We start from the raw sequence: 144179 nt of genomic DNA, 5'->3' as shown, positions 1-144179 counted from the left end.
ATTTGTTCACACCAAGTCTCTCAGTGGAACTCAGGAGAACCCCCGATCAGGTGAAAATATGGAGGAACTTTCTGTGAAAGAGATAGTTGACCTGTTAGGCCACAGAGGAGGGCTTTGCAGCCAGTCCTGAAGATACCTGATAAAACAGGATAGATGAATGGGGAGGAGGTCCCCCCTATCAGTGGACTTGGAAAGGGGCACGGTGGAGATGAGGGAGGGAGGGAAGGACTGGGAGGGAATGAGGGATCGGGACACGGCTGAGATACAGAGTTAATAAAATGTAACTGATAAAAAAAATAATTAAAATAAAAAAGAAGAAATTAGAAAAAAAAAAAAAGAAAGATAGTTGAGTCCTGAGCAGTTCTGCTGTATCTGGCACAAAAGCATTTCAGCTAGACAAGGCAATAGCAGAAGACATGGGGGGGGAAAAGGCAGCCAGCATGGCAAAGATTGTGAAGACAAAAGACTTTATATCCATCAGGTAACAGGAGAAGTAGAAGAGCTGGCAAAACTTTACCAGAGTTTTGTGTTTCACTCTGAATGAGAAAGGGAGCCACTGTTTTAAGAAGGAGATGAGAAGATACAATTGTGTTTTTAAATCCTTTGGTTGCATGCTGAGGAGTGAGTGGCTGGCATGGGAAGAAGCTAGGTGGGTATTCACTGGGTATTACAGTGACCCAGATGAAAAGTAACACTTGGCTGGAACAAAGCACCAGCCAGAGCCAAGGTAGCAGAGCTGGTAGCTAAAGCAAACTCCTGGGAGGCTTTTCACTGATAACCTTTGGGTGTGATTCAGGGAATGCATTGTCTGCACAACAAAACTAAACTTATGTAAACTCCAAATGTCTTAACAGTACACTGGGTTGCCATTTCTTCAGGTTCAGATCTTCAAAAGAACAATAGAGTGCTTAAAGCATACATTTTCATAGATTTTTTTTTCTCAATGCAGTTTATTCAGGAACCTTGAACAATCTTCTGACCCTGTGGAAAGCCAGCCCACAGCTTAAATAGCCTCTGGGTAGCCAACCCCAGCGTGCCACGTGGGCAATGCAGATAGGTCCACATACATGGAAGCAAGCCAGATCCTCAGCCTTAGCCCAATATGGAGTTGTTTGTGACAGAGAGCACTCACCATCAGGAAGGTGGAAGGCGGAAACCAGCTCCATCTTTAAGGCGCGGCATTACACAGCTCTCTACAGTTCCCCCTTTTTGTTTTAGACGCATCAGGCAAGAGTAGAGGTCTGATCTCTGATATTAGAAATAAATTGGGACTTTGTACAGATGTTCATTTAGGTGTCATCCACCCAAAGAGCATCAGACCCGTCAGATACCTTTTTCTCAGAGGTGGGACCTGGGGCATCAACCCACATGCAATCTGACTTGTTCTTCTCTGGGTCCAAAGTGGCTGACTCTGAATGCAGTGCTTAGCATCCTGAGCGTAACATTTTAGCTGTTTATGGTAGCCAACCATGCTTGGGGAAAGCAAATTTTTTAAGAAACTGCAATAGAAAATTGCAATGAGAGGTTGCAACACAAACATGAACTCAGTTCCAAATATATATCATTCAGGAGTTGGAGGGTTGTAAATAAAAGTTACTGAGAGAAAGCATGGAAAGAAATAATCTTTGTAAAAACAACTTGACAGGATTCTTGTAGAAAGCAGATAAAGGTAGAAAAATATCTCCTGGGAAGAGTGACAAACAAAGAGTTTGACCAGATGTAGAGAGTGATCAGAGATTAAGGACAAGAGAATCTTATAAAATTAAGTGTAAAAGATTTTTGCACAGGGTAATAAGTATGGATCTATGTGCATTTTTCTACATGTAGACATCCAGTTAGGCCAGCATCATTTGTCAAAGATACAGTCTTTTTTCCATTGAACAGTTTTGGCTTTTTTGACAAAAATCAAGTATCCGTAGGTGTGTGGGTCTATTTCTGGAGCTTCTATTTGATTCCACTGATCCACTATTCTGTTTCTATGCCAGTACCATGCATTTTTTATTACTATTGTTCTGTAGTACAGCTTGAGATTGGGGATAGAGATACCTCCAGATGATCTGTTGCTGTACAGGACTATTTTAGCAATTCTGGGTTTTTTGTTTTTTCCCTATGAAGTTGAGAATTTTTCTTTCTAGGTCTGTAAGGAACTGTGTTGGTATTTTGATGGGAATTGCATTGATTCTGTAGATTACTTTTGGCAGGATAGCCATTTTCACTATGTTAATCCTACCAATCCATGAACACGGGAGATCATTCCATCTTCTGACATCTTCTTCAATTTCTTTCTTCAGAGACTTGAAGCTTTTCTCAAACAGCTCTTTCACTTGTTTGGTTAGAGTCACTCCAAGGTACTTTATGTTATTAGTGGCTATTGTGAAGGGTGTTGTTTCCCTAATTTCTTTCTCAGCCCTTTTGTCTTTGGTATACAGGAGAGCTACTAATTTTTTTTTTTAGTTAATTTTGTATTCAGCCACTTTGCTGAAGGTGTTTATCAGCTGAAGGAGTTCTCTGGTTGAATTTTTGGGGCCATTCATGTATACTATCATATCATCTGCAAATAGTGATACTTTGACTCCTTCCATTCTGATGTGTATCTTCTTGATCTCCTTTAGTTGTCTTATTGCTCTAACTAGGACTTCAAGTACTATGTTGAAGAGATATGGAGAGAGTGAGTAGCCTTGCCTTGTTCCTGATTTCAGTGAAATTAATTTAAGTTTCTCTCCATTTAGTTTGATGTTGGCTAACTTTTAAAGTTCAAGTAAATCAAAGACCTTAACATAAAACCAGACACACTAAACCTATTAGAAGAAAAAGTGGGGAAGAACCTTGAACTCATTGGCACAGGAGACAACTTCCTGAACAGAACACCAACAGCACATACTCTAAGAGCAACAGTCAATAAATAGGACCTCATGAAACTGAAAAGCATCTGTAAAGCAAAGCACACCGTCGTCAGAACAAAACGACAGTCTACAGACTAGGAAAGGATCTTCACCAACTCTATATCTGACATAGGGCTAATATCAAGTATATATAAAGAACTAAAGGACTTAAACAGCAACAAAGCAAGTAATCCAATTAAAAAATGGGTACAGAGCTAAACAAAGAATTCTCAATAGAGGAATACCAAATGGCAGAGAAACACTTAAAGAAATGCTCAACATCCTTAGCCATCAGGGAAATGCAAATCAAAACAAGCCTGAGATTTCACCTTACAACCATCAAAACAGATAAGATCAAACACTCAAGTGACAACACATGCTAGAAAGGATGTGGAGAAAGGGGAACCCTCCTCCACTGCTGGTGGGAATACAAACTTGTACAACCACTTTGGAAATCAATTTGGCGCTTTCTCAGACAATTAGTAATAGTGCTACCTAAAGATCCAGCTACACCACTCCTAGAGTTATATCCAAAATATGTTCAAGTATACAACAAGGACATTTGCTCAACCATGTATGTAGCAGCTTTATTAATAATAGCCAGAACCTGGAAACAATCCAGATGTCCTTCATTTGAGGAATGGATACAGAAAGTGTGGTACATTTATACAATGGAATACTGCTCAGCAATTTAAAACAAGGAAATCATGAAATTTGCAGGTAAATGGTGGGAACTAGAAAAAATCATCCTGAGTGAGGTATCCCAGGAGCAGAAAGACATATATGGTATATACTCATTTATAAGTGGATATTAGACATATAATATAGGGTAATCATATTAAAATCTTTACACCTAAAGAAGCTTAGCAAGAAGGAGGACCCTGGGTAAGTTGATCAATCCTGACTCAGAAACGCAAATGGGACAGACATCGGAAGAGGGATAAAACAGGGAATAGGACAGGAGCCTACCACAGAGGGCCTTTGAAGGACCCTACCCAGCAAAGTATAAAAGCAGATGCTGAGACTCATATCCAAACTTTGGGCAGAGTGCAGGGAATTTTATGAAAGAAGGGGCAGATAGATAGAAAGACCTGGAGGGGACAGGAGCTCCACAAAGAGAGTAACAGAACCAAAAAATCTGGACCCAGGGATCTTTTCTGAGACTGATACTCCAACCAAGGACCATGCATGGAAATAACATAGAACCCTTGCACAGATGTAGCCCAAGGCAGCTCAGTCTCCAAGTGAATTTCCTAATAGTGGGAACAGGGACTATCTCTGCCATGAACTCAGTGGCTGGCTCTTTGATCATCTTTCCCTGATGGGGGAGCCGCCTTACCTGGCCACAGAGGAAGACAATGCAGCCAGTCCTGATGAGATCTGATAGGCTAGGGTCAGATGGAAAGGGAAGAGGACCTCCCTTACCAGTGGACTTGGGGAGGGGCATGGGAGGAGAAGAGAAATGTAGGGTAGGATTGGGAGGGGATGAGGGAGGGGGCTACAGCTGGGATACAAAGTGAATAAACTGTAATTAATTAAAAAAAAGAAATAAATTTTAAAGTTAAAAAAATATTTTTGCTGAAATTTTGATGTACAAAGACAAACACAGAACCCAAAAGATCAAGATTTATTTAAGAAAAGGGCTTGGATATGGTAGCACACAACTATAATGCCAGCACTTCATAGGCAGAGGTAGAGGATTGCCACAAGTTGAAGCCCATCCTGGGCTATATAGTGAATTCTAGACATCATATAGAGTGAGCCCCTATCTTAGAGAAGAGGGTAGGAAATAAGGAAAGACGGGAGGAAGAAAGGAAGGAAGGAAGGGAGGGAGCTGGGTGGACATCCTGTTTAGGGCTGAGTGTCCCAAGGTCTATAAGTCTCTGCATAATGTCTACCTGTGGGTCTCTATTTCTTTCCATCTGTTGCAGAAGAAAGCATCTTTGATGATAACTGAGCAAGACAATGATCTGTGAACATAGCAGAATGTCATTAGAGGTCATTTTATTGCTATGTTGTTGTCTTCATAACAGTAGTGTTTGGTTTCACCTAGGTCCCTGAGCTATCTAGTCTCAGGTTCTTGGTCACCCAAGCAGTGTCAGGTATAAGTTCTGTAGACCTTAAGTAAATCAGATAGTAGTTGGTTACCCCCACAAGCCTTGTGCCACTACTGCCCTAGCATATCTTGCGAACAAGACACAATTGTAGGTCAAAGGATTTGTGAATGGATTTGTGTTTACATTTCTCTTTCAGTAATATGCAGAGTACCTTCCTATACCATAGATGTTGGAATGTAGACATGAAGGCTCTATGTAGACACCAGCTCGACTTCTCTATGTTCAATGAGTTAGATAGGTGTTGCCTTCAGTAGTTTGTGAAGAGTAACCTATACTCCCAGAAACAGCCTGAGTTGTTTGGAAATTACCATGAGGCCCCTTTGGCCAACAACTCAATTAGATATAACCCATTCTCACTACTGGAAACTTCATTAGGTGAAAGAGATGCCCAGCTGGGGCTACATTCCTTGGCAATTTCATTTAGATAACTTTTTTATATGTACATATTTTGTATGTATTCGTAATAGTCAGCTTCTGCTGTATTACGTTTTATACTATGCCCTCAAATGCCCTTAATTTTAGCTGTCCCTCCCCATTTTCCCTCCTCATACCCATCTCTCCTCCACCGCCTGTCTTGATCCTCCTTTTCCAGCAAGCACCACCCTATCCACTCATTGGTACCTATTCTATTGCCCTTTCTTAAGTAGATCTGTCTGTAACCCGTAGTCCCTACTCTATTCCTAACTGTGGGTCTATCAACTGTAGTTTGGTTATCATTGACTTAAAATCTAACATCCACACATAAAAGAAAACCACACCATATTTATCTTTTGGAGTCTAAGATGTAGACCTCTCGCAAGATGATTTTATCTAGTTCCATACATTTACCTTCAAATTTCATGATTTCATTCTTTTTAAAGGCTGATCAATATTCCTTTGTGTAAATGCACCACATTTTCTTTATCCATTTTACGGTTGAGGGACATCTAGGCTGTTTCCAATTCCAGTTATAATGAATAGAGCAGCAACAGCTGAGCAAGAGTCTCTCTGGTAGGATGAAGAGTCCTTGGGGCATGGCTGGATCATGAGGTGAATTGATTCCCATCTTGAGTAACCACCACACTGATTGCACCACCAGCAATAGATGAGTGTTCCTCGTACTCCTCATCCTCACCAGCATGAGCTGTAGCTTGTTTTATTGATCTTAGACACTCTGATGGATGTCAGATAAAATGACAAAGTAGTTTTGATTTGCATTCCCCTGATGACAAAGGATGTTGAACATTTAAGCGTTTCTCAGTCATTTGAGTTTCCTCTTTTGAGAATTCTTTTAGATCTCTAACCTATTTATAATTGGGTTATTTGCTTTCTTAATATCTAGTTTTTTGAGTTCTTCATTTATTTAGGTATTAACCATCCATTGAATGTGGAGTTGGCAAAAAATCTTTTCTCATTCTGTAGGCTACTGCTTTATCCAAATCATGATGTCCTTTGTAGTACAGAAGCTTTTCAGTTTCATGAGGTCCAATTTATTAGTTATTGATCACAGTGCATATGGTAACAGTGTTCAGAAAGCCTTTTCCTGTATTGATGAGTTCAAGGGTATTCTCCAATTTCTCTTCTATCAGGTTCAGTGTATCTGGTTTTATGTTGAAGTCTTATCCACTTAAAGTTGAGTTTTGTGAGTGGTGATAAGAATGGATCTATTTGGATTCTTCTACATACAATCATCTGGTTTGACCAGAACCATTTATTGAAGGTGCCTTCTTTTGTCCAGTGTATATTTCTGACTTCTTTATCAAAAACCAGGTATTTATAAGTGTGTGGATTTAAGTCTAGGCTTGAATTAATTTCCATTAATCTACATGTCTGTTTTGCTATTTTGTTTTGTTTGTTGTTGTTCTAGTACCATGATGAATTTATTACTATAGCTCTGCAGTACAACTAGAGATCAGGGATGATAATACATTGATTATTCACAGTTGTTTCAGCTATCTCAGATTTCTTGTTTCCATATAAAGCTGAAAATTGTCTTTTCAAGATCTGTAAAGAATTGTGTTGGGATTTTGAAGGGGACTTTACTGAATCTATAGATTGCTTTTCGAAGGATGGCCATTATAACTATATTTATGCTACCAATCCAAAAGCATGGGAAATCTTACCATCTTCTTATATCTTCTTCAATGTCTTTACTCAGTGTCATGAAGATTTTTTTATTATATAAAACTTTTACTTGGTTAGAGTTACCCCCAAGATGTTTTATATTATGTTAGACAATCGTAAAACATGTTTCTTTCTTAATTTCTATCTAAATCTATTGGTCATTTTGTATATAGAAGGGCTACTGATTTTGTGAATTTATTTTATATAAATAAATATAAATTTTAGCAACTACTTTGCTAAAAGTGTTTATGGAATGCAGGAGTTTCCTGTTGGAAATTTTAGGGTCACTTATGTATACTATCATATCATCTGCAAATAATGACACTTTGACTGTTTTCCTTCTAATTTTTATCCCCTTGATCTCTTTCAGTTGTCATACTTCACTAGCTTAAAACACTGCACTAAATAGATAAGAAGAGAGTGGACAACTTTGTCTTATTCCTGATTTTAGTGGAATTGCTTTCAGTTTCTCTCCACTTAAGTTGATGTTGGCTATGGGCTTGCTGTAAGGTGCCTTCATTATGTTGAGGTATGTCCCTTGCATCTGTAATCTCTCCAGGACTTTTATCATGAAAGAGATTTAGATTTTGTCAAAGGCTTTTTCTGCATCTAATGAGATGATCATGTGGTTTTTGTCTTTCAGTTTGTTTATATGGTGAATAACATTTATCAGTTTATATATGTTGAACCATTCCTGACTCTCTGGATGAATCCTACTTGATCATGGTAGATAATCATTTTAATGTGTTAATAGATTTGGTTTGCAACTATTTTATTGAGTATTTTTGCATGTGTAAGCATAAGGGAAACTGGCCTGAACTTCTTTCTTTGTTAGGGTCCTTATGTGGCTTGGGAATCATGATAACTGTGGCCTCACAAAACTAATTGGGCAATGTTTTTTTCTGTTCCATTTGCAAAATAATTTGAGTATTGGCACTTTCTCTGAATTCTTCACTAAAACCATCTGACCTTGGACCCTAATCCTAGTTGGGAGACTCCTAATAACTGCTTTTATTTCACTAGGGGCTTTAGGTCTGTTTTAATTGCTTATCTAATCTTGATTTAATATTAGTAAACGATATCTATCAAGAAAAGTACCCATTTCATTTAGATATTTCAACTTGGTGAAGCACAGGTTTTTAAAGTGGTTCTCTGTGTTTCCTCAATGTCTATTATTATAGCTCCCTTTTCAGCTCTAATTTTGTTAATTTTGATATTTTCTCTCTAACGTTTAGTTAATTTTGATAAAAGCTTGTCAATCTTATTGATTTTCTCTAAGAACCAACTCTTTGTTTTATGATTCTTTATATTGTTTTTGTTTGTATGTATGTAATTGATTTAAGCTTTTGGTTTGACTATTTCTCATCATCTACTCCTCTTGGTTGTGATTTCTTCTTTTTGTTCTAGAGTTTACGCTGTGCTGTTAAGTTACAAGTGTGAGATCTCTCCAATTTTCTTATGGGAGCGCTTAGTGCAACTGCCTCTTGGTACAGACTTCATTGTGTTTCATAAGTTTCAGTATGTTGTGTATTTATTTTTATTCAGTTCTAGAAAGCCTTTAATATTTTTCCAAATTCCTGTTTTGACTCATTTTTCACTCAGTAGTGAGCTGTCCAGTTTCCATGAGCATCTAAGTTTTCTTTTGCTTCTGTTGCTGTTGATGCCCAGATTTAATCCATGGTGGCCTAATAAGATGCAGGGAGTTATTCCAATTTTCTTATATCTATTGAAATTTGCTTTGTGACTGAGTATGTAATCAATTTTGGAGAAAGTTCCATGAGGTGTTAAGAAGAAGATATATTCTTTTGTGTTTGGAGAAAATGGTCTGTAAATATCTATTAGGATCATTTGATTTGTAACATCAGTTAATGCCAACATTTCTCTGTTTATTTTTGTCTGAATGACCTATTGCCGAAAGTGGGGTATTGAGGTCTCACACTATCCATGTGTGAAGGTCAATATGTGATTTAAGCTGTAGTAGTGCCCTTGTGTTTGCTGTACAGATAATAAGAATTGCTATCTCCTCTTGGTGTATTTTTCCTTTAATAAGTATGTAATGTCTTTCCCCATCTCTTCTGGTTGGTTTTAGTTTAAGGTCTATTTTGATAGATATTAAAATGGCTACACCAGCTTTCTTCTTGGGTCCATTTGTTTGGAATATCTTTTCTATTCTTTTAACATGAAGTGATGTATATCTTTGACATTATATGTCTTTGCATCAGATAGATGGATCCTGTTTTCTCATGCATTCTGTTAATCTGGGTCTTTTTATTGGGGAATTGAGGCCACTGATAACTGAGAGATAGCAATGTGAAGTGTTTTGTTGATTCCTGTTATTTTGTTGATGTAGGGTGAGTGTGTGTGTGTGTGTGTTCCTTTTTTTTTTTTTTTTTTTTTTTGGCTGGTCTGAGATTATTTATTCCCTGTGTTTTCTTGAGTGTGGTTAACCTCTTTAGGTTGAAGTTTTCCTTCTAGAACCTTCTGTAGCACAGGATTTTAAGACAGATATTGCTTAAATTTCATTTTATCATGAAATATCTTGTTTTGACCAAATATGGTGGACTGAAATTTTTGTTGGACACAGTATTCTGGATTAGCACAAGTTGGTTTCACAGAGTCTTTGAACAACTTTCCAGACCTTTCTAGCTTTTATAATCTTCACTGAGAATTCATGTATAATTATTTATATGTTACTTGCCTTTATATGTTACTTTTTTCTTGCAGATTTTAATATCTTTTTTTATTCTGTATATTTAGTGTTTTGATATTTGTGTGTCAAGGGTACTTTCTTTTCTGGTGCAGTCTATTTGGTGTTCTGTATGTCTGTTGCACCTTAATAGACATCTACTTCTTTAGGTTACAGAAATTTCCTGTTACTTTGCTGAAATATTTTTGTGCTTTGTCCTGGGATTCTTCTCCTTCCTCTATCCCTCTTATTCTTGGATTTGGTTTTTTAATAATGTCCCAGATTTCCTGAATGTTTTGTACCAGAATTTTTTTAATTTAACATTTTCTTTGACTGAAATTTACATTTAACTTTTCTTCTCCTGTGTCTTCTGTGCTTGAAGTTCTCTCTTCCATGTCTTTATCTTATTCCTCTTCCATGTCTTATATCCTGTTGGTGAGTCTTGCCTCTGAGTTTCCTGTTTGACTTTCTAAATTTTCATTTTCTGATTTCTCTCAGTTTGGGTTTTCTTTCAAGTCTTGACCTGTTTTATTCATTTCCTTTCACTGTTTATGTTTTCATAGATTTCTTTAAGAGATTTATTTATTTCCTCTTTAAGGACTCTGTCATATATTCCTAAAGGCTATTTTAAGGTCTTTGCTTTGGACTACAACTATGTTGGAATACTCAGAGCCTACTGTAGTAGGGTTGCTGAGCTCTAGTGGAGACACTGTCCTAGCTATTATTGATTGTGTTTTTATTCTGATGTCTAGGCATCTAGCATTGGAAGATTATAGTTCTAGGTGCTGATATCTGGTTTTGTTTTTTTGGGGTGGGTTCTTTGGTTTCTGTTCCCTCTTGGGTTCTTAAGGAAAATGTGGTGGCTGTTGTGATACCTCGTGGGGAATATTTTAGGATCCGGATAGGTGTAGCCATAGATTCCAGATAAAATATGTTTCTCCATATTGGGAACTGACATTGGGAATGAGGATGGACTTCATAGCCTAAGGAGGTACACAGGAGGAAGGAAAACAGGCTGTTCCACTAGTATCAGATTCATTTCCTGGAAATAAAAGAAGAGAATGAGGAGAGGCCAAACAGAAGGTCTGATACAAATGTTGGAGGTGAGAATGGGGAACTGGACTTGGATGAACAGAGGAAGATGAGAAGGTCTGCAGTCAGCCTACCTGCTTCCCTGGCTGGAGTGGGATTCCCACAGAATGCTTATTAGAGTTGGGATCTAGGATAAAGCAATTAGTGCGATGAAGAAAGTTTGAAGGGAAAGATCTGTGTGATCCACTGGAGAAAGGATAGAGAGGAAGGAGAGACCTCACCAAAAGTCTACCACAGAGCCAGAGATGCAACTGGGGACTTATATTTGGAGAAAAGGAGGAATAAGTGAAAATCTGTAGTTAGCCTACCTGTTTCCCTGGTCAGAGTGCAATATCTCATACTTTCAAGCATATAATGTAGTTCAATTAATACTTTTGCATGTTACTGATGTTTTAAATATTTATTTATTCTGTGTGTGTGTGTGTGTTTATACCACACAGGTACAGGAGTCTGCAGAAATCATAAGAGGGTATTGGATCTCCTAGAACTGGAATTATTACTGTATGGAGCTGTGGTGTGCCTGAACCTAATTATTCTGCAAGAGCAGCAATTACTCTTAACTACTGAGCCACCTCTGTAGTGATATTTTATAATCAAAATAAACTTATATGTGGAGCTTCACTTTTCTGTAAATATTATAAATTGCCCCTTAAGTTAAACCATTATTAAAGGTCTTCATTTTAGCATAAATATTGGTAATAAGCAAGCTGTAAATGTGTGCAACTGCCCAGAGGAAAGAGCTAGAGAAGAAGAAGCCACATATCACACAAATCACCACATGACAGAGAAGGGGACTTTAGAGAAAGAGAAAAGTCTATACTGTTGTGGAAAGCATGCTTATAGGAAGAGAGAAGAGTTACCCTTTATGAATAGTTCAGAAGAGCAGACAGATTTCTAACCTTGCATAGTTGTAGCCCTGTAAAAGGGCCTGTGGCTGGGAACAGGGACTCTGGGAAGGAAAATTACACTATCACTTAAAGGGGTAATTATTTGTACCTCTTTAACATGGCTTAATGTGATCTTACCTTTTGAGGGAGTGATTTCTGGCCTGGGTTGCTCTCTGATGCTGTAATAAACACAAGACTAAAAGCAACCTGTGGAGGGAAGGTTTTATACAGTCTATGAAAATCTAACCTGGAACCTGGAGGCAGGAATTGAAGCAGAAACCATGGAGAAATTCTCTTTACAGGCTTTCTCAGCTTTTTCAGCTACCTTTTTTATAATTCTTTTTTATTATTATTATTTATTACAATTTATTCAACTTGTATCTGGGCTGTAGCCCTCTCCCTCATCTCCTCCCAATCTCACCCTCCCTCCCTATTCTCCCCCTATGCCCTTCCCCTAATCCACGGATAGGGAAGGTCCTCCACCCCTTCTATGTGACCCTAGCCTCTCAGGTCTCATCAGGACTGGTTGCATTGTCTTCCTCTGTGGCCTGGCCCTTCTTTCATAAGATTCCCTGCACTCTGCCCAAGGTTTGGTTATGAGTCTCAGCCTCTGCTTTGATACCTTAATCAGTAGAGTCTTTCAGACACTGTCTATGGTAAGATCTTGTCCTGTTCCCTACCTTCTCCTGCTTCCGACGTCTATCACATATGTCCTTCTGAATGAGGATTGAGCATCTTTTCTAGGGTCTTCCTTGTTCTTTATCTTCTTTTTAATTTTTATTTTTTTATATTAATTACAGTTTATTCACTTTGTATCCCAGCTCCCTCCACTTTGTAACCCCCTCCGTCCCTCCCCTCCCAATACCACCCTTCCTCCCTTCCTTTCCTCCTATGCCCCTTTCCAAGTCCACTGATAGGTGAGGTCCTCCTTCCTTTTCATCTGACCCTAGCTTATCCAATATTCTTTAGGAGTATAGATTTTAGTATGTTTATCCTATATCATGTGGCTAATATCCACTTATAAGTGAGTTTATACATGTGTCTTTCTGCTTTTGGGTTACCTCACTCAAGATGATCTTTTCTAGTTCCCTGCAAATTTCATCATTTCCTTGTTCTTAATTGCTAAGTAGTACTCCATTGTGTAAGTGTATCACAATTTCTGTACCCATTCCTCCACTTAAGGACATCTAGGTTGCTTCCACCTTCTAGCTATTACGAATAGAGTTGCTATGAACATGGTTGAGCAAATGTCCTTGTTGTGTAGTTGTGCATATTTTGGGCATATGCCTAGGAGTGGTATATCAGCTACTTTTCTTATGTAGCTTAGGACCACGGGCCCAGAGATGGCAAGGTCTTCAGAGTGCAGACCTTTACCAAGATAAATTGTCCTTTATCAATTACCAATTAAGAAGATACTCCAAAGGCAGTTGATGGAGGAAATTTCTCATTTTAAGTTCCAACTTGCCAGATGAGTCCAGCTTGTGTAAACATGACAAAACGCAGAGACCACAGTCTCTTGGTGTGCCTGTTAGTTTTTTATCAACTTAACACAAAAAAACTGGGCTATCTGGAAGGAAGTAATTCCAACTGAGAAAACGCCTACATTAAATTGTCCTGTAGGCAAGAATGTGGGGCATTTTCTTGATTAATGGTTGCTGTAAGAGAGCCTATCCCAATATGGGTGATGCCACCCCTGGGAGATAGTCCTAAAATATATTAAAAAGCAAACTGAAAAGACAATAATGAATAGTCCAAGAAGCAGCACTCCTCCATGGCTTCTGCTTCAGATCCTGCTGCCAGGTTTTTGCCATGAATTCCTGCCTTGACTTCCCTCGGTGATGGATATTTACCTGGAAGTATAAGATAAATAAACCCTTTTCTCTCTAAGTTGTTTTTTGTCACGGCCTCTATCACTGAAAAAGAAACTCTAACTAAGATGACTGGCCAGCCCAACTGAAATATTATGTCTTCACCTAAGCCAGGAACTGCATTTTCTTAACTGGAAATGTTTTTTTTTTCCTTAATGGGCATTTAATGCCTCTGTAATATTACATTTTTTACAAAGATTGTGTAAGTAAGGTAAATGCAACTATCAGCTTTTAAAAATAGCCTATGTAGAAAAATAATCAAAATATAATAATACAAACAGACCAAGATAAATGCTAAAACATCAAAAGAGATTTGTTATTATCTTAAGAATTGAAAGCCTATTCATTATCAGTTGCATAAAATGGTTCATAGCTATTCATTATAATGTATATTTCACTTTGTAATGAAGCATGCCACACTTGTTTAAAGCCTTTAATTGGCAAATAAATTAACTATAATGAATGGCAAGTGATATCAATTTTAAATGTGCATCACAAGGATAATTCACCTTTTAATAAAGATGTCGGGAAAAAAAACCTGAGCAGCACTTGTTGCTCTCCTAGCATGTTAGACGTTTGTGACAATGACAGAGGATCCAAATAATACTGTTTGAACATCATGTCAGTATATTTGGAAAGTAATTCTTCAACTGACCTGTAGGGAATGAACGTATTCTGTAGTGAGAGACCTTTGTGATCCACCCTTTGGCAATCAGACTATTGAAATGAAGGCCCTGAAGAAATTGAAATTTCCTCAGAAATGTTAGAAGGAAGAAAAGGCTGAAGCCTGGTGAAAGCCAGAAGAGGATTTGACTCCCAGTGAAAGATTTCACACAGTTGGCAACCTGTCAAATGTCATTAAATGATACTAGAGCCAAGATAACAGTGTGTCAGCTCCCACAGATACAACTAGTGCACCAATGCACACGCTGAGGCCATGGGACCTCTCTCAGCTTCTTGAAGAACTCTCCAGATGACAGAGATAGACAGTACCAGTCTGAACTGCAGAATCCAAAAACAAAAAGGGAAGGTTTCAGATAAGCCAATGGCCAGGTATAGGTGAAAGAACACATCCAACATAAATCAGGACATCATGACTTCACCAGCAACCCCCAAAATTGATGGATACTCCAATTCATCAGAAGCACAGGAAAATGAGTTTAAAGCTATGCTTACCCAATTATTTGAGGCTCATAAAGAGGAAACAAACAATTCTCTCAGAGCAATAGCCATGCAAATTCAGATAGTTAAAGAGGAAATGAACAAATCTATCAAAGACTTGGCCAGTCAATTGGAGGCAAAGAAAGAGGAAATGGACAAAATTCTTAAAGAAACACAAGCAAACATAGCCAAACAAATAGAGGCACAAGTAGAGATACAATTAGTGGTATATAGAGAGGAAATGAAAAAAAAAATTGAGACTATTTTGGAGAGACAGGAATCCACATTCAAATGGATATGGTACAAGGAAATGGTGCAAGGCATGAAAACAGAATTAGAATCAATAAAGAAAACACAAACTGAGAAAACCCTGGAGCTGGAGAACTTAGAGAAAAGATCAGGAACCACAAAAGTAAGCATCACCAACAGAATACAAGATATGAAAGAGAATCTCTGGAGCTGAAGATACACTCGCAGAAACTGATACTTCTCTCAAAGAAAAAGTAAAATCAGAAAAGTCCCAAACACAAAATATCCAAGAAATCAAGGATGCCATGAAAAGACGAAATCTAAGAATAATAGGAATTGATAAAAAAGAAGACTCCAGGCTCCAAGGTCCAGAAAATATTTTCAAGAAAATCATAGAAGGGGCAAGATGGCGGCACCAGGAGGACTCTTATTCAGAACAGCAAGATCGGCACAGTGACCAGCAAGCAGAGCTCGAGGCCATAAAGCACAAGTGATTGTGTTTCTCAGGTGAGAGGATACCCCACAGTGGGGGATTCAATCAGCTTTAACTCACCTGGCTAAACCGCAGAAGATATCCTGGTTCTGCCAGGCACTTGGTTGCCAGCCCAGAGCTACACGCCAGCGTGATCTGGTCACTGTCCCAGACTGAACTGTGGGCCCACAACATCACAGACTGGATTTTCCACTCGAGAGATAACCCCACGGAGCAGGAAACGATTGGGACTGACCTTAGGTCACCCAGACATCCCCTGGAAAAGACTCGGGTTCCTCGGGCACCCCAGGAGCCAGCCGGGAGCCAGAGTCGGAGACCCAGGCACCTGCACAGAGCCCTGCCTGCCTGCGTGCCTGATTGGCCGCCTCAGATAGAACTGTGGGCCCCAGGGCACCAGGACACCAGAGTCTGTTTCACTGTCAGGTGCAAACCCACAGGGAGGGAAACAGCTGGTCTGATCTCAGAGCACTCAGCTGATACCACCACCCCAAAAAGGTCTCGGGAAAATTACCCAGTTTAGGCAGACACCCAGGCTCCCAATGGCCAGAAAGGCAGAGCCACGGGCGGGCGTCTGTGCCTGTGGGTTCTATTCGCCATCACCCCAGACAGAATGGCGGTCCCCAAAGCAAAGACTGGGTGTCCCTGGCAGGAAGAAACCCCCAGCGGAGGGATCATCAGGTCTAACACTCAGGACACCCAGCACCTAAAGACTTTCTGGATTAACACAGACTCAAGGCTCTAGCTTTCTAATGCTGGCAAGAGCGCTGTGCTCAGCCGCCATTATTGAGTACCCCTAGGGCACTGGGGCACACAGCTGCATCCTCAGACCTACAAAAGCCAGAGAGCCATTACAGCAGCCCTCAGATACTGTGCCAAGGATCAACCAGTTATCCCTAGCTAAACTGACAAAACTGTGGGAATCCCTGGTCCTTCAAGAGGGCTGCACCCACAGCGTCCAGACCACAGCAGTGCCTGCAGCCGACATCCCAGACAGGAACACACAGCTTCCGGTCCAGACTGACGCACCCAGCCTCCAGACCAGAGCGGCGCCCCCAGGCCCCAACTCAACCTAGATGCACATTCTCCAGGCCCAGAGCAGAGCACTCAGCCTCTGGCCCAGAGACTTCCTGGGCGCTCCTCTCACTTTCCCGGACTAAACTGTGTGCCCCAGGATAACAGACTGAGTTTCCCTGTTGGAAGAAAACCCCACAGCTAGGGAATCAGCAGGTTCTTCAAGAGGACTGTGCCTGGAAAACTGTAACAACAGCAGCATCTCACTAAATTTATAACGAGAAACCCAGCAGTGGGGCAGCTGTCTTGAGAACTTCTATGGGTAAGAGGAGAGCCCCCCCATGCATAACAAAGACCACAGCTACTACTCAGGGCTAGACACCTGAGGTGTTCCTGAGAAACACTGGCCATACAGTGACCATAGCCAAAAAGCAGAGGAGGACTCCTGCAGGAAAAATCATCTTCTGGCCAAGGGGATTCGCCCTACCTCAGGACTCCAGGAAGCACAGAAACTAACAGCCAACACCAAAAACAGCCCAATGGGTAGAGGTCAGCGTAAAAGCTCAACCAACAAAAGACAGAGCAATATGGCATCTCCAGAACCCAGCCATCCAGGGGCGAACAGCCCTGGACAACATAGCATAATAGGAAATCAAGAAGATGACCTTACATCTATGCTGATGAAGAGGATAATAGAGGAAACAAATAAAATACATAAAGAATTAGAGGAAGATAAAACCAAACAGATCAGGGCTATCCGCAAAGAAATGAAGGAAGTTAAAGACAAGCAGATTATAGCCATCTGTGAAGAAATAAGGGAAGATGCAGCCAAACAGTTTTCGGCCTTCAGAGAAGAAATAATTAAATCACTGGAAGAAGTAGAAGAAAGAGGGTTGAAGGAACTAAAAGAAAAAGAAGAAAGTACAATCAGACAGGTGAAGGAAGTAAACAAAACAAATCAAGACCTGAAGATAGAACTGGAAAAATTAAAGAAAACACAAATGGAGGAAATAATACAGAGGAAGAATTTAGAGAAGAAAACAGGAACTACAGAGGTAAGCATAACCAACAGACTACAAGAGATGGAAGAAAGAATCTCAGGTGTAGAAGATACAATGGAAGAAATCAATGTATCTGTCAAAGAAAATGTTAAATCCAAAATATTCCTGATACAGACTATTCAAGAAATCCAAGACAATATGAAAAGACAAAACCTAAGAATAATAGGTATAGAGGAAAAAGAAGACTCCCTTCTCCAAGGCCCAGAAAATATTTTCAACAAAATCATTGAAGAAAATTTCCCCAAGTTAAAGGAGAAGCCAATAAGAATACATGAGGCCTACAGAACACCCAACAAATTTGACCAGAAAAGAAAATCCTCCCACCACATAATAATCAAAACAGTAAGTATACAGAACAAAGAAAAAATACTAAAAACTGCAAGGGAAAAAGGCCAAGTAACATATAATGGCAAACCCATTAGAATCACACCTGACTTTTCAACACAGACTATGAAAGCCAGAAGGGCCTGGACCCTAAGAGAATACAGATGTCAGCCTAGGCTACTATACCCTGCAAAACTCTCAGTACTCATAGACGAAGAAAACAAAATATTCAATGACAAAAACAAATTTCGACAATACCTACATACAAACAGCATTACAGAAGACACTGGAAGGGAAAATACAACCCAAGAAAATTAGCTTCTGTCAAGAAAACAGGAAATAATTAACCTTACTACAGTAAAACAAAAAGCAACCTTATGACCACAGCCAACATCAAAACCAAAGGATCTAACAGCCACTGGTCATTAATCTCTCTCAACATCAATGGACTCAACACTCCAGTAAAAAGACACAGATTAACAGAATGGATACATAAACAAAACCCAGCAATCTATTGCATACAAGAAACACACCTAAGGCACAAAGATAGACATTACCTGAGGGTAAAAGGTTGGAAGACGACTTTCCAAGCAAATGGACCCAAGAAACAAGCAGGAGTAGGCATTCTAATATCTCATAAAATAGGACTTTCAAGCAAAATTAATAAAAAGAGATGGAGAAGGACACTTCATACTCATCAAGGGAAAATTCCACCAGGAAGACATCACAATCCTGAACATCTATAGCCCAAATACAAGAGCACACACATTTGTAAAAAAAAAAAAAAAACATTGATAAAACTTAAACCACATATAGATCCCCACACACTAATAGTGGGAGACTTCAACACCCTACTCTCAGCAAAGGACGGGTCAACAAAACAGAAATTAAAAAAAGAAACAATGTCTCTGACAGAGGTCATGAATCAAATGGACCTAACAGACACTTACAGAACCTTACACCCAAACACAAAAGAATTTACCTTCTTCTCAGCACCTCATGGAACCTTCTCCAAAATAGACCATATAGTTGGTCACAAAGCAAGCCTCAACAGAAACAAGAAGATTGAAATAATCCCTTGTAGGGGCTGGAGAGATGGCTCAGAGGAAGAGCACTGATTGCTCTTCCCTAAGGTCCTGAGTTCAATTCCCAGCAACCACATGGTGGCTCACAACCATCTAAACATGAAATCTGGTTCCCTCTTCTGGCGTGCAGGTGTACATGCTAACACACATTGCATAAGTAATAAATAAATAAATCTTTAAAAAAAAAAAAGAAAGAAAGAATCCCTTGTATCTTGTCTGATCACCATGGAATAAAGTTGGACTTCAACAACAACAGAAATAGCAAAAAGCCTACACACACATGAAAACTGAACAACTTGCTACTAACTGACAGCTGGGTCAGGGAAGAAATAAAGAAAGAAATTAAAATCTTCCTAGAACTCAATGAAAATGAAGACACAACATACCCAAACTTGTGGGACACAATGAAAGCAGTGCTAAGAGGAAAGTTCATAGCACTAAGTGCCTTCAAGAAGAAATCTGAGACAGCTCATTCAAGCAACATAATGGCCCACTTAAAAACCCTAGAAAGAGAAGAAGCACACACACCAAAAAAGAGTAGATGGCTGGAAATAATCAAATTCAAAGCTGAAATCAATCAATTAGAAACAAATAAAACAATTCAAAGAATCAACTAAACCAAGAGCTGGTTTTTTGAGAAAATCAACAAGATAGACAAACCCTTAGCCAAGCTAACTAAAAGGCAGAGAGACACCACCCAATCAACAAAATCAGAACTGAAAAGGGGGACATATTTACAGACACTGAGGAAATCCAAACAATCATTAGAACTTACTTCAAAAGTCTATATGCCACAAAATTTGAAAATCTAAATGAAATGGACAATTTTCTTGATCGATTCCACTTACCAAAGCTGACATCAAACTGAACGGAGAGAAACTTAAAGCAATCCCCCTGAAATCAGGGACAAGACAAGTCTGCCCACTCTCCCCATATCTCTTCAACATAGTGCTAGAAGTCCTTGCTAGAGCAATAAGGCAGTTGAAGGAGATCAAGGGGATACAAATTGGAAAGGAAGAAGTCAAATTATCACTATTTGCAGATGATATGATAATATACATGAGTGACCCAAAAAACTCTACCGGGGAACTCCTACAGCTGACAAACACCTTCAGCAAAGTGGCAAGATACAAAATTAACTCAAAAAAAAAATCATTAGCCCTCCTGTATACAAAAGACAAAAGGACTGAGAAAGAAATTAGGGAAACAACACCCTTCACAATAGCCACAAATGACATAAAGTACCTTGGTGTAACCCTAACCAAACAAGTCAAAGACTTGTATGAAAAAAAATTCAAGTCTCTAAAGAAAGAATTAGAAGAAAATATGAGAAGATGGAAAGATCTCCCATGCTCATGGCTTGGCAGGATTAACATAGTAAAAATGGCCATCATACCAAAAGCAATCTACAGATTTAATGCAATTCCCATCAAAACACCAACACAATTCTTTACAGACCTGGAAAGAAAAATTCTCAACTTCATATGGAATAACAAGAAACCCAGAATTGCTAAAACAATCCTTTACAATAAAAGATCTTCCAGAGGTATCTCGATCCCTGATCTCAAGCTGTACTATAGAGCAACAGTAATAAAAACTGCATGGTACTGGCTTAGAAACAGAATGGTGGATCAATGGAAGCAAACAAAGGACCCAGAAATAAACCCACACACTTATGGACACCTGATTTTTGTCAAAGATGCCAAAACGATACAATGAAAAAAAAAAGCATCTTCAGCAAATGGTGGTGGTCCAACTGGATGTCTACATGTAGAAAAATGCAAATAGATCCATACTTATCACCCTGCACAAACCTAAAGTCCAAGTGGATCAAAGACCTCAACAAAAAACCAGATACACTAAATTGGTTAGAAGAAAAAGTGGGGAAGAGCCTGGAACTCATTGGTACAGGAGAAAACTTCCTGAACAGAACACCAACAGCACAGGCTCTAAGAACAACAATCAATAAATGGCACCTCATGAAATTGAAAAGCTTCTGTAAAGCAAAGGGCAGTCGTCAAAACAAAGCGACTGCCTACAGATTGGGAAAGAATCATCACCAAGCCTTTATCTGACAAAGGACTCATATCCAGTATATACGAAGAACTAAAGAAGCTGAAAAGCAGCTAACCAAGTAATCCAATCAAAAAATGGGGAACAGAGGTAAGCAGAGAATTCTCTGTAGAGGAATATTGAATGGCAGAGAAGCACTTAAAGAAATGCTCAACCTCATTAGCCATTAGGGAAATGCAAATCAAAACAACCCTGAGATTTCACCTTATACCCTTCAGAATGGCCAAGATCAAAAACTCAAGTGACAACACATGCTGGAGAGGTTGTGGAGAAAGGGGAACCCTACTCCACTGCTGGTGGGAACGTAAACCTGTACAACCACTCTGGAAATCAATCTGGCACTTTCTCAGACAACTAGGAATAGCGTTTCCCCAAGATCCAGTCATACCACTCCTAGGCATATACCCAAAAGAGGCTCAAGTACACAAAAAAGACATCTGCTCAACCATGTTTGTAGCAGCTTTATTTGTAATAGCCAGAAGCTGGAAACAACCCAGATGTCCTCAACTGAAGAATGGATGCAGAAACTGTGGTACATCTATACAATGGGGTATTACTCAACAATGAAAAATAAGGAAATCATGAAATTTGCAGGTAAAAGCTGGGACCTGGAAAGGATCATCCTGAGTGAGTTGTCCCAGAATCAAAAAGACACACAGGGTATAAATAAAATACGAAAAGAATTAGAGGAAGATAAAAACAAACAGATCATGGCTATCCGTAAAGAAATGGAGGAAATTAAAGACAAGGAGATTATGGCATTCCGTAAAGAAATACGGGAAGTTGCAGCCAAACAGTCTGTGGCCCTTAGAAAGGAAATGCTTAAATCACTGAATGAAATAAAAGAAACAGTGGATTGTTCAAACAAACAGCTGAAGGAATTGACGGAAAAACATGAAAATACAGTCAGACAGGGGAAGGAAACCAACAAAATAGCTCAAGACCTGAAGATAGAATTGGAAAAATTAAAAAAAAATACAAGTGGAAGAAATTGTGGAGAGAAAGAACTTAGGGAAGAAAGCAGGAACTACAGAGGTTAGCATAACCAATAGGCTACAAGAAATGGAAGAAAGAATCTCAGGTGTGGAAGATACAATGGAAGAAATAGATGTATCTGTCAAAGAAAATGTTAAATCTAAAAAATTCCTGACACAGACCGTCCAAGAAATTCAAGACAACATAAAAAGACAAAACCTAAGAATAATAGGAATAGAGGAAAAAGAAGATTCCCTGCACCAAGGCCCAGAAAATATTTTCAACAAAATCATTGAAGAAAATTTCCCCAACTTAAAGGAGAGGCCAATAAGAATACAAGAGGCCTATAGAACACCCAATAAATTAGACCAGAAAAGAAAATCCTCCCGCCACATAATAATCAAAACTGTAAGTATGCAGAACAAAGAAAAAATACTAAAAGCTGCAAGAGAAAAAGGCCAAGTAACATATAATGGCAAACCCATTAGAATCATACCTGACTTTTCAATAGAGACTATGAAAGCCAGAAGGGCCTGGACGAATATCATGCAGACCCTAAGAGAACACAGATGTCAGCCCAGGCTACTATACCCTGCAAAATTCTCAGCCCTCATAAACGGAGAAAACAAGATATTCAATGACAAAAACAAATTTCAACAATACCTACATAAAAATCCAGCATTACAGAAGACACTGGAAGGGAAAATACAACGCAAGAAACCTAACTACATTCAAGAAAACACAGGAAATAAATAACCCCACTACAGTAAAACAAAAAGCAACCAAGCACACAACCGTATGACCACAGCCAACATCAAATTCAAAGGATCTAACAGTCACTGGTCATTAATCTCTCTCAATATCAATGGACTTAACTCTCCAATAAAAAGAAACAGACTAACAGAATGGATGCGTAAACAAAACCCAGCAATCTGTTGTATACAAGAAACATACCTAAGTCACAAAGATAGACATTACCTGAGGGTAAAGGGATGGAAGATGGCTTTTTAAGCAAATGGATGCAAGAAGCAAGCAGGAGTAGCCATTCTAATATGTGATAAAATAGACTTTCAACCAAAATTAATACAAAGAGACGGGGAAGGACACTTCATACTCATCAAGGGAAAATTCCACCAAGAAGATATCACAATCCTGAACATCTATGCCCCAAATACAAGGGCACCCACGTTTGTGAAAGAAACATTGATAAAACTTAAACCACACATAGATCCCCACACACTAATAGTGGGAGACTTCAACACCCCACTCGCAACAAAGGACAGGTCAACAAAACAGAAATTAAACAAAGAAACAATATCTCTAACAGAGGTCATGAATCAAATGGACCTAACAGACACTTACAGAACCTTACACCTAAACACAAAAGAATTTACCGTCTTCTCAGCACCTCATGGAACCTTCTCCAAAATAGACCACATAGTTGGTCACAAAGCAAGCCTCAACAGATACAAGAAGATTGAAATAATCCCTTGTATCCTATCTGATCACCATGGAATAAAGCTGGACCTCAGTAACAACAGAAATAGCAAAAAGCCTACACATACATGGAAACTGAACAACTTGCTACTAACTGACAGCTGGGTCAGGGAAGAAATAAAGAAAGAAATTAAAATCTTCCTAGAACTCAATGAAAATGAAGACACAACATACCCAAACTTGTGGGACACAATGAAAGCAGTGCTAAGAGGAAAGTTCATAGCACTAAGTGCCTTCAAGAAGAAATCTGAGACAGCTCATTCAAGCAACTTAATGGCTCACTTAAAAATCCTAGAAAAAGAAGAAGCAGACACACAAAGAAGGAGTAGACGGTTGGAAATAATCACACTCAGGGCTGAAATCAATCAATTAGAAACAAATAAAACAATTCAAAGAATCAATGAAACCAAGAGCTGGTTCTTTGAGAAAATCAACAAGATCGACAAACCATTAGCCAAGCTAACTAAAAGGCAACGAGACACCACCCAAATCAACAAAATCAGAAATGAAAAGGGGGACATAACTACAGACACTGAAGAAATCCAAGCAATCATTAGGACTTACTTCAAAAGTCTATATGCAACAAAATTGAAAATTTAAATGAAATGGACACTTTTCTTGATCGATTCCACTTACCATAGCTGAATCAGGACCAGGTAAATCAATTAAATAGTCCTATATCCCCCAAGGAAATAGAAGCAGTCATCGAAAGTCTCCCATCCAAAAAAAGCCTAGGACCTGATGGTTTCAGCGCAGAATTCTACCAGACATTCAAAAAAGAGCTAATTCCAGTTCTCTTCAAACTATTCCACAAAATTGAAACAGAAGCAATATTACCAAACTCATTCTATGAAGCCACAGTCACCTTGGTACCTAAACCTCACAAAGACCCAACCAAAAAAGAGAACTTCAGGCCAATCTCCCTTGTGAACATTGATGCAAAAATACTCAACAAATACTCGCAAACCGAATACAAGAACACATCAAAGATATCATCCACCATGACCAAGTAGGCTTCATCCCAGGTATGCAGGGGTGGTTCAATATATGGAAATCCATCAATGTGATCCACCATATTAACAACTTGAAAGAAAACAATCCTCTACAATAAAAGATCTTCTGGAGGTATCTCCATCCCTGATCTCAAGCTGTACTATAGACTCATACTCCAACCAAGGACTATTCATGGAGATAACCTAGAACCCTGACAATGCAGCCACTTCTGATGAGAACTGATAGACTAAGACCAGAAAGAAGGAGAGGAGGACCTCCCCTATCAGTGCAGTGGACTTGGGGAGGGGCATGCATGCAGAAAGGAGGGAAGGGTGGGACCGGGAGGGGAGGAGGGATGTGCTTATGGGGGGATACAAAGTGAGTAAAGTGTAATTAATAAAAGTTAAATAAAAAAAAAAAAAGATCTTCCGGAGGTATCTCCATCCCTGATCTTAAGCTGTACTATAGAGCAACAGTAATAAAAACTGCATGGTACTGGCACAGAAACAGAATGGTGGATCAATGGAACTGAACAGAGGACCCAGAAATAAACCCACACACTTATGGACACCTGATCTTTGACAAAGATGCCAAAATCATACAATTGAAAAAAGATAGCATCTTCAACAAATGGTGCTGGTCCAACTGGATGTCTACATGTAGAAAAATGCAAATAGATCCATACTTATTACCCTGCACAAAACTGAAATCCAAGTGGATCAAAGACCTCACCATAAAACCAGACACATTAAATCGGCTAGAAAAAAAAGTTGGGAATACCCTTGAACTCATTGGCACAGGAGACAACTTCCTGAACAGAACACCAATAGCACAGGCTCTAAGAGCAACAATCAATAAATGGGACCTCATGAAGCTGAAAAGCTTCTGTAAATCAAAGGATACCGTCATCAGAACAAAATGACTGCCTACAGACTGGGAAAGAATCTTCACCAACCCTTTATCTGACAAAGGACTCATATCCAGTATATATAAAGAACTAAAGAAGCTGAAAAGCAGCAAACCAAGTAATCCACTTAAAAAATGGGGAACAGAGCTAAACAGTATTCTCTGTAGAGGAATATGGAATGGCAGAGAAACACTTAAAGAAATGCTCAACCTCATTAGCCATTAGGGAAATGCAAATCAAAACGACCCTGAGATTTCACCTTACACCCATCAGAATGGCCAAGATCAAAAACTCAAGTGACAACACATGCTGGAGAGGTTGTGGAGAAAGGGGAACCCTACTCCACTGATGGTGGGAATGTAAACCTGTACAACCACTCTGGAAATCAATCTGGCACTTTCTCAGACAACTAGGAATAGTGCTTCCTTAAGATCCAGCCATACCACTCCTAGGCATTTATCCAAAAGAGGCTCAAGTACACAATAAGGACATTTGCTCAACCATGTTTGTAGCAGCTTTATTTGTAAAAGCCAGAAGCTGGAAACAGCCCAGATGCCCTGCAACAGAAGAATGGATACAGAAATTGTGGTACATCTACACAATGGAGTATTACTCAGCAATGAAAAATAAGGAAATCATGAAATTTGTAGGTAAATTGTGGGACCTAGATAGGATCATCCTGAGTGAGCTGTCCCAGAAGCAGAAAGAGACACACGGTATATACTCACTCATATAGACATAACATAGTATACACCTACTAAAAACTGTACATCTAAAGTATCTAAGTAAGAGAGAGGACCCTGACTAAAATTCTCAGTCCCCATCCTGAAAGGCAAAGAGGCTGGACATCAGAAGATGAAGAAAACAGGAAACAACCTAAGAACCTGCCACAGAGGGCCTCTGAAAACCTCTGCCTTGCAGACAATCAAAGCAGATGCTGAGACTTATGGCCAACTGTTGGGCAGAGTGCATGGAATCTTATATAAGAAGTGGGAAATAGTAAGAGCTGGAGAGGACAGGAAACACACAAGGAGAGCAACAGAACCAGAAAACTTGAACACAGGGAATTTCCCAGAGACTCATACTGCAACCAAGGACTATTCGTGGAGATAACCTAGAACCCCTGCACAGATGTAGCACATGATAGTTCAGTATCCAAGTGGGTTACATAGTAAAGGGAAGAGGGACTGACATAATCTGATTGGCCTGCTCTTTGATCACCTCCCCCTGAGGGGGGAGCAGCCTTACTAGCCCACAGAAGATGACAATGTAGCCACTCCTGAGGTGATCTGATAGACTAAGATCAGAAGGAAGGAGAAAGAGGACCCCTCCTCCACTGCTGGTGGGAATGCAAACTCATACAACCACTCTGGCAATCAATCTGGCGCTTTCTCAGACAACTAGAAATAGCGCTTCCTCAAGATCCAGCCATACCACTCCTAGGCATATATCCAAAAGGGGTTCAAGTACACAATAAGGACATTTGCTCAACCGTGTTTGTTGCAGCCTTATTTGTAATAGCCAGAAGCTGGAAACAGCCCAGATGCCCCTCAACTGAAAATGGATGCAGAAATTGTGGTACATCTACACAATGGAGTGGACTTGGGGAGGGGCATGGGTGAAGAAGGAGGAGGGAGGGTCGGATCACCAGGGGAGGAAGGAGGGGCTTATGGGGGGATACAAAGTGAATAAAGTGTAATTAAAAAAAAAAAAGAAAGTAGCCCCCATAGGACCATAGGGAGTGACACAGTTAGGAGGTCTGGCCTTGGAGTAGGTGTGGCCTTGTTGGAGTAGGTGTGACCTTGTTGGAGGAAGTGTGTCACTGTGGTGGGCTTTAGGTTTCAGACATTCAAGCCAGGTCCAGTGTTACTCTCTCTTCTCGCTGCCTGCAGATCCAGATGTAGAAATCTCAGCTACCTCTCTAGCATCATGTGTGTCTACATGCTGCTATGCTTCCCATGATGAAACCTCTGAACCTTTAAGCCAGTTCCAAGTAAATGTTTTCCTTTATAAAAGTTGCCATGGTCATATTGTTTCTTCACAGCAACAGAAATCCTAAGACAAAGTTATTAAGTGATAAACTTTCTATATTTTGGAAAAATCAATGCTTGCAAAATTGGTTGATTGGGGCCTGCCTTTATTCCCAGTGCTTTGAAGACAGACAAGTGGACCTTACTGAATTCAAAGTTAGCCTGGTCTATATAGGGAGTTCCACATCAACCATGGCTTCATAATAAGACTTTGTCTCCAAAAAAAGCCAATGCAATAGGGCTAGAGAGATGGATCAGCAGTTTAGAAGACTCTAGAACAATTTTTGGTACCCACATGTCTGCCCACAACCATCTGTTTCAGAATATATGCCATGTGTATCAGGCACTCATGTAGTACATACACAGTCACACAGGCAAACACAGACACACACAGTGGGAACTAGAGGGATGGCTTAGAGTTTGGGTGTATTTGCTGCTCTTGCAGAGCATCTGAGTTCAGTACCGAGCACTCACATGATGGCTCATGGCCATCGTTAACTGCAGTTCTGGGGGATCTGATGCTCTCTTGTGGCCTCAATGGACACCGAGTTTATAATTAATATAGAAGCATCATCACAGTCTATTGCAATCCAATATTGTGCAACAGACCAGTTTCAATACACCAAAGAAATGCAATTATCTTAACAAAAGAATTAAATCTGATGTTGTCTCTGGTCCTGGGTGAACACAAGACACTCGAATTTGTATCAAGGATCACATGTTAGTTTCTCTTTTCTTGCTGTATCCCATTATAGAACTTCATTGTCAAGCTCAAATGCATTTCTTGAGTTCTAGTCAAAATTCCCCTCTTTTCTATTTCTTCTTTAGATGCAGGCCAAAGTCCAAAGATCTGCCTGACACTCTGCATTCTCTCTCAGAAGAGCCCTATTTCTCCAGGCCTATATATTTCTTATATAGACCACTATCGTGGACCTACCTGCCTCAAACACCAACAAAAGGGTCCTTGAGTTTCCTTCTGAGTCCATTTCTGAACTCCCCTATTAACAAGAACTTACAAAAGGGAAGCCCGATTCCTAACAACACATTTAGATAGGAAATGCCTAACTCTACAGCATTGTTCACAGCATGTATCATCTATTAGCAATTATCGAAAAAGCAAATTGGCTCATTTTAACATTGACATGACTGCCATTTAGTGACTAGCTTTGTCTTTCAGAGTTCTTCTATGTTGTTTCAGTGCCTAAGAACTATTATGGGATATTGTACCCTTTATTCCATAGACTTATCAACCTGGAAGCTGTTTTGAAGAAATTGGAGTTTGATGAACCATCTACCCTGTGATAGAGAATGTAAGTTGTGTTGGTCCTTTGAGGCTCTGTTGAGCCATTGTGATTCTGTTCAACCTTTTTTTTTTCTGTTGAACCTTTTAAGACATAAAATGAAGGGTTTTGAGGAGATCCCCATCTCTATTGTAACTGTAGAAGAACAACAACAAAAATCACATCTGCACTATCTTGGTGTCTGTACTGGCTAGCTTTATGTCAACTTAACACAAGCTAAAGTCATCTGAAAAAAGGGAACTGCAGTTGAGAAAAGGTCTTCATATGATCCAGCTGCAGAGCATTTCCTTAATTAGTAATTGCTGGGGAAGAGACCAGTCCATTGTGAGTGGTGCTATCCCTGAGCTAGTGGTCCTGGGGTCTATAAGAAAGCAGGCTGAGCAAGCCATAAAGAGCAAGCCAATAAGCAATACCCTTCCATAGCTTTTGAATCAGCTTCTGCCTCTGAGCTCCTGCCTTGTGTAAGTTCCTGCCCTCACTGCTTTTAATGATGAGCTGTTATATGAAACTGTGAGTGAAGTAAACCCTTTTCTCCCCAAATTGTTTTTACCCATGGTATTACATCACAGCAATAATAACCTTACCTAAGACAGTGTCCTTTAGGGAGAATTCTAACTGATTAGCTTTTTATAAACTTTTATGTGTTATTCTACTTCCATGCAGCATGAGACAAAACTTAATCCACCTCTAAAGTTCCTAAAAATAACTGAGTAAAACCCTCTGGCCACTCTTTTTTTTTTTTTTTTCCCTGTGCTTCTCTTGTAAACTTATGTGCTGACTTCCAAAAACCATAGCAGATTAAAGACTGCCTCTGTGTGAGCTTGGGAAAGAGATTCAGGAGAAAGGTGGACTTAACTTCACAGGGAAAATCAGGAGAGAGCTTCAGAAATCCACAAAAGAACTGAAAAGATACCAGAAAGAAACAGGAAAGGGATGCTCTGACCCAGTGAAGCCAAAAATAGCTTCATCAACACTGCTCCTCAGTGGGGGTTCCAGAAGCCCAGGGAGGGGGAACAATCAACTTCCAATAGTGAATAGTATGAAGAAGGGTATGGTGCCAAGCAGGCAGCACAGCAGAGCAGAAAACTGTGAATGAGGCATGGCTGTGGACCCTAAAACACGAGTTAAGCGACATGGAATTCGGAGCATAAAGCATAGAGACGCTAGCAATGAGGAGCACACCACAGGGAGCTGGCTTGAGAACAAGATGGCAGGTCTGAGAGAAAGATGGTATTATCTGAGAGCAATACGGGGAATCCAAGAAAGCAGTAGCCAAGTTAAAGCAGAACTTCTCAGTCACAGCAGCAGAAGCAGATTTGTTCAGGAACAGCGGGCAGCTGTAGAATGCCACATCAAGGAGAGCCTTGCTGAAATGGCAGCTCTGTGGCCTGAGAACTGCCCTCTCAGGAAACTGAGAGCAAACAGCATAGGACTACATGCTGGATCAGGAGCAGCAGGGTTCTGCCACTTGGGACAGAATCTAACATGTGAACAAACAGGCTTGCTTGCCTTCCTAATCTAGACTCCCATTCTCTCTCTCTGTTGTGTGTGTGTGTGTTACAGTTATTTGTTTTCATGTTTTCCACCCTCCACCCACTTTCTTTTTCCATTTCTCTCTTCCAAAGAACATAGCCTGAAAAGAATTGGGGGAAATCTGTGTATCTTAACATCCCCAGAGCTGGGAATAGCATATGTCACTTTGCTATATCTCTACCTCTCCGTTTCCAGTTGGCCTTCAGCCAAGGCTCCCTACTTTGTCCCTACTGTCAGCTCTTCTGTAAACATTTCTGTCCTCCACTTTTTCTCTGTCAACTCAATACCCACAGTTTGTGAGCTTTCTTTTCTTTTCTTTTCTTTTCTTATTGCTGTTGTTTTTCCTTCCAGTGATGCAAAGTAACTAATATATTAGCACTCACACTAACACACACAGTAATTCATTGCCCCCTAGAATGCTTGATGCTTAAGAAATGACGGATTTTTAATTTGATGGTTGCCATGCGTCCACAATGGGCTCCATCTCTGAGAGTGACTATTTTGCACACAGTATTCACTGTAAGGAAGAGCGGCAATTGTGTCTGGTGCCCAGACAAGGTGTGGAAGACAATACTGCATCTCAGTCCTGCTTGAACAATGCAAACACTCCCATCGTTAGAAAAAGAGTAATTTAAAACAAAGAAGCAATTTTAAAAATTGAACAAAGGGATTAAACCAACAACCTAATTCCAGATCTGAAAAGCCCAATTCAAAACACAGGAACATGAAAGGCCAAAGTAACATGAGTCCTTCAAAACTTACTAAGCCAACAGTAACAGCCTGCATTCAGAATGATTGGATGCAATGCCAAACCAAAAAACAAACAAACAAACAAACAAAAGCATGAATATGGTTTATGTTAAAAAAAATCAGATAAAACACAAATTCCTGAATGGATTCTAAGATGACACAGAAAAATCAGCCAAATGAATAAGAAAGTAAATTTAATATATGAAAAAGAAAATCAATAAAAATGTTCTCTTGAGGACAGAACTCCACAAGGAGAGCAACAGAACCAAAAAATCTGAGCACAGGGGTCTTTCCTGAGACTGATACTCCAACCAAGGACCATACATGGAGATAACCTAAGACCCCTGCTCAGATGTAGCCCATGGCAGTTTAGTATCCAATTGGGTTCCACTGTAGTAGGAACAGAGACTGTCTCTGACACAAACTGATTGGCCTGCTCTTTAATTACCTCACCCTGAGGGGGCAGCAGCCTTACCAGGCCACTGAGGAAGACAGTGCAGCCACTCCTGATGAGACCTAATTGACTAGGATCAGAAGAAAGGAAAAGAAGACCTCCCCTATCAGTGGACTTGGGGAGGGGCATGCATGCAGAGGGTGGCGGACGGGAGGGATTGGGATGGGAGGAGGGAGGGAACCGTTCACAGGGGGGATACAAAGTGAATAAAGTGTAATTAATAAAGAATTTTAAACAATTTTTTAAAAAAATGTTCTCTTGAGTGACACCAACCCAGCCCCAAAACCTTCCACCTAGAGTTGGTCCTGCCTGCAGAGTGTGCTGGGACCAGAACCTGGCAGAATCAACATCAAAGACACTAGAAAGACTTCATCCAGCAGCTGATTGGAGCAGATGCAGAGAACCACAGCCAAATACTAGTTGGGGCTCAGGAGTCCTGCAGAGGAGAGAGGAGGAAGGATCAGAGGAGCCAGAGGGGTCAGGCACACGCCAGGAGAAAACAGCCCACAGAATCAATTGACCAGGACTCGTGCAAACTTGGAGAGATGAGAGAGCCTGTAGGTCCCCTGCATATATGTTATGGCTGAGGAGCTCTGAGTTCTTGTGGAAATCCTAACAGTGGGAGCAGAGGCTATTCCTGGCTCTTTTCCCTACTAGCGGGACCCTTTTCCTCTGCTGTATTCCCTTGTCCAGCCTTGATGTGATGTATGTGCCCAGTCTTATTTTAGCTTGTTATGCTGTGTTTGGTTGATGTGCCTGGAAGGCCTGATCTTCTCTGATGGGAGGGAGAAGGGGACTGCAGTAGGGATGTAATATAAGAGAGAAGAATTTTTAAAAAATAAGAATAAAATGTTCTGTTAAAAACTTCAGCAATAGAATGGATCAAGGAAAGAACAGAGTATCTGGGAACAATGTGGGCAATTGCAACATTCCTACAAAGACAAAGATAATGTAATAAGAAGTTATAGCAGAACTTTGAGATAATGAGACACAGTGAAAAGAACAATCTATGAACCGTGACCATGAAGAAAGGATGTAACTCTAATGACTTAGAAGACATTTTCAACATAACCAGAGCAGAAATTAAGCAAAAATTATGAAAGAATATGCCAGTCAATCTGTAGAAGGCATTTTGACCATCACACAGAGAAAACTAAAAAATAACTTCCTATTGTCATACTATACTAAATCACTACATATATTAAAAATAATAATAATGATAATAATTTAGAAGCAGCCACAGAGGAATGCCAAGCCAAATAACCATAATATTAACAGTGGATTTCACCACAGGAACTTTAAAATGAAGGAAGACTTGGAATGTGTTTCAAGTTCTGAAAGACAAAAACTGCCAGGTCAGAATACTATACCCAGCAAATTTATCTGTCATAATTGAAAGAGAAAGAAAACGCTCCATGATAAAAATCCATAGAGCTGTTAAACAGTGTGAGCAAAGTGACAAGCTAAAAAAACAATACTAATTAACAAACTGAAAGAAAAAAACCACATGACAATCTCCATAGATACTGAAAAAGCATTTGACAAAATCCAACATTCATTCATGTTTAAAGTACTGGAGAGATCAGGGATACAAGGCACATATCTAAACATAGTAAAGGCGATATACAGCAAGCCAATAGCCAACATCGAACTAAAGGGAGAGAAACTTAAAGCATTCCCAGTGAAATCAAGGCTGCCCACTCTCTCCATATCTCTTCAACATACTTCTGGAAGTCCTTGCTAGAGCAATAAGACAGTTGAAGGAGATCAAGGGGATACAAATCAGAAAAGAAGAGGTCAAAGTATCACTATTTGCAGATGATATGATAATATATCTGAGTGACCCCAAAAATTCTATCAGGGAACTCCTACCGCTGATAAACACCTTCAGCAAAGTGGCTGGATACAAAATTAACTCAAAAGAATCAGTAGCCCTCCTGTATAAAATAGAAAAAAAAGGCTGAGAAAGAAATTAGGGAAAGAACACCCTTCACAATAGCCACAAATGACATAAAGTACCTTGGTGTAACCCTAACCAAGCAAGTCAAAGACTTGTATGAAAAAAATTTCAAGTCTCTGAAGAAAGAATTGGAAGAAGACATCATAAGATGGAAAGATCTCCCATATTCATGGCTTGGCAGGATTAACATAGTAAAAATGGCCATCTTACCAAAAGCAAACTGCAGATTCAATGCAATTCCCATCAAAACACCAACACAATTCTTTACAGACCTGGAAAGAAAAATTCTCAACTTCATATGGAATAACAAGAAACCCAGAATTGCTAAAACAATCCTTTACAATAAAAGATCTTCCAGAGGTATCTCCATCCCTGATCTCAAGCTGTACTATAGAGCAACAGTAATAAAAACTGCATGGTACTGGCATAGAAACAGAATGGTGGATCAATGGAACTGAATAGAAGACCCAGAAATGAACCCACACACTTATGGACACCTGATCTTTGACAAAGATGCCAAAATCATACAATGGAGAAAAACAGCATCTTCAACAAATGGTGCTGTTCCAACTGGATGTCTACATGTAGAAAAATGCAAATAGATCCATACTTATCACCTTGCACAAAACTGAAATCCAAGTGGATCAAAGACCTCAACATAAAACCAAACACATTAAATCAGCTAGAAAAAAAAGTGGGGAATACCCTTGAACTCATTGGCACAGGAGACAACTTCCTGAACAGAATACCAACAGCACAGGCTCTAAAAGCAACAATCAATAAATGGGACCTCATGAAACTGAAAAGCTTCTATAAAGCAAAGGACACTCTCAAAACAAAATGAATGCCTACAGATTGGGAAAGAATCTTCTCCAACCCTCTATCTGACAGAGGGCTAATATCCAGTATAGATAAAGAACTAAAGAAGTTGAAGAGCAAAAAACTCGAGTAATCCAATTAAAAAATGGGGTACAGAGCTAAACAGAGAATTCTCGATTGAGGAATATAGAATGGCAGAGAAACACTTAAAGAAATGCTCAACCTCATTAGCCATCAGGGAAATGCAAATCAAAACGACCCTGAGATTTCACCTTACACCCATCAGAATGGTCAAGATCAAAAACTCAAGTGACAACACATGCTGGAGAGGTTGTGGAGAAAGGGGAACCATCCTCCACTGCAGGAGGGAATTTAAACTTGTACAACCACTTTGGAAATTAATCTGGCACTTTCTCAGACAACTAGGAATAGTGCTTCCTCAAGATCCAGCTCTACCACTCCTAGGAATATATATCCAAAAGAGGTTCAAGTACACAACAAGGACATTTGCTCAACCATGTTTGTAGCAGCTTTATTTGTAATAGCCAGAAGCTGGAAACAACCCAGATGCCCCTCAACTGAAGAATGATTACAGAAATTGTAGTACATCTACACGATGGAATATTACTCAGCAATGAAAAACAAGGAAATCATGAAATTTGCAGATAAATGGTGGGATCTAGAAAAGATCATCCTGAGTGAGCTGTCCCAGAAGCAGAAAGACACACACAGTATATACTCACTCATATAGACATATAATATAGGATAAACCTACTAAAATCTGTACACCTAAAGAAACTAATCAAGAGGGAGGACTCTAGCTAAAATGCTCAATCCCCACTCTGAAAGGCAAAGAGGATGGACACCAGAAGAAGAAGAAAACAGGAAACAAGTTAGAAGCCTTCCACAGAGGGCCTCTGAAAGGCTCTGCCCTGCAGACTATCAAAGCAGATGCTGAGACTTATGGCAACCGTTGGGCAGAGTGCATGGAATCTTATGAAAGAAGTGGGAAATAGTAAGATCTGGAGAGCACAGGAGGTCCACAAGGAGAGCAACAGAACCAAAAAATCTGAGCACAGGGGTCTTTCCTGACACTCATACTCCAACCAAGTACCATGCATGGAGATAACCTAAAACCCTTGCACAGATGTAGCCCATGGCAGTTCAGTGTCCAGGTGGGTTCCATAGTAATGGGAAGAGGGACTGTCTCTGACATGAACTGATTGGCCTGCTCTTTGATCACCTCCCCCTGAAGGGAGAGCAGCCTTACCAGGCCACAGAGGAAAACAATGCGGCCAGTCTTGATGAGATCTGATAGACTAGGATCAGAAGGAAGGAGAGGAGGACCTCCCCTATCAGTGGACTTGGGGTGGGGCAAGCATGGAGAAGGGGGAGGGAAGGTGAGATTGGGAGAGGAAGAGGGAGGGGCTTATGGGGGTATACAAAGTGAATAAAGTATAATTAATAAAAATTAAAATAAAAAATATTTTAAAAAACAATACTATGCAAAAATCAGTAGTTTTTCAATTAAAAACATGGTGAGGAAGCAGCTAAGGAAACTATCCCCTTGACAATGAACACACACACATGCAGTGATCTATGCATATAGCAATATATTATTAGGAGTACTTTACTGCCTTGTTCCTTTAGCAGAAAAATAGTGTTTCCCCTAGGTCCATGGCCTGTCTAGTCTGAGGTTCTTGACCATTTTACCAATGTGAGGTGTAGGTTCCATCTCATGCAGTGAGCCTTAAGTCCAATCAAAATGTGTATGGTTACTCCCATAAGTACTAAAGTCTTCCAAGTGACCACCTTATAATCAAGTATTTTTTTTATTTTATTTTTCTTATTAATTACATTTTGTTAACTGTATCCCAGCTGTATCCCGCCCCCTCATTCCCTCCCCAATCCTACCCTTCCTCCCTCATCTCCTCCCTGCCCCTTTCCAAGTCCACTGATAGGGGAGGACCTCCTCCCGTTTCATCTGACCCTGTTTTATCAGGTATCTTCAGGACTGGCTGCAAAGTCCTCCTCTGTGGCCTAACAGTACTGCTCCTCCCTTGGGGGGTGGGGACGTCAAAGAGCCTGCCATTGAGTTCCTGTTAGAAATAGTCCTTGTTCCCCTCACTTTGGGAAACCAATTGGTTACTGAGCTATCACGGGCCACAGCCGAGCAGAGGTTCTAGGCTATATCCATTCATGGTATTTGGTTGAGTGTCAGTCTCAGAAAAGACCCTGTGCTCAGATATATTTGGTCCTTGTGGAGCTCCTATCCTTTCCACATCATACTAACTCCCCTTCCTTCTTATGATTCCCTGTACTCTGCCGAAAGTTTGATTATGAGTCTAGGTATCTGCTTTGATACATTGCTAGGTAGAGTCTTTCAGATGCTGTCTGCGGTAGACTCCTGTCATACATTCAATGCACATCCGTTTTGTCTTTCTAAATGAGGATTGATCATCTTACCCCGTGTCCGCTTTCTTGATTATCTTCTTTAGGTGTATAGAGTTCATTATGTTTATCATATCTTGTAGGTCTATATAAGCGAGAATATACCATAGTTGTCTTTCTCCTTCTGGGATACTTCACTCAGAATGATCTTTTCTAGATCCCACCATTTGCCTGCAAATTTCATGATTTCCTCTTTTTTGATTGCTGAGTAGTATTCCATTGTGTAAAAATACCACAATCTCTGTATCCATTCCTCCGCTGATAGACATCTGGGTTGTTTCCAGGTTCTGGCTATTACAAATAAAGCTGCTATAAACATGCCCTTGTTGTGTACTTGAGCAAATTTTGGGTATATGCCTAGCAGTGGTATATCTGGGTCTTGAGGAAGCACTATTCCTAATTGTCTGAGAAAGTGCCAGATTGACTTCCAAAGTGGTTGTACCAGTTTACATTCCCACCAGCAATGGAGGATGGTTCCCCTTTCTCCACAACCTCTCCAGCGTGTGTTGTCACTTGAGTTTTTGATCTTGGCCATTTTGATGGGTGTAAGGTGAAATCTCAGGGTCGTTTTGATTTGCATTTCCCTAATGGCTAATGAGGTTGAGCATTTCTTTAAGTGCTTCTCTGCCATTCGATATTCCTCTATCAAGAATTCTCTGCTTAGCTCTGTTCCCCATTTTTTTTAATTGGATTACTTGGTTTGCTGCTTTTCAGCTTCTTTTTATAGACTGCTTTTCAGCTTCTTTTTATATACTGGATATTAGCCTTCTGTCTGATAAAGGGTTGGTAAAGATTCTTTCCCAATCTGTAGGCTGTCGCTTTGTTTTGATGACGGTGTCCTTTGCTTTACAGAAGCTTTTCAGTTTCATGAGGTCCCATTTATTGATTGTTGCTTTTAGAGTCTGTGCTGTTGGTGTTCTGTTCAGGAAGTTGTCTCCTGTGCCAATGAGTTCTAGGCTGTTCCCCACTTTTTCTTCTAACCGATTTAGCGTATCTGGTTTTATGTTGAGGTCTTTGATTCACTTGGACATTAGTTTTGTGCAAGATGATAAATATGGATCTATTTTCATTTTTCTGCATGTAGACATCCAGTTACACCAGCACCATTTGTTGAAGATGCTGTCTTTTTTCCATTGAATGGTTTTGGCTTCTTTGAATCAAGTATTCATAGGTGTGTGGGTTTATTTCTGGGTCTTCTATTTGGTTCCATTGATCCTCCTTTCTGTTTCTATGCCAGCACCATGCAGTTTTTATTACTATTGCTCTGTAGTACAGCTTGAGATCGGGGATGGAGATACCTCCAGATTATCTGTTGTTGTACAGGATTGTTTTGGAGATTCTGGATTTTCTGTTTCTCCATATGAAGCTGAGAATCTTTTTTTTCAAGGTCTGTAAAGAATTGTGTTGGTGTTTTGATGGGAATTGCTTTGAATCTGTAGATTGCTTTTGGCAGGATGACCATTTTCACAATGTTAATCTTACAAATACGTGAGCACGGGAGATCTTTCCATCTTCTGATATCTTCTTCAATTTCTTTCTTCAGAGACTTGAAGTTTTTCTCAAACAGGCCTTTCACTATAAGCAAGTATTTTAAAGACTTTAGAATGTAATAAACTGTGTATTTGTGGCTAGAAATGTGTAAAGTGGTATGTCTGTATTTTATAAGGTGCAAAAGTTTGCAGAACTAAAGACATAAGTTTATTTGTGTGTGTGTGTTCAATTAATTTATTTTTATTTTTATGTTAATTACAGTTTATTCACTTTGTATCCCAGATGTAGCCCCCTCCCTCATCTCCTCCCATGCCTCTCTGCAAGTCCACTGATAAGGGCGGTCTCCTCCCCTTCCATCAGACCCTAGTTTATCTGGTCTCATTAGTACTGGCTTCATTGTCTTCCTCTGTGTCCTGGCAAGGCTGATCCCCCCTCAGGGGTAGTGATCAAAGAGCCAGCCACTGGAGTCATGTCAGAGACAGTACCTGTTCCCATTACTTGGGATTACTTGGGTATCAACTTGGATACTGAGCTGCCATGGGCTACATCTGATCAGGGGTTCTGGGTTATATCCATGAATGGTCCTTAGTTGGAGTATCAGTCTCAGAAAAGACTTCTGGGCCCAGATTTTTTTTTTCTTCTGTTGTTCTCCTTGTGAAGTTCCTGTCCTCTTCACATTTTGTTTTTTAGTATTAATCATAGGTTATTTACTTTGTATCACAGCCATAGCTCCCTCCCTTTTTCCCTCCCAATCCCACCCTCCTTCCCTCATTGCCGCCCTGCCCCTTTCCAAGTCCACTGCTAGGGGAGGTCCTCCTCTCCTTCCATCTGACCCTAGCTTATCAGGTATCTTCAGGACTGGCTGCAATGTCCTCCTCTGTGGCTTAGCAAGGCTGTTTCCTCCCTCGGGAGGTAGGGAGAGGTAAAAGAGTCAGTCATTGAGTTCATGTCAGAAATAGTTCCTGTTCCCCTTACTAGGGAAACCCACTTGTATACTGAGCTACCATGGGCTACATCTGAGCAGGGGTTCTAGGTTATATCCATACATGGTCCTTGGTTGGAGAAACAGTCTCATAGAGGACCCCCGTGCCCAGATAAATTTTGTGCTTGTGGAGCTCGTGTCCTCTCCTGGACATACTAACTGCCCCTTTTATCATATGATTCCCTGCACTCTACTGAAGGTTTGGTTATGAGTCTCAATATCTGCTTTGATACGTTGCTAGGTAGAGTCTTTCAGAGGCCCTCTGTGGTAGGTTCCTGTCCTGTTTCTTGGTTTCTCCTACTTCCCATGTCCATCCCATTTGTTTTCCTAACTGAGGATTGATCATCTTACCCCAGGTCCTCTTTCTTGTTTATCTTCTGTAGGTGCATATATTTTAGTATATTTATCCTATCTTATAGGACTATATAAGTGAGTATATACCATGTATGTCTTTCTGCTCCTGGGATACCTCACTCAGGATGATCTTTTCTAGATCCCACCATTTGCCTGCAAATTTCATGATTTCCTTGTTTTTAATTGCTGAGTAATATTCCATTGGGTAAATGAACCACAATTTCTGTATCCATTCCTCCGCTGATGGACACTGGGTTGTTTCCAGGTTCTGGCTATTAAAAATAAAGCTACATGGTTGAGCAAATGTCCTTGTTGTGTACTTGAGCTTCTTTTGGATATATGCCTATGAGTGGTATAGCTGGGTCTTCAGGAAGCACTATTCCTAATTGTCTGAGAAAGCACCAGATTGATTTCCAAAGTGGTGTACAAGTTTACATTCCCACCAGCAATGCAGGAGGGTTCTCCTTTCTCCACAACCTCTCCAGCATGTGTTGTCACTTGAGTTTTTAACCTTTGCCATTCTAACAGCTGTAAGGTGAAATCTCAGAGTCATTTTGATTTGCATCTCTCTGATGGCTAAGGACATTGAGCATCTCTTTAGGTGTTTCTCAGCTATTTTATATTCCTCTACAGAGAATTCTCTGTTTAGCTCTGTACCCCATTTTTTAATTGGATTGCTTGATTTGTTGCTGTTTAACTTCTTGTGTTCTTTATGTATTCTGGGTATTAACCCTCTGTCAGATACAGGGTTGGTGAAGATCCTTTCCCAGTCTGTAGGCTGTCGTTTTGTTCTGAGGACAACAGATATGAGTTTAAAATGAGCAAAAATGTGCAAAGTGACCAGTAAGTACTCTGCTTTATGCAATATGCACTGTCTCTGAAATGTCAACATTATAATGTCCACTGAAAATCCTTTAATATTCCTGATTTTTGTTTGTTTGGTTGGTTGGTTGGTTGGTTGGTTTTGGTTCTTTTAAGACAGGGTCTCACCATGTAGCTGTCTGTCCTGGAACTCACTATGCAGACTAAGATGGCCTAGAACTTATGAGATCTGCATGCCTCTGCCTCCCAGTGCTGGGATAAAAGCTTACACCAGTACACCTGGCTTATACCCAATAATCTTAACCAGTACAATTCAGATAAAATTGTTGGCATTTGGGCAATCCTACTATTTGAAACCCTGGTCTATATCTATTTGCCTTGATAAAATGAGTAATTTGAAGTTGTATGATGCATTTGTACATTGGAAAATAAGTATGTCTGCGGTTACTAGCACAGTTCCTTACATTTACAAGAGCTCTAAAGTCCTGGGTTTTGTCAATAATATAGACATATATCTGGGCTTTGGGTGAAAAATAGAAACAGAGTTAATGCAGTGGTTTGAACAAAAATGGCCTCCATAGGCCCATAGGGAATGTCACTCTTAGGAGATTTAACCCCGAGGAGTAGGTGTGACCTTGTTGGAGGAAGTGTGTTACCAGGAGTGGGCTTTGAAGTCTCAGATGTTCAAGCCATGCCCAGTGTGGTACTCTCTTCTTGCTGCCTGCTGATTCAGATATAGAACTCTCAAATGTCTCTCTACCACCATGTCTGCTTGCCTGCAGCTATGCTTCCCACCATGATAAGAAACCTCTCAACTATAAGTCAGCCCCTATCTCTTCACAGCAATAAAACCCTAGAACAGCTAATATACAAAGTACATCTCTGTCACTCCTCTGTGTAATCCTGCTAACTGGTGCCTGTGTGATTGTTTGATTTCCAGAACCTACCTCCTGTGACTCAAAACAGCCTATAACTTCAACCCCCCAGTACTTGGATCTGGAGCCCTTATTTGCATGTGCAAATACACACACAATTAAAATGTTTTAATTAAAACATAAATGAAATCATACTAGTTTTCAATATCTCCTTTATACATTGAATGTATTATGTCCCTCTTCTATTCCATAAGCTTCCTAAGATGCCAAGTTAGGAAAAAACTGACCAAGCTGATACCATCCAAACTAGAATTGTTAGTGGCACTTATCTTTCCCAGGTCTGTCTTCATGTTGTATTGTAAGCATTTTCCTTAAGCAAGAAAAATTAGACAAGCCTGTAAACTTCAAGCAGTGCCTCCTAGCAATTAAGAGGCATTGGGCATTACTCAATAAATATATCTGTAAACAGCTGGAAACAAGTACTTATTTTTAAACTAGTTTTTTTTTAATATTTGTTTTCATTGGTTGTGTTTTTTGAAATGCTTTATAACTGTTTCCTATTAACAGTCTACAAAATTACAGCTTCTAACAAAAGAATGTAAGCATATTTTTAAGTTGCTAGGACATCACCCACAGGACAGACAGAATTAAAGTATAAAAATGAACTCCAAATAGACCTGACCTAAGGGCTGTTGCTTCTACACTTCTTAGTTGATTAAAATTGTCAAAAGACGGTCACTGGCACTGACTCCTTTACATCTGTCATTTACTCCTCACAACATGGAATCAAAGCAGACAGACTAGGATGGATCACATCCCAGAGAAGAGAGACAGTTGAGACCAATCACCACAGGGTTAATCCGGGATATCTCAGTAAATACGGTTCAGGGATAAAAAGGAAGTTCTCACATCAGGCATGTTGACACTTGCTTGTAACCACAGCACTCAGAAGATGAAAGCAGGAGGTCATGAGTTTGAGGACAGACTGGGCTTCATTGTAAGACCCTGTCTCAAAGCTAGCAAGAAAAATGAAGTTGCTCATACCAACCCTTCAAAGAGCGACTATAACCAAGGGACTAGAGAAAAACGGTTCATATACATGGCTGCCTAACTGTTGGGGGACAGCTACCAGAGAAGACTGCTCTAACATGGACTTAAGCCAATAAAAAATTACTATTAGCCAGCCAGCGACTATTCTAGATTTTCACGATCCCAGTGTAGCATTGCATCTTTCTCATGGTGAGCTTTTAAGCACAACAACAACAAAAAAAGGTTCTGTACTGACAAACTTCAGTTGATGAAAACAACCAGAAGCAGAACTACAGAAGCCAAAAAGCAAGGTGAGCACATTTACAGACTTTCCCAAAAGCAAATGGTCAATTCTGAGGACATGCCTATAAATGGCATTGTTCAAACTGGGCAGATTATGTTTGGGATATACGTGTATATACATGTATGTATGTATCAACAATTAAAAGAAAGAGAGACCATAAATTTGAAATAGAGCAAAAAGGGCTATATGTGAGGCTTTGAGGGAGGAAGAGGAAGAGTAAAATGTGTAGTGAGAATTTTTTGTTTCTTTAAAAACACAGAAACGTTATGAGAATATGTTTTTGTTTTAATCCCAGGTGTGGGATATGGGACTGCTTCAGCTTGTTCACAGAAGATAATTATGATTTTTCTCATGCTCTGGCAGGGGTATGATTTTGCCAGCTGAAGATAGTTTTCATTTGAAATTCTGGGGACTCTTCTGGTATATAACGCCAAAGCCCAAGAGTGGGTGCTGCTCCTGCTGCTGTTGCTGGTTGCTTTTTGTTGCTGTTTGCTGGATTTCTGGTTGCTAGCTGGAGATATCCTGATGATGAAGATCAAATTTGTCCCAAGGAACTCTTTGCTGCTAATCAGCAGGAAGTAGTCTAATGATAATGACAACTCCTTTCCCCTCTAACCTTTCTTTCCCACATAGTGTTGAGGGTTGGTAGGAATAGGGGTGGTATAGAGAGGTAAGAAAAAAATAACCCAATAAAGTAGTCTAGCTACAGAAGTGATGTAATTATGTTATAATTTCAAATGTAAAAGAAATAAATAGAAAAATGCAAATAAATCTAAAATGTATGGAAGGCCTCAAAAAGCCTTATGTGAGATTTATCAAGCATTACAATATTAAAATTTCAAGCAAAAATTATCTATGTATGTAGTTGTTAACTTGTTCATTTATAATAAAAATAATAATAAACTTGCTACATGTTAATGTCAGAACCACTATGTCACAAGTTCTTTTTTTTTAATTTTTTATTAATTACACTTTATTCATTTTGTATCCCCCCATAAGCACCTCCCTCCTCCCCTCCCGATCCCACCCTCCCTCCCCTTTCTGCATGCATGCCACTCCCCAAGTCCATTGATATGGGAGGTTCTCCTCTCCTTCTTTCTGATCTTAGTCTATCAGTTCACATCAAAAGTGGCTGCATTGTCCTCTACTGTGGCCTGTTCTTGCAGCATGGACAGAGAGTCTGAGTATTACAGAGATAGCCTTGACTTTGTAGACTTCTTGGAGAACCACTGTTTTCCAAAAACTTGGGTTTGTCTACTAATAAGAAAATGCTTCTAATCAGCAGGAAGTAGTCTAATGATATTGACCACCCCTTTTCCCTCTAACCTTTTCTTTCCCATATAGTGTTGGGGGGTGGTAGGAAAATTGGTTTTGTTGCTGTTTAGTAACCAAACCATCTTAGGTTTGGCACAAACGTACCAAACCAATAGTCAAAACAAGGGCTGAAATCTCCAGAGAGATTCAGCTCCCATACTGACCCAGCAGCAGCACAGCATGAGCCTGTTCACAGATGGGAGTAATATTTATGAAATGCAAATGGACAGCAGTGATTAGTTAACTGTGACAAGGCTTGGTTTTTAAATTCAAATTAATGATTGTTGAATTCATTAGAGTTGATTACATATCAATACCACAATTAACTTACAATAGTGATAAACTGCTTCTGTTCATTTTGTGTTGCTTAAAATACCTTCTGTGTGCTACAGTTCCTGAGAATAATAAAATCAGGATCTTTTTTTTTTCCAGTTTAAAATCAGGATCTTAAAAGCATTTTTTAAAGAGTGCTTTAAAATGCTTAAAAGTATTTTTAAAGAATTTCACTTCATCTGTGTGTATCTATACAGATACCCAATATGTTTATGTGATCATATAAATATGCATAGATATTTTCACACATTTCCTAAATCCTTGAATTTACATTTCCTTTTCTCTAGCCAGAATCAAAATATGATCACTGTTCCGACTTAAGAAATTCTAATACAAAATTATATACATTTTTTATTTCCATGATAAACATTTGTCTACCATAGATCCTTTACAACCCTCATACTAAATATTATGCTGAAGGGCCTAGTCAATACACCCTGAAAAAGCTTCAAGTTGACTAAACCCAACAGGAAGACAACTGAATTAACAAAATGAGTACAGAATGTACTCATTCTAAAAAAAGATACAAGCACTTCAAGAGCAGAAATATTCATCTATTAGCTGATGAATCTCAGGTACATAAAGCATGGTACATAATGCCATGAAATAAATCTTTATTGAAATAATGAACAAACAATGAAGTACCTACCTTCTGATCGAAACATACTATTTACATTTTGAAACTGAAATCACTGGATGCTATATTGGTCCCATGGAAGAAATCACTTCCTGTAAGACATTTCCCTAAGTCTAGACCACCATTGCTCTGAAACACAGTCACTAAAATTATTTCTTCATAAATAAAAATGTTAAAATGTCTATACCACAGTGGCTAAATAAAATTTGTGTAATGATTTATTGTATGGATCAAACTGACACAGCCAAGAGATACCCAGATAGTTGGTAAAATATTATTTCTGGGTGCCTGAGAGTGTTAAAAGATATTGGCATGCAATCCAGTACATTTAATAAAGAAAATGATATCATTTTCTCAACAGTGATGAGTCTCATCCCATGTTGAAGACAATTCACACCCACAAATCCCAAAACCATCGCCCACACCTTCCCCCTCATGTGTCTCCTATCCCTGTTAGAACCAAACAGCAGGGAGTTGATGGTAAATTCATTTCCTCTGCTTGAGCTGAGACACTTTTTCTCCCCTGTGCTTAAATATGACCATTACTGGCTCTCAGGCTTTTAGATTCAGGCCAGCACCTATATCATCACTTCCCCCAACCCAGCGGCCTTTGCCCTCAGACTGAATTATACACTCCTACATTTTTGTTTGCAGATGGGGATTGTAGGGACAGGTCATGGAATTTCTCACCTTCTATAACCACATGAGCAAGTTCCCGCAACAAAAACTTTCAATATATCTGCAATATATCTTATGTGTTGCTTAATGATGTAGATACATTCTGAAAAATTGATCATTAGATAATTTTTTTCATATGTGCACATCATGCAGTATACTGTGAATACAAGTTCCGGGAAAGAAGCAGTACCTACAAAGGCCAATTGACTGATCAGAGCTTCGATGTTTATGGGGCGGTTGGAATTGTGGAAGAAAATTCCTGTAAAGAAGACATCCTTTCTTGATTATAGGAACATTAGAACATTAATGATGTGGAAAGGATGAAATATTGCAGGTCTAGAGCCTAATTACAGATTATCCTGGGCTATGCTGGCTTCTCAACAGCCGTGTGACCTAACATCTTTGTGATTATTGAATCCTTCAGAATATACAAACAGACCCCTACCTTGCACCAACCAAAAGGCTAAAAGTGCCATCAGTTATCATACAAGGCCTATTGTTGAGATTCCCATCCTTTTCTATAACCCGCCTTTCTGATGTCTCTCACAATATATTTAAAGACATTTTTATTTTATGATTTTCTTTTCTCTGTTACTATAAAAACTTCACAAAACTGTTACCACATTGGAACACAGAATTAGAGGTACATTGAACTGTGTTTCTAGGTCACCCATACTCTGGCTCCAGAACAAACTATTTCTTGTCCCCTTGGGATGAGAATTGTGGTTTTGCATCAACAGACTCTTGCAGGTCCACAACCTAACTTTAACTATCTGGATCACTTTTAGCCCTCTTCATTAGCCATTTATTGTCCACTTCTATATGTGACCTAATTCTTGTGACTTTTGGACAACAACTGTACAAATAGAGCCCTGTCTTCCACCTACTCAAAAGCTGAGACTGGCATCAGATGGCATCCTAGGCATCCGGCAGGGATTTCCCCACATTCTGTAACCACCTGTCCAATGTACCCATCAATGTAGTGATGTCTCCATAGTTAACACGCTTTCACCACCAAAGTTAACACTCACTCACCCCTGCAACCTTGTGCTGTGTCTTGATTACTGACTTTTTTGCTCTGTTACTATAATAAACTTCATTAAATTTTTACCATATCAGAACATGGAATTTGTGATAATCTAAATCTGTGTTCCAAGGCCATGGTCACTCACATTTGGATCCAGAATAAACTGTCTCTTGCTGCTTATGTATTCTGCCTGTCAGAGGCAAAGATATTCTAAAAAGACCCTTGTGAGCCTCATTTTGCCTATCAGACTATTGAAACAATGATCTTCAAAGAACTGAAATTTCCCCAGGAATCTCTTGCTGGGAAAAGGAAAAGGTCAAAGACTGGTACAAGCCAAAAGAGAATCTCATCTCCCAGAAAGAGATTCCATACAGCTCTGACAACTGTTTAAGCTACTTTGCAAGAGAAACTGGAACCAAGACAATGATGGGTCAATGGGCAAGACCTAAGACTTCTCAGTTATGCATTTCTCTGGCCTTATCCTTCTAAACCTCATGTAAGGACCCCAAAGACACATTAGGGGAAGTCACAATACCTCTTTGTTCATCTTCCCAATGTAGTCACAGTTTCTGATTTTCACCACTACTTGTACAGTTGTTTAGTTGAGGATGGGTGGAATGGGTAGGCCCTACTTTGTTATGGCTCAGACTCTGACTCTAACAACTCTGGAAATAAAAGATCGTAAATTTAAGGGCTGGATACATGGCTCAGCAGTTAAAAGCATTTGTCTGCTCTTGCAGAAGATCCAGGTTTGGTTCTAAGCACTCACACAATGTATTACCATCACAGGTACCTCATTTAAGCAGACCCAACACACTACTCTAGCCTCTGTGAGCACAAGGCGTGCATATGGTATATTTACATACATGAATGGAAAACACATATACTTGTAAAATGATAACAAATAATGATTTTAGTTAGTTTGGAGTTTGTTTGTTTGTTTTCTGTTCTGTTTGTTTTGGGTTTTGTTGTTGTTTTGTTTTTCAAGACAGGATTTCACTGTGTACCCCTGGCTGTCTTGGTACTCACTCTGTAGACCAGGCTGGCCTTGAACTCAGAGATATACCCTGTGTCTGCCTCCCAACTACTGGGATTAAAGGAACACACCACCACTGCCTGACAATGATTTTTTTTAAGAATGTCATGGGGGGGGCTAGAGAGATAGCTCAGTGGTTTAGAGCACTGTCTACCCTTCCAAAGGACCCGGGTTCAATTCCTAGCACCCACATGGCAGCTCACAACTGTCTGTAATGCCCATTTCAAGGGTTCTGACACCTTCACTCCAATACACATAAAATAAAGATAAATAAAAATATGAAAAAAAGGAATGTCATGAACTTTGACAGCACTGCCATAAAACACACTTCTTGTCACTAGGTACTTCAACTCTCAATTTTAAACTTATGGGAGAACGAATCTAGCTGACCAAGGTTAAATCAGGTACACCTTCCTAAAATAAGGTAATGATGAAAAATAAGTTAATAAAGTCCAGACTACTGTGTATATGTGGCCAGTAGGTGCCCATTGCATGCATTAGAAATAATCCCAAGTAATGAACAAGTTTTCTAAGCTGAACAGTGATCATACAATATTTCCACTACATGCATTATCAGGAACTTAACCATCTCTGCCCATTTGTGATAAATCAATGAAACTTTTTATTACATTTTCATCACTGAAGATTATTTATGGAGTTTTCTAGCAAATATTGACAGGTTTTATGAAGTAGTAAAAAGAAACGGCTAAAACTCATTGAATTTTTAAAGTAACATCTATTTGAGGTAGCCTAACTCTGACATGTTTTTAGACTTAGGCCAATAGTAAGATTGAACCAAGTTCCAAGAAGATAAATAATCTTTGGTTTAAATAAACATTATTCAAAGTGATATACTCCAACAAAGGGAGGTTAACAAAACTATAAAACATTACTTATGTCATTAATAAATGCAGAAACAAAAATAGAAATATACTTCAATAATTTTTAAAAGCACTAGAATTCAAAGAAGAGACTAAGCAATTCAAAATATCTTATGTAAGTATTGTAGATTAAATATGAGAATTGCCTCCCATAGACTCATGTACTTAAATACCTGATCCCCAGTTAGTGGTTGTGTTTGGGGAGGTTATGGAACCTATACAAGGCAGAGTTTTGCTGAAAGAACTACATCACTGGGAGTGGGCTTTGAAGTTTTATGACCCTATCCCATGTCCAGTTTGGCCTCTGTGCAGTTAACATATGATCATCTAGCTTTCCACTTCTGTTACCATGATTTTTCCTCCATTATGGACTCTCTTTAGAACCATAAACCAAAATAAACTCTTAAATTCTTCTGGTTGTGGGATTTTTATCACAGCAACAGAAATGTAACTAATACAGTAAGCTCTTAGATTATGTGATAGTTTTTTTTCAACTTCACACAGACTGGAATCATCTGTGATGAGGTAACCTTGATTGAAGAATTACCCCCATCTCCACAGCCATATAAACCTATATTGGTATTAATCTGAAACACACATAATATTATCCAGTAAATTAGGTTATTAGGAGAACATGCCTGGGCTAGATCAACTTCTGAAACTGTATAATTTAGACATAAATAATTAAGCACTGAGCCTGGTACAGTGGCACAAGCCTGTAGTCTTAGCACTCAGCGAGGCAGAGGCAAGTAGATCTCTGAGTTTAAGGCCAGCCTGGTCTACAAAGCGAGTCCGGGGCAGTCAAGGCTACACAGGGAAACCCAGTCTCAGATACATACATACATACATACATACATACATACATACATACATACACAATTTTTAAAAGGGAATTAAGCATTGATACTTTGGCAGTTCAAAGACAAACATATAGACAACAGGAAGATGTTCTGTATCACTAAGATGTTAGTAAGGAAAGTGCAGACAAGATCATGTGCCGTGACTTAGAAGAAATAAACTGTGTTGTGCTATTCAGTGAGCCAACTAAGTAGAATGCAAAGGTTGTGTTTGAGGTAGGTTTGTTGTTTTGTTGTTGTCATTATTTTAAAGATTTCTGATTCTTTTACTGGGCAGATTTCAGTGAATAGGCAGGTGACCTTCAACCTCCCCGTTTACACAGAACTGCTTCACTTTGCTGTCCTGACTGACCAGAATCTCCAGCATCTGCAAAGCCCAAGGAAGAAGTTCCTTCTCTATGAGCTTCTTCTATATGAGACTTTCATATGATAGCTATCCACATTTCACTTTGTAGATTAATTAATGATAAAGGCTGAAAGCAAATTTTGACCACACTGGAAATTCTATCTTACAGTAAAAGTCCCATAGAAGAGTTACAAATGGAACAATGTTCATCTCAGAAATTTTCAAACTAACCACCCCAAGCTGAGATTTTGTGATTGGCATTTACACTCAAGCTCTCAAAGGCAAACTCAGAACTTAACCTGGTTTGATGCAGAGCTCAAAAATGTCAATTATATCAGCTCAACCTGTGAGTCCAGGCTGAAGTGAAACATTTTAATTTGAAGCCTGATGGTTTTTATGAAGTAGATGGTCCCCAGGTGACTTTCCCACAGGGCAGCGAGACACTGATGAAGTTTTCATTCAGTCTGCAGCCAAATGAAAGGAATGAGGACGAAGCAGAAAGTTTTTGTGAATCTAATTTCAGTTCATTTCTATTGTTACTTATTTTATAATTACTCTGAGGAATACATGCCATTGATACTCTCTAAATAATAATGGCTATACTAAATAGTGTATATGGTTAAGATATGATTTTATACTATCCAATGTTTTACAATCAATTTGGCAATTGTATCGGTGTAATTTTAATAAGGAAGCAAACTCATTTTAACTGAGGCAGGACAAAAATACAGAAAAAAATATAGGGGTGTGAGGTTGAAAGGAGCCCCGCACCCAGGGTCTGGTTGAAGCCCCTCTCCAGCAGAGAAGCAAGAATGCCAGCATATGTGATGGCTGAATATTGCCTTTCCCCATTTCCCAATATATGACTGAGATTTTCTATGAATCACACCATCAACTCCATGTGCAGGGAAATGACATGCCCTGCAGTCCTTCTGCAATCCTGGTGGCTCCTGGTTTCCCTGACCAAATGATACTTCCATCCAAGGGGCTTCTGAAGCCACCTATAATCCCACTTATCGAAAAGATAGAAAAGGAAAATTTTAGCAACCCCTTGGGGTATAACTTGAGAACCACCAAAACTGTGTATGTGGCCAATGCAAAGATAACTAAAGTCTATATTGAAATACCTTTAATAAAATCTCCAACTCTGCTACCTATCCTGAAATGCTTTTCTTTGTTGAAATCATCAGCCCTGAGTGGAGGTAACTAAAAGATTATGGGAACTTCTCAAGCTGCTGAGGGTCCTAATGTAGAGCTGTGTGCCTGTCTCTTCACAGTTGACACAGTCATTGGAACAAAGCAGATTCAATAGAAAACATAACTAGACTCTATCCATTCCATACACTTAATAACTACTGGAATTAGCTACCACCTCTAGTGTTAGAGGAGCAAAAGAAAGGTTCAAAACACCTTAAAAAGTAGAGGGTGTTATCCTGTACTTTATGACTAATATCCACTTATAACTGAGTTCTTACCACGCATATATTTCTAGGTCTGGGTTACCTCACTCAGGTCTTTTCTAGTTCCATCCATTTGCCTGCAAATTGCATGATGTCTTTGTTTTTAATTGCTGAGTAGTATTCCATTGTATAAATGTACCACATTTTCTTTATCTATCTTCAGTTGGAGGCCATCTACGTTGTTTCCAGTTTCTGGCTATTACAAATAAAGCTGAAATGAACATACTTGAGCAAGTGTCTTTCTGGTAAGGTGAAGCATCTTTTAGGTATATGTCCAGGAGTAGTATACCTGGGTCTTGGAGTTTTATGAGAAAACTCCAGATTGATTTCCACAGTAGCTGAACAACTATGCAATCTGACCAAAAATGAAGGAACGTTCCCCTTGCTCCACATCCTTGCCAGTATTTGCTGTCACTTGAATTTTTGATCTTAGCCTTTCAGATGGGTGTAAGAAGCCAAGGAGTGCCCAAGTGAAGATGCTTGAATCTCACTCAGAACAGAAAATACAATAAACATCTGAAGTAGATGGAGGGAGGGAGCTGGGTGGGAGAAGGGGTGGAGAGGATAATGTGGGTGGGAATCAGGTGGTCAGAAAGCAGGGAAGGAGAGGAAGCACCTGGAGAGAGAACAGAAACTGGTGCTGGGGCATCTCCAGGACAGGCAAGGCTCCAGGGAGTCTCCTAGCTAAGACTCCAAGCAGCAGGTGTTAAAGAGCATGAAGTCAACACCTCCTGTAGCCAGGTGAAACCCTCAGCAGAGAGAAGGGGACACTAACCTACCCATAAAACTTTGGACCCAAAATGTATCTTGCCTACAAGAAGTGTAGGGATAAAGACAAAACAGAGATTGAGGGAATGGCAAACCAGTGACTGGCCCAGCTTGAAACCCACCCCATGGGAGAGAGCCAACCCCTGTCACTATTAATGATAGTCTGCTATGCTTGCAGACAGGAGCCAAGCACAATTGTCTTCATCCAGCTACTGATGGAAACAGATGCAGAGACCCACAGACAAACAATAAGTTAAGCTAGTGGAGTGCTGTGGAAGAGTGGGAGGAAAGACAGAGGACTACACAAGAAGACCTACAGAGTCAACTACCCTGGGCCCAAGGGGCCTCACAGAGACTAAACCACCAGCCAAAGAACATGCTTGGGTTGGGTCTAGATCCCCCTACACGTAAATAGCAGATGTGCAGTGGTCATTATGTGGGTCCCCAGCCAATAAGAGAACAGACTGTCTCCAACTCTGTTGCCTGCCACTGGATCCCTTTCCCCTAGCTGGGCTGCCTAGTCAGGCCACAGTGAGAGAGGATATGCTTAGTCCTGCTGCCACTTGAGGTGCCAGGGTGTGTTGATAGCCTTTGGGGGCCTCTCTTTCTCTGAGAAGAAGGAGATGTGAGGGGTGGGAGTAGGAAGAGAGGAGGGATGGGGCTGTAAAGTGATAATAAATAAATAAGTAGATAGATAGATAAATAAATAAATAAATAAATAAGAATGTGGAGGGGGATCCACAGGGATTGAAACCTCTGAAAAGGGAATGTTGCTGAGTGTGGAGGTGCATGCATTTAATGCCAGGACAAAGAGGCAGTGGATCTCTGTGAGTTCCAGGCTAGCCAGGGACTACTGCTCCCTGGTACTTAGTTTAAGCAGCCAGAGGCCATTGCATTGATAAACTTTTCTCTGAATGTACTAGAAAATTAGCATACTGGTTTCCAGATACCAAAGAAGGGAATCCTCTCATTTGTCCTCCAATCAGGACTGCCAGGTAGAATTGCTGAGCTGAGGCTCATGGGAACACAAAGAAGACAGGAAGAAAACTGGACGTCCACAAGAAGATCAAGTCCCTTCTTTCCCCTCCTACCTCCCAATGTCCCTCCTACACCTCCTGTTGACAAAGTCTTGCATGCCAAAGTTCAGGATAGTGTCTGCAGAGTACCAGACCCTCAGGTACAAAATAAAGGGGCATGGGGCACTTAGAACCAAGTAACTTAACAGTTGACATAACAATGTTAGTTTCATTTTTTACTAAAAGCTTATTTACCTATAAAATATCACTTAGTAACATCAGTTCCAAAAACCTCACCTTGCTTTTAATATGACTTAATAAGAATAAAGATGCCAGGGTTAGTTTATTCTTTTCATAACACTCTCAACACCCAGTATCATTTGATTCTTACAAAGCAAAGAGTCTAAAATACTCCATATTTTTTCTGATACCTCTACATCCCAGAAAATGGAAAACCAATAAAGAATTGCAATTCAAACTTAATTCCAAGAGAATTTAGATAAGTGACAAGATCCAATGGAAGAACAAAATGTCATCCATGCAGCAGGAGAGATTCTGAATTGCTCCCCTCCCCCCTTCCATGACCAGATCTTTTAAAAAGTCACTCAAAGATGTGCCCTCCTTTGAAGCTCCCACTGACTTGGGGCCTTTGAGAACAACAGAACCTTGTTTCACTCTGGTGGGAACTAGAGTGCAAGCAGCTTTCCAAAGTCTGTTCTCTGAAAAAACAAACAAACAAAACAGGCAGGTGAAGACGTGGACTAGGAGTGAGCAAAGTGACTGTAGATTTTATTAGGGAAAAGGTAAGGGACAAGGTAGAGGGCCTCACTGAAAGGCTACTGCCAAGAGTCTTTGTCTAAAGACTTTTTGTTGAACTTGTGGTGGAATGGGATAGGGACTGGGTGATCTTTACTGAGCTTGGTTATTTTTTTCAAGTACCTTTTGAATAAAATCAACAAGGAGAACATGTACTTACTAGCCTCATTTGTCCTCCAATCAGGGAAATGATCTTATGTTATAGTCCCCCATATCTCTCTCTCTCTCTTCCTTGGAAGAATTAACTCCTATCTCAGCACCACAAAACATACCTACTATTCTTCCCTGTCTTCATCACTACCCAAGTCTACACTGCTGTACTACTCCGAACATACATTAAGAGCTGCTCAGGATCATCCTTCTTTACACTTCAAGTCTTGGCACAAGGTGCATGATCAAATCATACATGTGGAAACACATTAACTTCTAACTACACAGATCTCTAAAGTAGACCCCTACACCAAACAGCTTCTCATAGCAATGCTGCTCTGGGACTATACTCAAAACTTTATCCTCACACAGAATTGAATAATATTTCTGACATATTGAACTCCAAAGCTCCCTCTAAATTCTCTAATGGTTTTTGCTCATCATACTGGTGCACTTCAGTAAACCTACCTATCTAGCCACTTTTTCAACCTATGAGCCTTTTCTTCTTAGTTGTATCCCTGTAACTTTTTTAGGACAATCCGTATGCATGTAAAAAAGGGAGGGAGGGAGAGAAAGAGAGCACATATCCCAGCTTTTCCACCCCAGCCTCTATAAATTTCCCTCTCTGAGCACAGGATAGCAATTCCTACTTGCTGACTTCTCACCTCTCAGGCTTTTATCTTTCTTTCTACCTAATAGACCTCCTGCTGTCTAATCTTCCTATTCCTTGAATGTAGATATTACAAAAGAATCTATCATTAACTTTTTCCCTCTACAGTGTAATCTTCTTTTCAAATCTTTTTCAGCTCTGTGACTCATGAATTACTTGTCAGCAGTTATCAACTCTGGTTGTATGTTAGAATCACCTAGAAGGCTTTACAAAATACACAACCCCATCCCCCAACACACACATAAACACAAAGCCAATTAAATACTGTGTCTATGATTCTCTCAATTAAATAAGAACCTCTGGATTCAGGCCTCTATTTTTGAAAGCTCCTTAGGTTCAAGAACTACAGCTCAAAGTGAATGGATTGTAAATCTATGCTTTGACTTCTGGCTTCTCTTCTGACCATTTTTCTAAATTTGTTGGACATTTCTCTTGGATTCCACTAGTATTTTCACTTGAAACATCCAAAATTAAATTCATTGCCCATGCAAATTTCATTATAAATCATATTTCCTATGCAAATATATTGTTATCTCTCTGTAATTTTATTAATAGACTGATCTTTCTTAGAACCTAGGATAGAGACATCAGAATAATCTGATTCCTCTCTGATCATTACTATCAGCTTCTGTGTTAGTTGCTTCTCTGTTGCTCTGATAAAATACCATGACAAGAAGCATTTATTTTTATTGGTTGTTATTTCTTTTTTTTTTTTTAATTTTAAAACCATGCCAATACCCAATGAACTGTTAAGAACTGCTAAGTCGAGCTTCATGTCCAGTTTCACTACTACCAAGTTTGAAGGGCCCAACACTACTTCTCAATGGTTCTCTTACAATAGCCTCCAGATTAGCTCTATTCCAATTTGGGTCTCTAGTCCTCCAGAACATCCTAAAGGGTATTCACAGACCAAACAATATAGTTGTCATGTAGCCATTCTCCTGAAAGAATTCAGGGGCTCCCTTCCATCTACAGCAGAAATCCAAATGATTTGGTCTGGTGTTCAAGGCCCCAGACACTCTTTTCTCTTGTTACAGGCCCCCAGACCTTAGCACAACTGGCAACATGTTAGAGGCACCATTCAGACCTTAAAACCAAGCATCTAGGCCCCAAAACCTGCCAAAACAGGAACAAAGACCCAATGTGTCAAAGACCTAGTCCATAGTTCCAGGAGCCAGGCAAGTCCCTAAAGCTGCTAACCTTGCTTTTTGGCTACTGTAGTTCTGCTTCTTGATAAGTGAAGTGTGTCAACCAGGATGTTCCTTGCAGCCACCAGCTGGTGATAAAGACTTTCCTTTCCATTTTAAGAGTGTCCATCCTTTCATTATCCAAGTGGCCTCCGTAGTAATGGGGACAGGGACTGTCTGACATGAACTTATTGCCCTGCTCTCTGATCACCTCCCCCCTGAGTGGGGAGCAGCCTTACCAGGCCACAGAAGAAGACAATGCAGCCACTCCTGATGAGACCTGATAGACTAGGATCAGAGGGAAGGGAAGGGAAGGGAAGGAAGGAGATCTCCCTTTTCAGTGGACTGGGAGAGGGACATGGGTGGGGAAGAAGGAGGGTAGGGTTGGGAGGGGAGGAGGGAGGGAGGTACAGGGGAGATACAAAGTTAGTAAACTGTAGTTAATAAAAATTTTAAAAATGTGGAAAAAAGAGTGTCCATCTTGCTGGAAGAACTAGTCTAGTTTGGTGACTTTTCATTAGTTGACCAAATATTAGACATGCTGAAACAAAATAGCTGATTTTCATGGATTAGAGAGTTGGAAACTAAAAACCAAAAACAAAACAAATAAGAACACCCAGGGGGAGGTGATCAAAGAGCAGGCCAATCAGTTCATGTCCTGAGTGGGGAGCAGCCTTACCAGGCCATAGAGGAAGACAATGCAGCCACCCCTGATGAGACCTGATAGACTAGGATCAGAAGGAATGAGAAGACCTCCCCTATCAGTGGACTGGGGGAGGGACGTGGGTGGAGAAGTGAGAGGGAGGATGGGATTGGGAGGGGAGGAGGGAGAGAGCTACAGAGGGGATACAAAGTGAATAAACTGTAATTAATAAAAACTAAAAAATACAAAAAAAAAAGAGTGTCCATGTGTGTACTCTGATGGACTTCCCTCATAACACTGTTACATTTTTGTATTTGCTGCTCATCTTAACCAAGCACCTAATTTTCGGACTGTGTAATACCCATGTTTTGTTTTGGTTTTTTTTCTCCTAGGTGTCAAAAAGGTTTTGTTCATGGGCTGGTGAGATCTCTTAACTAGTGAGATACTTGCCTCAAAACCCTGACAACCTGAGTTCAATCCCTGGAACCTATACAAAGGAGAAATGAGAGAACTAATTTCACAAAATCATCTTCTGTGCCAACACACAAACCATAGCATACGCACACTATGCACATATAATGATAATAACTTAAACAACTTATAAGCTACTGTTCAAATTCCTATTTAAAATAGATTTACCTACTCCTGAATTTCCTCAGACAGAATTAGTCTCTCCCCTAACTAAAATTACTCCATCTATATTCTTTATTTTCTTCCTTGTAAATGATTGGATGTATACTTCAACTCTAACAGATTGACACTATATTTGACTGTAAGGTCAAATATATGTTTACACCTGTTAGTATCTCATTATACTCAAGTATTCCTTTTAAATTAAAAGTTAATTTAAATTAACAGTTATTTAGTTAGGAAAGTTGAAAAATCAGTCTAGGCATACTAGCACACTTCTGTAGTTTCAGCACTTAGCAGCAGAGGCAGGAGCATTATTATAGTTATTAGGGTCAGACCCTGGACAGTAATAATCCTAACAAGCTAGGCTTGGGTATGTTCCTCAGTAAGCCAATTAATGTCAAATAATAGTGAAAACCAGGAAAAGGAGAGTACATTCAATGTGGCTATATTGAAAAGGTGAACAAAGCCAAGTTGATATGGGGAACCTGAGGTTTCCTCTGTGGAAGTGCCTAGTCTCATTAATAAATGAATTAAAATACATACACTGGGAGAAGGGAGATTGGAAAGAGAACTAGAGAAAGTCGCACTTAGAGTTAGGCCAGCATGTTTAGCAATGAAAATCAGCAAGAAACCAAATGGAGGAAGTTCCCAGTGGTTGCTTTAGAGAACGTGTAAGAAAGCCAAGAATGTCCAGAAAAGCACACTCAGCTTTGGTTCATATCTAAAAGAAAAGGATAGAAAGTGGAAGGAGAAAGGTTATGCTTTTTTGAGTTAGTGAACAAGCCTGTATCGTAAATGCTTTCTGCAAGCCATCTGCATCAAGTGGAGGGGCTTCTAGAAAGGAAAAGTATATTAGCTCATTAAGGGAATAATTATTCCTTCCCTCATACCAACACGTCTTCAGATGAAGTAGATTTCCTGGTATAAAAAGGGTATCGTGCATTCCTGGAGGGGTGATTAACAGGCTCAACTGTGTTAACAAAGGGGACCAGAGTACTTAATGTTTTAAGTAGCTTGGAATGTCAAGTCCAATTTAGATTTTATTCTCTGACCAGGAAGAAGTAGCTTTGCCTTAATGGTCCTCAATAAAGCACAAATATCCCTACCTTCTAATACGGTAAATTAAATTCTGAGGATGCGCTTTCATTTCCAGCCAGAAAAGGGGAGGGGGGACCCATCCTCAGTGGCCTCTCAGCCTGCTAATATCTGCCTAGCTGCCTAACTAAGTGGCCCCCAAGTCCATCTTTGAGGTCCTGGGATGAACGGTAGGTTAAAGTGGAGGGCAGCAAGTATGCATAGCTAACAGTCCTGGTTCCCAGCACTGACAAGGCTGTCTAAGAAGTTATCAGCACTATGTGAAATCTCTTGGGGCTGTGAGAACCAGGGCCCCAGCTTTTTCCCTCTCCTAGCATGAGACTCCCAAGCAAAGTCACATTTCTTGGGGTGCATCTTCTCAGTAGTCTGACAGCCTAAGGGAGGACACAGTGGCTTCTGTCAGGAGGGCTACCAGATGATCAGGATATTGAGGTCATCCTCTACTACTGGTTTAATTTGTTGTGGTGACAAAGCACTTGACAGAAATAACTTAAAGTTTTGTTTGGGCTCACAATTCCACGGTACCATCTATCATGGTGAAGAAGCCATGGTAACAGGAGCCTGAGGCAGCTGGTGATCCATGTCCCCAGAGTGATTAATGCTGACACTGAGTTTATGTGCTCATTTTTATTTAGCCCAGGGCCTCGGCTCATAGAATGATGCTACATACATTTAGGGTGAAACATCCCACTTCAGTTAACATGCTCCCTCACAGACATGCCCAGAAATGATTCTAAATTCCATCAAGTTGACAAGGTTAACCATCATAGCTACATAGGGAGTTTGTGACTAGCTTGGGCTAAATGAGACCATATTCCCAAGTAAAAGAGAAAGGGTCAGGAAAGGAGAGAAAAGAAGGGTAGGAAGAAGAGAAGGAGGAAAAGAAGAATCAGAGAAGCACAATTAACAAGAGACCATATCCTTAACTTCAAAGTCAAACATTCTTATGTTCAAGTCCCAATTTTATGATGTTATTTTCTGTCACATGAACTTGAACAAGTTACTTTGTCTAGCAACAGATTTCTCATCTATGAAAGTGGCCATGGGACCCATGTACCTATCCATGATCTGTGCTGCTGCTGGAGACCATATTGGTGTCTACAGACCAGGCTGCTGCCTGAGGCCATGTTGATAACCGTGGGCTGTGCTGCCACTGAGGACCATATTGGTATCCTCTTTTTCCTGGCTCTTCTAGTGCCCTTCTAGTGAGAGTTGGGCATATCCTATCCTGATTCATTATGACAAATCTTTCTCTGAATCATCACTTTGTCTGTCTCTCTACAAACTAACTTTACCTTCATTGTTTGAGATTAAAGGTGTGTGCTAATGCAGACAGCCCCTGAAAGACTCTACTGATCAAGGTATTGAAGCAGAGGCTGAGACTAACAGCCAAACTTTGAGCAGAGTGCAGGGAATCTTATGAAAGAAGAGGGAGACAGAAAGGCCTGGAAGGGACAGGAGCTCCAAAAGGAGACTAACAGAGCCAGAAAAACTGAGCCCTGGGGGCCCTGAAGAGAATGATACCCCAACCAAGGATAATGCATGGAGAGGACGCCGGCTCAGATGTAGCCCATAGACTCAGTCTCCATGTGGGGTTTCTAGTAGGGGGAGCAGGGGTATTTCTCTAGCATGAACACAGTGGCAGGCTCTCTGACCGTCGGGTATAGCCTTGCCAGGCCACAGAGGAAGACAATGCAACCAATCCTGATGAGACCTGATAGGGTAGCATCAAATAGAAGTAGTGGAGGACCTCCCCTATCAATGGACTAGGGGAAAGGTATAGGGGGAGAGGAAAGAGGGAAGGTAGGATTGGGAGGAGATGAGGAAGGGGGCCACAGCCAGGATTCAAATTGAATAAATTGTAATAAATTATGATAATAATAATAATTTTTAAAAAAAGGAAGCAGGGGGAGAGTAGAGTACAGAGGAGAGAGAAGGCAATTTTACTGGGAAAGTTTCACAGAAACAGGTTGTAGAGAGAAAAAGCTAGACACAGGTGAAGACAGCACGAGCCAGGAGAAGGAGCCAAAAGATTAGAATAGATTGAGTTAGTTTGTGGCCAAGCCAAGCAATTCAGTCAGAAGCTGAGGGAAGCCAGTTTGAATCATTCAGCTTGGGGAGGAGTTTGAGCCAGAACAGCTGAGAAAGAACTAAAAAGGGTGAGCTTATTCAACAGTAAGTCTCAGAAGCTGAAAACATTCTAGACCTTGTAGAGGAATTTTAATTCAGAGGATGGCTGCTCTGGCAAGAGATCACATCCAAAGACCTTCTAGGTCTGTGTGATCTGGAAAGCAGATCTGGGTTCAAGGCCAGCCTGGTATAGAGTAAGTAAAGAAAGGTCTAGGTGTGATGGTACATGCCTATAATCCCAAACAATGAAGGCAAAGTTAGTTTGTAGAAGTAAACACCCATGTTTGAAAGTGATGTTTAATTGACTGGCAGAAAAGATATGACAGAATATAATAGGCCCAACTCTCATGAGAAGAAAGAGGAAAGGGAAGCTACTTAAGGGGCAATGCAGAGAAAAGAAGAGGCACTTTTACAGGGAGAGTTTTACAGACAGAGGTTAAAGGCAGAACGAGCTAAAAAATTAGAAGGAGCCAGAAGATTAGAGCAGATTTCTGGAGTTAGTTTGAGGCTAAGCAGAGCAATTCAGAGGCTGAGAGAAAATGTATGCTAAGCGTCAGCTGGGAGAGGAGTTTAACCCAGAACAGCTGAGTTGAACCATCCAGCCCAGAGCTCAGAAAAGAGCAAGGGTGAGCTTATTTAGCAGTAAGTCTCAGAGGCTGAAACATTCTAGGCCTAGGTTATATTGTATGGAGGCTAGAAGCTTCCAGGACTAGGCCTAGGTTAGAAAGGGAAGCAGTAAGCCTCCCAGACAATTATCTCAGGTGAATAAAAGTTAATTTACAGTGTTTGCTTCGGCAGCACATATACTAAAATTAGAACAATATAGAGAAGATTAGCATGGCCCCTGTGCAAGGAAGACAGGCAAATTCATGAAGCGTTCCTTATTTTTGCTCTTTGATTACCTCCCCCTGATGGGGAGCAGCATTACCAAGCCACGGAGGAGGACAATGCAGCCTGTCCTAATGAGACTTGATAGGCTAGGGTCAGATGGAAGGGGGGAGGACATTTCCTATCAGTGGACTTGGAGAGGGCCATGGGAGGAGAAGAGAAAGGGAGGGTGGGATTGGGAGGGAATGAGGGAAGGGGCTACAGCTAGGATACAAATTGAATAAACTGTAAAAAATAAAATAAAACACCACACCATCGGGGAATAAATAAATAAATACAAGAAATGAAAAAAAAAGTTACATTTACAGATTTGACATTCTCTTCTGGCCCCTGGGGGTTCCTACACACATATAATGGAAATACATGTACTTAGGCACACATATATGTATAACAAAATAGATATTTTTTAAAAGAATGAATCCTAGAAGTTTGAGCTAGAATCTGTAAACCTCTTAAGACTCCATAATGAGTATCTACTTATAGACTGAGTTTTATTCTCTACAACTGAATGCCAAATAAAATTCTATTGTTACTATTTCTTCTGGAAAATTTTTATAGCTGGATAGGTGACAACTGGGAAGTAGATTAAATCCTGAATATTAGATTGTAGGCATAAGATTATTGTGTGATTCAAGTGCTGCTTTCTGCACCCCTAATATCTGTTTGCAGTCCTTGCTCTGAAAATCTCCTGTCTCAATGTTGTATAAACACTGCTCCCCAGTTGTCCTCTGATACTCCAATAAAATACTTACAGCCAATTGCTGAGCACAAAAGAAAATGGGGTTGGACTTCCTGCCAGCCAGCGGAAGAGGAGTTAGAGGAGAGAGTAGGAGATTCAGCCTTGGGCAAAGGCCCTGAAGAGTTGAGGAAGATTCATCTGGAGCAGGGAATGATAAAAAGTGCAAGTACTTCAGGGATTTTGGCAAAGAGGAAACCAGATTAGTTTAGAGGGTTAACAAAACAGTAATAACTGCTCAGTTATTGTTTTGTGAGGCATATTAAAATATATGAGTCTCAGTTATTTGGGTGATAGCTGGGTTAAGAGAGAAACTGAGCAACAAACACAGTATATAAAAATAAGTATGACCTTTGATTTAAGATAACCATCGTAGGAAAACAGTAACCAAAGTGAAGATTTGGGCTGTTGAAATTTGGTGTCATTATAATATAGGATAAACATACTAAAATCTGTACACCTAAAGAACCAAGCAAGAAGTAGGACCCTCAGTAAGATGCTCAGTCCACATTCAGAAAGGCAAATGGGATAGACATCAGAAGAGGGAGAAAACAGGGAACAAGACAGGAAGGAGCCTGCCACAGAGGGCCTCCAAAAGACTTTCCCTGCAGGGTATCAAAGCAGATTCTGAGATTCATAGCCAAACTATGGGCAGAATGCAGGGAATCTTATGAAAGAAAGGGGAGATAGTAAGACCTGGAAGGGTCTGGAGCTCCACAAGGAGAACAACAGAACCAAAAAATCTGGACCCAGGGGTCTTTTCTGAGACTGATACTCCAAACAAGGACCATTCATGTAGATAACCTGGAACCCCTGTACAAATGTAGCCTATGGCAGCTCAGTGTCCAAGTGGGTTCTCTAGTAAGAGGAACAGGGCCTGTCTCTGACATGAACTCAGTGGCTGGCTCTTTGATCATCTCCCCCTGAGGAGGGGACAGCCTTACCAGGCCACAGAGGAAAACAATGCAGCCAGTCCTAATGAGACCTGATAGGCTAGGGTCAGATGGAAGGGGAGGAGGACCTCCCCTATCAGTAGACCAGGGGAGGGGCATGGGAGGAGAAGAGGGAGGGGGCTACAGCTGGGATACAAAGTGAATAAATTGTAATAAATTTTAAAAAGGAAATTTGGTGTCATAATTAAAATAACTGTATTTGTTATTCTGTGTATATCTGTATTTTGCCTGTGTGTATGTCTCTGCACCACATGTATGCCTAGTGCCTGAAGAGATCAACAGATTCCTTAGAACTGGAGCTATAAGTGACTATGAACAACCATGTGAGTTCTGGGAACTGAACCCTGGTCCTCTACAAGAGCAACAGTGCTGTTAACCACTGGGCCATCTCTCCAGCTCCCTGGTATCCTGTTTTAAAATGTGCATGAAATCCTTGAGATTTGGCTTAATAAAGTACCATGCCACTGCTTTGCTGCACAGACTTTGGTATAAGTACATATCAGGGTTTTTCCTTACAAACATTTTCAAGGCCCTGGATGGTCATATGCTTGGTCAGAACTCCATAAGGACAGGTCAGAGGACTCAGAACCCAGCTCTCTTTTCTGTCAAGACATGATGCTGTTCTGTGTGAATTAACTGTTCTTTTTCCTCTCTTCACCTCTGCACCTGGTGAAGCTGTCTGTAGCATGGCCTCAACCTTTAATCCTATTTGAAGCAACAAATGATACGCAGCAGAAAAAAATCCTGTGCATCCCTCTCCATGGCTTTGACCTCTATCATCCTGTGGTTATTTACGTGAGCGAACAATAGCCGGTAAAATAGACTCAGTAAATTTTTTTGTGGCAGGTTGTCTGGTGGCAGAAAATATTTATTGAGTGCAAGAGGTATAAAGCATTCTGAGTTTTTCAGAAACACATTCAAAGAAGAAAAAAGGTGGTGGGGGAACCTGGTTCTGCTCTTAACTCACTAGCGTAGCCATTCCCCTTCTCAGTGCTTCTGCTCGATTGTAATGTCACTGGGATCAAACTAAATAGCAAAAGAAGCAGACACAGACCTTAATCTGAGATAGGTTTCTGCACCTGTAACACAAAACCCATCTAAAGTCCTGGTCCACACAATAAGTAAACACACACATACATACATACACACACACACGTACACAGTGCAGAACCAGAAATTTCTAGAACTTAGTATGCAGAAAAATTAAGAATAAAATAAACCTTCCATGTAAATTTTTCGGACAAAAACAGATATTATGCTATACTTTGGATCTTAGCCGAAGGGCCAGCAAGCAATGCCATGAACAGCAGTTCAAATCTCAAGTCAGTTTAAGTAACTCCGGTGGGCCTCTAGGAAAAGTTGGAGTTGGGGGGATAAATCTAATCAACACTGTATATAAATGAAATGCTCAAAGAATAGATAAATAAAATTTGTTTTTTAAATGTCTAATGGTACACTTAAGATTTGGATTTCACCAGATGTAAATGTTACCTTAAAAAAAAAAAAAAAAAAAAAACTACAAGCAGTGCCTGGAGAAATGGCTCAGAAGCTAAGAGTGCCCACCGGTTTTTCCAAGAACGAGTTTGATTCCCAGCACCCATACCAGGTGGCTTGTAAGTTCCTACACAGATCTCTGCGGTTCCAGAGATCTGATATTCTTTGGCCTCTGGGTCACCTGCAGAAATATGGCACACATAAACTCACCAAGGTACTCATACATGTAAATAAAAATAAATATTTTTTTTTAAAACTGAAAACAAACTGGACACAGAGGCACACACCTGTGATCCCAGCACTCAGGAGGTAGAAGCAGGCAGAGCTCTGTGAGTTCAAGGCCAGCCTGGTCTACAAAGGGAGTCCAGGACAGCCAGGGCTACACAAAGAAACCCTGTCTCAAAAAAAAAAAAAAAAAAAAAAAACCCTGAAAACAACCACTAAAAGCCAGTTAATTGTGCACTGGCAATAAAGTATTTGACAGCTGTGCCTCCTTTCAAATACTTCAAAACATGAGATAGGTTACATGAGTGAGGCAAAAAGACTGTGCTAATAAGACTAAAAATCGAGGTGACAGATTTCATTTTCTTTCTTTATATTGAATTTTTTTCTAAATAAAAGATTGAAGCAAAAGGAAGGTCCCTTATAATGGACAGTCACAATTTATAAATTGGCAAAAATCTTTAGACCACATTTAGTCACACAGTCAAAGGACCATGAAGGGATATAAATATAGATCAAGAAGACAGAGATACAAATAAGGGAGATGTAGCAGGTATGGCATGAATTGGAACTTATTTTCAGGGAGCACAGTAGATGGAAGTGTACAAAACATTAAAAAAACACTTATAATCTAGTTCATTAAAACACTTGCAGCCACTAGCTGCAACCAGCACTCAGTTGGGAAAGGGGGGGACGCTCTTTGTAAACAGCTGTTTTGCTTTGTGTCTCAAGGTAATAAGCTGAGACCACCAGAGAGGAAGGACTATGCTAAGTATGTGGCCCTCTGCCACAGAGCATCCTGGCTTTGGGAAAGAACCAGGGAGAGAAAGACAGAGGAAAGGAGGTGGAGCTGTGAAAAGACAAGGAAGAAAAAGGTGGGGTGAGGAAGGGGTGAAGAAAGAGAAAGACGAATCTAAGTCCCTTGTCGGAGCAGAAGGTAAGAGGAGACAACCAGCGAAAGACTGAAACAGAAGAATGTAGTAAAAGTCTATGGTGACAGGTGACTTAGGACCTGAGAGCAGAGGGGCTGCATGGACCATTAGAGGTTGTTTCTCGCTGCTATGAAATCTCTGCCGCTATCCTTTTCCCAAATCTGCACAGAAGGCATTTACACTCATGAATGTTTTATGTGAAAGGGCTTTTAGTGGACATCAAGCAGGGAGCTCAATATGGTTTCTGGGTCAGAGTAGTGCAAAAATCTTGAGAAGGGCTTCAGAGTCCCCACGGGACTTTGAATGGGGGTGTCCATGCCAGCTTTATGTAGCTCTCTTGGGGCCAGGAAGAATGAGAAGCAGAGAAAAGATCAGACATCAGCTTAGTCTAGGAAAGGCTGATTTTTCGGAGAGGAGAATTTCAAAAAGCACTTTTTCTTGTCCATCTTTAACCCAGAGGACCTTCGTTACCAGGCTTGGAAATTCAAAAAAGGCAGAACCAGCTTTTTCAACAGGGTCACATTGCCACCTGCTGGTAGCAACACTGAATTTGCAATTCTTTAGAAGGCTGGTTTCCTTCATTCACACAGTCCTCCTCTCTAGAGCAACACAGATTTGCCCATTTTATCATCTAACAGCAATCTTTTTTCTTTCAATAAACTTTTTAAAAAGTATAGTTATATCATTTCTCTCCTTCCCTGTCATCCCATGCCTCACTCCTTCTCAAATTAGTGGGTTTTTTTTCTTTGATTACTATTGTTACATATATATTGTATATATTGTATATTCACAAACACATAACTGCAAACTGCTGGATTTTTTTTTTTGTTGTTTGCGTGCATGTGGTTTCAGGACCGAGCACTTTGTATTGAATAACCAGTTAGGAGTCTCTAATTCCCCCTCTCTCAGCAGCCGTTAGTTGACTAGATTGTCTTGGGGTTGTACCCTGAGAGCCTTTCCCACTTCCATGTTAGCACGTCTAATGGTGGTGTTGTTCAGGTTGTTTTAGGCAGCCATTTCTAGAAAAATACAGTCTCACTGCAGAGCTCCGCGTCCTCTGGCTTTCTTTCTTTCTTTCTTTCTTTCTTTCTTTTTTTTTTTTTTTTTTTTTTTTTACTGAAGGAATCTGATTAACAATAATGTGTTCATTGCAGAGGTTTTCAACCTTTGGGTCCCAACTGCTTTGAGGTCAAAAGACATTTTCACAGGGGTTGCCTAAGACCTTGTGAATTATCAGATACTTACATTATAGTTCATAACAATAGGAAAATTACAGTAATGAAGTATCAGTGAATATAATGTTTTGGTTGGAAGTCACCACAACCTGAGAAACTGTCCCTAAAAAGTTTCAGCATTAGGAAGGTTGAGAACCACTGGTTTATATGAAGAAATTTCTTTATATTCCTTGTCAAAGGTTTTCTTTACTTAATAAAAATAATATTCTACCAAATTTCAAAATAATGAATAAAGTACATACAGTAAATTAAATAACATATAACAAAATGCCAATTCTCCTACACTGTAATGTTTTTCTTTGTTTGTTTGTTTATTAATTACACTTTATTCACTAGCCCCTCCCTCCGTCCCTCCCTTCGCCCCTCCCCATCTCACCGTCCCTCCCCTTTCTTCACGAATGCCCCTCCCCAAGTCCACTGATAGGGGAGGTCCTCCTCTCCTTCCTTCTGCCTTTGGCTCTTATAATCTTCCTCCTCTCTTCCTGCCACTTTTTCAACATTCTCTCAGCCTTAGATTTAGGATCTATGATGTACATTATCAGTTGAAACTCAGTTCTCCACAGTCCTCTACATTGTATCCAGTTGTGTTTTTCTGCATTGGTCTCCATTTACTGTAAAGAGAAGCAACCTGAATAAGAGGTAAGAGCTACAGTTACCTGTGGGTGTAGAGAGAAGTTTTAGGATACAGTTAGAAATTATGCTGGCCTAGTAAAGTGTCAATAGTAGGTTCTCTTTTAAGATCTATGACCTCGGGGCTGGAGAGATGGCTCAGAGGAAGAGCACTGATTGCTCTTCCCAAAGGTCCTGAGTTCAATTCCCAGCAACCACATGGTGGCTCACAACCATCTAAACATGAAATCTGGTTCCCTCTTCTGGCGTGCAGGTGTACATGCTAACACACATTGCATAAGTAATAAATAAATAAATCTTTAAAAAAAAAAAAAAGATCTATGACCTCACTATCCCGGCTAGTTAGCTAGGTTTCTAATACAAGGAAAGATTTCTCTCCCACAAAGTACTATGCAAGCTGACACGGTAGGGAAGATCCTACCTGGTATGATGCCTATGAATTATAATGACCAGCACGGTAAGATAGCACCTAAAGGTGCTACACTGGCACACGTATGTTGGCTGTAACCAACAACTATCTAAGGCCCATTACAGCAATTTTTTTTTTCACAAAGATTCGTTTTATTTTGTTTTTGAGACAGGGTCTCTCTATGTAGACCTGGCTATCCGTGAACTCACTATGTAGAACAGGCTGTCCTCAAACTCGTAGAAATATGACTGCCTCTGCCTCCAATGCATATGCACCACCATACCTGGCTACTAAGAGCAATATTAATAATAACACCTTGCCTTTCAGCATTCAAGAAAACTTCTTTAATAAGTAGGCTCTTATTCTTGGACAAGACTGCCCCAATGGGCCACTGTGGTCTTTAGTCCATCCTATGTTTAAGGCTCTTCTTAGTCATGCAATAAACTGCTATACTTACTTTATTACAGTGCCTGCCTCCCATAACTAGGTGATAAACTCCTTAATAGTCTAAGATTGTGGTTTTTCTGCATATACATCCCAGCTTCTCTACAAAACATACATGTGGTAGTTGACTCATAAGTATCCTTAAAAAATGAGTAACAGTGAATCAAAGAGCTGCAATCAGTTATGCAAAATTTTATAAATAATAATGTTAAATTAGCTTTTTATTGAAAAATTCATACAATGTATTCTTATCACAGCTTCCCCTTCCCCAACTTCTCCCATATCCTTCTGACCTCTACACCCACCCAACCCCACACCTTTTCTCTTTCTCGCTCTCTTCCTTTAAAAAGCAAACAGGCAAGGAAACAAACAACAACAAAAATGGGATAATAAAAATCACCTTGTGTATGCAGTGTATACTTCACAAAATTTCTATACATGAACTCAGAATAAAGAACAAATATGGACTCATCTTTGCTGACTTTTTCCTATTAGCCTATGACTGTGTATGCACTGGTTCAAGTGCAGATGTGTGTACATAGTTATAGAGGCCAGAACATAACACTGGGTGTCATTCCTTAGGTTTGTCTTCTCAGTAGCCTGCAGCTTGCTAAACAAGCAGGATTAGCTGGCCAGTGAGCCCTAAGAATGTATCTGCCTGTCTCTTCCTATTTTTCCCCGAAATTCTCAGGGAATGCCACCATGGCAGCTTTTTTTTCTATGTAGGTTCTATAGGTAGAAATTGGGTCCTAGTGCTTACAAGGCAAACACTTTTCCAAATGAGTGATCTCCCAGCTACTATTAGCATATAGCTTATAAACTCTTTATTATCACAACAAAATATTGATACAGTCTGTTGTCAGCTTTCAGAGGAAACAGATTAAGTAAATTTAATTTATTTGATGATGCATCAATATTATTAAGATTCAAAGAAATATTAGAAGTGTATTATTTGAATTATTTATATTATTTACATAATTCAGAATTACAAATAGAGTTGAAACTGTGAGCTACTGAAATCCCCCATATTATTGATATTAGTGAGCATCAGGGCCCCATGCTTCTTTTAAATCTGATTTTCCAATTTGAAAAAGACATGTGACTTCAAACAAACTTCCTGCATGATTTAAACAAGTTGGGCTAACATACTATCTTCCTCATAGCCTCTGTAAAGGCACTCCCGGAGAGCCATATGCAGCGATCAAGTAACAGCAAAGATGGTGGACAAGAAATGTATGTGATTTGAAGCCAAACCTTGTGAGGTGGCATGTAAAGCAAGGCAGTGGTCATAGGGCTCTGGACAAGGAGCGGACACCCTGGAACAGCTAGCTCAACTGAACAAAATCTGAGGTGGGGGTCCCTCTTGTTCTCGCCATCTGCCTCAGATGCTGCTTTCTCTTCTTCCCATTTTCCTATGGTGAATCTCATCCATTCCCCGGTAAGTCTGAGACCATCTCCTACAGTCTTCTTCCTTTACCCCTCCATTATTCCTATTCTCTCTGTATAAATGTAATCTTGACAGCCAATTTTCTCTGTCTTAGGAGGTACTCAATGAGTCGTATTTCTGAGCAACCCAGAGATATATCCTAATCCTAAGGAGCCCAGGGATACATCCGAATTTCTTCTTCCTTTTACCACCAACCTTCATTTAAAACACACCCACATACATTCATATGCTCTCACATACACACACACTCATAGACATACACACACATATTTACATACACTCTCACATACACACATTTCTCTGGTGCCATAATTCTTTTCTCCCTTTATGGCATAATTTTGTGAAATCCTCACTTTTCTGGGTTCCTATCACTTTTCCCAAGTTAATAACTTCAATTTGCCATATTCAGCTATTCCTGCTGAGTTTTTAGAGCTTGGGGAACAGTGGCTGCCTTGATTTACAGACACAGCAGGTCCGAAACTTCACATTTCCCTTGAATTAGAATTCTTCTCCATTCCTTCCCTGGAGCCACTTCTGCCTTCTACATCTAAAATAGAAGGTAGATGTATAAAACAGCTTAGCACTCATCTCATTCTCTCTTGACATGTTCTTCCCTAGAGAGTTCATTCATTATTTTTATCCTTCCTTCCTTGACTGATGTAGCAAAGACTGATTAGAGGCCAATAGTGTGACAGGTGCTTCCTTAGAGCACCTGGGATTCTGCAGTGAATGAGACTGACAACATCCCCATTATCAAAAGCTACCATTCTGGTGTATATATCTGTTAGAGGAGGAAGGGTGGGAAATGACAGACTAAACAAATCAAAAAGAAAATAAGCAAAAAGTTATCCAAATAAGCTTTACAACTGATACTTGTCATTAGAAGGTGATAAAAAGTGAGCTTCCCCCTGGCTAGCATCTATCAGCTCCAGAGCATCCAGCCATGGAGCTTGTCAACTGAGGTTTCTGTGTGCAGTAAGCACAAAAACTCTAGGGAAGCCCCCTAGCCTGAGCTGGTCCCACTTACAGCCATATTCATAGGGCTCTCAAAAGCCAGGGGCCTTGGAAGCTAGGAATCATAACTGGGCTCTGTCAAAACTAGGAGGAAAAAAAAAAATCTAGCAATCTAAATGCTGCAGGGAGAACAGCAATCAACAAAAGACATCACTATGGCAACCAGAAGAGCCTTGGGACAATATGCAAATTTGAGAATCTTGCCTTTCTCCAGCCATAAAGTCATAGAAACCACCTTATGCCATGACTCCAGATGCCATCTGTGGGACAGATGCTATCTGAGCAGACAGTAGGCATTCATGAGAGGAAATGTTTACATTATCTTATGAAGTTAAATTTCAAAGCTGATTAAATCAATTTCCTTGTATGCTTATGCTGTTTTGTTTTTGTGTTTGTTTGTTTGTTTTTAATCTCCCATGTTTCTTATTTTTTTCTTCTCAGTTACATTTTATTAACTCTGTATCCCAGCCGTGTCCCACTCCCTCATTCCCTCCCAATCCCATCCTCCCTCCCTCCCTCATCTCCACCCTGCCCCTTTCCAAGTCCACTGATAGGGGGGACCTCCTCCCCATTCATCTGATCCTGTTTTATCAGGTATCTTCAGGACTGGCTTCAAAGCCCTCCTCTGTGGCCTAACAGGACTGCTCCTCCCTTGGGGGGGGGGGGTAGGGAGGTCAAAGAGCCAGTCATTGAGTTCCTGTTAGAAATAGTCCTTGTTCCCCTCACTATGGGAAACCAATTATCTCCCATGTTTCCAATGCTCCAGCAGTTTGGAAATTGTCCTGAGTGGCTTAGAGAAGCAGTAACAAATTTGCCCATGTGGAAGGGTTGTAAGACAAATAGGCTTATGGTATGTGTCTGTCTCTAAACATGACCCACTTCTTGAGTTTCTGATCAACATTTCTAACAATCTGCTGGTTTAAAATGCATCTCTCCAACATACAGAGACTGTCTCCTAAATTCTTTGCCTCAGTTAAAATGATCTTTAGCCTTAGATGGTGGTGATATTAACCTATAATTTCAATACTTCCTTCATAAGGCTGAGAACAAAAGTGAGTTCAAGGCTACCCAGAACAACATATTGATACCCTATGTCTTAGTGTCTCCAATGCTGCAAAGAGACACTGTGACAATGGCACATCTTATAAAGGAAAACATTTAATTGAGACTGGCTTACAGTTTCAGAGGTTTAGCTCATTGTCATCATGGCAAGAAGCATAGCAGTATTCAGGCAAACATGGTACTAGAGAAGCTGACAGACAGTTCTACTTCTTGATCCAAAGGCAGCCAAGAAGAAACTGGACTTGTACAATGGGTAGATCTTGAAAATGGGAGACTTCAAAGCTGACCTTGATAGTGACACATTTCCTCCAACAAGGTCACACCTACTCCAACAAGGCCTCACCTACTCCAAATGAGGCTTCACCTCCTAATCGTACCACTCCCCACAGACCAAGCATTCAAATACAGGAATCTATGTTGGTCAAACCTAGTCAAACCACCACACCGTATATCAAACATATATATATATATATATATCAAAATAAAACACATCTATGATCCATTTAGTCAGTTTAGAAACTTTAGAGCCTCCAAAATGTCACAAACCTGGCCTGACATTACACACAGATGTTATTTCCATCCATTCTCATCAACACTCTGTTAACTCAGAGACTTAATTCTGATCTAATTACAGGCTTCTTAATATTAGGTGACCCATGGAGGTAAATGCAGAGTAAGAGGAACATTTTATCACAGGTTCACATTCACCAGAGAACATCCTTCAGGGAAAGGCACCAAGTCTTTATTGAGAATACTGTCCAATTAACATCATCCACATCTGTCATTGGCTACATTAGTGCCAGCATAATAAACAATGGAGTCAGAATGGCAGGGATGAACTCTATGCAAGAACCCCAACATAAAGAGCACCCTCTCAGGAGAGATGGATTAGCTCTTAGTATGGCAGCCTAGTCATACCACTAGTAACAGAATCTAAAATTCACCACCCAACATGAAACATTCCTTCAAAGATACATATAGTTAGTAGAAATGTATTTCACTGGACACTTTTGGTCAGTAGTTTATCTTGACAAAAATGAGTACATATTACAATATGAATTTGCCTTTCCAGCCTACAGAGCCTTAATAAAATACTATTGGGGAAACTTACTAGTTCATTCCAACCACATCTCATATAACCTAGCCTCAGATCTAGACATTCTATCGATAGCAAGGGAAATGTGAATACCTGAACATTGGCCCCACTGGTCCCATCACACGCTGCCATTCAGACAATGTCAGCATGGCAGAGCAATGAAAGAACGTTCTAACAGCAAAGCAAGGCACTTCCCAAGAGATAGTGCATGAGAACACAGAGCCTTTATCCAACACAGTGTTATAACCCAAAGCAATAACCATAATACAGTAATAACGTCTGCAACAAAGAAAAGACATGTGGCCAGGAAATGAAAAGGAGAAGCATGAGTGGCCCCCATAGCTGTCATTCTCAGAAACACACTTATTTCTGTTTCTTTCCCCATGAATCAATCCCACCAAAGAAAACAGCCCATTAAATTTTACCTCTGTTACTTGATTATATCAAGAAAGAGAGCCAAGAAATCACACAAGTGACTCAGTCACCATCAAGTCTGGATAATTGGCTTGATCAATAGAAAGAAGTTGGGCTCTCTCACATAGAGTGTACAGAAAAAAAAATTTATCACCTAGATGATAAACATAACGTTTGTCACATGAAGACATGTGCAAAGGATATCACATCATACTCTTTTGTCCAATTTTTTTTTAACTATGTCGTCCTTGCTGGCCAGGAAGTCACTAGAGAAGGCTGGCCTCAAGCTCACAGAGATCTACCTGCTTCTTTCTCCTAAATGCTAGGATTTTGCCCAGCTTTTCACCTCATTTTGGAAACATATAAAAAGTCAACAGGTTAACAGTCTTTGGAACGATAACTAGGGACTCAGTGACCCAACATGCAAATCATCTGGACCACTAAAGATAAAAGCAAAGATAAATGTACTATCAATAAATATAAATAACTACTATTTGTGGCCCCAAGACTACCTGCCATGAAAGAGATTGAAATGAGTCCTTCTTGACTTTCACTTGTATTTCTGTAATATGAGTGGACAGATAAGGCTTGACTATGGTTTTATTGAGTACCTCACCTCAGTGCTTCCTATGTTGAAGTCCGAACTCCATTATAAGATGTTAAGGCTTTAGGAACTGGGTGTAAGAGTTGGCCACTCAGTAAAGTCCTTGCACATAAACATGAGGACCTGAAACCAATTCCCAGACCCCATGTGAATAAAAACGCCAGGCATGGTAACGTGTTTTCAATCCCAAATCAGGGTAAGCAGAGGCAGGTGGGAATCACTGGCCAGCCAGCTTAACAAAGCTCCAAGCCAATGAGAAGTCCTGTCTCAAAACAATAATTTTTTTAAAAAGTGGACATCTGCATAACAACCGAGACTAGAGTCCCAGTCTTCTATGTGTGTGCACACACACACAAATATTCACTTGAACACATGCACACACACGCATACACACGCAATCTGTATAGATTTGGAAAGTTATTCTGACTATACTGTTTAGAAATAGGTCTTAGAAAAGTAACTGGAATTAGGTGAATCATTAGAATGGAGCACTATGACTAAATCCTGGTGACTTTATAGAAAGAGGGTAACAGACTAGACAGATACACATGTGCACCTGTCCCTATGCTGCACGATCTTCTGTAGTACTCCAGGATTCTGCCAACAAGATGTCACCCTCTTGACCTTGAACTTCCAGAACCATGAATCAAAATGAACCTCTTTTCTTTATAAATTGCCAACCCTCCATTATTTAATCGTAACTCTGGGTAACAAAGACAGATCAAGCATGATCTTGGTGTAATCTGCTTCCAGGTGTAATGAAAATATTATGTGAAACAGGTAGATAGTAGCTTCTACACCCAAGGTTAAGTCCCCTCTCTAGGGGAGGTTCACATCAAGTGACCATTCTATAAAGAATAGCAGAGCCTAGCTCACTTGCCTCCATTCATAACAGCTTGGAATGCTCATCCACAGCTTCCCACGCAGAAGATGGCCAACGCCGCACTCAGCTTATCCCCTTGCTGGTCCTGCCTTGCTTTGGATGTTTCCCTCTGAAAAGCAAGCCCCAATGAATCTCCTTCATGCATGCATTTACTGTGCTTTTGGCATGCCCCATCTTTGATCATTCTCTTGCTTTCTGTCACATTAAAACAATGAGAGTCATCTTCTGCTTTTCTCGTCCTAGAACAGGCCATTTCTAAAGTAGTACTCTCGAGTTAAAAGAAAAATACTGGAATTGTTGAATGTAATGAGTCTCTCAATTTTTTCTTTGCTTGAAAGTTCAAATTGAAGGGTGAAGAAAATATTACTTCTTTGGAATTTGCAATAAACATTTGCCACTGGTCAGTCACTAACCAAAGATTGAAAACAATATACACTGTCTGGTTCATTGTTTACAACTACTTCCTCTTTTTCATCCTCGAATGTTCTACACTAATTACTTAATCCCACTTGGTGGAAAGCATATTTTCTCAAAACTTCTACAATTCTGAATCACATATACAAATAACATCTGTCTTGGCGTGATGACTGGTGGCTTAACCTAGTTACAGGATTCAATGGGATCATTTTCTGACCAATCAGCACCATTATACCATCTCCATTATACCACTACGCTGTTCTCCAGAGCTGTGCACAGGATGTTCAATATTAGTCTAATTTTTTTGCCTTTTGCAATTGGTGTGGACTATGAGAAGGAGGCAGCTGGTTGTAAGGCACCCAGTCACTTGGGACACACCTTCAAAAGTGTGTCTTGTCCCTAGCCCCTATCCTCTCTGGCTCTCTCTACATCCTATCTGTCATGAGCTGAGCCATTTTGCTCACCATGTCCTGCCAACCATGATCTTCTGCTTTACACTGCATGAGCCCAGAAGCAATAGAGCCAACATACTACTGCCTGAAACCATGAACCAAATAAATCCTCCTCACTTAAATTGTTTTCTCTGGCATTTTGTCACCAAGACAAAAGTTGCTAACAGAAAGTAACTTACTGTTACTAAATGGACCCTTAAATGGTGTTGTCATTACCCTAGGAGTTTGGCAGTTTTAGATGAGTATACCTACTAAATGCTTTTTCTCACAAAGTAAGGGAGTAGGGTACCCTTCAAGCTACAGATCAGTATCTTTCTTTTAATGAGAGCTTTCTGTTTTTGATGTATGTGTGAGCCATGTGTGTGCATATGCACAGAAGAGATGGTTTGTGCGGGCTTTTGTGCACACAAGTGTGCATGTGACTGTGAATCCTCAGAAGCTATTGCCCTTTTTTCCTGAGATAGAATCTCTCACGGGGACCTGGGCCTTACCAAGGAAACTAGGCTGCTGGTCAGTAACAGCCAGGGTGAGCTGGAATTATAAACGCACGCCAACATGTCATACCTTTTCCACAGGTTCCGGGGACCAAACTCAGGTCTTCATGTTTATACGGCAACCACTTCACTGACTGACTGAGCTAGCTTCCTGCCCCCTCTCTCTTTGTTTAACCTCCTAGCACCAATATTATATCTCTTGGATCCATCAAGTCTCTATCATTCCTCATGATTTATTTACCTCTGTTTTAATTTGGGTTGGGCTTATTTCTTAGCAGAGTTTCAGAGAAGCATCATTTAAAAATCACCAGGCTTATTCACAAAAGCATTAGTCTCCTACATACAGCAACCTTCTCACTCCTGAATCTTTTTGCTAGGTATTGATTTTGCCCTCAATCTCTAAACAATATTAAAAAAAAAAAAAACAGTTTTATATTTTCACTAACTTAGTTATAGTCATTATTTACAGGTGTCATTACAGAAGATGAGAATTTCATTGTCTTTAGCACATAACCACTAGTCTCACTGCATGTGAACACAGCTGGGCTTCCTTATCCTGTAGTATCATGTTATCTTGTTATTGTTGAAGCGATGTTTTTGTGCACTGTGTAAAGGTTGTCTTTGTATATTCAAATGCTGATGTCTGTCCCAGAGAGCTGAGTAGAGACCAGACTTTGGCATTGTTCAGCATCATCTGTCTCAATGTTTTGTAAGCATTGTTCTCCATCACCTTCTTATTGGTTGAATAAGAGCTGACCAGCCTATATCAAAGGCAGGACAGAACAGGTAGGACTTCTGACAGGGATAGGAACTCTGGGAAAAGAAAGAAGAGCAAAAGGATTGGCCTATGAGACTGGGAGGAAGTCAACTGTATGAAACTGAGGAGAAGTGAAGAACCATAATGGCAGAATATAGGTTAAACATGGGTTATAAGAGCTAGTTGGAAACGGCAGTAAGCTAAGGCCCAAAGCTATTATAAATAAATATGAGTCTCTGTGTTATGATTCAGAGATGAGGGGGACATAGAAAGTCCAACGGCTTCAGGTTATGGCAAATCAATATGCATTATTTTGGTTAATTCCTGTAATTTACAGTGACTATGTAAATTATTAAATGTGTGTGCATACTATGGCTATTTTCTGTAGACTTTAGAACTATTTTTTTCTTATTTTTCTCTGTGCTTAACATTAATTTATTCCCCAAACACTCAAAACGTATGTAAATGTGCTGTCAGTACACACAGGTGTCCCATCAGTCCTCCCAGAGGCTCTCCATGAGCCCGCATGCTCCGCTCCGGTGTGGCCTGGCTGACTTCCAAGCCCACGCCTCCCTTTCTCGGCTCTCCTTTGTGTTGTTCCCATTTACCTAATTCTGTTTTCTGCTTCCTTGGTTTGTATCATTATTTTGATGATATGGAAGCTCTGAAAAATTTCACAGATTTGATAGCGAAATGAACCCTTAATTTAAACAGCTGTTGTAATTTGTTTCTATGTGGTGTTCTTACCTTTTAGGTATTTCTTCCTTCTGAATTCTCCTACCCATGAATTCAGACAGGTTTCCAGACAGCTTTCTCTAAGTTTACCTACAGTGACTGTTTTTTATCTATGTATAGATTCTTAAGCTCAAAGACAAAAATATGGTTTTTACATAGTCTTCCATAATAAAATAAATATAAATATATATAATAAATAATTTTTATAATTAATATTTTAAAATAAACATTTAACAGGCCATAATCACTGACCATAATTCAATTTAATGAATAATAAGCGACTTGAAAGATTTTAATGTCTTGAAAACCAATTCCTGGTCAAAACAAAAAATCAAAAACTCTTCTAGAAATCAATGAAAAGATGGTTCTATTTTTTTAATTACAGAACACAGTAATACCCAGACTTAGATAAATATTACATTCTTTTTTTTTATCAGTTACATTTTATTAACTCTGTATCCCAGCCGTGTCCCGATCCCTCATTCCCTCCCAGTCCCTCCCTCCCTCCCTCATCTCCACCGTGCCCCTTTCCAAGTCCACTGATAGGGGGGACCTCCTCCCCATTCATCTGATCCTGTTTTATCAGATATCTTCAGGACTGGCTGCAAAGCCCTCCTCTGTGGCCTAACAGGACTGCTCCTCCCTTCGGGGGTGGGGAGACCAAAGAGCCAGTCATTGAGTTCCTGTTAGAAATAGTCCTTGTTCCCCTCACTTTGGGAAACCAATTGGTTACTGAGCTACCACAGGCTACATCTGAGTGGAGGTTCTAGGTTATATCCATACATGGTCCTTGGTTGAATGTCAGTCTCAGAAAAGACCCTGTGCCCAGATATATTTGGTCCTTGTGGAGCTCCTATCCTTTCCCCATCAGACTAACTCCCCTTCTTTCTTATGATTCCCTGTACTCTGCCAAAGGTTTGGTCATGAGTCTTTGCTTTGAAAACACTGCTAGTTAGAGTCTTTCAGATGCGCTCAGTAGACTCCTGTCATACGTTCAATGCACATCCCATCTGTCTTTCTAAATGAGGATTGATCATCTTACCCCATGTCCGCTCAATTGATTATCTTTTTTAGGTGTATAGATTTCATTATGTTTATCATATCTTATAGGTCTATATAAGTGAGTATATCCCTTGTTTGTCTTTCTCCTTCTGGGATATTTCACTCAGAATGATCTTTTCTAGATCCCACCATTTGCCTGCAAATTTCATGATTTCCTCCTTTTTGATTGCTGAGTAGTATTCCATTGTATAAAAATACCACAATTTCTGTACCCATTCCTCCGTTGATGGACATCTGGGTTGTTTCCAGGTTCTGGCTATTACAAATAGAGCTGCTATAAACATGGTTGAGCAAGTATCCCTTTTGTGTACTTGAGCAAAGTTTGGGTATATACCTAGCAGTGGTATAGCTGGGTCTGGAGGAAGCACTATTCCTAATTGTCTTAGAAAGCGCCAGATAGCTTTCCAGAGTGGTTGTACCTAAATATTACATTCTTAAATGCTTTCATTGTGAAAAAAAAATTACTGACCCTGCATACACATTCTGTATAGGCTTTTTTTTTTTTTTTTTAGGAACAAGACTAAAGGAAAATTTGTAGAGAGAGCAAATAAAGACAAGACCTAATTATTGATGTGGGCGTGGGAGCAGCAGAAAGAACAAATGCTCCTTGTGATCCTGTTCGAAAAGTTAAAAGAGGGAGGAAAAAAAAAACACCAGAAAGACTGGGAAGAAAGAAAAATACGTGATTTAATGAGAATATAAGTAAGCCAAATCATCAGGGCAAGCGGCTGTCGGCGGGAAGCGCAGCGGCCCAGCAGCTTGAGCTCAGAGCAGTGTAGCCCGCCAGAGCAAGAGAGAAAGGCTGATCTTCAACCTTGACCCTTGAACTCTGATCTAGCCACCACCACATCCTGAGTAAAGAGACTGCAGACTGGTGACACCCAATTTTTCTAGGACTGAAGCGCAAACCCAAGGCTCAGCAAACACTACTAACGGAGGCCCAGCTGCTCAGTGTAAAAATCCAGAGTCGGACTGCCTGCCATCCAGCCGGCCTCTGCCAGCAGTATCTCCATATGCCACCTGGACACCATCCCTGCAGGAAAGCCTCTCCCCCACTTCTTAGGAAGTCTCTGTTGAGTACCCGAGGGGCCATGGGGCTGTTCCAAGGAACCTTAGAGACCCATGGAAGCTTCACCGGGAGATGCAGCAGCCACTGAGGATGAGTCTACAGACTGTACAATAGCTCCAGAACAACATCAGCCAAAAAAGGGGGTGGGGGGGGAGTCTTATGGGAAGACGCTTTTAAAAAGAAGTTTCGTGGCATTGGGGGGGAAAAAAAGATGGAGGACAGAGCAGTGCCCTGGACAAAGAGAAGCAGAACTAGAAATGGGGCAGCGACAGATACAGGAGTGTAGCTGCAGCTGACAAAGGAGCACTTTGTCACTGTCTTTTTCCAGTTGCTCTGAGGCTCCAGTCAAGAGTGGACCTCCTGACTTCATTGCCATGTGTTAGCTTGTGCAGCCATTCAGCCCACAGGCACCCCCAGTGGAGCTGAGGGCAGGGTCGGGTACAGCAGCCTGAAGCTCTCACAGGTCCAGTCACATGACCTGAGGTAAAGAAAGTCTCCTCCAGATACTTCTGTGGTCCCTGCTGCTGCCAGAGGCCATGTGGAAGTCCGCCATTGCTCCGCTGCTGACTGCTAAGGGCAAGGAAGCTTTTTTTTTTTCCCCAGTGGTATAGTAACTGCAGACTCATAACTGAAAATGAGAACCATTGAAGGTTTCTGTGACAACTTCCCCTCAATTCCCAAGAAAAGGAAACAGTCCAGACAGGAAGCTATTTAAAGTCTTTAAAAGGTATGATAAAGTGTAGTGGTCCTCACAGTCGTTGGCTTCTGGCAGGGGTTGGGGAGGAACTCAGTTTTCTTTAAGGGGATGGACGCTGGAAGTTGACCACGCTCCAAAGATTATATGGGCAACACAACTTGGATTTGGTGGGTTTTGGTTGGTTTGGCTTTTTGGTTTTGGTTTTGGTTTTGGTTTTGTTTTGTTTTGTTTTGTTTTGTTTTGTAGGGTCAGGATGGTACAAGGGTGGGAGGGCGAACCTGAGAGGACTGGGAACTGAGTATGATCAGAGTCCATTGTATGAAATCCCTAAATGACTAATAAAAATACTACGGTGGTGAAATAAATAGATAAATAAGACAAATTAAGCCAAGAACAAATCGCAAAAATGACCAATTGCAAAAGAAGAAAATGGAAAGACGAATTTTGTTTCAAAAAACAATAATAATACAATAATAATATACTAAAAAAAAAACTTAAACCGTTTTGTCTTTTTTTTTTTTAACATTATTTCTTTATCACACACATTCGTGCTAGTGCCCAAAGAAGCCAGAGGTTAGGCAGTTATGAGTGGCCCCACATAGGTGCTGGCAACCTAACTGTTCTTCCCCAGGGACATCAGGAGCTCTTAACCACTTAGTCATCTCTCCAGCTCCTTGTTGTGGTTGTTCTTTTGTTTGGTTTTGTTTTTTGGTTTTATTTTGTTTTGTTTTTGAGACACTCTTACTAAAGTTTCACTCCTCTCTCAGTGCTGACCCAGGTCTGTTTCTGCCGGGCCAGACTGGAAGTTATGAGGGGAATGGCACTTAGCCAGGGGGGTTGGTTAGCAGGATCTTGGTCCAGCAGTCAGTGTAGGAACAACGGCCTTCTCTGAGATGAAACAGCTCTTTATTGAAGGAAATAAGGGCTACATGAACTTAGAGAGTCGGTAGAGGTATTCTAGAGCCAAGGTGCTGGGAATGCTTCATTTGCATGGAGAGGAATCCCCAGTGCTAGCTAGACATGACCTTAAAAGGAGAGAGGAGGTTTAACCTGAAACTCAGTCACCAGGCTGTGTGACTATCTCAAGGGTGGCCAAGTTGAGGGTTGTGCAGGCTGCATGTGCCTGGGGCATGTAGGCCCAGAGCAGGGAGGGAGCAACCAAGATTAGCCATCACACATGCTATTTCTTAAACATTTATTTTTAAGATTTATTTTTATTATTTTTAAGTATGTGTGTATGTGTTGTGTGTTTGTGTGTGTGTGTGCGTGTGTACATGAGTTCAGGTGACCACAGAAGCCAGACGTGTTGGAGTTCCTCAAGGTGTTATGAGCCACCTGACCTGGGTTCTAGGAACCAAACTAGGGTTCTCTGAAAGAGCAATGCATGTTCTTAACATCTGAGCCACCTTGCCAGCCTGTCCCTAAACATCTTCTCATATCTGGGTGAAGTCTTAACTCAGGACTTACAGTCACCCTCTTCACTTCCTATTATGCCATATTTTCCTGAGAAAACCATAGATTAGATCTTCCACAGCCCTTTCTTAATTTTAGAATTGTCTGCCATCTGGAGGAACTAGAAAATAGAAAGTTTTATTTTCAAACCCACCAAGTCCTAGCTCCTTTATATTTAACAATTCCTTCTTTAGCTCGCTCCTCTCTTCCTAACTCATCTCTCTCCTTTATTTTGCTGTAAGCAGCAAGAAGTCAGACCCCTTACACTTTCTCCCTGGAAAGAACCTTAGCAAAATTTATCATAGCCACACCCTGCTTTTCACATCACCATGGTAGATGAGCCTCCTGCTTTTGCATAGTTACCTGCTTCTCTCCACCTCCCTCTTACTCTTCTCCACTTCATTCCAGTCCTCTCCAACAGCCTCCCCAAAGGCTCTCAAGCCCCCAGTCTTCCCAAAATGGTCTCACTTCTGCCCACTCTCTGTTCTGTCCAACCTAGCCTCAGCCTGCCTCAAGTTTAACTCTCCAACATACAGCATTCTGATTTCAGATAGTGACATCTATTTCAGTTTCTATAGCTCCATGAGTTTTTTTCCCAAAATGTAATAACTGTAGTAGTTACTTTTCTCATCCTTGTGGTCAAAATACCTGAGAGAAACTTAGGAGGGTGAAAGTAGTGCTGGAGAGATGGCTCAGCAATTAAGAGCACTTGCTGCTCTTTCAAAATAACCAGGGTCTGTTCCCAGCACCTACATGATGACTCACAACCTGTAACTCCAGTTCCAGGAGATCCAATGCCCTCTTCTGGCCTCTGTGAACACAGGGCATTCACATGGTACACAGACAACCATGTAGGCCCTCAAAAATAAACAAATAAATAAATAAATCCTTTTAACAGGTGAGAGAAAAGGTTTATTTGGACTCACCGGTAATGAGCTTCACAGGGCTCCACAGCTGGCAAGGCAAACACGGTGGAGCATCTGTGGTGGTGGGCAGTGGGTGGCAGGAAACATATAGAAGAAGCTTATCCACACTACAGCAAGCAGGAAGCAGAGAGGCAGAGAAAGCAAGCTAGATTCTTCAAGGACCCATGTGACCTGTTTCCACCTTCTAGGCCTCATCTACCAAAGGTCAAATAACCTTTCCAAGCAGTAAAGCAGCTGAGGATCAAGTGTTCAGCCCCGTGAGCCTGTAAAAGACAGTTCATATTCAAACCATAGCCATAGCTCTAAACTGCCATATTTATTTTGGTTGAGGATCTGCAATTTGGGTACTGTTGTGGTCCAAAAGTCCACTTCAGGACCACAGTTGTGACTCAAGCAGCTCTAGATCTTACAACAGGCCTGTAACTTTGACCACAAGTTGCCCAGAGTTCAGTAAAGGGCCAGAGTTTATATCCCAGGGGTTCCAGAGTTTATGCAGGGGCTGAGGTTTTGACTCGAATGGCCCAGAGTTTACCAAAGGACTAGAGTTCTGACTCCAACCCCAGCCATAACTTAAAACTCAATATATTGCTGGGGTTTGACTCCACAGTTCCTCTTAGTGATCAGTGTGCAGCTCTGCTCATGGTTCTATTGTCCTAGCCAGCATCAGATCACTCCACCACAGAAGCGGTGATGACCTTCACAGGGCTCCACAGCTGAACTTCACAAGACATCCCGCTGGGAAGACACCCAGGAAACAAAACAACCAAATAGAATGGAAGAAGTTAAAACTGAAAGACAAGCTGGGTGGTAGTGGAGCATGTCCTTAATCCCAGCACTTGGGAGGCAGAAGCAGGTGGATCTGAGTTCAAGGCCAGCCTGGTCTACAAATCGAGTTGCAGGAGCCAAGGCTACACAGAGAAACCCTGTCTTGAAAAAAAAGAAAGAAAAGGAAAAGAAAGAAAGAGAGAAAGAAAGAGAGAAAGAAAGAGAGAAAGAAAGAAAGAGAGAAAGAAAGAAAGAAAGAAAGAAAGAAAGAAAGAAAGAAAGAAAGAAAGAAAAGAAGAAGGAAGGAAGGAAGGAAGGAAGGAAGGAAGGAAGGAAGGAAGGAAGGAGAATATATAAGAGAATATATAAGCTAATTTCACTAGAGAGGAGGGTGAGGCTGGGTCTCATGGGCACTTTCATTTCTTTGTTATGTTTTTTGTGCATCTGCTGGCATTGATTTGTCTTCCAGGTCTTTCTTTCGTTCGTTCTTTCTTTCTTTCTTCCTTTCTTCCTTCAGTTTCTACTCAAGTGTTGTATTAGAGGGCTTCCTAACCATACTTCCCAAATAAGTAACTAACCACCCAGCATCTACCTTGCCCTATTTCCTCCGTACTTGATACCTTTTATGCATTTGCTTTCTACCTGCTCTCGTGGAACAACATTCTGTGATAGCAAAGATGCCTGTCTGTTGGAAATTCACTAGCTCACTGTCTTTAAATGAGAGAGAAAAGGTCCAAAAACTGAAAAATATGAATGGGATGTTGAACCACAAGAACACAGTGTTTCCAGCAAGCACCCCATAATGCTCCTGTGGCTGTTCCCTGTTTGTTGCTCTTGGAGTGTTCTTACAATAAACCCACTGCTTAACTCCTTTTAAGGTTATTTTACTTACGACTAATGTATTGTTTTGCATATTAGTGAAGCCCACTGAAGTGGTGCAACACACGATGCGCTGATCAGACCCTGCTTCCCCTTTGTCCACCCTCCCCAGCACACACACTTTCCCGATCTCTAGCAATTGCTTAGACTAGCTTGACTTTTTCTGCCCATATGAAAAAAAAAAAAAAATGCAACACTTCTCATTCAGTGCCTGGTTTATTACACCTAATGTCCTCCAGGCTCATCCATTTTGTGTGAACAAGATTCTGTTCTTTATGACTGAATAATCTTCCTCTGGGAAAATGCCTCTTACCTGGAACACAAGTGTGATCACCACAATCCTCCTTTCCCCCTGTCTATTTATCACAGTTCATCAAACAGCTTCAGATATTCTTATCACATGATCATCACAATAACACTAGGAAGTAAATATCAATTTATTAGTCAGTTGGGTTGTTTTGTTTTGTTTTGTTTTCAGATATATCAGTTGAATAGAGAAAAGTTAAGTCACCTGGTGTTCCAGCTGCCACTTTTCTACCACTCCAGGTATTCCTAATTACCTGTGGAGCTTAAAACCCACACAGGCCTGTTCCAGCCCATAAATTCTAAGTCATTCAATCTGAATGAGAACCTACCATGGTTATATTCTACAAACTTGGCAGATGGTGTTCATTCACACACCAATTAATAATTATTTTGTTGCACAGCTCTACCAAATATCATTCCCTTGCTTGGAATGTTGTGATGGCTTTCAAAGATGTTCAAAATGCTGTTTGGCATCCAAAGCCTTTAAACAATGGTCCATGTTGCCTCTCCAGTCAGTAAACACAGACAAAGCTGTGCAGCTGTGCCCTGGCTCCTGGGCCATACCCTTTCCTCCTTGACCCCACCCTCCCTTCTGCTCCTGCAGCAGTGAAGTAATGATCATTCCTCTCCCACACCTCAGTCAAGGTCACATTCCTCGAGGTGTCAAAGGCCAGCCCAAAATCAGGACATCCAGAAAGACTTTACATAATATTTCCTACCCTATTCTTAAGGGGCTAATGTTCAGTCACATCCCCCAGCTTGTAAATTCCTGGAGACCCGGAGGTTTGCTTATGCTGTACTTCCAGTCATAACTAGTACCTACATTGTGTAAGCAATACATGCAAAATTAAAACTCTTACAATTCTGCTTGCTTGCCCTACTGAGCAGTATAACACTAAGGCTGCCCTATATGGACTGGCAGGACCTGAGAAAAGCTCTCATTTACAAAGTGCTGTGAAGGATAAGCTGCCAGCTTCCAGGCTCAATACTTCAATCAACAAATTCTTACCTGTCAAGTCCTACACTTCCACTGGACATAACTGATAAAAATAATTTTTAAAAAGAGAACTGGTTTTATCCTTTTCTCTGTTTTTCCTTGTCAATATCATCTTGAGCTTGACCTATTTTTCCCACCTAATTACTAAATTTCAGGTGTGAATTCAGAGACCTGGGATTAAAATGAAATTGATACAGTCATTCATTATTTCTGGGAAATACCTCTTAATTCACACTATAAAACGTGGTTAGTTGAAGTAATTTTTAACTGTGATAAAATATACATAAGATTACTCTTTTAACTACTGTAAGTACACTGGGTACACTTAGAGTCTGTACCAGCACAATCTATACAAACCTCTGCATCTTCCCAAACTGAAACTGAGTGGGACACACCAAACACCAAATCTTCTTTCCCTTCTCTTCCATGAACTAATGATTTAAAAACTGTCCTTTCCACAAATTATTTTTATATTACCTATTTCTATATTTTCTAACTTGTTCAATTTGTTACCTGTATAAATAAATATGTATTGGCCGTTTCTTTTATATTTGGAACTATCCCAGATTAGTTAGCAGAGTTGACTCATATTTATAAAGAAGGCTGCACAATTTTTTCCATGATATTAGTTGGTTTCCTGGGTGACAGAATCTTGTTGCATCATATTCTTTATCTTTCATCCAAATTCCAATTAAATGTGCAAAAGAACACAAGCTGTATTTTTATTTCAGAGGTTATTGGGAAAATATGCCAGTCTGACAATTTGAAATAAAGATTGAAATGAATTATTGCTTTCATTTCATCTGAGATTTTGAGGACTTAAATGGAACATTTTTGAAAAATTATTAAATATGAAAGTGGATGGTAGCTTGATTATTCTTTAAACCGAGATAAATTCTTAGAGCTGTATCTACTTAGAGCTGTTCTGGTTTTATTCCTCTATCTTCCCTTCTATGTTCATTTTCTCTTCTCCCCTAACCTGTATGCTCACCAGGTTCCTATAGTTTTCTCCACTACTCTTTTGTTGGGAAATATTACTTTTTCCTGTTTCAATTAACTCTCTGTGGAGAAAAATATCATTATAAATCAGTATTTCTTAGCTTTTGGCTCAAAGTTCTGCATTTAAAAATCCTCAAATATAATCTACAATTACCTAAAACAAAATGTTTATTTTTGTATTCATTGTTTTTCTATTCACTGTGTCCCCAACTCCCATCCTCTGATTGATGGAAGGTGTGCTGCTTAGTCTTCTGTCAACTTGACACACAAGCTAGAGTTTTCTGAAAGGAGGACACCTTAACTGCCTCTATAATATAAAATGCCTCTATAATATCCAGCGGTAAGGCATTTCCTTAATTAGGAATTGATGGAGAGGGCCAGCCCATTATGGGTGGGGCCATCCCTGGGCTGGTGGTCCTGGGTTCTATAAGAAAGCAGACTGAGGAGGAGTAAGCAGTAAGCAGCTCCCCTCCATGGCCTCCAAATTAGCTCCTGCCTCAAGGTTCCTGCCCTCACTGCTTTTAATGGTGAGCTGTTTTGTGAAACTGTGACCAGATTGCTTTTGGTCCTGGTGTTTCATCACTGCAATAATAACCCTAACTAGAACAGACGGATGGACGGATGAATTGACTGACTGATGCTAGGGATAGGCTCAGGGCCTGGCACGTAGTAGGCATATGCTCTCTTTTATCATGCCACTTGTCACTCTCTGGCACAACCATGAGTACAGAGAGAGCCATAAGCCAGCACAGCTGGCATAGCAAAGCTGAACCAAATGCTGTTTTCACCACTGTGCTGTCTTTCACCTTGGGTTTCTAATCTCTGCATGTTGCAGCTGTGGAGGAAATTTTACATTATAATTAGTTTATGTCTTTTCCCCAGAAAATTACTTCTTCTCTCAAAGAAATAACTTATCTGAACTTACTTGGTAGTCTTTCTTGCCATGGAGATGGTGAAAAGCACAAAAAACACTGGATAGCTGCAGAGTTCTCTTGGCACACCTGCCCCTAAGAAACTCAGAAACAATAGATTTGTCAACAGATCAGGTTACAAGCTTTATCCTATATGTAGTATACAGAACATTGCCCCCAGAAAATAAAAACTTAATTTAAAAAAAAGTTAGTTTGCCTAAAACTACTTTTGAGACTATATACAATATGAAATTAATATAAAAGAAATATAAGAATTTGCCAGTCATAAAGAGACTGGCTCACACTAAGTTACAGTGAGGACTTTCAACTAAAGAACAAAGAGAAAACAAATGAATAGAAGAAGTCTGCCTGAAGCCTGGGGGAGCTTTCAAGCTTTTGAACTAGACTAATTCACAAGTTGTACCTTAACCACTATGCATTGTTTGAGACTTGGGAACTCACCCAGACTGGCTCAGATACTTTTCTATCTATTTAATGGTTCACTTTCCTGAAAAATAAGATATCATATGTCAAAAATGCTTATGTAGTCTAAAATGATTTGAGATTAATAATACCTTTTCTCTTTGTACTTGTGGCACTTGTCCAAGGACAAAATGTTATTTTGTTGTTGTTGTGTATTTTTGTTTTTATTTTTGTTTTCATTAATTTGTTTATTTACTTTACATCATGATTGGAGCTTCCCCTCCCTCCTCTTCTACCAGTCCCTCCCTCTTACCTCCCCTCACCCTAAGCCTCTCTCCCTTTCTTCTCTTAAAAGGGGAGACCTCCCATGGATAGCTACCTACCTTAGTATATTAAGCTGTAGTAGGACTGGGTGCATCTTATTCTATTGAGACTATAAAAGACTGTTGAGTTAGAGGAAAGGGATCCAAAGACAGGCAACAGATTCAGAGACAGCCCTTGCTCCTGCTGTTAGAGTTCCCACATGAGGACCAAGCTGTACATTTGTTACATATGTATGAGGGCCATAGGGCTGCCCCATGTATGCTCTCTGGTTGGTGGGTCAGTTTCTGTGAGCCCCTATGGGTCTAGGTTAGTTGATTCTGTAGGTTTTCTTATGGTGTCCCTTACTTCTCTGGCTCTTTCAATCCTTCCTCCCCCTTTTACATAAGATTCCCTGAGCTCTGCCTAACGTTTGGCTGTGGGTCTCTGTATCTGTTTTCATCAGCTACTGGATGAAGCCTCCTTATGCTAGCCTCCTGTCTGCAAGTATCAGAATATTATTAATAGTGTCAAGGATAGGCTCTCTCTCAAGGCACGGGACTCAAGTTGGGCCAATCATTGGTTGGCCATTCCCTCACTTTCTGCTCCATCTTTATCCCTGCACCTCGTATAGGAAAAAAAAAAAAAAGTGGGTTGACAGTTTTGTTGCTGAGTTGGTATCCCCATCCCTCCAGTGAAAGTTTTCCTGGTTACAGGAAGTGCCTATTTACCTTGGGCTCACCATCCATCTCCCAGCTCCCATCCAATGGCATCCACCTTAATCATCCTCATCTGGACTACCTTTCATCCATAATCCCATGGTACTTGCTTGTATTCTTCATCTGAGCTCTTTTCATGCCATTATTGGAGTCCTTCCTCCCAGGCCACATGGTTTCTTCTCCCAGCTAACCCATTATACTATCCTCCTACTGCTGTTTTCCATCATTCTCTCTGTCCTCCAAAACCTGGGAACCTTAGCCACGCCTACCTCATTCTGCTGTTTAATCAACCAATCAGATATATCTTAGGCAGATTTACAAAACAAAGATAGGTGTAATCAGACCTTAAGGGCCAGCAACAAGCATCAGACCAAGCTCCAACAGCTGGGTCTTGAGGTAGACCTATTCCCAATTTCTGAGAAAATTGCTTTCCAAAGTGGTTTGTATAAGTTTGCACTCCCACCACCAATGGAAGGGTATTCCCTTTGTTCCACATCCATACCAGCTTGAGCTGCTGCTTGAGTTTTTTATCTTAGCCATTCTGACTAAAATGAAATCTCAGACTCATTTTGATTTGCATTTCAGTAGGCATAAAATTATCGTGTAATTCAAATGCTGATTTCTGTACTCATATGTGGTTGTAATGCTTTATTGATACAGGAATCAATGATTGATACAAGAATCTTCTGTATCAATGCTGTATGAACACTACTCCCCAATTGTCCCCTGATATGCCAATAAAGCAGCCTACAGCCAATCATTGAGCAGGGGAGAGAATAGGGCTGGACTTCTTGCCAGCCAGGAGAGGAGGAGTTAGAGAGGAAAGTATGAGAGTGGGTCACAGGAGATATCCAGGAGAGACCAGGAGACAGAGCTCAGCAAAGAAAGCTACAAAGTGCAAGTATCTCTGGGCTGTGTGCTGGGAGGAAGCCAAATTAGTTTAGAGGGTTAATAATAGAGTAATAACTGCTCAGTTATTGTGTTGTGAAGCTTATTATGAAGCAAATATAAACAAGTCTCAATTATTTGTGTGATAGCCAGGTTAAAAGAGAAACTAAGAGAAACAAATACAGTTTTTTAAAAATAACTTTAACACATTTCCCTGATGACTAAGGATATTAAACAATTCTTTAAGTGCTTCTGGGCCATTAAAGATTCCTCAGTCAAGAATTCTCTGTTTAGCTCTATTCCCCATTTTTAATTTTTTTTTATTTTTTATTATTATCATTTATTATAATTTATTCAATTTGTATCCCATCTGTAGGCCCCTCCCTTGTCTCCTCTAAATCCCACCCTCTCCCCTCTTCTTCCCCTATCCCCTCCCCTAGTCCACTAATAGGGAAGGTCACCCTCCCCTTCTATTTGACCTTAGCCTATCAGGTCTCATCAGGTCTGGTTGCATTGTCTTCCTCTGTGGTCTGGCAAGGCTGTACCTTCCAGGCAGAGGTAATCAGAGAGCCTGCCACTGAGTTCATGCCAGAGAAAGTATGGCTCAGCCGTTAAAGGCTAGGCTCACAAACAAAATATACCCCATTTTTTAATTGAGTTATTTGGTTTGTTGATGTCTAGTTCTTTTAGTTCTTTATCTATCTTGGATACCAGTCCTCTGTTAGATGGAGGGTTGGTGAAGATCTTTTTCCATTCTGTAGCCTGCCATTTTGTCTTTTTAATGGTGTTCTTTGCATTAATTGAGGTTTGGGGTTTTGTGGTGTTCTGTTTATTAATTGTTGATCTTAATCCCCCAGTTGTTGGTGTTCTGTTCAAGAAGTTGTCTCCTGTGCCAGTGAGCTCAAGGCTATTCCTCACTTTCTCTTCTACCAGATTTAGTGTATCTGGTTTTATGTTGAGGTCTTTGATCCACTCTTAGACTTGAGTTTTGTGGAAGGTGATAGATGTGGATTTATTTGCATTCTTGTGCATGCTGACATCCAGTTAGACAAGCACCATTTGTTGAAGATGCTTTCTTTTTCCCATTGTATAGTTTTGGCTTCTTTGTCAAAAATCAAGTGTCCATGGGTGTGTGGGTTTACTTCTGGGTATTTGATTCAATTCCATTGATCAACCTGTCTGTTTTTATTTATGTCAGTACTATCTGGTTTTTATTGTTCTTACTCTGTAACTTAGCTTGAGATCAGGGATGGTGATACCTCTAGATGTACTTTTGTTGCACATGATTGCTTTAGATATCCTGGGTTTTTTGGTTTTCCATATGAAGTTGAGAATTGTTCTTTCAAGATCTACAAAGAATTGTGTTGATACTTTGATGAGAATTGCATTGAATCTGTAGATTGCTTTTGGTAAGATGGCCATTTTTGTTATAGTAATCCTACTGATCCAAAAGCACAGGAGATCTTTCCATCTTCTGATATATTCTTTAATTTCTTTCTTCAAAGATTTGAAATTCTTGACATTTTTGTCATTCTTGTCATTTGAATACAGATCTTTGACTTGCTTGGTTAGAGTTACACCAAGGTATTTTACATTATGTGTGGCTATTGTGAAGAGTGCTATTTCCAGATTTCTTCTTCAGCCTGTTTATCATTTGTATAAAGGAGGGCTACTGACTTTTTTTTCTTTTAGTTAATTTTGTATCCAGTCACTGTGTTGAGGGTGTTTATCAACTGTAGGAGTTCTCTGGTAGAATTTTGGGGAGTCACTTATGTATACCATCATAACATCTGCCAATAGCAATGTTTTGGCTTCTTCCTTTCCAATTTGTGTTCCTTTCATCTCCTTTAGTTGTCTTATTGTTCTAGCTAGGACTTTGAGTACTATATTGAATAGATATGGAGAGAGTGGGCAGCCTTGTCTTGTCCCTGATTTTAGTAGACTTGCTTTAAGTTTCTATTCATTTAATTTGATGCTATCAGCTTGCTGTATATTGCTTTTATTGTGTTTAGGTAAGAGCATATTCTTTTATATTTGTGTGAAATGATCTGTAAATATCTGTTAGGTCTATTTTATTCATAACATCTGTTAGTTTCATTGTTTCTCTATTTAGTTTCTGTTTTGTTGACCTGTCTATTGGTAAGAGTGGGTTGTTGAAGTCTCCCACTATTAATATGTGTGGTAGAATGTGTGATTTAAGTTTTAGTAATATTTGTTTTACAAATGTGGGTACCCTTGCATTTGGGGCATAGATATTCAGAATTGAGGCATCATGTTGATGGATTTTTTTCCCTTGATGAGTATGAAGTGTTCTTCCCCATCTCTTTTAATTAATTTTGGTTGAAAGTCTATTTTATTAGATATAGAATGGCTACTATAGCTTTCTTTCAGCCCTTTACTCTGAGGTAATATCCATCTTTGTTGCTGAGGTGTGTTTCTTGTATGCAGCAGAATGATGGATCCTGTTTTCTCATCCAGTCTGTTAGCCTGTGTCTTTATTGGGGAATTGAGTCCATTAATGTTGAAAAATATTAATGACCAATAATTAATTCCTGTTATTTTGATGTTTGGGGTTATAGTGTGTTTATGTGTTTCTCTTCTTTTGATTTTGCTGGTATGAAATTATTTATTTCCTATGTTTTCTTGCGTATAGTTAACCTCCTTATATTGAAGTTTTCCTTCTAGCTTCCTCTGCAGAGTTGGATTTGTGGAAAGATATTGTTTAAATTTGGCTTTGTCATGGAATATCTTGTTTCTTGGACTATGGTGATTAAAAGTTTTGCTGGGTATAATAGTCTGGGCTCACATCTGTGGTCTCATAGAAACTGTAAGACATCTGCCCAGGACCTTCTAGCTTTTAAAGTCTTTGTTGAGAAGTATGCTGTAATTCTAATAGGTCTGCTTTTATATGTTACTTAGCCTTTTTCCCTTGCAGATTTTAATCTTTGTTCTATACATTTAGTATCTCGATTATGTGGCAGGGATTTTTTTTCCAATTTATTTGGAATTCTGTAAGGTTATTTCTTGTATGTTTATAAGCATCTCTTTTTTGGGGTTACGGAAATTATCTTATATAAATTTGTTGAAATTTTTTTTTCAACCTTTCTTAAGGGAATCGTCTCCTACTTTTATTCCTATTATTCTTAGATTTGGTCTTTTCATAGTATACCAAATATACTGTATGTTTTGTTTCAAAAACTTTTTAGATTTAACATTTTCTCTGACTGATATATTAGTCTCCTTTATCATATCTGAGATAGCCTGAGATTCTATCTTTTACCTCCTGTATTCTCTTGGTGATGCTGTGTCTGTACTTTCTTTTGTCTTATCTAGATTTTTTATCTCCAGAAGTCCCTCAGTTTGTGTTTTCTATATTGCTTCCATTTCCATTTTCAGGTCTTGAACAGTTTTATCCATTTCCTTTACCTGCTTAATTGTATTTTTCTATATTTCTTTAAGGGATTTATCCATTTCTGCCTTAAAAGTCTCTATTATCTTCCTAAGATTGGATTTAAGGTCATTCTCTTGTGCTTCAGCTGTGTTGGCATATCCAGGGCTTGCTGTAGTAAGATAGCTTGGTTCTGGTGGTACCATATTGCCCTGGTTCTTGTTGATTGTGTTGTTATGCTGGCCTTTAGCCATATGGTTGTCCCTGGTGTTGGCAGGCCTCTGGTGGTCTCTAATGGCAGCAGACCTCCAGGTATGCAGGCAGAGCTGGTGTCCCTGGTGGCAGCAGGCTCTGGTAGTGCAAGCAGAACTGTGGGCTGTGAATTGGAGCACACAGGGGACAGGGAATCTGTATTTCTTTCCTTTTTTTTTCTTCTTTTTTTTTAAGTTAAAAATTTCTTAATTTTTTATTCCTGGTACCACTACCACAATTTACATGGCAGTATACCTGATGTAATGAAAAGAAAAAGACAAAGCTACAACAGATAAAAGACCTCAGGAATGTACATCTAACTGACACTGTATTGCACTAATCAATAGCTGCACTTTTTGCAACCTGTGGCTATGACAGTCCTGAACAAGAAGGGTTTCCTGTTTAAGCTGCAGTAACTTTTCAAACTATGGATCATCATTCCTCCTGTGGCAGATTTTTACAGTTCCTCTAATGCAGTTGGGAATGTCTCAGAGAAACCTGCAGCTTTCCTGACAACTCCTCACGCTCTCTCCTGCTAAGAACGTAGCCTTTTCTGCTTTTTTTTTTTTAAACCTTCTGCTACCATATCCACCATTTCTACCACAAGATTCATAGCCACCACCATAGGGACTACCTGAGCTTCTTCTACCAAAACTGCCCCCTTCAGGGTCCATAATTTGGTTACTGTTGTCCACTATAATTTCCAGTCATTATAGTTCCTACCATCACCATATTTACCTCCACCAAAATGTCCTCCTTCATTGTAACCATTATATCCTCTTTCTCCACCATATCCACCACCTTGGTTTCCATATCCTGGCCCAGCACCACCGTGGCCTCCTCTACTTCTGTAACCAGGGCCACCACCATAGTTGCCACCTCCATAGCTACCTCTGCTGCCACCACCTCCACCACCATAGCCTCCTCTTCCACCAAAGTTTCCACCCCTACCAAGTTACAGCCACCACCTCCAAAGTTTCCACCACAACCCATAAAAGTTGCCAGATCCACCTCCATGACCTCTCTGTGATCCAGCAGACTGCATCTCTCGTTTAGAAATGGCCTTTTACACTTCAATTATGCCCATTAATAGTGTGGTGTTTCTGAACAACAATTTTATCAACTGTGTCATGATCGTCAAAAGTTACAAAAGGAAATCCTCCCTTTTTTTCACTCTGCCTGTCTTCCATAACTTCTATGGTTTAAATCTTGCCATACTTTTCAAAGTAGTCTCTCAGATTATATTCTTCTGTATCTTCTTTAATACCATCAACAAAAATTTTCTTCACCGTTAAATGGGCACCAGGCTTCACAGAATCCTCTCTAAAAATGACTCTCTTTGGTTCCACCACATGCCCATCCACCTTGTGTGGCTGGACACACATTGCAGCATCCACCTCTTCCACACAAGAGTAGAACCAAAGCCCCTGGAACGTTTTGTTTGGTGATCTCACATCACCACACAGTCTTGTTAGTGTGCCCCATTTCTCAAAGTGTTCTCTTAAGCTATCATCTGTGGTTTCAAAGCTCAGACCACCAATAAACAGCTTCCTCAGCTGTTCTTGTTCCTTTGGATCATGTCCCCACCCCCCGTGTCAGCAGTGGTGAGTCAGACTTGGGGGGACCAGGCAGCGGTTTTACCTCCATTTTGAGACCCTTGTATTTCTTTGGTTTTTTTTCAGTTAAGTCTTTAGCTTTTTGTTTGTTTCTATTTTTTAATTTTTATTAATTACACTTTATTCACTTTGTATCACCCCTGTAGCTCCCTTCCTCCTCCCCTCCCTCCCCCTTCTCCACGCATGCCCCTCCCCAAGTCCACTGATAGGGGAAGTCTTCCTTTCCTTTCTTCTGATCCTAGTCTATTAGGTCTCATCAGGAGTGGCTGCACTATCTTCCTCTGTGGCCTGGTAAGGCTGCTCCCCCCTCAGAGGGAGGTGATCAAAGAGCCAGCCAATCAGTTCATGTCAGAGGCAGTCCCTGTTCCCATTACTACGGAACCCACTTGGAGACTGAACTGCCATGGGCTACATCTGTGCAGGGGTTCTAGGTTATCTCCATGAATGTCCTTGGTTGGAGTAGCAGTCTCAGAAAAGACCCCTGTGCCCAGATATTTTTGTTCTGTTCCTCTCCTTTTGGAGCTCCTGTCCTCTCCAGGTCTTACTATTTCCCACTTTTTTCATAAGATTCCCTGCACTCTGCCCAGAGGTTGGCCATAAGTCTCAGCATCTTTTCTTTTAAAAATCCTGTTTGCCTCTTTTCTAGAATCTGTTTAAATAAATAAATATCTTGGTTGTTAGTCAGAGATGAAAGATTCTCCCAGTCATGGTCTCTGACTCATTCATCCATTTACTCCTCTCCACCTGTTCCTTATCTCCTCTGCTGGAACCTATCTGAATGCTGAGGTTAGACTATCCTCCACCTTATGCAGACACACACACACATCTACTATCCAAGTTTAACATTTCATGGCATTTCTCTTTCTATTCAAAGTGCCACCAAGTTCTGGTTTTGTCCATTTTCAAAACATCTGTCATTTGCAATGGTAACTAAAAAGCTAATCTTTACAATCAGAAGAAAATGGTAAAAACAGCACTTGGGAGTATTATCAAAGCAGAGCCTCCCCTCCAACAAGGAGAGCAAAAAACTTTTATTAGAGATAGCATGTATAGTCACAAGGGAAAGGCATCACATGAAATAGAGGTATATTCGTCAGGACACACAGCTGGAAATCATGCTAACCTCTACATAGATTTTTTTCAAAAATAGTAGTCGGAACTGTTCCATGGCTATAGAATTGAGCATTGCAATGATAATATAATGAGTCAAGCTTACTGTACATCACCTAGAAGGACTGAGTTGAGGGTGGGGGAATTGTTTAAAAAAGCTTCTTAAGTTTTTCTCAGGAAGTCCTTACCTAAACCAGAAAAACAATAATTAAGGACTGTTAATAGATTAACAGTGATACTAAAGGTACAGCTGTTCTCTTCCCTCACAACGCAACATACGTAATTGCCCATAAAAGTGGATGGTGGCTAACACCTTCCTCCACATGTCCTCTGCAAACTGTATAGTGTAGGGCCTGGGAGCTGATGTCTAGTCCACTGCAACAGTCATCTGCCAACATAATGCTTTCTTCTTCAAAATAGTTTATATATACTTAATTTATACATATGTATATGTGTGTTTGAGTATACATATGTGCACCATATATGTGCAAGAGACTTTGGAAGTCAGAAGAGGCATCAGATCCCCCAGAACTAGAATTTCAGACAGTTGTGAGCCACCATGTGGGTGCTGGAAACCAAACACAAGAATGCTCTGTTGATATAATGCTCTTGTTATTCTAAGCATCACCTGTTTCAAGTTTGTATAAACATGCTACCATTTGGTCTCTGTATTGCAAAAAAAAAAAACAAAAAAACAACCAGGCAACACTGAGCCTGACTGAGAATGAAGAGACTAGGGTGGGACATCCTGGTCCAGAGGAGAAGAGAAAGAAGGGGTGGAAACATCAAGAGAAATGAACCAGGCCAAAGATATGACTAAAAAGCAAGTATAATGTGGGAAATCTGAATGGAAGGAAGCTATGCAGGCCTCGAAGTTTAGGATGGAGTAATTACTGCCCAGCATTGTGCTCTAGGTTAATTAAATAAATCTTAGTCTCTGTGTGGTGATTTGGGTATACAGCTGGTTTAGGAATAACCACTGTTTAACTAAAAGATAAATAAATATTAAATATTAATAATCATCAATAATGTTCTTAACTGCTGAGCCACTTCTTCAGCCCAAACATAAATTCCATTCTAGCACTTACAGCACTTTCTTCCCATTCTCATGTGAAATTTTATTTTAATTATAGATGATTCGTATCTCATCACTGTCTTTTTCATGTTTGTTACCTTCCCTCCACACACACCCCCAAAGCCTTATATCAAGTAGTTGGTACTCAATTTTTGTGTGTGTATAAATAAAAGTACTCTAACCATAATCTCTTTATTTCTGTGTACTTTGTACAACATTGCCATTTTCTTTCATCATTAAGCAAATATTTGAATACTTATTACTTGTCAAGAACTCTTGACATTAAGGATATAGTAATCAACAAATAAAGTTATAACCTCTGTGTGCCTGAATTCTAGTAAAACAGGGGACTGATAAGTTAGCAAAATACACAGTGTGCTAGGTGATGTCAACTACAAAAACAAATAAATAAATAAATGAAGAAAGAAGACAAAGTTCAGAGGGTGTAGCTAGACTGCTTGCCCAGTACATGCAAGCTCCTGGATTTGGTCTCCAGGACCTCACAAACTCAAAGCTAAGGCTGTGTAATGGGATAGAAGTTCTGCATAAGGTAGTACAGAAAGGCTCTTAAGCACAGGTGGCATTTACATGAAAATGTGAATGAAGAATACATCAAATATGTGGGGGAAAAGGCCTCCAAGCAAATTGTCTATGTAGTTGAAAATGAGCTTTTGTGAAATCGATGCTGGTATGTTCTCAGAAACTGGCACAAGTTTAAGAAATGTAAATCTAAGAGTTTATCTCCTGGTGTTTTGTAGAATGGAGATGACTAGACCTACCTGATAGAAAGTCTTTCATATGATTTGTTTTCTTTCCAATTCACCTGGTCTTGAGCTGTTTTATTCATTTCTTTCCACTGTTTGTGTTTTCAAATATTTCTTTTTTTATTTTTTTACTATTAATTACACTTTATTCATTTTGTATTCCCCCTTAAGCCCCTCTCTCCTCCCCTCCCATTCCCACTCTCCCTCCCCCTTCCTCATGCATGCCCCTCCCCAAGTCTACTGATAGGGGGGTCCTCTTCTCCTTCCTTCTGATCTTAGTCTATCAGATCACATCAGGAGTGGCTGCATTGTCATCTTCTGTGGCCTGGTAAGGCTGCTCCCCACTAAGGACCTTTATCATATTCATAAAGACTGTTTTAAGGTCTTTGTCTTGTGCTTCACCTATATTGTAATAATCAGTCCTGATAATCAGTGCTGTGGTAGGGTTGCTGAGCTCTAGTGCACACATCTTCCTGCCTGTTATAGATTGCCTTTTTATGATACTCTCTAGGCATCTGGCATTGAGATTATAAATCTAAGTGCTGATATCTGGTCTTATCTTTGTTGGGTGGGTGCTTGTTCCTGGTTTCTTTTTCCTCTCTGGTTCTTTGGAGAGTCTGGTGGTTGTGTGTTTCCTGATAGGGAATTCTTCTAGGATCCTGATAGATGTGGCCATTGTGGGTTCCAGGTAAAATATGTTTCTGGGTATTGGGAGTTGACACTTAGGAATGAGGATGGTCTAGGTGTGTGTGTACAACAAAAGAGAGAGCAATCATTAATATATTGTCACATAAAATGAGCTAAGCTCATTTTATAAACTAAGCTAGGGAGATAAAATACATGTTATTCATATTACTAGTTTTTTTTTCCCATCCAACACAGATATTATACATCAAACACAATAGTAAAATAAACAAAATAGAAAAAAAAACAGCTCAAAATCTTCTTCAACATAGTACTATTGCTGGAAATTGCCAGTGACTTTCATCTGGGGTGCCTCATGTTACTTGAAAAATTTGGGTTCCTTCTTAAAATTTTTACTCTCCTTAGTAAAATAATTTAAAAACAGACTCAGAAGAAAGCTTAAGGATAGTTTTATTAAAGTTATAAATAAAAACTACAGGACATGGAAGCTGGATAGCTCAGTAGCTGCCTTTTGAGGTTACATGGAGGTTACATGGCTAACATGGAGGTTAGAATGGAGGGCACAGCAATAGCCATATTGCAGAAACAGAGGATGAGAAGTGGGTTTAAAAGGAAAGTGAGAAATCCCAGGATGTCCAATAAAACATGCCCAAGATATAGCAAGTATTTAAAATAAAATTTAAAAAAGAAAGAGGAAAAAGTGAAAGTTATCTTTTTTTTTTTTTCAGTAACTCAGAAAAAATAGACAGGCTTAGCCTAGCTGCATGTCAGTTGTTCCATACCTAACTGCATTAAACGCAAAAATCCTAGAGAAAAAAAAGAACATTATCTCATTAAAGGAATAATTATTCCTCCCATCTCTTTCACTTTTTAAGATAATGTATCCAGGTGATTAACGGAGCTACCTGGATTAACTCCTATATTTTGGAATGTTAGATCTCCATCCAGAGCCAGAGAGAGAACTTAAAATTCAATTCTTTTGACCAGAAGGAAGTAGCTTTGTCTTATGGGCCTCAACCAAACCCAGATATTCTACAAAACTACTATGACATTTTTCCCTTCTGAAGAGGTAATTCTAACATCATTAGGAGATGGGCTAAATTGGGGAATAAATATAACCCATGTTCAATGTGAAAATCCTAGAGAACTATATCTAAATCTGGTCACCAAATGGAATTAGCATCTGCCTAGAGTTTTGGTCACACCCCCATATATCTTCTCTAGGCAGAAGTATTTCTTTGAAGGAGGTAAGAAATCAGAGCTCCCTTCCAGCATTCCTGAACTGAGACCCAAGGATATTTCCTGCTCTGAAAAAGGACAATGAAATTATTCACTCAGAGACCTTTGCTCCTAAACTGCCTACCAGTTTTTATCTCCTGCATTCACCAGTACTCCCTAAAGTGACTCAACATCTGCATATCAAATAAACCCTTTGCCCTGATACTTCAAGTGGTGTTTATTGTATGAAAATATTTTGATTCTGCTTTTTCTATACCAAATAATTTTTAAAAGATTGTTTTCAAAGAGCTATATGTTAAATTCTATAATAATTGTAGTAATTATTCACAAATAATTTACCTCTTCATAACAAAGTCTGTATGGTCTCAAAAAGTGTGACGGATATTCTAAGAGGCTAGGACACAAACAACCTCTAGGCCTATTCACCTATTCAGTAACAACCTATTGTCATCAGCTTAGGCCTCTCTCCCTTTTTTTTTTTTTTTTTTAATTTTTAATTTTTTTTTTTGAGACAATGTTTCTCTATTACATATCCCTCGCTGGCCTGGAACTCACCATATAGATCAGGCTGGCCTTGAATTCACAGAAATATATACCTGCCTCTACCTCCCAAGCACTAGGATTAAAGATGTATACCACTACACCTGGCCCCATTTTTAAAAACAAATAATGAGTATGTTGGGAAGAAGAACAAGCAAGAGTCTAGTAAGTCCAAGTTGTCTTCAAGGTATTGACAGAAACTTGGGCTTATATAGAAAAACAATTAGGGTGGGAAGGAGACTGCATAATTAAGTAGTCCTGATCATGGTGAGGTCCTCCCCATTACTGTCTTAGCTCAGGTCCTGCAAGGTGATCCAGAAGAAGTTATTAATCACTGTTATGCCCAAAAGAAATTATTTAGTTTCTTTTCCAGTTGCTGTGGCAGAAATGCCTTAAGGTACAGCTCATGCCATCATGGTGAGGCAGTCAAGACAACAAGAGCTTGAGGTAGCTGATCAGGTTGTAACCACAGTCAAGAAACAAAGCATGGAATGCTTGCCAGTGCTCAGTTTTGTATAATCCATTTTGTATAATCCATGATTCTAGCCAGGAAAAGATGCCATCCAGAGAGGACAGATCTTCCCACTTCAGTTAATGCAATTAAGATAATCCCAACTCCCTCAGAGGCATGCCCAGAGACCCATTCCCAGAGGATTCAAGATTATGTGAAGTTGAAATTAATAGAACACAGGCACCAATCCAGTTCCTACAAAATGATCTGTCCCAGGGTATCCTGATTAGGCCACTTTGTTCAATGTAGAAGTATAGGCATCTTTGCATAAAAAATAACTGAGCCATGGTATCTACTGTACAGATGAATTTCAGAGTGGTTGCAAGCCTACAGTATGAGTTCAGAAAAAAGCTCCTTGTTCTCTTAATTCTATTTCCATGTCCATCTGTCTAAAAAAACTGCAAAGCGGTCAAACATGCTAAATTCAGCTCATTAGATGAGAACAGAAATTTATGGATTTAAAGCAGCCAGTCAAATCAGTTAGTGATCTGAGACCTACGTATACCCTAAGATAACCGAAGCAGATTTCCTTACCAATTTCAACTGAAGACGGAGAAGAAATTAGAAACTATAGCTAGGTATCATAGACTTGTAGTTGAATCAATTTATAGTCCTATGTAAAATAAATTATCTAAAATGTCTGAAGGGAAAACTGAAAGACTATGGTACACTAAGAGACAAAAAGATGTGCTATGAAGTTTAGTTAGTCACAAGCAAGTGGATGTTCTCTATTATATAGTCGCAAGCAAGCAGATACTCCCTATTATATCCAGGAGAAAAGAAAAGGAAGGAGGAGGGGATGAGAGCATAGGGAAGGGGAGGTAATGTTTTCAATGCTTCTAGTTTAACAACCAAAGAAACCAAATTAAAGTAACTACTTTGAGACTGTCCTTTGTTAATCAAAACCATTAAAATATCAAATTGTTGATTTTTAATTATGTATCAAAAAAACCTTTGTGGTTGCATAAAAAGTCTTAAAATAATAATATTTGGATTTTAATTATATATATGCAATAAAATGTACCTCTGAAAGCATCTATCCTTCTAAGTAAAAGGTCAAAAATCAACATATTTTAAAATAGTCATACAAGATAAACTTTGTTTTTCTTTTCTTTAAAATGAGCAGGGAGGGTGAAAAAGAATCTCTGGAGTGAACTTAAATGTCAGGAATAAGCTAACAGGCCCAGACAGAAGAATAAAAAGAAGTGCAACCCTCAGGCTTCACAACTCTAGGAATTTGTAATTCAATGTCCTAAAGATCAACTCTTGTCTTACATGTCTGCAGAATATTTTTAATTTGAACCAAGCATCAGTCAAGAGACTTCATCATTTTAAAATTTCAGTTTAGTTACTCTTGAAAAACTATGAAACCTGATATGGTGGTTTGAATAAAAATGCCTGCATAAGCCCACAGGGAGTGGCACTATTGGGAGTTGTTTCGTTGAGGAGTAGGTGTGGCCTTGTTGGAGGAAGTGCATCCACTGGAGGCAGACTTTGAGGTATCAGAAGCTCAAGCCAGGCTTAGTGCCTCATTCTCTCTTCTTGCTGCCTGCCAATCCAGATGTAGAACTCTCAGTTACCTCTCCTGCAACTTTGTCACCATGATGATAATGGATTAAACCTCTGAACTGTATACCAGCCCCAATTAAATGTTCTCATTTGTAAGAGTTGCCATTGCCATGGTCATGGTGCCTGTCCACAGCAATAGAAACCCTAACCAAAACAGAAGTTAGTACAATGGAATAGGGTATTGCTATGATAGGCCTGATCATGCTTTTGTTTGGAGAAATGTGAACTGTGGGATTTTGGATTAGAAAAACAGTTTGTTGAATGCTTAAGTGGGGTTTAATGTACCATAATAATAGGAACATAGAAGACAGTGGTGCTGAGGATAATTTGAACTGTGGGGGCCTGGCTCAAGAACTTTCAGAGAAGAATATTTATATGTGGCCTAGAGATCATACTTGTGATATTTTGGCAAACAATATGGCTGCTTTCTGCTCTCATCCAAAAAAACAAAAAAACAAAACAAAACAAAAACAAAAAACTTCATGAGTCTAAATTAAAGAGGTTTGGCTTGTGTTTGCATTTCAAAACATCCTTATAAAGCCTGTGTAACCCCATTTCTGAAAAAGGAGCTCCATTTTAAGGAAAAATGACCTACTCATGAACTCGTTTCAAAAAACAAGGAGAAAAACCCTCAAAAATGTGCTTCAACCACTCATCTCTGATAATATTTAACCATCACCCCTAGTGAAGGCTAAATAATAAACACCTGGAGACTATCCAGGTGTTCTTTACAATAGGATGAGTAAAACACTCATGATTTGGCCCACCAGACATAGTCGACTGGATTCTATTGCCAGGTATTTGCTAAATGTCAATGACTCTTAGAACTGACAAGCTAGAATTTCCCCAAACTTTGCTGTAATCCCAATAAAAACCCTGCTGATTTGGAACTTACCACTCTCACTCCCAATCCACTGTATCAGTGAAGGTTGTGAGACTCTGCTCAGACTTGAATAAATCATGTGTTTGCATCAGAATCAACTCCTTGGTGGTCATGTGGGGTTCCTGGGATCTGGGGACAACATCCTAGTGTGGAGTGTGTCCTGTGGTTATTACTGTTGTTACAAAGAAAAAAGATCCCAAACATTCGGTTTCACCAATAAAGGGTCAGGAGCCAGATATAGAGGTGAAATTCTGGTAGATCAGAGAGGCAAAGAAAGCAGCCAGCTGACCTTCCTACTCAGCTAATGTCCCAGAAAAAAAAAAAAAAAAAAAAAAAAGCACTTTCTTCTTCTCCACACTGTCTTAAAATATCATCAACTCATTTTCCCTCCTTTCTGTTTAACTCTGGGTGAGCCTCTTGACCTACTGTTAACCTCATTTAATCTTGTTTACAGAAAGCTCTTGGGTTAAAGGTATGTGCTAGGGCTGAGCCACATCACTACAACTTGTTTTCAGTAAACAAAGCTTTAGGATTAAAGACTGAACCAGACCACAATTAGAAACAGGTTTTTATAGTTCACAGTCTTGAGGTTCACAATGAGATCAAATATCCTGCAACATACTACTAGCCATGCTTAAGCAGATTTACAATGAAAAGAAGCAAGTTGAACAAGAAGTTACAAAAGGTGCAACTTAAGAAGAAAGGGGGCACCAGGACGTGGATGGAATTAAGTCCTGTATTCAATGAGATAAACAGATTAAAGAAAAGTCTCAAGTTGAATAGGATAAAGAGAGTAGTGACCTCAGGGCAAGATCCCACCCAGCTAAGCTTTCAACTTGTGAAAAGGAAAAGCTTAGAGCCAGCCAGTTGTGATGATGCCTGCCTTTGATCCCAGCACTCTGGAGACAGAGGCTGGATCTCTGAATGTGAGGCCATCCTGGTCTACATTTTGAGTTCAGGACAGCCAAGCTTAGGAAGTGAAGGAAGTCATCAAAAACAGAAAGCTGTTAAAGATGTATTAGAACAAGGATGTCATGATTCAACCCCAGCAAGCAGCAGAGTTTGGTAGCTTTGGCCATATGGTTCTGGATGTAAGTAAAGAATAGATGAAAGGAATTATGGAATCTCCCTCCACAGCTAAGAAAAACTACTGGGACCAAGCATGTGTCAGGGATAGAGGCCTGTATAGAGGCCTAGAGAAGCCATTGTGTGAAGCTGTGAAGCTGAAGCCTAGATTGCCTTGGAGACTTCAAGCTGTTGAAGATGCCTGAGTCATGGGATATCTGCCAAGTAAAGCTGCTAACAAGGAGTAGAACTAGCCCAAGAGAGAGAAGTGTGTTGCAGTCAACAAAGCTGAAAAGAGTTGGAGATCTGAAGAGTGCTTTGACATCAGACATGGATATACAGAGTTTGGAGTTTGCCCAGCTGGTTTTTGGTCTTGCATTGGTCCAGCATTTCTTTACTATACTCCATTCCCCACATTTTAGAACGGTAATGTATACCTCGTGTCATTATATGTTGGAAATATATGATCTGCTTTTTCATTTTGATGTTAGAGGATTACAGTTAAGGGATTGCATGAGTCTATGCCTGGCTACCTCTGGGTAAATTTATCAGTGCACTAAGAGATAATTTGGCAGAGTTAGGTTGTCTTTACCTGCCAACATCATCTAAGATAATAGCAGGTAAAGACAACATCATCCATTATCTTAGATGATGTTGGCAGGTAAAGACAACCTAACTCTCTTCCAAATTTGCTCAGGGGAAAAAAAAATTACTTTTTAAAAAAATGTTTGAATTTAGGGAATTGTTTCATCAGTATACCTAAGATTCATAAAATGAATTCTGTCACAGTCATTTTTCTCTGTTATAAAATTACCCATGATTCAGTATTATAAAAACTATATTTAGCTCAAAACAAGTTGCCAAATTTAAGCAATAATGAGGAGAAAATCCTAATTACCTAACTAGAAAAAAAAAAGCACTAAACTTAGCATGGTTTAAAAAGAAGCATATGAAAACATTGAATACTTAAGTCATCTTTTGGAAAAATCACAAAGTAACTAATACATCTTTATAAGAGAGTTAAAAGAGAAAATAAATGTCAACAGGCCATTACTTCAATCCAATCCCTCTACCTGGATAAGGTAGCCCTAACAACCACTAGTTGCCTGAGATTCCAATCCAAAGAAGCATGGTGGTTGCCATGGTGACAATATGCCTCTTTTGGAACCTGGAATTCAGTAGTATAGGTACATATCAGCTTCATAACACCAGTGCCTCCTCCCACACTCTGAATCATAACTCAGGCTTTATAACTTCATGAAATGTGATTTCATCCTGACCTGTGTAAGTCATCAATGTTGTTCCTTTAGCATTATAATGCATGCATAAATGTCAAAAGAAATAATCTAGCTCATCCAACAATGTACACATACTCAGTAGACAATATTAAGTATATTGCCTTAATAAATTCTGTGCTGCTATTGGAATTTAATGTTTTCTTAATATAACTAGGCATGATTGTATTTCATTAATTTATGTCTTGGCTCATGGTTATAGATAACAGTATTCCTATCTTTGTTTAATAAGAAAATAATAAAAACATAACACCTAGAAACACTTTTATTTTAAGCAAAGTATCTTTTATTTCATTTAAATAACATTATTAATTATTAAAGCCTTAACCATTATAGTACCCAAGAAGAAAGCATCATATTGCTAACAAAATGCTGAGGAAAAACTATCAATTACAAAGTAGAGTACATTTGCGTCCACAGGTTTCTTTTCTTTTATGGTTTGTTGGGTTTCTGCTGTTGTTGTTTATGGGGTTTTTGTTTGGTTGGTTTGGTTTCTTTTGGGTTTTTGAGACAGGGTTTCTCTGTGTAGCCTTGGCTGTCCTGGAACTTACTCTGTAGACCAGGCTGGCAAGGGATCCACCTGCCTCTGCCTCTGCCTCCTGAGTGCCGGGATTAAAGGTGTGCGTCACCACCACCCACATTCAGTTTTTTGATTCATTTAGGTGACTCACATATAATAGACTATCAATATCATGCTACTACTTGCTGGGAGTTGGCCTGGTGCTATGTATTCTGATGAAAATTATTGGCCCCCAAGATATTCTTGCTGCCCAGATGAGCAGACACTCACATACCTCAAAAGGACGTTTGTAACCTTGCCTAAGAAATTATCCCTTATTGGTTGATTAAAAGGCCTATTCCTGGGCAGGGCAGAATGAGTTAGGTGTGGCTAGAGTTCTCAAGCTGGGAGGAGAGCAGGATCTGGGGGAGAGAGAGGGAAACAGGAAAAAAGAGGAAGGAAGAAGAGAGCCACAGTTCGAGTAAAGAAACACAAGGCAGGCTGGCTGGCATAAATTGAGGAGTGGCCCAGATGAAGAACAAGCAAGTATTTATGGAACTGTGGATAGGAGGTGCCTGGGATGGGGCTGGGAAGTAAAGGTAGTTTAAAGGGTTACTATCTGCCCTGTCCCAGGTGATATAAGGCTATTCTAAAATACAACAGGTGTCTGTGTCCTTATTATGAGGGCAGGTTAGATAATACCGCCATGATAATTATAGGGTTAATAATAAACATTTTTAGACCCTACATTTAAACTAACAGCAACAGCTACTTCTGAATTTTCTTTGACTCCATTGCTAGTTTAAAATAACAGCAGCATATTTATAAAAGCTTGAGCTGGAAACAATCTAAAAATCTAACAGTTACTAGATGGACATAACAACAACAAAAAGTAGAGAATAGTACTTTGCAACCTCGAGGAATGTATGGGTATATCATGAATTAACCTCAAAACATTACGCTAGCTTAAAAACAACAACAAAACCCTGAGGTCATATATTGTATAATTCTATCTGAACTATCCAATAAAGGCAACGTAGACAAAAACGACACAACAGTTTGAGAGATGGTTAAAGTGAGGATTAAGCATATGTGGAACCTTATTTGTGGGATGAAAATGTTCTGAATCTGATTTATAGTGATTGTTGCTTCATTTGACAAAATTACTAAAGATTATTCAGTTACATATTTGAAACAGAAGGTTTTTTGGCAAGTTGTATCTCAGCCAAACTGTAGGTGTGTGTTTTTAAGAGCCAGAGAACAGGGCTGCAGAAATCCCTGCCTGATGAAAAAGCAAAGACCAAACAGGCTAAGCAACTTGTTTAAAGTTCACCCAGCTGGATCACAGCAAACTCAGAAAAAAAAAATGACTGAAACTCAGCCTCACCTGCCCGGAACTCATTTTACTGAAACTACTCAAGGATTTTTTTTTTTTAATTTACTCCTTTATGGATTAAATTTATTCTTTTAGACATATTTTGGTGCATTATTTACTCTCTCCCACCTTCTTTCATTTATGTCACTCACAATCCCTCCCATTCTTCTTCACATATGCCCTTCCAAAATTCATACTTTTTTGTTTGTTTTGTGAGCCACTAACTGAATGCAGGATAGTCTGTGTGGCTAGGTTTAGAACTATTCACTGGGGTCTGGTGGGCCCACTGTCTGGCACACAATTCAAAGCAATTACTATTCCTCCCCCAGAATCATCAGTTGTCAAGTGTACAATAGAGAGAGAACTATTAAAGAAACTATAATAATTACATAGAAATATTTATTTCGAAGGGGATTCAGAAAGCACCAGAATTTGAGAAGCAATGATTGATTCAAATCTATAAAACATTCATAAATAAATAGTAATATGCAGAAAAACCAAATCCACGAAAAGTTCAGCTGTGATCTTCCAAGGTCTTACTATCAAAATGGGCAATAAAATAAATTAAGAATTTTCTGTCTTTTTGGGGTGAGCTATATTCAAGATTATTAACTGTTACTAATTTTATTTTGCAGGGTTTTATGTTACTAGTTTTTTAAATAAAACTTAAGTCTACAGAATAATACAAACTAATAACTATAAATGCAATGAGAGAAAAGGGAGTTACTATCATTTTAATAGTGATTCAGGCAAGAATGATGAATTGTTGTCAGACCAATTAAGTGTATGGTTAGTGGGAGAGCTGGACATTTAAGGAAGCAAACAAAAACACTTCCCAGGTTAAAGAAAAAATAATAATAAAATATAACATAACTAAATGCAAGTGTGGCCCCTAATTGGATCCTGATTTGTACAAAGCAACTATAAAACCTCTTTGGGGAAATAATTGTAAATTTGAATGTGCAATATTAACAAACGCTCAAATATTTTCATTACCTATGATGTTATCTTTGCTGTGTTTATAAAAGAGGCTGTATTAGTCAGGGTTCTCTAGAATCACAGAACTTATGGAATGAATATACATACATATGAAATTTAATGGGTATGACTTGATGACTTACAGGCTGCAGTTCAACTAATTCAACAATGGCTAGCTGTGAATGGAAAGTCCAAGAATCTAGTAGTTGCTTAGTCACACAAGGCTAAGGGTGTCTCATTCAGTTTCCTGTATATGCTGGAATCCTGAGTAGGCTCAAAGGCCAATGAAGGAATGGACGTGCTAGGAAGGGAGGGCATTCAGACAAAGAGCAAAAACTTCCCTTCTTCCATGTCATTATATAGGTTTCTGGCAGAAGGTGTGGCCCAGATTAAAAGTGTATCTTCCCACCTCAAGACTGAGACCAGCGGTTTGTTTTCCTTCCTCAAAGATCCTAGAAGTGGATTCACCCACTTCAAACCAAGCAGAATATCTCTCACAGGTGTGCCCTCCATTTCTGGACTGTAGTTCATTCCAGATATAATCAAGTTGACAACGAAGAATAGCCGTCACCGAAGTGAAGCGCCAGAATTCTATGGACAACTTCAAAACACTTCAATGACTTTGAAACTGAAATTCAAACCCAAGTCTTAATGTCCTAATTTACTGTTCATTGAATGCATATAAAACATAATAATTGCATAGAATTTTATACAAGTGTTCAAAGAAGTGACCTACCTGGAATACGTTTTTATTCAAGTACCAACTGAGGAAACAGAAATTCAGAAGTAAAAGGATCCTATTATTGGTAGCTTATTAGGTTCATGATAACAAAATGTATCCAAAGGGGAAAAAAAAAAAGTGAACGGAAAGGTCTGCTCTCATTGGGCTAAAAACATCTAGAATAGCTAGTGTCTTACTGCATGCAAGAGGCTTGCAATGCTTTGAAGCAGCAAACTCCATTCAGCAGTCCAAAACTACATAAAATCTCTTAAACCTTTTCTATTTCGCTGCTTCTTACAACTAGAGTGAGCTACTTCGCATGCTGAGAATTTGAAGGGCTTTGTTTTAAAAATTCCTTTCTTTGGGGGCACCAAACTAAAGAAAAGTACTCCTCTCCAACTTGTTTTCAGGAGTATCAGACAATATTAAAATATTTATCTTAATTCATGTTATATTTGTATACAGGGGCATGTTGTTTCGGCAGTGAACATACACGCTGGTACACTGACATCTGTGTCTACAGTTCTCTTCAAAGACGCTTCAGTGACTTTATGAAACTGAAAATTAAAACCTCTCTGAACTTCCTAATTCGCTGTTGTTACCACTAGGTGATCGTTAGCTATTAATAAAACATACTAATTACACAGAACTTGGGCAGACAAGAATTCAGACAACCTTTGCGTCTAGGTACCAGCCCTAAAGATGAATATCGTTAGTCATTTTTTTCCTGCCCCTCTAAATACGAAGGGTAGCGCTGTCGTCTCTCGCTCACATTGGCGCGTGAGCGGCCTCTGCACGTCGGAGAGGGCGGTCAGGGTACCGCCATGACCCGCATTTCGGTAGCCTATTGTCCTGCTCTGAGCAAGTACGACGGAGAAAGACGCTGCGTGCAGAGCCTCGGGCGCCGCATCCTCAGCCCAGCGACTGAGAAAGCGTCGGGACTTCGCGCATCTCGCCGGGTATCCGCCATGAGCACGCTGCAGGGGCATGACCTACCCCGCGAGGGACGTCCTACGTGGCCCCGCCCCTCCCCGCTGGCCCCGCCCACCGGCTTGCTGGCGTCCTGGATCACGTGCCACGCGATCCAGGCAACCAGGAGCTCCCCGGTTCCGGAAGTGGCGCACGGCCGGGCCAGGCTCCGCCCGTCGCCGCTGACGTCAAGCTCAGTCCCTACCACTACCGCTCCTCCGCTTCCGAGTGCGGGGAGAGCCAGCGTTTCCTCAGAAGCAGCGCGGCCACCTTCGGGCCCCGGGTCCGTTCGAGCGAGGGTTTTGAGGCTGGTGCCTGCGCTTGGGCCGGGCGCACTTGCGTGCGGTACGGAGAGCCGGCGCCTGGCGCCGCGCAGGCCTCGCGGCCAAGCTTGTCCCCCTCTCCGCCACTCGGCGCTGCACTTGGTTCCGCCGAGGCGCACGACGGTTCCGCCCCCTTCTTCCTTGTCATTGATGTTGTTGTTCTTGTCAGTGCCGCAGCCCCGACCGCCGGGAGCGCGAACCCGAGCCGGGGCCGCCCGGGTGGTGCGGCGGCGGCGGCGGCAGCGGCTGCGGCGGCGGCAGCTGCGCCGGCTGCGGGGCCTGCTGCGAGGACTGCGCGGACGGCCGGGGACGGGCGGCCGGCGGCCGGGCCGGATGGCTCTGTGCGGGCAGGCGGCCGGCGCCGCGTCGCTGCCCAGCGAACTCATCGTGCACATCTTCTCCTTCCTGCCGGCGCCCGACCGGCTGCGGGCCTCGGCCTCCTGCTCGCACTGGCGGGAGTGCCTCTTCTACCCGGCGCTGTGGCCCCAGCTCCGCATCTGCCTCCGCGTCTCGCCGGCGGAGCAGCCGCGGCTAGAGTTCCTCATGCGCAAGTGCGGCTGGTTCGTGCGGGAGCTGCGCGTTGAGTTCGCCGCGGAGAACTACCTGAGCGGAGACGGCGGCGGCGGCGGAGGCGCCGCCGACACAGGCACCGGAGGGGAGGAAGGTGAGGCCCTGCAGCTCTCCTCCCGCTGGCTGGAAGTCCTGCGCATCTACTTGGAGCTGGTGTTGTGCGTGCTGCTCAGCATCCGGAACAACAGGTAGGCTTGCGCCGGGGGCACGAGGGTCTCCCCTTCCCCTTGCCAAGATCCGGTGGGATGCGCCGGCTCTCCTCGGCGTGGCCTTGTGTAAGTGCAGCTATGGGTCCTCACCCGGTGATAACGGGACTTGGCGCGACACTTTATCAGACACCGGTTCCTGCGCCTGCTAGGCGTGGTTTGTTTCATTCATCCGTTCTTGGTCGTGGGATAGAGCTGCCGGGCAGTGTCATTCATATTTTATGCGTGGGAGAGTTAGGAGTTAAGAGTGAGACCTATGCAAGATACAAGACGGTTTTCTGATTCTGAATTTGACTGTTGGTTATCATTGGTAATTCATGGTGAGGGGGTGTAAATGATTTCTGCTGGTGTTCATGATTACAAGAATTAACCTGTAAGAATTCTTTAACAGTCCTTTTCTTAGCTGACTTTGTTTCATTAGGCTAGGCCAGGCCCGAAGAGTGGGAAGAGTGCTTGCTAAAATTATTGAAGAAGATTGTCAGACTTGAAGCCTCACCCCATGCACCATAAGACTGAGCTTATTCCCAATTATTCACACAAAAGTAATGCAGTATAACTTGGGGTAGGGTAAAGAAGGTGGCCAAAGTCCCTGGGGAGTAAGTATAAAACTGTCGTTTTGCATCAGGACTTTGCTATAATTACAGCTAGAGGTCATTTCCAATATGCAGACTTCAGAGCAGACTCCATATCCTAATCAATATTTCTCTATTGTCCTATGAAAGTCTAGTGTCCTTCGAACCATATTTATATTTTCTGTATCTGAGTATTCCAACTTTACAACAACACTCTAAATTTGGGAGAAAGTTTAAAAAGAAAAAGAAAAAAAGACCTTACTTACATAGTTGTAATTGTAGCAGTCAGGGCCAGGGCAAAAAATACTGTCCCACTTTACAGACCTAAAACGAGTGCTTAATAGGTCAAGTGATGTGCACATTGTCTTATGGCACTGTTCTTTTCTAACAGCAGTGCCCTTCCTTTCTCAACTAATATCCCATCGTCCGTATGTTAAATAGGGTTGGGAATAGGTTGGGGTTAATGCTAAGCCATAAATGTATAGATTACACTTTTTCTCATAATCTATGTTTAAATCAAGAGGTTAAGCAGGACAGTAGTGTGGCACATGCCTTTAATTTCTGTACTGGAGGAGGCAGACTCAGGGGGATCTCTGTGAATTTGAGGCCAGTCTGAGCTACAGAGAGTTCCAGGGCTACACAGAGAAACCTTGCCTGGAATAGATTAAACTGTAGGTATTATAGCATCATACTGTATGTGGAAGCCAAGCATGAAACACATCTGGAATCCCAGTACTTGGAAGATCAGGAGTTCAAGGTCATCTTCTGCTCCATAGCAAGTTCAAAGACAGCCTGGGTTTTGTGAACCCCTGTCTTAAGAAAAACAACAATACAAAAAATTGTTTATGGGAACATAGCTCCATTATTACAGGGCTCTGGCTGTTTTCTAAGCTTTTCACATTTTCCGTTCCACTTCCTTGTGTTGATTTTGTCAAGATAGACTACAAAAGGCTAAAAATACTCTTTCTTAATCAGATTTGAGGTTTTTACTCAGAGTTGACATAGCCGAGGACCAGCTGGTATGTTCTGAAATCAACTAGCCCTGCAAAAAAAAAAGGGGGGGGGATGGGACAGGTAGTGCCTTTGATTTAAATAAGAACAACTTCTCACAGTGCCTAGTTCTTTTAGGAATTTTCTAATTTATGGGTGGATCTATAGCATTTATACACTATAGTAGTATACCACATTTTGTCTTTAATTTTCTTTTTCTTTTACCCTGGCCAATTAAGTTTCTATCCTGATGTACTTGTTTGTGAGTCCACATGTGTCTGTTTTTCTGGGTCTGCTGTCGCTTCTCACAATCATCTGTGATTGTAAGGTTTCCCTTTCATCTGCTGTAGTAATGAGACATTACCATGGTGCTTTGATAGCATATTCAGAATATGTGTGTATATTATTTGTACTAGTGCTTTCTGTTTTCAAACAAAATCATGTTGGACTGGAGTGTAGCTTAGCTGGTAAGTGCTTTTCTAGCACTATTCTACAAGAAGCCCTGGGTTCAGTCCTTAGCACCACTTAAATTGGGGGTGGTAGCACACAATTACACTTCAACACTTGGAAGAAGCAGAAGGATCCAAAACTCAGGTCAGCCTTGAAATAGCCCATAGATACTTTAAGGCTAGGGTAAGACACAAGACCCTTTCTCTCTTTCTCTCTCTCTCTCTCTCTCTCTCTCTCTCTCTCTCTGTCACACACACACACACAAAAGGTATGTGTGTTTAATATTTTGGAAATAAGTTAATGTCATGGTTATTTTTGGAAATATCTACATACTCTGATACTGGAAGTATTCAAATGTTAAAAATGTAAATGAGACTTTTCTTTCAGTTAAAAATATAAATGAGAGTTTTCTTTAAAGCTTTAACAAATTAAAAGCATTTAAAATTAAATTTCTTATTTAAAATTTAAAAATAAATTTCTTATTCACTAACTTTAGTCAAGCCTGTGACTTTCTTTTTTAACTTTTAGTGACATTTGTGATTCTGTAATTAAAAACTACAAACCTAAAACAGTGTATTAACAATGTCACTTAGTAGTATTTTGTTTGTTTTTAAAACAAGTGTTTTCCTAGTTTCGAAGAACAGATGTGTGCTACCACTGCCAGTTTAAGTGGTGCTGGGGACTGACCTCAGTGCTTCCTATATGCCAAAACTTAATAACTAATGAGAAATGTAAACATTAGACATTCTTTTTGGTTATATTGCTCTTGCTTTATATCTGCCACTTTTTTTTTTTAAGTAGAAAGAAGAGTTTGAATCATACTGTATCAGAAATTCTACTTCCAAGCTTTCTGCTGAATTGCTTTACACAATTCATAGTTATTTTCTTTTGTTCCAGGTATGTTCATGCCTGCAGGAAAATAACTAAAATGTCAATCTAGAGTTGTGAGGTATAATCAAGGTTATTTGATCATCTGAGGAAATAACTGGCAGTTTATTTTTTTTATTTGAATTACATATATTGTCAATGATTATGACTGCCACACTGGTATCATATGTGTTAGAAACAGATGATAATCAACAGAGGTGAAAGTACCTCTTGGAAGGTAAAATACAGGGTTTCAGAAATCTTTTCTCTTCAGAAGGCAAGAACTGCTGCCTTGTCTAGAGATGCAGTAAGAGCTGATTAAAATGTTTTTGGAGGTTTGTTTGTTATGTTTTGTTGGGTTTTTCAGTAGCCTTGGCCTTTCTGGAACTAACTCACTTATTCACACATTCTCTCTCTCTCTCTCTCTCTCTCTCTATATATATATATATACACACACACACACACCAGGCTGGCCTCAAACTCACAGAGATCTACCCACTCCTGCCTTCCAAGTGCTAGGGTTAAATTTGTATACCACCACAACCAGCTTAAAATGTGTGTTAAATGAGTTGAACTTCTTCTGCAATGGTTCAATAAGAAATTCTAACACCTTCAAAACAAGTTCAGACATACATTTGTAGCTTTCTGCCAAAGTTTCAAGTTCAGTACTTAGTTTTGAAATGCTTTGTTTCATACTTAGGAAAAATGAAAATCTTAAACTTATCAATAAGATTCAAGATAAAATATAATAGGCCCATCCATGAAAAGTACTCTTTTTGCTCTGCCCAAAGTTTATTATGGATAGGAGGACCTCCCCTATCCATGAACTTGGAGAGGGGCATCGGAGGAGATGAGGGAGGGAGGGTAAGTTTGGGAGGGGAGAAAGGAGGGAGCAATAGCTGGGATAGAAAGTGAATAAACTGTAATTAGTATAAAAAATAAAAATAAAAAAAGTTTCTAGGCAAAAAAAAAAAATACTCTTTTTAGGAACATTTTCTGAATTTCATTTATCCTAGGCAAGTGCAATAGTAGATGTGAACATAATTGATATCATCGAAATGATCCTTATCTTCCCTTTGAACACATTTAATATAAGTTTTTCTGAACTGACACGGTACTATTTTCTTTTTCTTTTCTTTTTTTAGATTCATTACACCAGGCCAAAGAAGTTATGTGTGGGGTTGTTTTTTCTTCTTTAAAATTTTAGGCTTTGTCTCTCCATACTATTTTGTAGACTGGCCATTTTATGGTTACAGCAACTTCCTTATTCTCTGTGTTTGTCTGCTTTTTTTTTTTTTTTTTGTTCCTATTAATATACTCCGGTTAAATTAACTGATAAGAAGAAAAGTTGCCAGGCTTTGTGGTGCACACCTTTAATCCCAGCACTTGGGAAGAAAGGGCAGGTGGATTGCTGTGAGTTTGAGGCCTGCCTGGTCTACAGAATGAGTTCCAGGACAAACAGAGCTACATAAAGAGACCCTGTCAAAAAGTCGTAATTTTTGCTTATAGTTTTGAAGATTTCAGCCCGTGGTCAGTTGCCCTCTTGCCTTTAGACCTATCCCATCTTTTGAATTTTCCACCCTCCGGAATTGCTCAGGCAATACTCTAACCATGGACTTTGAGGATAATCCATATCCAAATTTCAGTGTTATCTTATAAAAAAGGTCTATTAATAATTCTTAGATTTGGTCTTGTAACTTGACATACACATTAAGGAGTCATATCACAGTGAGTAGTAAGAAATAATACTATAACAAGTCCTGTTAAAAACACAACCTAAAGTCTGGGGAAATGGCTTAGAGAGTTAGAGTATCTGCTGGGGAAGCATGCGGACCTGAGTTTAAATTCTCAGTACCATGTACAGAAAAGCCAGGCATGTAACCTCATCATTGAGAGCAGAGAAACGATATGGGAGCTCACAGCACAGTCCACTTAGCTGAAAAGATGAGCATTCTGTTCATTGAAAACCACAAGAGAGAATAAGATACCCAACAGCCTCCCCTGACCTCAGTGTGCATGTATATGCAGATGAGCAGGCACGCCTGCATATACCACACTGTGCACACACACAAAATACATCCTAACAACTACAAATGTTCTGAATATGGTGGCACACACCTTAAATACCAGCACTCAATAGGCAGAGAAGGTGTAGCTCTGTGAGTTTGAGGCCAGCCTGGTCTACATAGCAAGTTCCAAGCCAGCTAAAAGTACATAATGAGACCTTTCTCAAATAATTATACAAAGGAGTAGGAGATAAATTCATGAAAAACATATTCAACATTCCTAGCCATTAGGAAAATGAAAATAAAAATTACATTGAGCTTCCATCTCATCATAGTCAGAATAACTATTGTTAATAAAACAGCAAATGCTGGTGAAGATTGAGGGAAAGGAAACTTTGTGTTGATGATAGGGATGGAAATTAGTGCAGACACTATAAAAATCAGTATGGGAGTTTCTCATACACTTATGATTCAGCTATGCCAAACTTTAGTATATATCTGAAGAAATCTCAGTCAACACACAGCAGAGACACTTGCACATCCATGTTTATTACTATGCTATTCACAGTAATCACAAATGAAATCTGCCTAGATGTCTGTCCATCAACACATGGTTGGATAAATAAATGTGGAATATACACAAGAGCATTTTATTTAGCCGTAAAGAATAGAAACACCATTTGCAGAAAAAAAAATGGATGAAATGAAAGATCTTCATGTTAAGTGGAATAAGCCATACTCAGGACTACAGTTATCACATTTTCTCCAATGTGTATTATCAAATATAAATAAATATAAAATATAAGACATTAAGACTATCTAGAAAGTAGACAGGAACAGGCAGAAGTGGAGAGAGGAGGAGCAAAGGGCAGTGAGGGGTAGACATACTCTGATACATTATACTCATGTGTAAAAATGTCATTATGAAATCCATTATTTTGGATAGTAAGTATACATTGTTAAAATACATCTTAAAAATAAGAGTTCTTTAGCCAGATCAGATACTATCTCAGTTGATAAGGAATGCCTTGAAGATGTCTTCAAGGCATTGAGCCTTTCTTTTCTTGAAAGAAAATGTTACCCAGCAACTAACAAATACTATATGAGACATCTTTCATTGTGATGATCTCACTGATTGTTACTTGCTTTAAAAAGCTCATTTATAAAATAAATATAATTTGAAGATCACTGAGAATAAAGGCTAATCAAACTTCCTGGGAGAGCTGCTATGAGAGGGTTTGGATATAGTACAAGATATAGTCTTATGTTTATTGAAAATAGAATATAAAATTCAAAGGGACAAAAAAAATATGACTTAAACCACTGAGAAACTATAATGAAGCTATTACATCCATTTTAATATAGTGTTACGTTTGAGTCAACCTTGGAAGAGTTCTCCTAACTTCAAACCTAATGTGATAATTAAAGAATCATGGGCTATTTTTTTCTTCTAAATAATGAGAGTGTGTGCCAGAAAGTGTAGACAGACTCCTTTTTTCTTATGACATCTACTTTCTAGGGAGACAGTACCCAAATAAAAGATCTCTGCAAGTTATATAAATGAAGAGAAAGTGTAACAAAAGGAGTTTGGGGCTGGGGAGAGAGCTCAGTTGGTTAAGTCCTTGCCACACATGAATAAGGATCTGAGTTTCATCTCCAGCACCTACATTTAAAGAAAAAAAGTGTGCTTACACACACTTGTAATCCTGGTGTTGGGGAGGTAGAGTCAGGCAGATCTCTGGTTCTCCCTGGCCAGCGGTTCTCTCACAGGTCTCAGTGAGATGACCTTTCTTAAAAAGCAATATGCTTTAACAACATACAATCACATCCATACACACAGGGTGACTATAGTTTGCGAAGTAGATATTTAGAGGAGGTTATTGTAGTGACCTAAGTTACAACAATAGATAGAGTGATACACAAAGACCTCTTTGCAAAAGGTGTTTAGAACTCTATGGTGAATGACTAGACTTGCCCTCTGTGTCTCAGGGCAAATAATAGTCCAAGTACAAGGAGCAGTTCCATAGCCTGAACCTGACAGAATTTTTGGTCAGAAAAGAGTGATAATCAGGGCAAATGAATAATTGAGTCATGTCAGGAAAAGCTCTGAGAGGCAGAGGGGAAGAAAGATGGAGCTATATGAGCTTGTACAGTTTTCTTACTCATTTATTGCTATGAAAAGATACAATGACCAAGGCAACTTATTTTTTTAAAAAGGTGTTTAATTGGAGCTTGCTTACAGTTTTAGAGGGCTAGTTCAGGAAGGGGGCTATAGCTGGGATACAGAATGAATAATTTATAATTAATTAAAAAATAAATTAATAAAAAAAGCCTGGAGTTAGCAAAATTGAGTTCAAAGAAGAATTTTATTCCATTATATACATTATTTTAGCATTTTTCAACTTAGGAACAAATACTGTTTTTGTAGCCTTTCTTTCAGCACTGGAAAAGGTTTTATGGCAGTGTTTTAAAGAACTCATATAGCTGGGTATGATATTGTACAATATTCAAGTAATCTGAGCAGGGAGGAGGCCTAAGCAGGAGGGTCACCTAGGTTCTTTTCCTGTTCCTGGTTTCTGTAGATTACTAGCCCTAGCTATATTAAATTTTAATTTCAAGCCTGCTGCATTTTATGTTTCTATACAGTCCTTCTGATTATATCAAATTAAGAAAAACATACCAGTTACTGCTGTGAAGGAAGTTCTGAATTGTAAAATAGATACTGGCCATCATACTCAAGATCTCAGAAGCTTTGGGCCTTGGTTCCTTTTTTTGGCACGGAGAGGTTCGAGACAGGGTCTTTCTATGTAGCCTTGGCTGTACTAGACTCACTTTGTAGACCAGACCAAGTTGGCCTCAAACTCACAGAGATCCTCTTGCCTCTGCCTCCCACACCTGTACTGGGATTACAGGTGTGTGCCACTGTGCCCAGCTGGGCCTTGGTTTCTTAAAAGTCCATCTAGAATCTTAAGTTGGATCTTGAGGAATGTTTCTTGTACACATAAGCAGTTTTTTTTTTTTTTTTGAAGAATTACCCAATTTAATTTGCCAAGTCTGTACTTGAATACTTCCTCTAGACTATTGAAAACTGTAGAAAGGAAATTGATACACTGAAGGAGAAAATTCTTCTTTTCTTTTTGACATGCATATCACGGGCAACATTTGTGTATGCATGTGTGTGCATATAGACACCAGAAGTCAGCCTTCGGTGGTGTTCTTTAAGCATTCCCTTTGCTTTTTGAAATAAGGTCTCTGAGTTGGCCTGTACTCACTCACATAGCAGACAAAGCTGGCTGGCTCAGGAGCTCCACAGATCTGTTTATAAAAGTGGGTGCTGGGCATTCAACTCAGGTCCTCATGCTTGTGTTCTAAGTACTTTACTGACTCGGCTGTCATTTAGTTTATGCTTTTTTGATCACTCTGACTGCATGTCACTCTCTAGTCTACATGATGGTATTTTCCTGACTTGTATGATTCAACATACCTTATTACTCTTTCTCCTATCTATAAGTAACCAGTTTGTGGGTGTCTTACTAGTTCTACTGTAAAAAGATGGTTAATATTTTATTGCCATAGTTAGAAAACAGTTTTTTTCTGTTGCCATTTAGTGCTTGGACATTGAAAATATGGTATAGCCCAACCTGAAACTAGAAATCTTCTGCAGAATTTCAGTATATTAACTAGGTAAATTTTACCATGATAGTTAATTAAATTTCTGTAAAACTCAAAACTGTACAGTTATTTCATTTTCTTCTGAATTTCCAAGGAACACATTGGTAAAAATAGAAGAAAATAAACTAGCAAGGTATGATCACTGATAAATCTATGTATGCATTTTTCTGAAAAATTGTAATGCTTTATAATATGCCTTTTTCATCACTGTGCATTTTTCTCACAATGAAAAATATTGTGAAAGCAAGATGGTAAAATAAGTCAAACCATTGTATTTCCACAGAAACATTGAAATAATATTCAAATAAGTATGTATAGTAAAAGGCCAGCATCCATTTAAGAAGTTTCAACACCACAGAAAAGCGCAAAGCTGAAAAAATGTATACTTCTATGGGTAAAAAGAGCACTGTAGCTTTTCCCTGCACACTCGCCTCCCAGGGCTTCTGTGGTGGTGAAGGGTACAATGGATATTATTCCTGGCAATCTGGTTTTGTAAAAGGCCTTTTATCTTCACCCCAAGGAGCCAATTTCTTTTCTGCCTCATACCTCCACAGAAAGGCCTATAGAACATAGACCCTTGGGGCAACAAAGAGCAACAGAAGTGACCTTCCTCTTATAGATGACACTGTCCTAGAAGACTCAGAAAAGCTCAGAATTTGGGTTTTCCCTTCAGGAGAAAAAGAGATGAAGGAAATCTTGTACCGTAATTTTCAATATAATCCCCAAGTGGCTGGTTTCCATCTTACATCATATTAAATACAGAAGATCACTAGAGCCTAGGATGTCCAGGACACCTAGTACCAGAGAAGGGTGAACATCTCCAGTAATCTATGAAATTGGAGTAAAAGTTTCTTTTGTGCTATTTCTTTAAATATACAGACACCAGCATAATATGGTCACTCCTTATGTATTACTTTGCTATCTGATATTTTCTGCTATTTCAGTTATCATCATCAACCATAATCCAAAAATACTGTGGAAAATTTCAAACATGTTTTAAATCGCATATTAGTTTGAGTAGAATAATAAAGTTTTATACTACTGCATTCTGGCCCTAGGACATGGCTAATCCCTCTGTCCAGTGTATCCAGAGTGTGTATGTCCACCTATTAGTCACTTAGTAGGCACTTCAATTATCAGATTTAACTGATAAAGCACAACTGTGCTGAAGTTTAAGTAAAGTCTTAACCACAAGAACAAGAATAGCGATACTAGCACTTCAGATATGCCACAGAAAAGACATAAATTTCTCTTCTGTGAAAAGATTTTATTTTTTTTAAAACAGGGTTGTCGCGCGCAGCCTTCGCCGATAAGGATGACGCGGCAACCGAAGATTTGTCCAGCAGAATCTTTATTATGAAGCTCTTGAAAGTAGATGGAGAAGGACCCCAAACCCCAAGCGCGCTCTGCTTAAATAGCCTGCAGGGCGGCGTGCTCGTCTGTGATTGGTGCTCCGCACAATACCCAATTAGCATGTGTTCTCTGATAAGGAGAGCACTCAAATCCGTATTAGCATCATGTGGCGCAAGCGCCGCTGTAAGGCGAGTTCTAGCAAGAAGAACCAGGAAGCAGGAAGCCAGCGCCATCTCGTAATGGCGAATGCGGCTCCCGACACAGGGTCTCACTGGGTAGCCTCTGACCTGGAATTGTTTTGTAGACTAGACTGCTCTTAAACTCACAGAGATGACATGTTCGGCCTTCCCTCAAGTACTGGGATTAAGTGTAAAGGCTTACATTCTTTTATATACCCCAATTGAAGTCCCTTCCCTTCTTCTTCCCCTCATCCCCTTCCCCTAGTCCACTGAAAGGGGGAGTTCACTGTTATTGCCATCTACCCATAGCTTGTTAAGTCTCATCAGGACTGCTTGGATCCTCTTCCTCCATGGCCTGGCAAGGCAACATCATCAGGGGCAAGTGATCAGAGAGCAGTCAACTGAGTTCATGATAGAGGTAACCCTTGATCCCCTCAATCAGAGATCCACGTGGAGACTGAGCTGCCCATAGGCCACATCTGAGCAGGTGGTCTAGGTCATCTCCATGCATGGTCCTCCGTTAGTGCATCACTCTCTGCAGGACCCCCTGGGCTCAGATCTTTTAGTTTTGTTGGCCTCCTTTTGGGGCTCCTGTCCCCTCCATGTCCCTCCAATCCCACTCTCTTCCTCCATAAGACTCCCTGCGCTCTGCCCATAGTTTGGCCCTGAGTCTCAGCATCTGCTTCCATCCCCTTTTGGGCTCAGATCTTTTAGTTTTGTTGGCCTCCTTTTTGGGCTCCTGTCCCTTCCATGTCCCTCCAATCCCACTCTCTTCCTCCATAAGACTCCCTGCACTCTGCCCATAGTTTGGCCCTGAGTCTCAGCATCTGCTTCCATCCCCTTTTGGGTGAATCCTTTCAGAGGACCCTCTGTATAGACTTTCATCCTGTTTTCCTCTCTTCCACCACTTCTAGCATCTATCCTGTTTACCATTCTGAATGAGATTTAAAGGCTTATGTTTTTTAAGGAAGAAAAATCATATACACTGAGGTTGTTAGGCTTGATACTACAAACAGAACTATCATCTGAAATTGTGAAGAAAGAAAAAATATTTAGACTCTTAAGTACCTCATACTGCAGAAGTTATGACCGTTGTATATGATAACTGCCTAGGTAAAATGAAAAGGGTACTAAATTTATGACTGGAAGACAGGAAACCAAAAATGTTCCAAGTTAACATTAAGAAAGGATTAAACAAAGACTTGACCCAAGGATGTCCTATTTTAAACAAGCCATTGAGTGGAAACACTCAGATTCAGGAATAGATTTGAACTGAAAAATCAGTTGCAAGAGAAACTGCCTGCCAGTGAATAAGCTTTTGCCACATTCCTAGCAAAATGAAGGTACTGAATAAATGGATAGCATGCCATCCAAGCTGACATTTCAGTGGAACCAGGCTCTCCTGAGAGCAGATGCTTGTATTAGTTACTTTATTTGTTGCTATTAAGAAATACCTGACAAAAGCAACTTAAAAGAAAAGCGGAGTATTTTGACAAAGAACCCAAAACAATGCAGTGGAAAAAAAGATGGCATCTTCAGCCACTGGTGCTGGTCTAACTGGATATCTGTCTAACATGTAGAAAAATGCAAATAGATCCATATTTACCACCCTGCACAAAACTAAAGTCCAAGTGGATCAAAGACCTCAACATAAAACCATTTAGACACACTAAACCTGTTAGAAGGAAGAGCCTTGAACTCATTGGGACAGAAGACAACTTCCTGAACACCAACAGCACAGGCTCTAAGATCAACAGTTAATAAATGGGACCTCATGAAACTGAAAAGCTTCTGTAAAGCAAAGGACACTGTCATTAGAACAAAACGACAGCCTACAGACTGGGAAACGATCTTCACCAACCCTGTATCTGACAGAGTGCTAATATCTAGAATATATAAAGAACTCAAGAAGCTAAAAAGCAACAAATCAAGTAATCCAATTTTTAAAATGGGGTACAGAGCTAAACAGAATTCTGAATACAGGCAGAGAAATGCTTAAAGAAATGCTCAGCATCCTTAGTTATCAGGGAAATGCAAATTAAAACTACCCTAAGATTTCACCTTACACCCATCAAAATGTCTAAGATTAAAAAAAAACTCAAGTGACAGTCCATGCTAGAGAGGATGTGGAGAAAGTGGAACCCTCCTCCATTGCTGGTGGGAATATAAACTTGTACAACCACTTTGGAAATCAATCTGGCGCTTTCTCAGACAATTAGGAATAGTGCTTCCTCGAGATCCAGCTATAGCACTCCTAGGAATATATCCAAAATATGCTCAAGTATACAACAAGGACATTTGTTCAACTATGTTCATAGCAGCTTTATTCTTAATAGCCAGAATCTGGAAACAACCCAGATGTCCCTCAACGGAGGAATGTATACAGATTGTGAATTGTGGTACTCAGCAATTAAAAACGAGGAAATCTTGAAATTTGCAGGCAAATGGTAGGAACTAGAAACGATCATCCTGAGTGATGTATCCAGAAGCAGAAAGATACACATGTTATATACTCACTTATAAGTGGATATTAGACATATAATATAGGATAATCAGACTAAAATCTGTACTCCTAAAGAAGCTAAGTAAGCAAGAAGGAGCACCCTGGGTAAGACGCTCAATCCTCATTCAGAAAGGCAAAGAGGATGGACATCAGAAGAGGGAGAAAACAGGGACAGGAACCTACCACAGAGGGCTTCTGAAAGACTATCCTGCTGGGTATCAATGCAGATGCTGAGACTCATAGCCAAACTTTGAGCAGAGTGCAGGGAATCTTGTGAAAAGAAGGGGGAGATAGAAAGACCTGGAGGGGACAGGAGCTCCACAAGGAGAGCAACAGAACAAAAAAAAAAAAAAAAAAAAAAAAAAAACCTGAGCCCTGGGAGCTTTGAAGAGAATGATACCCCAACCAAGGACAAGGCAGGGAGAGGACCTAAAACTCTGGCTCAGGTGTACCTAGCCCATAGACTCAGTCTCCAAGTGGGATCCCTAATAAGGGGAGCAGGGGCTTTCTGTATCATGAACTCAGTGGCAGGCTTTCTGATCACCTCCTCATGGGCGATGCAGCCTTGCCAGGCCACAGGGGAAGACAATGCAACCAGTCCTAATGCCTGATGAGATCTGATAAGCTAGGGTCAAAAAGAAGGGGAGGAGACCCTCCACTATCAGAGGGCTAGGGGAGGGGCATGGGAGGAAAAGAGGGAGGAAGGGTAGGATTAGGAGGAGACAAGGGAGGGGACCACAGCTGGGATACAGATTGAATAAATTGCAATAAATGATAATAATAAAAAATAATGTAGCAGTTGACTAGATATGTACCACTCACCTCTGGACTTGCAGTTGCACTCCTGAACTCACAGCTATGATTACCCACACAAGACTGGGCCTGTCAGCATTCTGTCATGGAAGGGGAACTGCTGGGCCCCATTTTACCCTGAGGGTTTATATGCATTTACTAGTAGCCACTAGTAAGGTGTTCATACAACTCTTAAACAACTCCTGTGCTTTAAACAACCCTTCAGTCTTGTATCTGAAAGCAACCTTAATGAAACTCATTGAGTTATTTCAAAAACGGTGGAGGGTATTGTCTGTGATCATGACAAGTGGCCTGAGAGGGAAAGTGAGGCAGGAATGGGGAGATGGAGACCTCAGGTAGCAAGTTAGCATAAGGAGAACAGACTCTTCAGGAGACGGGCTTCATTGAGCAGCTCATTTAATTTTAGGGGAACAAAGCTATTTAAACCTTTGGGGAGTGGGTAGAGGCTTTCTGGGTGAGTGTACATCCTTGTTTTGGGCCAAGGTGCTGGGAATACCTTATTTGCATGAAGAGGAATTCCAGGTGCTTGCTAGACATAGCCATATAAGGAGATAAGTTAACCTATAACCTGTGCCAGGCTACATGACCACCTCAAGAGTGGCAGAGGTGGAGGACATGAAGGACAAGGGCAGGAAAGGGAGGAGTCCTATTTCTGTCTGTCTCAAGACAAGATTTTTGGGGTTTGGATATACCTGGACCTTACTCCTGCTCCAGACTGGATCCTGATTCCATTGTACCCAGGGCACCACAGGAGGAATTAGTTGGGAAGAGAAAGGGAATTGGGTGAATGGAAAGGGAATAAGAAAAGGATAATGGGAGTGAATATGATCAAAATATATTATGTAAATTTATAAAATGTCATAAAAGTTCGTTATGCAATTATACTAATAAACACTGACTTTCAAGAAGACATCTTTCAAAACCATACAAACTAATGTGTTATCCTGCACCTTTTTCTTGGTATATACTCATAAACACTGAAAATGTATGTCCTTCATATAGAAACCTTCATAAGGATATTTATAGCAGCTGTGTTAATGATTGCCAAAACTTGGAAACAATCAGTGTGCCCTTCATAAGTGAATAAATAAACAAACTGGTAATCTATACAATAAAATAGTCATTGCTAAGAAGTATGAGCAGCTAAAGTATGAAAGCCTCAAAGTGTATTGCTAAATAAAACAATCTGAAAAGGCTGTATATGGGATGATTTCAGTTGTATAAAATTCTACAATAGGCAAAGCTATGAAGATAGTAAAAGGATCAGTGGTTGCCAAGAGCTAGAGGTTTGTGGGTGTGGTTATTACTGTTATTTGCGTATGTGTGTGTATATAAATGTGTATGCAACAGCATATGAGTCAGAGCATTCATGTGAAGGTCAGGGACAACTCTCAGAGTTGGCTTTTTGCCCCTGCGAGAGAGATCTGGGGTTCAATCTTGGGTAGTCAGACCTGCATGCAAGCATGTATACCAGCTGTATACCAGCTGTGCTTTCACACACCTCAGTTCTTACCTTTAATCCATTTAAACCAATCTGTGTCTTTTTATTTGGAGATTTAAGACCATGTTGAGTTATTATTAAGAAGTTGTCTTTTAATTAGAGACTGAAGACCATTTACATTTAGGGTTCTTATTGAGAAGTATATGTTAACTGCTGCAATTTTATCATAGTTATTTCCTGTTTGACTTTTTTTTCTCCCTTACTCATTTTAAAGGTTTGCTGGCTTACTGACTAGAAAATGTTTTATTCTTTCCTAGTCTATGTTCATTTCTTTTTGTGAAGTTTATTCTTAGTTCTTATAATTGTGATATTTTTTTCTCATCTACATAGAGAAATTTTGGCTTGCAGTTATTTACTGTCAAGGCTTGAAGCATATCATCCTATTCTTTCTTCTGAGAGGTCTGAAGTAATATTGATAGGTTTACCTTTGTAAGTAATTTGGCTCTTTTTCTCTTTCAACTTTGACTATTCTTTCTTTATCTGAATTCTTCACATTGAGAGGTTCTTTGATCTTGGATATCTACAGATTCCCCTGGATTGGGGGGACTTTTCTGCTCTAATATCATTGAATGTGTATGTTTGTGGTTTGTTTTGGTTTTGGTTTGTTGTTGTTGTTTTTTTGTTTTTGTTTTTGTTTTTTGCGGGGGGGGAGTTGTTTGTCTCCGTAATGCCTTTGGAACCAAAACACACATGTATTTCAGCACCTTCTAATTCAAGGATTGTTAAACAGCACTGGTCTTTGGATCATATCTTACAGTTCTTGAGGGTCATAGCCATAATGACATTTTCGTTATTGATGTTTGAATGTAGTAAAATCTCAACCTTGCTTTAATCCCTGGTATTCTTTCTTCTGCTTGATCTAGTATGCTATCTCCTGGGACTAGGGTATGCCATACACTAGGTCAAATTTGTTTTGTTTTGGCTTTTGCTGAGCTATTTCATTTCCAAAGTTTCCATGAGGAAGAGGTAGTGTTGAGTGGTTTTTAGACTCTCCCTTGGCTGACTCTCTTATACAAGTTATTGAAATTTTCATCCTAGTCTTGAATTAACTTCCTTGTGCCTATTTGAGTCTTTTCAGGCTTGATCATTTTTTAAATTGTTTTAATTCCTCAACATTTCAACCATTTCAGTATCATTTGATTCACTTATTGAGAAGTGAACTTTTAGGTTCATATTGCCTTTATATTTTTTTAGTTTCTACGCTGCAAATGTGTACATTTATTGGGATCTGTATCTTTTACATAGGGGATTTAGTGAAAGATTTCTCTTGACGTCTCAGTCCCCATTGCTACTCACAAGAGATAAAGCAGATAGAGTAACAGCAATTCAGAAGCAGGCCAGATATAAAAACATAGAAAAGTAAAAAAAACAAGGCCAGTTACAGAAATGTCTTTAATCCCAGCACCCGGAGGCAAAGATAGGTGGGTCTCTGTGAGTTCAAGGCCAACCTGGTGTACGGATCAAACTCTTAAGACATCCAGGGCTGCAAAGAGAGACCCTATCTCAAGAAAAAGAAGAAGGAGGGAGAGAAGGAAAGAAAGGAAGAAAGAAAAGATAATCAGACAGACAGACATCAACTGTGGTAAATGCCTTCTCATTCCAGAGGCGCTGTGCCAGTGTAGGTATGGGCATGGAAAATGCCTGCAATGCAGCTGAATTTCTACCACTTGTCTCTTAGATTTTGAAACATAGAAAACAGCAGGGCTAAGGCAGTCTGTGTTGGCAGGTCAGCGCGCAGACACTTCAGTGTTCGGTTGTGCCCAGCATGTTGGTCTCAGTCCCAGCTGTAAGAGTCCTCCATGGCCGATTGTGATGGAGCCCACACTTCCCCCACATAGACTCATGTCTGTGAATTAGTATTCCAAACATAAGCAGTCGCCTGGACCCACTGTGCTTCTCAGAATGATCACTGCTTGGTGGATATGAAAATGCAATAGCTGCTACTCTTATTGGAGGTGAAGTTGACCTCTCATAAGATGACTCACCATCACAGCACCACGCAGAGTCCCTTCCCCAGCATCTGCTTGGTGTGCAAATGTCAGATCTCCCTCCCATGTTGTAAGTTTTCTTTTAAATCTTTTCCTGTCATGTCGTTTCGTTGTTTTTTGTTTGTTTTAAGATTTATTTATTTATTATGTTTACAGTGTTCTGCTTGCAGCAGTATGCCTGTACCAGGTCTCATTATAGATGGTTGTGAGCCACCATGTGGTTGCTGGGAATTGAACTCAGGACCTTTGGAAGAGCAGACAGTGCTCTTAACCACTGAACCATCTCTCCAGCCCATATTTCGTTGTTTTGTCTGCATGTATGTTTTTGTACCATGTGCATTCAGTGCCTGCAGAGGCCAGAAGAGGATGTTGGATCCCCTTGAATTAGAGTTACAGGCAACTGTGAATCACCAGCTGGGTGCTAGGACCCAAACTCAGTGAGACCCTCCTCAAAATAGAAAGCTTAAGGGGCTGAAGAGTTGGCTTTATGGTTAAGAGCACTTGTTCTTATTAAAGGACCTAAATTTGATTGCTAGCATCTATTTGGAGGCTAACCACTTCCTTGGGCACCAGATACTTACGGTGCACAGACATACAGAACAATAAAAGTAAATCTAAAAGTTTTTTAAAGATGAATTATTTAAAAAATGAATTGCAACAAGTGAATCAATTTTAAAAAAAGAAAGCTTAATTATCAAATTTGTGTGGATTTGGAGGTGGGGCAGGTCATTAGAATTAAGTAGATCCATAAGTGTAAGCTATGTTGGCATTAATAACTTCTAAAAGGAAAAGAGACCAGAACTAGTGTGCTTGACTAGTCAGTCACATTATTATTCCCTCTCTCTTCCTTCCCCATGGTATGATGCAGCAAGAATGTGCTCATCAGATGTCATCTTCCTGTTTTTGAATTGCCCAGCCTCCAACTATGTGCTAGATAAATTTGTATTTTCTGCAAACTACCTGGTCTCGGCTAATTTGTTATTACAGCAACAGAAAATGCACCAAGACAAGACGATTAACCCTAAAATTGTTATATTGCTGTTACATTTGTGTCTTAGGTCTAGACATGAAAATCAGTTTATTGTAGTTTCATTCAAAGAAATAGATTTTTAAATGCCAGGATTTAAGGAAATCTTCAGTCTTAGTTCCACGTTTATCTTCATTTCTCATATATAATAGAAATAAATGACTTTCAACTCTTAACTGTACTTACTTGCCTCTGCAAGTATTTTCACTTGCAAAAACCAGTAAACTCAAAAGCTGAGAAGGTGCTTTCTTCTAAATTAGCAGAGACTACTTAAGACATGCATTATTAGTGTCAATCACATGTGAAGTTATCAGTGAAAGAATCTCACATGGTGAATGAAATTTGCCCAGCTGCTTAGAGTTTTGCTGGATGCTGTGTAAGTTTTACACACTTACACAACCTGAGTATATACAACAAACTATCTTTAAAATGTGTTGGCTCCAAGCCTCCCTAGGGGCTGCTACAAATATTTAAAAGATAAGCAAAAAGCTTAAAGCACCAAAATATAAAAGACCTTATTTTATGGATTACCTGAAAAAGCAAGTAGTTAAGAAGACAGTAAGTAGATAATCATTTTTGTGGCCAAAAAAAAGTGAAGGAAGAAAGAAAAGACAGAAAATGATGAGAAAAATAGTGCTAGAATTTGAGAATCATGAAATTTGGGTTTTGTTTATTGGACTTTGGTGGTGGTGATAGTGGGTTTTTAAGACAATCTTTCTGTATAGTCCTTGCTGTCTTTGAACTTTTCATGTAGATCAGGCTGGCCTTGAACTCACAGAGATCTTGCTTCTGTCACCAAGTGCTGACATTAAAGACACAGGCCAGCATGCACAGCAAATACTATATTTGTAATGAATTTTAAAAGAATTTCCAAAGTAAACTGAGCAGTAGTGGCGCACCGCACACCTTTGCAACACAGAGGCAGGCAGATCTGAGTTCAAGAAGTCAGCCTGGCCTAGAGTGAGTTCTAGGACAGCCAAAGCTATACAGGAAAACCCTGTCTCCAAAAAAAATTTCCAAAGGAAAGGAAAGGACTAGGAGCCGGGAATACTGTCCTGTGCTTCACAGTGGGTGGGCAGGCGCCGTTGTGCTGAGAAACCTAGGACTAATGTAAACAACAGGTTTGAGATTGTGGTTATGCCAGCTGTTTTGGATACACCTCCTGATCCTCCTGCCTCCAGCAGCCTTCTTTGTGAAAGAGTACAAACATGCCACCACAATTAGCTCCTTTGGTGATTTTCAGTCAGGCAATACACATTTGTGCTTTACTGTAATGGATGTTTTATTTACACCTAATAAAATTTAATTTTTTTAAACGTTAGGCAGTGGTATAGTTATTTCCCAGCCCGCTGCAATGTACTCAGTAAAGTATTCCTCCATTTAGGCCTACCCTGTTCCCATTTTTGGAATCAAACCCAGGGACTTGCATATGCTTGACAAATGCTTTGTCACAGAGCTGCATGCCCAATTAATTGGGGTTTTTTTGTTGTTGTTTTTTGTTTGTTTGTTTGTTTGTTTGTTTTGGAGAGAGAATGTTGCTGTGTACACCAGGCTGGTCTGACCTGGAACTCGCTACATAGGCTGTGTTGGCCTAGAAATCTGGCAGTCCTGCATTGGCCTCAGGAGGTAGCGATACAGCTTGCATCACCATACTGGGCTTTCAGCTTACTCATTGTTTACAAAGATTTTTGTTGTTTGGTTGGTTGTTTTTTTTTTGTTGTTTTTTTTTTTTTAAGATTTATTTCATTTTGCCTAGTTTGAAGGTATACACCATTAATCCCAGCACTTGGGAGAAAGGGGTAGGCAGATCTCTGTGAGTTTAAGGCCAGCTTGGTCTACATAGAGTCCCTGACTGGAAAAAAATCAAAAACAAACAAGCAAAAAAGATTTATATAATCTTATCTGCGTGTATGTGTGCATGAGTGTATGTATAACACATGCATACAGGGTCAGAAGAAAGTCTTAGATCCCCAGATCTGATAAAGGCCATTATAAACTTCCATATGGGTGCCAAGAACCAAACTCAGGTTGTCTGCAAGAGCAGTAAGCACACTTAATGGCTGAGCCATCTCTCCAGCTCCTTACTCATTTTAAACAGTATAGTTCAAGAGATGCTTATAGATTAATTCCGCTGTTTAACTTCCAAATTCAAGATGTAGAACTTTTTATCAAAGAAATTCTACTCTGTCCCCCATCTTTAGCCCTAAGGAAACAATGACCTGACCTGACCCTAGTGTTTAGTTGTTCTAGAACTTCATACAGATAAAATTATACAATGAATACAATTGTTACACTTTTGTCTTATATCCATATTATAGTATATACAAGCACTTTTTTCTTTATTTCTTCCATTGTGTGGATATGTTAATGGTGTATTTATTCACCAACTGGGTAATATTTAAATTGTTTTGAATTATTTCTATTATGAATAAAGTATCAGAACTTTTGAATCAAATTTCTTATACAAGTACTTACTTTATCTATCGCGGGTAAGTTTTTACAGTTGGAATTACTGACCTGTATCTAATTTTATATATATATTTTTTTATATTAATTACAGGTTATTTACTTTGTATCCCAGCTGTAGTCTCCTCCATCATTCCCTCCCAATCCAACCCTCCCCTCATCTCCTCCCTGCCCCTCTCTAAGTCTACTGATTTGGTCCTCCTCCCCTTCCATCTGACCCTAGCTTATCAGGTCTCATCCTTAGCAAATTTATTAACTGTCTTCAGAGTGTCTCATTTTGCACTCTCAGCAATAACTTGTTTGAGTTCTGGTTGTTCCATATCCTTGCCCACATTTGGTGTTGTGGATCTTTGTAATTTTAGACATTCTGGGGTAAAACCACGTTCTCATTGTGGTTTTAACTCCCATTTTCCTGATGATAATTTACCTTTCATCATGTTGACTGCAGTGTTCCTTCAAACTTTTTACATGTATTTTATTGACTTTGGTGTGTGTGTGTGTGTGTGTGTGTGTGTGTGTGTGTGTTTCTTTTCTGAAATAGGCTGGCCTGAAACTCACTTGTGTTTCCCTTTGGGTTTGTGGCAATCCCACTTTAGCCCCCCAGGTGCTGGAATTTCAAGCATGTGCCATCTACCACATCTGCTTAGTTTTTGTTTTGTTTGTTTGTTTTTTTTTAATTTTATTTTTAATCACAGTCTTTTAATTAAATATATGTTTTAAGAATAATTATTTGTAATTAATAAAAAAAATAGTTCTTGTCATCTCTAGTTTGCCCTTCATTTTTAACTGTCTTTCTTTGAAAACAAAGGATTTAACTTATCAAACAACTTACAGTGGAAGGGAAGTTCCAGCTCTTGAGTGGTGTGTGGTAAAAGTAAACGTCTCTTGCCTGTGTGCTTTACTGCCCCACAAACTTGTGGGCATGTAATAGTCACCAGTGGAAGTTGGACTGGATAGGAAAGCACTGAGATTGTGTGACACTTCTAACTATTAGTAGAAATTGAAAATTATGTAATTTTTACTTACTGAATCTTATCCTCTAAATACTTTTTACGTTTTTTTCTTTTAAGAAATTAACTTTTTTAAATTCCATATCTGACAAATTAGAATATAGAAATGACAACCTGGGGAAACTTTCAGAGCTAACGCAGTTACATATGATGACACTGTGCCCTCTGGAGTCTGAAATAACAGCATTCTCAAAAGAACGACTTTGTGTTGTTTGGTTGGTTTGGTCTTTGGTTTTGCCTTTACTTTGTTTTGTTGTTTTGTTTTTCTTTTTTTAGGGGTTTTTGCTTTGTTTTCAGACAGGATCTCTTGTATGTAGTCCTGGCTATTATGGAACTCACTGTATAGATTAGGTCTGTATCTCTGCCTTCCGAGTGCTGGGAATAAAGGGGTATAACCATGCTTGGCAAGTGCAGCTTTCTGTATGCTTTGGGAATGTGAAAACAATGTAGGGTCTTTTCATGATTTTCTCTGGACTTTTTAGAGTGTGAAATGCTTCTAACCTTCACTAAAATGCTGTCTTGAGTTACTAGAACAATTGATTTGAAACTTTTTAAAGGACAAAACAATATTTTCTTTAGCAATCCTTCTAACATTTTCCTTTACAATACTGTCCATTGGTTTTAATCACTTCTATGGGTTAAACTGTTATTTAAAGTTATTATAAATTTTGTTATTAATGAAATCTCTGGTTACTACTACCATATTTAAGAGTGTGTATATTAACTATTCATTTTCTTGTATTTTATTTAGAGTTTTGATGTTAGAAAAGTTTTTTTATAGCTGAAATTACCTAAAATTGTAAAGATTTTTACATAGTTTTTTTGTTTTGTTTTGTTTTTTAATCCTTTGATTTTTCTAAATGTTTGGTCACAAAGCTAGGAAAGATTTCCTTTGTTTTACTTAAAGTATATTTCTTACAGAAAATAACTTTGGGACAGTGCCCCATTTTTCAACTAAGTTACTTAGTGTTTTAGGGTCTTATTACTGTGAGGAGACACTATAACCATAGCAACTCTTATAAAGGAAAACATTTAATTGACACTGGCTTACAGTTTCAGAGATTAAGTCCATTATCATCATGGTGGGAAGCATGGCAGCATGCAGGCAGACATAGTGCTGGAAAGGGTTGAGTTCTACATTTGGATCAGCAGGCCACAGAAAGAGAGAGACTGGGCCTGGCTTGGGCTTCTAAAGCCACAAAGTCCACCTCTAATAATGCACTTCCTCCAACAAGGCCATACCTAATCCCTGTCAAGTAGCTCTACTCCCTAATGATTAAGTATTCAAATATATGAGCCTGTGGTGGGTGCCATTCCTATTTGAGAAATTTGCTTGCTTGCTTCTTGAGACAGGGTTTCTCCATATAATATCTCTGGGACCAGCTTTGTAAACCAGGCTGGCCTTGAACTTACAGCCTGTCTCTGCCTCCCCACTGCTGCCAGCTTATTTGAGAAGTTCTTATGATTGACATCTCTTATTACTTAAAGTGCTCCTGTTCCCAGTGTCACTCATTATTTGTACTTAAGACCTGTTAGCTCAGCATTTGGGTTCAGTCACTGTTTTCCACAGTCGTTAAAGCATTTAGAAAACCATTTTAACCATTTTCTCCTGTAGGAACCTCCAGAAGTTTAGTCTTTTTGGAGACATAAGCGTTGTACAGCAGCAAGGAAGTTTGTCCAGCACATACCTCAACAGGGTAGACCCTGACGGCAAGAAGATTAAGCAGTAAGTTATTACAGTAAGCTTTACAGGGCATATGTTAAGAATGAGTATAGCTCCTTTCTGAAAAACCCCAAGACACAATCAAGAATGATAATTTTTGTTTTTTAAAAAGAATATGGGGGGCTGGAGAGATGGTTCAGTGGTTAAGAGCACTGTCTGCTCTTTCAAAGGACCCTGGTTCAATTCCCAGCACCTACATGGCAGCTCACAACTCTCTGCAACTCCAGTTCTAATGCACATAAAATGAAATTAAATAAATTATTTTTAAAAAAATATGGGGCTTGGCAGTTAAGCACTTAACCCACAACCATGAAGATCTCCATATGACTGCTGCATGGGCATGGCAGACTACCTATAATTCTAGGCCTGGACACCAGGAATCCCCAGAGCAAACTGATAGGCAGAGACTAGCCCTTTTTGCATGCCCTGGTTTGATTGAGAGACCCTGCCCCTGACACACACACACACACGCGCGCACACACACACACACGGGGTGGAGAAGAGAATGTGTTAGGCTACAATAACATATGTCCTAGAAACATCTTAACCATGCATTTTAATGATATTCATGGCATAAGATTTTAGGATAAATCATATAGCTTACTGGGTGATTATTGCTGTATAAATTCTTAATATTTTACTTTAAGTGTTTGAGTGTTTTGCCTGAATGTGTATATGTGTACCACATGTATGCCTGGTTCCCACAAAGTCAGAAAGAGGGAATCGGATTCCCTGGAACTAGAGTTACAGATGTTGTGAACCACTATGTGGATGCTGGGAAACGAACCTGGATTCTCTGCAGAAGAAAATTCCTTTGTGCGCAGCCTCTACTGTTATGTAAACGTTTTATTTTTGCTATAAAATAAGTCATATGTCATCAGTCTTTAATTCCATAATGTTAGTTAAAAAATACTGTTATCCTAAGATGAGAAACATTTCTACATGTTTAATATGTCTTATATTTTAATGTGAATTTTAGTTATATATGTAGGTTGGATAGAAATTAGTTGAGAAAAAATGTATCTCAACATTGAGTGTCATGTGTTGCCCATTTTTTAAAGTCACCATTAAAAAAAAAAGATTCATAGCTGAGTGCTAGTGACAAAATTGTGACATTTTCCTTGTAGAATTCAGCAGCTGTTTGAAGAAATACTGAGCAATAGTAGGCAACTGAAATGGCTGTCCTGTGGGTTTATGCTGGAAATAGTAACCCCAACATCACTGTCGTCTCTGTCTAACTCAATTGCCAACACCATGGAACACCTGAGTTTACTGGACAACAACATTCCTGGCAGCAGCACTCTCATCACTGCAGTTGAACTAGAGCGGTTTGTAAATCTGCATTCACTTGCCCTGGATTTCTGTGACTTTACAGCTGAGATGGCGAGAGTCTTAACTGATAGCAACCATGTGCCTTTGAAGCGACTGTCTCTTCTGGTCCACAATGTTTCAGTGATGCACAAGTCATTAGACAACATGCCAAATGATGAGCACTGGAAAGCCCTGTCACGAAAGAGCTCCAGCCTTCGGGTCTATCTAATGGCTTTTGATGTCAAAGGTGAAGACATGCTGAAGATTCTGAAACCCAGTATACCACTTGAGAGGGTTCATTTTGACAGCTACGTCACTTGTGTCTCAGGGGCTATTGTTGATCTCATATCCAGGCAGTATGACAAGTTCCTCACCCATTTTATATTGATGAATGATGTGATTGACACGTCTGGCTTTCCAGATCTTAGTGACAACCGAAATGAAGATCCGTTGGTTTTATTAGCATGGAGGTGCACAAAGCTCACTCTTTTGGCAATTCATGGTATGTGATTTTGTTCACTATAATTTGATATTGACATCATGCCTAAAATATTTTATGCTCATAAATATATCACAAGTAGAAAGTCATATCTCAACCATGAATGTTCTGTCCAAGTATCCCACTAATGCTTTTTCCTGCCATGGCTATAAAAACAGATGTGTGTGTACCTGCTGTGTATGTATTCATTCCAATCAGAAGATCTTAAAATGCTTAGACAGATGGAGGGAAAGGACAGCTTTTATATATACAGCCTCATCCTTTAGATTCTAGTTTTAATATATTTGCTATATTCTTGAAATAACCTATTGGTTAGTTACATGTTTATTTCTTGACCATTCATCTTAGTTTGTAAACTATTCTCATTTGAATGGAGTTGCTGTTCTGTTAAACTAAGGTAACATTTTACTTCAAAGATAATCACCAAAAAAAATCTATGAAAATGTCTTAGCCTAGGCATGGTGTCACACATCATAATCTTACCTCTTAAGAGACTGATAGAGGATTGTCATGAGTTTGAGAGGCCAGCCTAAGCTAGAGAATGAGACCTTGCTTAAAAATAATGAAGCAAACAAAGAATAATCTTAACCTTGCTGTGCTCACTGTTACATTGTTTTTTAAACTGTTTTTCTTAGCCTATTGTGATTTTCAGATCTTCATAATTGGGCCATACATTACAGGTAGTAGCAAAAAAAAAAAAAAAGATCCATAGTAAAAATCGTATGGGGTTGTTGGAGGATATGGTTCAGTAGATTAAATGCCTCCTCTGCAAATGTAGGACTGAAGTTTGGATCCCCAGAACCCACATAACAGCCAGCCAGGCTTGGTGGCCACCTCAAATCCCATACTCAGGCAGGGAGAATCCCTGAGTCAGGCTGGATAGCTAGACTATCAAGGTCCTGCCTTAGCAAATAGTAGAGAGCGACCAGGGAAGACACACAGTGTCATATTGGGCCTCCACAGGCAGGCATATACATGTGCATCTACATGAAAACACACCTAAGTGCAAGCACACTTATATAATATACTCAAAAAATTGAGAAAACAAAAAACAAAAAAACAGGGAACAGCAACTGTCAGGTTATTTCAAAGTTAATTTAAACCTGTCCTTTCAAAATTTCCTCTTTCAAGGTATTAGCTTGCCCAGCATCTGTCACCTTTATCCTTTCCCAAGGGTGACCTCTGTTCTGCAGTATTCCTGTGACTTCTATGACTTCTGATAATGAACAGTTACCTTCAAAGTTTCAAATGTCATAAACGAGACTATAGACTATGAGAAACCATAGGAAATTATTTTTTATAATGAAAATTGCAGGTTACTATGTATTGTTAATAGAGACTTACATAGAAAATAAAATTTGTTCTTTGTGATATGTCATTATCCAAAGTTAAAATTTTGTTTATATACTTTAAATGTCTTATGTTTTGCTGAACAAAATACCAGAATAAGATTATATACCACTTAACAGCTCACCACTCTGATACTCTTCAAGACAGTATCAGATTCCTAGGTAGTGATGTTTCTTTTATTCTGAGTGTGTCTTAAGTGGAAAGGACCAACATGGTAAATACAAATGTGAAGTTTCTCAAGAAGCACTTACTGAGGAACAGACTATCAGAGACAGAGTAAAACAGAAGAGAATGACAGAGTTGCCTTTTGCTTATCTTTAAGGTTACACCGTGTGGGCACACAACCTCATTGCCATTGCTCGTCTTCGTGGCTCTGATCTAAAAGTGCTTGAAGTCACCGAAGAAAGCATTGATTTTGACCAAGGTGAACTAGCCGACCAGGATGTGGATCCAGTGCATAACCTTATTGAGCAGGTATCTCTGGGCCTTGGTCAGCCTTGGCACGCAGTCTTGGACATTGAATCACTCAGCGTCTTCACTGAACCAAATCGTCATTTTTACAGAGAGATGCAGAGCTTCAGCGAAGACATTTAGCTTTTTTTAAATGTATAATTCCTGTGGCTACATATGCAAGTAGGGTCCCATTATGTTTTTTTCAGTAGTGTAAACTAATCCTTTTGTGCTGTGTTTAATCAGTATTAGCTTTATAGAATTATAAATGTATATTCTACTTCTTGATCAAAGAACGTAGTCAGGTATTGGTTTTAGAAGTTCAAAGTGACACTGTATAGGGCTTTCACGGTTAATGGGATTGTTACCAAACCTTAAGGACATACAGCCAATGATTATCTGAGGTTACTGGCTAACTTTGTTTTTCACTGAGTTACTCTGCCTTTTTGACATTTTTATTCCTTGTTTGTCAGAATCCAGAGCTCAGGAGCCAAATATTTTTATACGTATATATATACATATATATATAAATATCCATAGCCTGGTGGATTTGTATGCAATGCACTGCATCTATGTATTCTGATAGCATCTCATTGATTTTGATTTGAAATAGAAAGGAAGATAGTATCCCAAATGAGTTATCTTTAACAGAAAGCTGAGTTTAACTTTCATTACCTATATAATAATTGATATTGCCAATTACCATTCCGAATTTCATATAGTATAAGTTAGACATTGCTTAATCCGTCTTTAAATGCATTTACATAAACATGAACACTCAAATTGCTGGATTTTTTTAAACTGTATCTGCCATGATTTTTTTCATCTGTTACATTCAAGTTAGCTTCTTTAGCCCAGATTTCAAAACAGTATAGGAAGAAAGGAACCATATTCCAGGGAAACCTCTGAGGCTAAGTCAAAGCACAGAACTGTAAACGCACAGGCCTACAAACCAACATTAGTCGTGAAATCCCTAACAAGTCACTGGATTCTCTCTGTCAGCGCGCGTGTCAGCTGCCAAAGAATAGATTTACATGAAGAAGTGCCCACATGCTGGCAGGGGCTGGCCGGCTTTGGCCAGCCAGATACTGCTAGATTGTAATATTTAAGGTCGAATTTCGACCTGTGGTACACAGCTGTGCTGTGGCTCAGTCAGCAACCTCAGAACTCTGAAAAAAAAAAAACAAAAAACAAAAAAAAAAAAACAAAAAAAAACATGCACCTGTTTCACTGTGAATAGTGAATGTAAAGGAAAGAAAGGAGAAACCAAAAGCTTGTTCCATCACAGGTATGAGCTGCTATGATACATGAAGAACATTCCATGAAGTATGTTTTAAAACCTTGTTATATCTGAGAGGCTTTAAAAGCCAATTTAACTGTTTCAGGGCAACCGCGGTACAGACGTGGTCTCTGTGAGACTTCCACCTGACCCAAGTTTTAAGTGGTACGAATGTTGTGCATTTAATGTTAAGGACAGTCTGCAATAATAAAGTAAGTAGCCAACGTGGGTGCCCAGCAGTGCTGAGACCTGGCTGCTCTATTGTAAGCTTTGGAAACACAATTTATGCAACAGATGTCCAGATATGATTCTATTTATGGAAAAAGTTTATATGTTTTACAAATGGTTTTACCATCTTATATTAAATGACCTTTTGACAGGTGTGCACTGTTTTGTCTCCAGTGAGCACATACCATGCGGATTTTATATGTACATCAGTAGTGTGAATCCACTGGCACAGTGTGTGTAAATGCCAGATGTGGTGAGATTTTATCTTGTATACGTGATCAGATAAAATAACTCCTGACAGAAACTGTAAGGAAACCAGCTGAATGTTTGACCTGATGACTGATGTTGTATGGTTTATGTTAAATGTATATTCTTTTAATCAATGAATAAAGCATTAAAAAGTGACCGTTATGATGTATTTTATTGTGTATAAAACACAAAAAGGTATCAACATTTAAATAAAAATCTTAGGCTGAATAGTTTAGAGTTTTAATTTTTTTCACTTTGAGAAATCACAAGCTTAAAACAGACACTAAGCTAAGCACTGGCACACTCCTATAATCCCAGCTCTGAGAAGTGGAGATAGGAAGATTAGAAGTTCAAGGTCAATGTCTCAGTTGCTGTGACAGAACACCATGATCAGGGCATTTTATAAAGGAAAGTATCTAATTGGGCCTACAGTTTCAGAGGATTAAAGTCCATGGTGGTATGAGGGAAAACATGGCATCAGGATTATCTGAGAACTCATATTGTGATCCATAAGTAGGAGACGGAGAGCTGAGCATGGCACAGGTCTTTTGAAACCTCAAAGCCCCCTGTCTTAGTCATCATTCTATTGCTATGAAGAAACCAAGACCAAGGCAACTCCTATAAAGAAAAGCATTTAATTGGGGGCTTGCTTACAGTCTCAGAGGCTTAGTCCAGTGGCAGTATGCAGGCAGACACGGTGCTGGAGAAGCTGAGAGTTTAACATCCTGATCATCAGGCAGCAGGATGAGGCCAGAAGCTAGGTAGGAGAAGACTCCGCTTGGCATGGGATTTTGAACCTCAGAGCCCACCCCAGCCACTCCAACAACGCCATACCTACTAATCTTTGCAAACAATCTACCAACTGATGACTAAGCATTCAATATATGAGCTGTGGAACCTTTTCATTCAAAGCACCACAGCCACCCTCAGTGACAGGCCGCCCCTCCTAATCCTTCCCAAACAGTTCTATCAACTGGAGACCAAGCACTGAAACATATGAGCCTTTTCTTATTCTGACTACTATAGTCATCTGCCGTTAAATAGTGAGTTTGAAGCCAGCCCAAGACTGGATTTGTTAACAAAATCCCATTGTAGTGTGCATTAGTATACATTATTGATACTGAAAATTTAAATGTGCTTATTTTTTTAAATTTCTTTATTAGATGCAGAAATGATTGCCACTGTTAAGTACTTGGTAAGCTTCCTGTTACTACCATCTTAATCTGCATTCTTGGTCCAGGGAGAAAATGGCCTCTTTTTCCATCTTGATTGTTCTGGAGGCAGACTTGTGAGACAGTGATTCCTCTTGGAGTCATCTAGTATCTTTTGAGTCCTTATTTTGTAGACATCTGATGTCTCTGATTGACTCAGCATGTTTGTGCAAAAAATGTGCCCATGTGTATAAAGAGGGAAAGACTGTTGTTGGTAAAGGTGATTGGCATCCAGGTGAAGAGTGAAGAAGTGCTGGGCCGAAGGGCTCAGATCCCGAGTTCTGGCTCTACCTGCCAGACACGCTCCTCTTTGGCAGTTTTCTTGTCTCTTGAATAGGAATGGGACTTGGTGGCATACACCTTTAAGCCCAGTAGGCAGGTCTCTGAATTTGAGGCCAGCCTAGTCTACAGAGCTTCCAGAACAGAGCCAGAGCTCCACAGAAAAACTCTGTCTCAAAAAACCAAAGTGGAGGTGGGGGGTGGAGAGAACAGGCAAAAAAGAACAGGACTTGGTTATCAATGCTGATTTTCCCTTTTTAAAAAAACTCAGCTGTTTTTAGCTTAACAGCTAAAATAAGGCAAATAAGATCATCATTAAAAGATATAGAGAATATTTTCAACAAAGTGACCTAAACTGTTCTGTTTACAGGACTAAGAATACAACTTAATGATAAGGCGTTTCCCTCATGTGCAAAGGCCCTGGGTTCCATCCTCAACACTGCCAAAAAGACAGCAATAACAGAATGAATAAAATCATCTTTCCATATCTTCCAACACCTGGGGAATAAAGAATTTAGGGAGCCAGTAGGGTGGGGGCTGGAAAGGACAGTATGCTTATGGCTGAATACAGTGATGCAGAATCCAGCATGAATCACATGAAGCCAGTAAGAACTGTGTTCCTCGAGAAGCTTACAAACATGAATAGCATGCAGGGGCCACACCACACTGACATTGCTTCCCATTCTTCACATTCTCACAGAAAATAGCATACAACATACTGATACTCACTAGAAGGAATTGGGACTTCCACTCCCCTCCTCCCCATAGCCTGTAACATTTGCATTTTCTTTAAAGTTACTAAATAAAATGCAACATTTTGTTTGGTTTTTCAAGACAGGTTTTCTCTATGTACTGGACTAACTTTGTAGACCAGGCTGGCCTCAAACTGACAGCAAGCTGCCTGCCTCTGCCTCACAGAGCCCTGGGATCACAGGTGTGCGCCACGACACCCGGCTAAAATGCAACATTTTTATTTAAAACTTTTTTTTTTTTGCATTTACTCTATGTGCATGTGCCTGCATATGTGTACGCCCAGAAGACGGTTTGCAGGGGTGGATTCTCACTCCACCCTGTACTACCCACTAACCGATCTCCCGACTCCTCTGTAGAACTTTCCAATACAAGCTTGTCAGTTGTCAGCCTCCAGAAATTCAGTACTGCCACCAATGAGACTGTTCAAGCCTTTTTACAGTATCCTTCTGGAAATATATGTAGTTAAAGTTAAGACATATAACAGTTTCCTTGCCTGCCACTGTAGGTACAATGTTGAAATTTCTTCCTGTATGAATTTCAGTTTTAAGTGGATTTTTTTCATGTAAGTATTTCAAGAGACTTACATGTCATTGTGGGGGTAAAAAAAAGATTCTGGTTAAAGGGTACACAGGTTAATTCTGGCCACCTGATATACACATAGCATAGACTGTAAAATACTGATAATATACACTTGAAATGTGCTAACAGTATGCCTTAAGTCTTCTCAGTGCACCCACAAATTAACGGATTAATTAGCCTGATTGTACTAATCATCTCACAGTGTACACATATGTCAAAACATTATTTCCATACCTTAAATATGTACAAACTTTTTTCTTTGCTTTTGTTTTTTGAGACAGAGTGTCTCTGTAGCCTTGACTGTCCTGGAACTCACTTTATAGACTGGGCTGTCCTCAGATTCATAGAGATCTGCCTGTCTCTGCCTCCCAAATGCTGGGATTAAAGGTGTGCACCGCCACTACCCAGCATGTGCAGACTTTGACAGTCATGCCTCATGACTGTCACTGCAGTTAACAGACTTCAGTTTTGAGTGCTACTGCCGTTCAGGTGTATTTTGATTCAGCCATTATCCAAAGGATCCAGAAGTAAACACAAGACAGTAGAGGTGGTGAGTCCCTCAAGGGTGCCACACTCAAGAGCCACTCACACTTCCCTTTAACTCATAATTCAGATAAGCCTGTAGGGCCACTTGTTCTGCACTGAACACAAGCAGGGAGAGACTGAGAAAGGCATAGGCTCGTGCACCTAAAAATGAGCACACAAGCTCATCAGGCCAGTTCCTTAGAGGCTTGAAAGACTTCATGCCTATACCAAGCTAGAAATAAAGGGCAGTGACCATTATTTGTGATGATTAAATCAATATAGAAATATTGCATCATGTCTGTGTATTACCTTTTCACCCCTGTGACAGCAGTACCCAACAGAAACAACTAAGGAAAGAGTTTGGCCCACCTCAGTACCTGCTTGTGCCAACTATACCCCAACTTCCCAACTCAACACCATCAGCTGGGGAGCAGGTGTTCAGATCATTGACCTGCGGCTAGGTCAGTGGCAGAGCTCTTGCCAGGCACATGAGGCCATTCTCCAATTCCTAGCACTACAATACAAAAACTCAAAACATGAGTGTGTGGGGGACATTCAGATTTAAACTACAACAAGTTCATATAGATGTAGGAAATGAAACATTTAACCTATCTTAGAAACATATACACACAAGCCCATTAAGTTCATATTTAAAAGAATGGCCTTGGGGCTGGAGACATGGCACGGAGGTTAAGAGCACTGGCTGTTCTTCCAGAGGTCCTGAGTTCAATTCCCAGCAACCACAT

At 39.9% G+C, this 144179-nt stretch overlaps 1 protein-coding gene, 1 non-coding gene and 1 pseudogene across 2 annotated transcripts; 2 read left to right on the top strand and 1 right to left on the bottom strand.

Annotated features, from left to right (window-relative positions):
- The first annotated feature begins 61078 nt into the window (after positions 1–61078).
- On the top strand, positions 61079–61185 carry LOC132655482 (U6 spliceosomal RNA). The gene has a single exon (XR_009593290.1). It is a non-coding gene; the product is annotated as a U6 spliceosomal RNA (small nuclear RNA).
- A 32950-nt stretch (positions 61186–94135) lies between these two features.
- On the bottom strand, positions 94136–95294 carry LOC110553692 (heterogeneous nuclear ribonucleoprotein A3-like; annotated as a pseudogene).
- Positions 95295–110685: 15391 nt separating this feature from the next.
- Fbxo33 (F-box protein 33) lies at positions 110686–140242 on the top strand. The gene is made up of 4 exons (XM_021645768.2): positions 110686–111582; positions 134613–134723; positions 135848–136533; positions 138203–140242. The coding sequence occupies exons 1-4, from the start codon at positions 110975–110977 to the stop codon at positions 138472–138474; spliced, it is 1677 nt and encodes a 558-aa protein (XP_021501443.1). The 5' UTR covers positions 110686–110974; the 3' UTR covers positions 138475–140242.
- Positions 140243–144179: the final 3937 nt, after the last annotated feature.

The sequence above is a fragment of the Meriones unguiculatus genome, chromosome 7, assembly GCF_030254825.1.
Source record: "Meriones unguiculatus strain TT.TT164.6M chromosome 7, Bangor_MerUng_6.1, whole genome shotgun sequence".
Taxonomy (NCBI): Eukaryota; Metazoa; Chordata; class Mammalia; order Rodentia; family Muridae; genus Meriones; species Meriones unguiculatus.
This window is presented reverse-complemented; position numbering and strand designations above follow the sequence as displayed.

Bases quoted from the DNA above. Each gene is read 5' to 3' on its own strand.
- Fbxo33 (XM_021645768.2), top strand. From the start codon at position 110,975: ATGTTGTTGTTCTTGTCAGTGCCGCAGCCCCGACCGCCGGGAGCGCGA. The intron at 111,583-134,612 runs GTAGGCTTGCGC...TTTCTCCTGTAG, and splicing joins CTCAGCATCCGGAACAACAG to GAACCTCCAGAAGTTTAGTC. The intron at 136,534-138,202 runs GTATGTGATTTT...CTTATCTTTAAG, and splicing joins CACTCTTTTGGCAATTCATG to GTTACACCGTGTGGGCACAC.